We start from the raw sequence: 144,179 nt of genomic DNA on the forward strand, positions 1-144,179 counted from the left end.
AACAGCATGAGGTGTAGAGATAGCAGACACCCAAACTGTTGGTTTTAATTTTGTTTAGATCATAGAACAATAGGGTAGTACTATATACTGTAGTACATATTTAAACAGTAAATGTCTCTGAATGAAACTGCAATACCTACCTGCACGATCAGTGAACAGCAAACAATCACAGTTTTCTCTCTGCCCACCATTAATGTCTATAGATTTGTTTGCGAGAAGTTTCGCGCAGTTTGTTGGAATTTAATTTGTGGCAGTCAAAAAAATTGACTGGCTTACTGTATGTAAAAATAACCTTATGGACAACACGGCTCTATGACGGTTAGGAAATTATTAAATTATAAAAACAATCTTTCCCAATCCCAGATACTTATCCATATGTAACCTTTTATATACATGAGCTTATGAGTCTTTAAATGTCTTTAAATCTGAGGTAGAGGCATGAATTTTAAATATAATATATTTGGTTAATTGTACATAAATCAAATATGTGCAACATATACCATGACAAAAAAAACATGAATTTCCCTTAAAATGGTAAATACAAAATTATGCTATAAAAACCACACCACACCCTTTATTTTTTATAGTATTTTAAAAATGCCCGTCTATTTACAACATTTGTGTACAAAAGAATAGAGATTTTACTGTGTAATTTGAACTATCCCCACTGATAAGAAAGTGGTTATTTTAAACAAGATCATGTAACACAAATAAAATTTCCAAAAATTATTAATTATCGATAATTATTGGAATGTATGATCATTATACATTTTTTCCCATACCTGGCCTTTAAAAATTTTAAAAATAAATGAAAAATAAAAAGTTCCTGTAAAATCTGGGGAAAAAACCTGACCGCAGACCACATTAGCACTTGCGCTTACTGGAACAAAGAACAGTGCAGGGGCAAACTTTGATGCTATACCACTAGCCAAGAGGAGGAAGCAATTCTGATGTCTCTTTCGCAAAAATGCAATAATCCATCAAACGGATGATAAAGGCATTATATTGTTATCAATGTGGTTAGTACAAACAACTGATTAGTGGTGACATTCACATAACATGGTGACATGACTGATGTTCACTAATGAACATCTTTACCTGCACTTGAATTTGCTTCATGAAAATGCCCTTCACTTCCAAATGATGTCAATGGTTAATTAAATATGCAGCAGCAAATTCTGGATTCAGGCTTTCTTCTTGTACAGTACAGACCAATTGAAGAATGATCAATCATTAAGCGCTTTCATCTCCAATAGTTAATACATTGTGGCTTCACTTGACTTAACATGTTATTCCTCGAGCACATGGACATTATTTATAAACATATACTGTGAGAAAAGTATATGCAATACCCTAAACCACAATAGTTGACTCCAGTGTTTCACCATTGCTCTCTAAAATAAAAACAAATACATTTTTTTTTTAATAAACTGATACACCGTTTTATTTATTTGTGAAACTTCTAACTTCCCCGCTATGACTAGGATTCAATATTTCAACATTAATTATGTCAAATTTAATGAAATGTCTAAAATATGCATTTGTAAATAATGTATTTAAAAGACATCAAGTCAACCCATCAGATTCTTGAAAATACAATTCTCAATGTGCTCCGTCTTTTTATTTAAAGTTATCTTGATTGATTTCTAAAGGTTTTCCATCAATAGGCCAACAAATAGACCTTCACAGCTTAGTTTTTCTAATAGCAAGATGAACAATTGTAAACTTACTTGTGTGCGTAAAACTTGCAGAGGGCTGGATAGGAAAAGGTAACTGCTCGTGTATAGGTGACAGATTAAAATAAATGGTAGACTAAAGATGGAAAGGTATTTCATAAAACAACTCTCACTTTTCAGTACCAATACTTCTATTTCTGAAATATATAAAATAAAAAATAATTTTAAAAAAAAATTTCATAAGGTGAAATGTAAAATGTATATTTATAGACTTCATGAAATTAGTTGTACCATTGCAAACATAAACAACATTCATACTATCTTACCTGTTTTAAATTTCTTTGAGTTGCGTTGAAGCATCCTAAAAAAAATAATTTTGTTATACTGTATAATTATATAGTGTCACTGAACTGATTCTATCCAAATTGGAAATAATCTTATCTACAAATGTATAACTAGGAAAAGGATAAGTAAAATCTATTAAATAGTATTTAAGGAAAACATCTCGCTGTGTAATCTCAATATATACAACCTAAATGCAAAAGAAAATGGCCAGGAAGAAGTCAAGTTCCAGAAAAAAAGAATTCCTGAAGTACACAATGCTCAAGAGGATTTCTTGTATCCTGCAACTCAGCAATTTCTTTTTATCAAACCACAAAACAAGTTGATCCAAAAATATAGTAAGCAAAGAACCTTTATATGTACTCACTGTATAGCTTGAAAAACTGAAACATGATTGCGGTGACCACTCACACCATAGGCATCAAATGTGACTATCTACCAAGAAATAGTTAAGAACAAGGTTAACACAAGCTCAAAGAATGTACAACCTCTGTAAACCAAACTCAGGGTAATAAATATAAAATAGTCAACCAGATATACTGTACAGGTTAAATTCATGGTTCAATGGTTCTAAGTGACCACTCACATACATTAAACCATACATTTACCCTTTGACCTGATTGACTACTTCCAAAATAGTCTGAACAGGAAATCATTTGTTTATAACTCCTCCCATCCAAACTTAGCATTCCAAAGACAATCATAATAATGCACTTGTCAATTGTATGACCCACTATACGACCCCCCGGGAGGTGCGTCATTTGTCCGATGTGCGTCATACTTTTGAATACCATGACGCACCCGTGCGTCAAAAAGGTGACTTACCTTTAGGTGACCATGACGCACCCATTTTGACACACTGTGACCATGTTGTTTATGATATGGTGGGTGGTAAAGTGACGGACATTGACACACCTTGTTCATTGATGTGACGTACCATCTAGGTTTTTTGACGCACCCCTGCGTCAGTAATTATTTGTAAATGACGCACCCATGACGCACCTCTCCCGGGGGTCGTATAGTGGGTCATACAATTGATAAGTGCATAAGTTTTACTAAACTTTGTGCAATTTCTATTTCATATTTGTCTGTTCAGATGGTCATACAAACTATTATTTATGTGTCAACAACTTTGTAGATATAAGTGTAAAATGAAGATAAAATCAGACTTTTTTAATCCAATTTTTGGTCAAAGTTATGTAAAATTAAAATTACATTAATGATTACTGTGACAATGTATCTTTAAATGTCAAAATGATTCAACCAGCAAAACACAATTTCTAAATCAATGTCTAATGTTTTAACATTGGTTGGTATGTCTGTGTATGGTCTATGATGTACACATAGACTGCAGTTGAGGCTCCAGTAAGCCTTTAGCCATGGTGATGCTAGTGTAAAGTAGGTCTAGCATTTTTTTACAAATCCATTGAAGTTCACTTAACTCCATTTATTTCTTCCATAATGCTACCGAATGATGCTAGTCTGAACGGCAAACCCTTAGGTTAGTGTCTCTGATACACCATGCCTGTATAATCTAAACAAAGTTTAGTTCCTATAATCATTACACTTACCCTATTAATTGAGTGGGCGCTCACTTGTTGTTCAACATATTTAGCAATAACAACTGGATCCCAATCAATTTCAGGACTATCTGGTAGATTTCTACATACAAAAAATATGTACTTTATTTAATTTGTTGGCATTATAAACATATTTGACATGGATAACATTTTTCATTATATTGTTCTAACAAATAGTCCATGGTAAGAATAAGATAACAATTGAGGAATACTGTATACTGTAGAATAACTAGTAACATATTATTCGTAATCTCAATATAGGAATATTGCCATGCGACATTGTATTTTTAATATTTTGGCATTATAAAAATCCCAGAACATCTCACAGAATTTGAACCCCAGATCTGACCGTAGGCCAGCATCCCTTTTGATTCAAATTATTTTCTTTTTAAATTCAATTTATTTTAATTCTTTTTGTTGCAAATTTACATCTTGTCATATTGTATTTTTGTGAGGTCCCTAATGAGTTTTGGCTGGATGGACAACCATCGTAAAATATTGTTGAAATAATTATCTCTTTTCTCGAACTCTGGCACTTTGTAAATTCTCCTATAAACCGCTTCCCTAAGCTTTGGTCTCAGTTACCTTCCTTATTACGTCAATTAGCTGTTTAACTGAATATTTTCCACATCTTTTATCATCTATTTGACTCTTTCCTTCTTGATAATTATCTTTAACTTTTTTTTTTTTTTGCATATTTAATTCAATTTTGTTGTACAGTAGATAGGCATAATTGTTCTTTTTTTATATTTTTTGCAGTTACACTTACAGTAATCTTGATCAATTTATCTCTGTATATTTTATCTTATGATTTGTTGGTCAATTTACAGCATTAGCATCTTTGCAGTCTTTGATTGTTTTTAAAACTTTTGCTTTGGCTTCTTTTGTTTCGAATTTTAACACCTAACAAAACATGGCTAATTGTTTATTAGTCCTCATTTGCATACTTATTCATTGTTATAGCCATTTCCTGGGCCATATTATAACTACCCTATCTGAATGTGGAATTAATGTCATTCCTGATGATTTTTTTTGTCTAGTGTGGGTTTTAATATCATACTCTATTACAAATATTATATTTTTAAAGCATATTTTTCCTCTCATTTATAACGTTAAATGTAGTACTGTAATAAAAACATTTGCTATATACATAAAATGATTGATTTTGATGTTTTTAAAACCATATTTATATTTGCATTCGTTACTTTACATTTAAAAAAAAAACAAGACAAAGTTATTTAAATATATAAAATAAGTAACATAATGGCAATAAAAAGACGATAAAAATTGATAAAAACGTACTTTTGACAGTTGTCATTATTCTATAAAGCTCGTGTTTGGGTAGATGATGATCAAATAGAAAATAAAATTTAAACTTGAATTTCCTCTTGTTTTGGATAAAGTTTTATACTTTTTTAAATAATATAAATTATACAGTAAATGACAATTAATGCATGAATATTACAGTGGAAAGTACAAAATGGGGACAGGAAATACTTTAAAAAGACTGAACCGAAAAGCTTTGGCATTTTTTTTTTTTTTGCCGTTTTTCTTACTTTGTATTATTGACTTATTTATTTTCATGACTCGATTTGAGCAAAATGTGTATTTCAATTTTAGTTTAAAACTTGTACTAATTGTAATAAAAATTCTTTGCCTTTATGAAATTTTACATTTTGGATTGTCGTTGCGCAAGAAAATATTAAGTTATATTAATGTAAACAAAAATAAGAAAGATCTTTAGCTTATACTGCCAAAACCTATGAATTAAATTTCCAAAGAATTAAAATGCGGGAATTCTTCAATTAAATTATAGGAAGTAACATTAACAATAATCTCTATTGAAAAAAACAAGCTAACATTGACCGTCATACACCCCAACTCTAACAACGATACCCTTCATGATTGGTGGGTATTGTCCGGGTGGTTATTGTCGGATTTCCAAACAGTCATGTTTTCACAAAAAAATAATTAAAATTGGGCCAGTAAAAAAAAAATAGACCAATCGGAATAAGGCTAACCTTAAAAAAATAGAACCTTTGTATATAATGTAATTGTTATGAAATAAGTTGAGTGTGTGGTCTTGTAAAAACCTTGAACATGGATCTTTAGTGCCATTCCATGTTGAATTCGTTTTTTAGTGGTGTTTAATGAGCTCTATGGTCTGTTTCTGCTGGATTTTTAAAATTATATTTAAAATTTTCATTTCTGCTCAATTTTTGCTGCTAAATAAGATCCGTTTAAATCAGTGGGTGATCATCAACGGAAATCATTAACAGTACCCAAAATGCAATGAGCACTGGCAGTCAATTCAAACAATACTGCAGTGTAGTTGACTGTCAATCAAATAACCGATATTTTGAGTTGCAGCTAAAAGTTGCACAGTAACCAGTTTATAACATTCTAACACCAAATCGATTTTAATTTGGGTTAATTTATTTACACAGTAATTAACCGAATATTTGTTGGCAGCAGAAACAGGGGACCCTACATTCTGAAACATGTAAACCTACCCATCTTCAATTATTGTTACTGCCGATGGTTGAAAACCAAGAACAGTGCAGCTTTTCATCAACTCTTTTCTTCTTACATCACCCTGTTTATAGTAATCACCTTTGAGTAAAATAAATTTTATAAATCGGATATTTGTTTACTCTAAAACATCCAGCATTAAGACCATAAATATTCATTCATTAGAATATCATAACACTCATAACATATAATATAGAAAATAAATAACATATTACTTAAAGTATTTTACAATGCACAATGACTGCAAAAAATGCAACATCAATAAAACATGACCGTAACGCCTGGCCTAGCTGCTGCACTGTAGGTTTTCGCCTTCGCCACGACGTAATCGGCGTCATGCTTCGTCAGTCTAGCCAGCCTGGAGTTTTACTTTGTGTTTGTTTTTTTTTTGTCAATCAATATAAAATAGGTATCCCAATGAAAAAATTTAGATTAATTAATTTACTTTACAGTAATTAGCATTTTGCAATTTAAATGATTGAAATCCGATTACCCGTTCTAAAGTTATGGATATTTAAAGTGGTAAAAAAATATACTATTTTTTGCTTAAAAATTTTCAGTTAAAATTGGAAGCATTTTTTAAAGACCCCTTCCCTGCAATTTTGGACGTTTTTTGGAAAATAATACATATGTATCACTTTAAAAACATTAAACCATGTCATTCCTTGTCTTAAATGTACGTTTTATGGTAAATTATGATAAAAAGTGAGAAACAATGCACTACCTAAGTAGCTCGTGGCGATCGACCTCTCGTGGACGGTCTTAGGCCTAGCCTAGCTAGGCTTAGTTTTGTAGGCCTAGCTGGTAAACATCGGTAACGTACGAACATCGTACGCTACCTATATACCTAGCCTGACGTTGTATAGTTGCTGCATTAATTGTCTTTCTATTTTTGCCAGACTCCGTTGATACAAATTGGGGAAAACCCGGTATTTTCGCTGAAAAGTTAGGAGTCTTCCATTTGTTTTGGCCTCACGATCGATCGAAAAGTGGGCAAATTACAGGTGAAAAACAAAAATATCCATCCGCGCGCAATGCATTTTGGGATTTATAGCGGGCCGCTATAATTATTAGAATCAACTTATTTTTCACATTTTTAACCGTTTAAAGACGAAAAAAGTTATCGCAATAGGACCATATAATAGTATTATTTTTACATTAAATATAGTTTGTGATCTTAAATTAGATCTAAAAAACGTAGGGAATGGGGCTTTAAATACAGTCGACTCTGCCCAAGTCAAATCTAATGGGACCTGTATAAAAATTCGAGTTACGCGAACTTCGACTTACAGATTTGCAAAAAAAATGCTAGGCCTAGGTTCACTCACTAGTCGCGCTATGGCTAGGCCTAGTGGACCCTGCCCTGTTGCGATCGCGGCCAACGCGATGAGCCTTCTTGAATTGAGTTTGCTTAGCTAGCTAGCTAGCTAGGCCTAATAAATGCTAAGCCTCTTTATCGGCAATGATAAACTGTATTTTCTTTTCTGGTTTAAGCCCGAAACAATACAAAAACGTATAATATATACATTTCGGTTCTTATTCGAAGAATTATATTATATTATTTTACGGCACTTTTAAATTTTGGCCTAGGCTATATAACACACACAAATTGCTATTAACTCACACAAATACCTATATATAGGGGATAGGGAAAATCAATTAACGGTTTTTGTTACTTGCAGTTGTGTTTTAATGATTAAAATTAGTAGAGGCATACTTTAATAACTAATTCTCATAGTAGTTGATGAATCAAGTCGATACGATGACATCATCATGCCAGAATCCAATATGGCGTCCAAGTTGGCGGGAAAAACAGGGTATTGCTAAACCTCCCAAAAAAACATAGCAAACTCCACCGAACCAACATAAAAGTGATTGAATCATCGAGTGTACGACCCACTGGGTATATAAAATATTATATATCTTTGGGATAAAACATCATTTTTTGGTCAAAAATTAGCAATCATTTTTTACCAAAAAAATGATGTTTTACCCCAAAAATAAGTAGTTAACAGTAGAAATTTAATTTTTGTTTACATGGATATACCCAGTGGGTTGTACACTACCTGATTCAATCACTTTTATTATGTTGGTTTGGTGGGGTTTGCTATATTTTTTTGGAGGTTTGCAGGATTTAGCAACCATTTTTTACCAAAAAATGATGTTTTACCCCAAAAATAAGTAGTTAACAGTAGAACTTTAATATTTCTTTTACATGGATACCCAGTGGGTTGTACACTACATGATTCAATCACTTTTATGTTGGTTCGGTGGGGTTGGCTATGTTTTTTTGGAGGTTTCCGGGGTTTAGCAATACCCTGTTTTTCGCGCCAAATTGGACGCCATATTGGATTCTGGCATGATGATGTCATCGTATCGACATGATTTATCAACTACTATGAGAAGTAGTTATTAAAGTAAGCCTCAGCTAATTTTAATCATCATAACACAACTCCAAGACCCTGGGATGGGAATTTTTTTCTGACATTCTATGGTATCCTTTTGCAAAAAAACCGTATACAAACGTATACGATTTATATACATTTCGTATATGTTTCGTATAGGAAGTCCACTTCGTATACGAAACGTATACGTCAATTCGGAAGTTCCTGCCCGCATAATAAACATATACGAACCGTATACGATCATTTATAAACAATTTCCTAATTATACGATCCGTATACGACGATTCGTGTATACTGCATCGTATTACCAAGCGAAAAGGGACTGTCCCTCTTTTTACAAGACGACGATAGCATACGTTTACGATGGCAGGAGCATCTTGACTTCAATAATTAGTGTACAATTTGGGTTTTTTTTCAGTCGGTATATGTACATTAAATTCCCTATGATGATTTAGTTCCTAGTTTTCCCGAATGAAAACGAAACGAAACGAAATAAACGATTAAATTGAAAGTGCTTTAAATAATATTAATGTACTTGGAAATAAATAAATATTAAATTGGGCCCGCAGTATATTAAATTTAAAACGAGTAAGTAAAATCCATAAATTACGATTTAATAAAAATGTAGAATACATGTAGCTCCCTATTATATATATGGAATGATCCAAATAAATTCGCCCAAAACGTGCCTGTGTTATGTGCGCTGCATGCATGCATCACATGGATGGATCAGATTTCATTCATTTTCAATCATCATTGTTGATTTTTTGGCTACGGGTTTTAACTCACCATAAAAAAAAATAAAAAATGGGATGTAGGCCTAGTTACAGTAGGCCCAAGTAGATAGTAAATTTGATGACTTCTAGCTAGCTAGGCTATAGGCATATTGTAATTGTATATATCGAATATGCAGTATATAGCTACTGCAGCAGCTCTAGTAAACTAAGAGTAATTAAGGCCTGGGGAAAATACGCCAAGGAAAAGAGTCTGTGGTACACTCATTGTGAAAATAAGCTAGCTAGCTTTCCCCCATATATTAGATTTGGTTATATTGTATTATTTTAATAACCTACTCTAGCTAGTAGTATATCAACAACGGTGAAATGGAAATACGATGCATTATGGATATCATCGTTGCAGAGTTAGGGGGTGCCAACAAAACATTCAACAGCCAGAAATACAAAAAAAGAAGCTCCGACATTTTTATTTAGAGCATTTTACTATTTTAGGCATACAGAACTAATTGCTGTACATTTCCTAGAGTTATCACTGATAAATACAATCTAACATAACCTACATATAACTTTAAAAATCCAAATGATAAATTGTACGCGAACGCAGTAAAACCAACCAGTTAAATGTTTGTTAAATAATTATTTTACATCTCCCTGGTAAAATGGTACCCTACGCCCCATTTTTATGCCTCCATCATTGATAAGCCGAGCGGTATTTAATTATTTTTATTATTTAATTCGTAAATTAAAAAAAAAAATTGTTAATATAAATATGTGAACCTTTGTAACTTTTTGTTGTATATGCGCGGGCGCGATACTATTTAATAAGATAGGCTTTATTCATATCATTGGCGTGGAGTGGTAAACAACTATGAGCCTAGTTGATACCGCCTCGTAACTACGTATTGACGTTTAACTATAATATTGAATATGCACTGTTAGTGTTACTTTAAAAAAGGATGTAATAAAACTGTGTACAATATTAGTAGGTAATAGTTTTTTTGTGCCCCCTCTGTACACACGCCTGCCGGCTATTTGTTTATCATTTTAATGAATGCAGTACGAGTCTAACTCCAAATAAAGATATAGAACACATTTTGAGAATTCAAAGTGTTGATCTTTTTTAAGAATCTGATATATACCATGAATCATCTTTTTACATAATATACAGCATAAGCATGTACAATCTAATTTAATTGTCACACAATTGAATTAACAAAGGACAATGATTTCAAATAAACTGTTACAAATAAACAATTATTAATGAAATAGTTGGGGTATTGTTGGGTCCATGGGAAATCAACAATGTTTAGTAGACTTATTTAATTTGTTATTTAAAGTTGAGGGTAGTTCTTTTTTAAACATATTGGAATACCATGAAAATAAAGAAAGATATGTTTTGTGATTTCTTAATCACCAAGTAGAAATACCGCTGAGATAAATGAAAGCAATTCAATCTGTTCGCTACCGGGAATAAATTGAGATTCGATATAATTGTATTTACTATCACCACTAATTGTGGTTTTTTTTTCCCTCGGCGGAAGTGATCGACTTCATATTCAAAATCCGAATGTATTCATCGTTAAATAATAATTATTATTATTATTATACAATGACCCCACTTCTGTTTTGGGTCATGGTTTTCCTCTTCGGCATTATTTGCCGAATTATTGTTACTCCATCTCCATTGCTACAACACACGTCGCGGAATAATTTCGCTTAACATAACGATGTAATTTGACCACCCAGAGCTCGCACGTGGCGTGACGAATTGAGAACGACGAACCCGATGATTCACCCGATGATATGCATGATTGGCCACCAGGGAGCCGAGTCGACCACGAGTTGGAACTTTAGGCAACCGAGCGACGCTCGGTCGTCGTCGGCGGCTGCACTTACTGACCTCTGTCATATTTTATCAAGGAAAACTGCAAACAACATCGTCGATTTGTGAAAATGGCCCCTTGTTTTTTCTAGGCCTACTGTACCTAGTAGTATACTAGGTAGCTGTTACTACTGTTTAGCGTACTTTATTTACTTGCGAAAAACGTTGTTTGAATTTTATCGGTAGCCTAGGCTATCTAATAAATATAGAAATAAATATGATCTTATGTACTAGCTCCTACTACTTACTAATAATACTACTATCTAATGGCTGGTGCTAGCCTAGACCAGAGCCTACGTACATATTTGTTGTAATGACAATTTAAATGTTTTATTTAGCTCTATTCTACTCATTACTGCTATTATATAATTTATAAAATGGCCTAGTTTGTTCGTATATGATTCGTATATGATGATTCTTATCATGAATAAACAACGTATACGTTACGTATGCTAAACGTATACGACGCCAACTCTTTGTGGAGCAACAGAGTGGAAATAATGTAAACAGTGAAATCGTATACAATCCGTATACGTCGTATACGTTTTCAGCGTATACGGATCGTATACGGCTTTTTTGCAAAGGGATACTCTATCAGAAAAAAAAAAAAAATTTTCCTATACTTTTTTCCCACAAAATTTGTACTGCACCCAGGCTAATACACTAGCGCGAGTTGTAGGACGCCGCCTATACTATACAACTTGCTTGAGAGAACCGATATGGTCCCACATTATCCCCTTTGTCGTTTGAAACGTATGTAATTCGATAAACAAACCGGCTTTTTTTTTTTAGCGCGTTGTTGCCGCGTAATTTGTGACTTCGACTTATACGATATAAATCACTGAAGAATGTGTATTTGGACCGCAAAAAGACGTCAACTTAGACAAATTTCGACTTAGAAAAATTTGACTTACAAATAAAAATTACACAGCAATGTATAGGAAAGAATTGGGACTTTCCTAAAAATTTGACTTCCGCGATTTTTCGACTTACACAAATTCGACTTAGGCGGAGTACGACTGTAGTTGTAACTTTTTGTTAAACCTATAGATATCACAGAGTTGTACAACTCTATTTTTTTAAATTTTTTTTTAAAGCCTCAATGAAACCTATTTTTAAAATTATTGGTCCGCAAAGTTGGTTGGAAAGCATTTTGCACCCATTTTTGCTGGATTTCTCTAAAAAATGAAAAAAAAATGCAATTTTTCAATGATCTGTGACTTTTGAACTACTGTACTAACTCATTTAATTTTTGTTTGTACTTGTTAGAATGTGTGTAGGTTTCATTAATAAATATACTTAAAATTAAGAGATATGTGTAATATGAAACAAAAATAAACAATGGGTCAAAATAAAAAAAAATTTAAATTAATCAATGTTAATTTAAAAAAACAATTGTTTACATGAATAGTATAACATTATAAAAATGGTTTTCTTTTCGTATTTCTATTACAGGTAATTTTTTGTTATAGGACCCTAACGGAAATAAACCGTAAGGTTTTATTGGGTCATCCTGAGCTTTGTTTTTTACTTTTAAGTTTTATATTACAACTGTCCATTATTGTATTGTTATTTATGTGCTCGAATAAAATTGAATTCTAACCATTATTAGTACGTTATTAAATTGAAATACGGAGCAAGTTTAGGCCAAGTAACGTCTAAGTATTTCGGTCACAGTTAATGACTTTCGACCGCCGTATACAGGGTCAAATGTAAAGTTGGTAAATTAGATTAATATATTTCTTCAGTGCATTGAAGCATTTGCATTGTATACTTGGATAATAAATCTTCCGCACATTACACCAATCTTAAGTTGTTAAATTAATGTCTAAAAACAGAAATTCTACGTTGGAAAAGGACATGTCAATCCCCGACATCGCTGCTGTCGCACACCTCGAGTCGAGCCGGCCTAACTTGAGCGAGGAAAACTAAACGACATGTTCAAAAAATGTAATGTACCATTCGCTGATAGGGTGCATTAATGTATTTACCGTATATTTCGGTGTATAAGTCGCACTTTTGACACGCAAATTTGACCTGTAAATTAAGGGTGCGTCTTATACACCGAACATAAATGCCTCACCACACAGAGTGTAAATCGTCACCTCGTTGGCTAGGCCTGAGTAGGCTAGGCCTAGCTATAGTGTACTAACGTAACGGCAACCTGCTTCTGCCTAGTTTTCAAGGCATTTTAGCGTGATGTTATACTAAATATGATGAAAAGATTTGTTTATTATGGAGCCGTTTTAGGCGCTCCGATAAAATTTCATTTGTAAACGTTTACGATTGGAATAGTATTTATTTAGTTATACGCACGATCGCCGACCGCTCCGTACCCCCAGCGCAAGCCCTTCTTGGCGGCCACATGTTGGACGGTATTTGACTAGTATATTCTCCAGGTGATTATAGCATGGACCTAGCTTACACACTTCTCGGATACATACTGTAGATACTAATCGAATTTGATTGTCCGTGAAAACGTGCGCCCTCTCGAAATGATCGAGCGAGGCTAGCCCACACACGTGCGTGTTACACACACGGTCATGCACTCGATGTTGCGGGTGCGAAACTCATGAATAGAAACAACTTGTTGAGGCTGGGCGCGGCCGAGCATAGGTAAGAAAAAACCTAAATAAAGGACGCCGTTGTAGACAAAATATATTATTACAATAATATTGATTACAATTTAAAAAAAACATTGTTTTGATGAAATATAAGGTGCGTCTTGTACATCGACGATATAAAAAATACCGATATTTTACTCTCAGTTAGGGGGTGCGTCTTGTACACAGGTGCGACTTATACATCGAAATATACGGTAACAGAAAACGGCACAACACCCGCGTATTTTACAGTACAATATTTTAATCACTATAATATTTACCGAATTATAATGGTTGAATCTTTAAAATTCCGAACGGTATTTACGCCTCGTGCACCGTTTTAAATGTAGTTCGCACAATTACCATGCACAATACGTTTGTAATCTATGTTTTATCGATTTCAATGTAGATTTAGCTATAATTTAATACCAAAAAGCATAATATTTTTCCATAAACGATAATTTAAAATTGAAACAAACTCGAGCGTGTACAATTACAGATTTCTAAATAAGTCACAGTAAAGTTGACTGGTTGGACCGCCTACAACAAGTTGAGCCGCCACTGATTTCTATGGAATGCTCACTGCGTATTTTATTGTGTACAGTGTAATAAAAAAAAATACATAATTATATGTACTACAATTTTGTCGCCATAACAACAACAAAGGAAAGTAGTTTAACATAATATTTTAGTATCTTTCGAGTTAAAGTGTAGTGGATTCCCCACAAATTTTCTCGCGTGTACTACTTGATTGAAGTCACATTGTCTCTCAGGACTAATAAAATATTGACAAACATTCTTTGAATGAGGTTAAAATTAAATAAAGATTTTTTTTTATTTACTTTTAATCATTTACTATCATATTTTATTGCATTTTACAATGTTATATTTAACAAAATATTTTATGAAAGTAAAATGACGTAGTTCATACAATTGCCGACTTAGTGGGCAACTTGTTTACATCGTTCGTGGCTAAAAACGATCATTTTCATGTTTTAGACTGTATTATAATATATAGAAAACTACAACAAGTAAGATTTTCATAATTTTTTTAATTGTAATATAATATACTATTACTAAAACAGTAATATTAAAGACCCCTTCCCTGCAATTTTGGACGTTTTTTGGAAAATAATACATATATATATCACTTTAAAAACATTAAACCATGTCATTCCTTGTCTTAAATGTACGTTTTATGGTAAATTATGATAAAAAGTGAGAAACAATGCACTACCTAAGTAGCTCGCGGCGAGCGACCTCTCGTGGACGGTCTTAGGCCTAGCCTAGCTAGGCTTAGTTTTGTAGGCCTAGCTGGTAAGCATCGATAACATACGAACATCGTACGCTAGCTATATACCTAGCCTGACGTTGTATAGTTGCTGCATTAATTGTCTTTCTATTTTTGCCAGACTCCGTTGATACAAATTGGGGAAAACACGGTATTTTCGCTGAAAAGTTAGGAGTCTTCCATTTGTTTTGGCTTCACGATCGATCGAAAAGTGGGCGAATTACAGGTGAAAAACAAAAATATCAATCCGCGCGCAATGCATTTTGGGATTTATAGCGGGCCGCTATAATTATTAGAATCGATTTATTTTTCACATTTGTAACCGTTTAAAGACGAAAAAAGTTATCGCAATAGGACCATGTAGTATTATTTTTACATTAAATATAGTTTGTGATCTTAAATTAGATCTCAAAAACGTAGGGAATGGGGCTTTAACTTTTGAATATACATCGCTATCCCCGAATAATATAACTAGCTAACTTCTATTTGAAGAAACAATTAAGCACCGGCGATAGAATAGCATTTGGCGTTTCATAGAAAATAACGTTTTTTGCTGGCTCAACTAGAATCCATATGTAGAGTAGGGCTTCGAAGTTCCCAAATGGGAATTTTTTTTAATTTTGCTCGATTGACAATGACAAATTTAATATTGAAAAAATAATGGCGCTAGTTCCGTTTCGCAGTCATTTATTTTGACTCAAATTTGTTAAGTAACTTTATCGTGATTACCACACCTTAGAATTAGGCCTCAAAAATACTTATTACAAAAAGGAGATCACACATAAAGTAACAAATAAATCCTTACATTATTGATGAATTTACAGACGTGTTTTTCGCACATCGGTTCGTGAATTTCAATGTTGTTGTTTCTATGGAGCGCCAAAAGAGCAACTACTATAATAGAGAGCTAAAAACTCAGTATAATTCGTATATTTAATGCACAGGTGCAAAACTGAACTAGCGCCAAAATAATGTGTTCAATATGGATTCCACAGAGTTTTAGCCCTCTATATTAATGTTGCCTTCCATGGTCTATAGAAACCAAAATATGCGAAAATGAATGATTTCGTACAATCACAGTCAATAACATTAACACAAGGCCTCTTTACTAGCTAGGGCTAGGCCTCTAGAAAGGTAATCTTTTCTACTTCAAGATCACCTAAATAGACCTTTCGACAGAAGAGGTGTGTTGGTCGAGAAGATTGCCATTATGTTGTTGTGCATTCCGAACTACTCTACTAAAAAAAAGTGGCATCAATCATCATGCATTCACATCACACGTGGGGGTATCACATATCTCACCTAACGACAAACACAGCAAACGGCATGCTGCCTTCTGACCAATTAAGTGGTTGATAATTGGTCCAAAAAACATACATTCGTCGTCTGGATGTGCAGTTACAATTAGAGAATTCAAATCACGAATTCTACGTCCTTTGGTATGCCTTGACAAGCCAAGAATACCGTAACACAGCAAACAAATAAAAAGATACACAAACGCACATGCTACAACCACTGACTCCGCCGCCATCATCTCGCTCTATTTTTGACATTTGTTTGAGCTTGGTGTTTTTTATGATCTCAAATTCAATAGCGCCACCAATTCCTAAACTACATATTTGGTGAACTTGACAAATTCGTCTAAATTTGGCAAAAGTGGTCAGAAAGTTGAACAAATAAAACGAAAACATTGAGGTTAAAGGTTGAAAATATATATATCATTTTTTTAATTTCTTTTTTTAGATAGGTAGTATAAGGTAATATAATTAAACAATTTTTCAAATATACCGAAATCAATTTTCACAATGAATTTTGGGAAATATGTATTTTTAGGGGTAGCTTTAAAGATATATGTCCCCCTGAAAAAAATATTGTTACCATTGTTTTTATTATTATATAATATAATTTTATTGTCAATATTTATTCACTTTGAACAAACAGTAGATTGCATCTACAAAAGTATTTAGGCCTACCTAAAAAATAAATTTAAAGCAAAAATCTATTAGGCCTAAATATCTGTCAGACAATGTAGGCCTATTGTTTTTGTCTTTTTATAAGTGAAATCATTGATTTTGTTTGTTTGTTTTGATTAATGTTTTGTTTTGTATGTGTTTACTCATCAAAGAGTCCATTTTTTTGTTGGTTTTATCGATTCTACTTGTCACTGTCCCCCGTTTTTAGTAGTGTCCATTATCTCTCTCTATTCCATTGTTTTGTTATTTGTATTGAATTTTCTGTATTATTATTGATTTTGTAATCGCTGTTCTCCTTCTATTATAAACTATTGGATGTCGTAGGCCTACTCGTAAATGATACGATATAATCTTTACATCTGTTCCTTCTTTTTTCCGTGTCATGGTGGATTTAAATTTATCGTATCAGTTCACTTTTAATAAATGTGTTGAAAGATAATAATATAATAATAATGTTATCATTTTTTTATATTAATTGTGCTGTATTTTTTTACATCTAGGTGGTATTTATTTGATTATACATGTTACCATATTATATACCCCAAATAAAGATGCCTCCCCTCCCCCTAAAAACCCTTTTGAGACCAAAATTGACTTGCTGCGACCAGTGGTTGCCGAGATACAAGTACCTTTATTTATTTGTTTATATAAACCTTGACCCTGACCCTTTGACCTTTTGTAACATTTTTCAAAATGTTTTTCAAATAACAAAATATATATTTCGAACAATTTAAAACCAAATTGAAGTGTCTACGACCAGTAGTTACGGAGATAAATACATGCCCTGGGTTGTGGGTCAAAGGTCAGAAATGGCATTTCCGGTCATTTTAAACTAAAATGTCCCATTAGACTGAATATAAATGTATACCTTCTGATCAATTTGAGACCAAAATTACTTCGCTGTGACCAGTGGTTGTTCAGATTTAAGGACATATTGGTGTTTGGTCTTATGACCTTTCACCCTGACCTTTTGACCTTTCGCCACATTTTCAAAATGTGTAACCAAGCCAAAAATGATTGTTTGACCACCCTAAACCAATTTCTGAAGTCAAATTCTCTGGACCTCAAAGTGCATACGAAAGTTGATCTAGCTACTAGAGTATAGATCTTAATGATCATTTAGATTAAAATAATCACCTATTGTTATTGTATAACATCTTATTTATTATATTTTTTGTAGAGATTCAAGCTTTTGAAAGAATTGCGAGGATATCATATTGTAAAATACACGAGGGTATGCATGTATCCGTGAAAATTGAGAGAATAAAAAAACATAGGGAATCGACGCTGCTTTCTGTTGTGGCCTAACCTACACCCATTATGCGAAAGAGAAGAATATGAAAGTAATAGAGATATTCGATAGGAGCCAAACTAATCGACTCGACTAAGGCCATCAATCTCAGTTTAGCTGAATGCTTTGAAGTAGGTAAGTTGAAATACATTGTAAAACAATAACAAATAGTCGTGGCAATTAAAGTATATAGCTATTATATATTATACCAATAATAAGTAAACGATAAAGATGAGAACAAACTAAACGAACATCCACTTCGTTATTATAGTTTCCATGACAACTCCACACAATTTGAAAATTTGTCAATGTCTCATTCTTTTAATCAGTACTTGAGTATTTTTTTCTTTCATGCTCTTTCAATTAATTCCTCTCAAGAAGACATATTATATACAGTAGCATGTATGATAATGTACCAGATATAGATGAACCCTAAATGAAAAAGTCTACTGGGCCCAAGTATCGTATTAGGCTACTCGTGTTATCTAAAACATAGCAGGCCTTGAAGCATGATTCTGTAAAGTGAGAAATACATTTATATTACATTTTTCGTAAAAGTGTAGATAAGTCTACAAAATTGCTGCCATTGTGAGAGTGATAATTGTACGTCGTAGGTCTAAATAAATGTACATTGCCTAGGTGATTACATGTATTAAGCTAACATAATTTCACAGTTAACAGTCATTTACCAAACAAACAAATTTAAAACTACACTAAAACATCTTAACAGTCTTAAACAAGTTTACATGAACGGTACAATGCTAAGCGCATGGGTGTATAGGTTTCGCTATTATAAGATACAGTACTTCCAACTTTCCAATTAAACCAATAGACGTTTCGTCATCCAATTGCACTGTTCTTACTTAAAATAATTTATTTATACCCTTGTCGAAATAGCTCCCTCATATTCATCCACAAAATCTGGCATTTCCTCTGGTTTTAACGACTTCTTCAACCGCTGAAATAAAATTAAGCAAAACATCTTTTTTAAAGAAATTAACTTCAATAATTGGGTAAATACACATACCTACAAAGAGCACCATAAGTCATAATGTTAATTGCTCAAATTTTATTTTTATTTAATGATTATGAAGGTCAGATCTGACAGCTAAATCCATAATTATTTTTCTACGTAAACTATTAATACGTTTGTTAACGCTATGGTTGGCTAATGTACGTTTTCATTTGTCCATATAAAATACTAACATACTGCCTTATAATAATATACAATACAATCTCAACAATATAATTGCTATTGAATCATGAAGCACTGTTAATATATTCTCTTTTGTATATATACTTAATAAAAAATGCAGAAACAATCAAAAGATTTTGATTCATCTGGTTATGTTAAAATTAAATTATTATTTGAATTGAAACGATTAATTAACATAGAAATAAAACAATTAAATGGAAATTATGACAAATATAGTCATAATGTTAATCTGCTCAAATAGTTATTTTTATTTAATGATTATGATTATTTTAGGACGTCAGATCTCACAGTTAAATCCATTTTCTATGTAAACTATTAATACTTTTTAACGCTACATGGATGGTTAATGTAGATTTATATTTTGTCCATCTAAACTACTAATATAGGCATAGACCTACTGTCCTATAATAAAATACAATACAATCTCGACAATGTAATTACTAATATTGAACCATAAAGCACTGTTAATATATTCTCTTTTGTATATACTTAATACAAAATTGCGGAAACAATTAAAAAGAAATTAAATTATTCTTTAACAATTGAAACGATTAATTAACATAGAAATAAAAAACTAAATGGAAATTATGTCAAATATAGTTCTGTTTCATAACATTTTTGGTGATGAAATTACGATACATGTTCATTACCTTACCGTCTAATTTTACTTATCATAACTTGTCCCTATTATTTACATGGTACTTAGTTGAAGCACCTATTTCTTGTATTGCAAATTGGAATATTTCTTGCTAACGAAATGCGAGGAAATTGCATCGGAAATTAAGCATATTAAAATAGTAGTAGATATTACATGAACGTAATGCTGTCCTTATTGCAATGAGGTTCATTAATCTAGCAGAACTTCGATCGTTGAGTAAATCAAAAAGAAATTCAACTGTTCGGTCACGAGGTCAGACAATTAAAGTTCACAATTATGATTGTCATCGAAACAATTTAGGAAGTTTCATGTCTGTAATTTATGAAACTTTCTAATCACAGGCTTAATTGTAATCATAGTTTTTTAACCTTTGCTCTATTTTTTCTGAATATTTCATTTTCTATCATAAGCATGGTTGAATGTTCTCGAATAAATTTAATGTCAAAACACACGATGAGACATAGTTAATTATTATAAGGAGACTGTCTCTTCAAAGCGTATTTTAAATATTGCATTTGATTTTTTTAATTTCAGTTCATACCTCTATTCTATGTCTTTCTTTTTAATTCAATTGAATTTAATTTAATCAAATTAATAATAATAAATAATATAAGCCAAATTAAAGGCGAAGTTATGCATCGATAATAATTAAGAAAATGCATGGATATACCTTTAGTATTGTGGATCCATCTGTACGTAGTATTTTGTAAACCATAAATAATGGTATCCAGATGAGAGACGAAGCCATCATGCACCATCCTAGACCAATTGCCCACGTCGGATACACGTAACCATCGAATACCAGAGGTTTGTATTCGATTATGCCAAATATAACTATGAACTAGAAAATAAATTAGTAAATTGAAGGTGCTTCAGTTAATAAACCTCTAACGTGCAGAACAGTGTTAAACGCAAACATTATTAGGCCTATGCCTACATGATTTTCAGATGTGCCTATATCCCACCGATGAACGATTAATGCACATTATTATAAAATGCAAAACTACCAGGCCTAGTAGGATCACTAATATGTTTGGATTTTGGTTTTTGCATTATAAGGAACTGGTACAAAATAGGCTTCTGCATGTACATGTTTTACACATCGAACAACAATAATAATGCTCTGAACAATGTTATTATTGATATAGCCTAGTTTTGTTTTTGTTGTTTAGTATAAAATATAGGTACGCCGTTATTTATAAATATGCAATTTTTATGTAATACCACTTATGCAATTTTATTCATTTTCAACAGAGCAGTAGTTAAATTAAAATAGAATGTATTTATTTAAAATTGATTGTTCTTTTGATTCATAGGATTGTACTTTTTTCTTTACAAAAATGCCTAAAATTTAGGAGACAGACTTTCTGCTTCAACATCTTCCTGTAATAAGGGTTAACTACAATAGATCTTAAACTTGTTTTAAAACCAGGATATGGCAAAAAATGTGTTTTTCTAATGTACAGAAAATTGTAGGCTAATACTGTAGTTTGCTTGTTTGGAATTGCACATTCTTAATGACAATTTTCACTTTATCAGTTATTTTGATTTTTACCGTAAGAACTGTTGGAGTCAAAAAGCACCAACAAATTTTCCAATAAATTCCTGGAGGTCTACCTAGCATAGACTTCACGTCAGCTTCAAATCGACGATTACCGTAAATCCAAGCCACGGCAATGGCCTCTAGTAACACGATTGCAAGTAGAGTTGAAGCAGCTCCATAAGCGTCTATCAACTGTATTACATATTGTCCACCCTGCCAATACAATCGTTATAATATTCATGATGGTATATATTATTTCACAGTAATAAAAATTAATGATAAAATAAGTGGATTTGATATACTGTATATTTATAATTTGATATATTTGTGAAGAAGGGTATTATATCGTATGTTATTAAATTAAAAAATATGATATACAGTATCATATTAATAATAACAAAAGTAAAAAGTAAAATTACTCAAACTACCACAAGTAAAGAAATAAAGCTAAACGAAATAAAAATGAATTTAAAGAGATTAGATTTCAGTCGAGACTTAAAGGGCTCATTCAGACTTGGTTTGCCCGAAGTAAGTTGGCTTCATGAACCATTATTATCGCTAACTTACCCGAGTAAAATAATTAAAGCATGAATCGCGCCCAAAAAGAACAAGAGATGGACGCATAATAAGTTGGTTACACACCCACAAAAGTTAGCTATAATGGTACATGTGTCCAAGTCTGGTTAAGTCTGACCGAAGTGTTCCAGTAGCGACATAGAACCCTAACGAAGGGTCACCATAAGAAGGCTGCCGGGATAATTGAAGAAGAGGTAGAGTACATGCCGTATGCCTAATTACTGATATGTAGCGACGAAAGACCATAAAGAGACTTATAAATAAATAGTAGATATTTAAAGTGTATTTGCAACTGCAAACTGCTTACAAATTCAGTATTAGGCCTACATACGTAATTTTTGTAATGAATAAAAGGCCTGATGTTAAAAAATATAATGAAATATGTTCGTACTGCTTACATTGGCCTCAACATTATAAGTATCATGATGTTTAGGTATAATCTGAATGTCATGTCAACAATAGCAACGAGATTATTATTAAATAAAAGTAAATTGAGCTGCCTGAAAGAATTGTATAGAATGAGAATCAATATAGAGCCCTTGACTGGGCATTATTTGTATTCTGGGTAATGAAATAGATTTCTTAATCAATATTAACTAATTACACTATTAGACAGTGGTTTAGAATTGAATAATGTTATTGTTTATTGTTTTTATTTGTGATAGCCTGAGTCCATTACTCAGAGACCATAAATGACTTCAATTGACTGTATACACATTCAATAAATGTATGGCTATACCGTGATAAAGTTAATAAAGGAAAAAGTTCTTAGACCTAGTTCGACTAACCGTGTTTATCTATTGCTTTGATTGTAAATATCGTAAATTTATATTATAATACAAATCTCCTTCCAAATAAAGACAAAACACCACGTTTTGGATGAACCCAAGTAAAATGTTTCCTTTAATCTTTCAATTATAAAAAAAAAAAAAAAAACTACTATGAAATAAAATGTTTAAAGTAATACTTTGTACGGTAGTGCAGCCATGGAAACCAACATGATTACATGTATACCCTCACCCTGGGGGAGAGGCGCAAGGTTCTGACATTAAATTTCCATGCAAATAGAATCAACTGACCATATCTGTCCTGGAACATTAGTTACAGTCAATTCTTGGACAGTCGACGAACTCACTATCATAGAAAAATTCCATGACACGTCGTAATTTGATTTATTTATCTATTTTCAATGTTCTATACATAATAACTAGGCCTAAATATTAGTTTACTGGGGTGTAGGTGAAAAGCAACAGTTAGAAAAAAAAACTAATGCTGCCAATTAAAGCGATACATTAAAACAAGATTGAAAAAAATTCAACAAACATAAAAACAAAAACACACAATAGTCCTAATTGTATTCACATAACGTATAACATTCAGAAATATATTAGTTAATAACCATTGTATGTATAACAATATAAATCTGATTGTGCAATCAATAAAAAATATTGAAAGTCGTCATAATTTATCTGTAAAATATTCATAGTTAAAAAATGTTCATTTAAACTATCCTTATGTCATGCTCATGTTGTATTCTAAAACTTTGACTACACTATCAAACAAGTTTGACTAAAAATGTGTGATGTGCCCAAATATGGTAGTGATTTGACGTCATTGTGTCCATTATACTGTATGTGCACATCACGTTTAGTTTTCACACAGTTTGATAGTATAGACAGAGCTTAACGATACATTTATGTGATGGACATGTGATGGAATACCACGGAACTGAATACTGGACAAATAAAACAAAACAATTGTACGTACGTAAGTCACAGTTGGAAGTGCTCCAAGAAAAGAACACGTCACCAGACCCAACACGAACAGTTCACGGTGTTTACCGATTGATGTCGGGTATTCGTCGCTCCAAGCCGTGATGATCGATTCTAATCCACCAAACTGTGAAGGATATCACTAAATAGTTAGTATACAACAGATAATCCAGCTTTAGTGTAAGATTTAGGAAAATGTCCGTATAAATAAAATAAATATACGATATATGTGATAGTCGGCAAAACAAGTTACATTACATGTTTTAAAAAATGACACAAAATAAAACATCACAGACACATAAACAGTAGCAATGCAAATTAATTAAAATATGAAAACATTTTGGTAGCCACATTGACAACAATAGTTTGATAAACTTCAATGAGTTTAAATTGGCAATAGAGAAGAAACAGAAAAATTGAAATACATATAATAATAAAAATATGATAATAGATACAAATCATGAGTTTAGATATAAAAAGCTTTCAACGAATAAAAAAAAAATTTTCGACGCACAAAATTCCTTTCAGTATGGTTGTGTCTACTTTCAGTTCTAGATTGATGTAGGCATATACCATACCTAGGCCTAGGCCTATACCTTTTTAACATTACAGAATTGAACAACATTCAATCAAAAATATAATTTAAAAAAAACGCCGAACGTGCAATTTAATTACTTAATAATAGATCCATATAATGTGCAGTAGAACTAATACCGAACGGCACGTAATACAAAATTAACGAATCAGATTGCAAGGATACACACTCAGGTGAAAAAAAAAAAATTCCAGATGCGAAACGTTTATTCATAGTCTTTTATATTCTATAATTGTTTTCAGTTTATAACTGTTTTTACAGTAAATTTAAACAAATATATTGACTTGTTAACGTCTGACACGGTAAATTGTTTTATATAAATGTTTTACTTACTGTACTGTCAAGTCCAAGATTAATCAACATTAGGAAGAACATGATTGACCAAATACTGGACCCTCCAATTGTTGTTATAGCCTGAGGGTACACGATAAACACCAAACCTGGACCTAATGTTCAAATACACGGTAAGAATCAAACACATACAGTATTACGATATGTATCCGTACTCAATCTTCAATTATCGTTAAATATAATATTACAACTGTTTTATCACAAGAGTTATGTTTTAGATTAGGCCCCTAATTCGGGGTGAGGTAGGCTTTCCAAAATTAAGTTATATTATTTGTAATCATGTACCACCTGAATTATTAAGTTAGCAATTGTTTTCACTCGGTCAAACAGCATTTTATCGATTCTCTACAGTATCATGTTCGTGTAGTTAATCTTACCCTCAGTCGCAACGTCCTCTATATCTACCCCTTGCATGTGTGCCATGTAGCCTAGGAAAGAGAACACCACAAATCCAGATACAAAACTCGTAAAACAATTAACAGCACTCGTCAGCAATGCATCTCTGAAAATGGTAAAAAAGATAATAATTATAATATGTTTATAGTAGCATTTGAATTGGCTCTACGTTCAAACAAAGTGAATGTTTCTCCTTTTCTACTTCATTTTTAATTGTTGAATTGACCTGTTTTGTGCAAACAATGTAAAATGACATACACACGTACGGGAATGAGTCTATGTAAAATACATTAGATTAGTGGAATATTTACTTACCCATAACAGTTGTTTTTAGGGGGATTGTAACTTGCCAGAGCTAGCAAAACCCCAAACCCAGGGCCAAGTGAGAAGAATACCTGTGAAGCAGCATCCACCCACACCTATGAAAAAAAGAAACAAAAAGATTCGTAAAGCCAACTATCTGGTGGTCCTTTTTTGCATTTGCCATAATAACTGTGTAAATATTACCATCATTTAAATTTCAATACTATTTTAGTTATTCCTAAATACAGAACAAATTTGGTTGCAGTTAATTAATAAAATTAACAATTAATAATGATATTATTCGTTATTGATATTATGTATACAAACTAATAATTATTACATGCAGTTAAATATGCCTTGGTACTTACCCCAGCATTTAGTAGAGAGTCCCATCGTGGCCGTAGGTAATACTCAAGTCCATTGGAAGCTCCATCAAGAGTCACACCTCGTATCAGTAATACAATAAGCGAAACGTACGGAAAAGTTGCTGTTACCCAAACAACCTGTATTACAATAAAATTAAGCCTTACGGAAAGTGATAATAATGTATAATATAAACACAATAATACAAAAATCCTGGCGTAAAATTGAATCTATAACTTTAATAAAGAGTAAATCAAAATTCGAAAGTCACCAATGGAAAATGTAACTTTTCCGATTAAAAGTTTTCTACGATGATTATAAACTAAATAATATGCAGTACAACGATTATGTTGATTAAAAACATACCTTTCCAGAGCCTTTAATACCTTTCCAAAGACAAAAATATACGATAACAAACACTAAGAGAAGGCATAACGCCAGATCCCACTTTACTCCACTAAGTTCACCAATGCCACTCGAATGATGTGCCCCCAAGACTTTGCGACTAAATCAAAAGCAACAAATAAAATGTTAATAAAGTGTTCGTTCAATCAAACTGTTGCCGAGTGAAAATGTCTAATTGAAAAACATTATATTCAGAAGTAAATTCTAGTTTGACCTACTTCAAAATGTCTCTTTAAATCCCAATGTCATATTTCCGGACAAAGTTAATTTCTCTAAATCATTCGCAAAATAACACAAAAATACAAATAAGAATGTTTACTTACACGAAATATTCCTCTGAAGGGGAAATGAAATTTCTGTCCGATCTATTTGTCATTAGAGGATCTGCACAATTGTTAGTATTCCATGAATTACCACAGCTCGTCCATGGTAGATTGATTGTTAATGAATTGAACAAGTAATAAAATGACCAAGCTATCACTGTGTTGTAGTAGAATGATACGTACAGATTTATGACGCAGATGGAATAGCCGATTCCTAAAACAAGTAATAATGTTTCTAAGTGTGTGCATAATGTACGTTTGCGTATATCTGGTAGCATATGTGGATGTCATGCTATATTTATTTTATAATTAAAACATGTTGGTACGACAATGATTTCGTTCTTGTAACAATCCGGCATTGATACTTTATACATAGGATTAATAAAATAATATATGCATGGCAATACTTTGAACTTTATAGGTGTAACAATAATTCTGAGAATCTTAAAGGAGATGTTAAAGCAACACGCACGTGTTTTTGCATAAATAATGTGTTTTTTTATAAGCTACTGTTTAGAACAGAGTGACATAATTCACCCAACACAATCTACTCACTGAATTGATTATCATTACTCGTCAGTGAATAATGTGCTGGATAATGAGTAACTATTCAATAATTTACCTCGCTAATAAACTTTACCTTTAAGAAGTGGACATATTCTTTTCCATATGGTGATCGATCCAGTTCGTTGGAATTGGCCAAGCGCTAATTCCAAATAGAAAAGAGGTACTCCAGCTAAACACGCCATTGTGATATACGGAATCAGAAAAGCACCTTGAATTGAAAATGTAATCAATGTATATTTAAAGTAAAGAAATCAACTAGTTAATTTCAGAATCTTTTGGCAGTTATCAACATTTCAAATTTGCTAAGAAATGCTTAGGTAAAAACTAAAGATTGTGACATACCTGATTTACAAAAAATACATACAAAGAATATATGTGTGATAGCAATAAATAACATGTTTTGATTATATTCAATAGACATTTTTTATTTAACTGTATGGAGAAATAAATCAAAAACTAACGGCTGAATTATGAATTTAGAAGTGCAATTTTTTCTTTTATTCAATAACAGAAAAAGGAAACTGTACAGAACACAGCTAAATATGACAATATTGTTCTAGGGCAAACGCTCACATTATGAAAGTATAGGGTTACACAGGAAAATAAGATAACAAAATTGATATAAAAAATGTCAACAATAACAACATTTTAAAGCTTTCACATTAGCGGTCATATGCATGTATAGGACAACTGTGCATGAGATGGAGAAGAAAAAACTCTCTGAACTGGAAATTCGTTGAACATTGGATTGATGTCTACATAGATATTGTACAATGCATTTGTTTCCATACAAGTTTCAACAATATTTATACCAAACAATGATAATCGTTTCGTCTTTTATGGATGTACCCCATATTGCTTAACGTATGCACAATACATACATTTACACATTACCAAATATTAAAATAAAATAACTTTCACAATTAATTTCAAAGAGAACATGTTTGTTTCCTCCACGCCTTCATTTGTAACCTAATAAAACAAATTATAAACACGATTTACCTCCGCCATTTTTGTAGCAAATATAAGGAAATCTCCAAACGTTTCCTAAATCAACTGCGAAACCAATTACAGATAAGAGGAAATCCACTTTCTTATTCCATGTTTCACGATTGGCGTGTTTCGCTCCTTTCCCATCATCTGTCTGTAATGTTACTTCGCTATTAAATACAGTTGACGTACTATTAAAACTCACATTACGTTTAACTCCGTTTGTTATTTCACTGTCATCACTATATGTAGGCCTATTCTTTTGAATGCATCGACTTTTCTGAAAAGATATACAGCTCCCCATTGTTTCTCTTTTTCTAACCCTCTGGTAAATTTCAAACCGAGAGCCAACAATATAAAGCCAACGCCAACTTCTCTATGCTCTTAAAATATAAATACATTTCTTTTTATAGTATAATACGATTTGTAAAACTGTGAATACAATTATAGTATAATCATTATAAATTAATGTCAGATTTAAAGAACAAATAAAATGGTGATGTAGCATCATCATTGGACTAATTAGACTCCCATGACAATTAGAAGAATCAATTATATAGCTCAATGAACTTAATTAATATATGTGTCAAGTACGGTACCAAATATTAATTGATTCCGTCCTATTCCAATTCCCTTTTGTTATGGTATTTTACTTTATGTGCGCAAATATAGTTCCATATGAACCGTTTATAATCATAGAGTTTAATATCAGGTCAGTTAGTCAATTTAGCTAGGAACTAAGGCCTAATACCAAACGAAATAAATCCATTTTTTTTTCTCAGTAACAGAATGCAAAAACAATGATTGATCTCTTTTTTTGAGTGCAATATTTGACGGTTAGCATTGCATTGGCTCTCTACTTTTCTTTAACTTTAATGTTTGTGCTTCTGCATTTTTTTGCTGGAATAACGGTTGTTTTTTAGGTATTGACAAAGGTTTGTCCCAAATACGTGATTTTCTTCCATTTATTAGGCCGCCTTTCCAGTTCCTATATTATTATATGCCAGTTTTTATTGGACCTATTAAATATTAGTGCCTACCATAAAACCTAAATCATCATTAAATTTGTCATATGTCATATCAGGATATCTCGTTCGATACACAGAATTATACGTATTGTAGGCAAAAGGTATCAACCCATTGTAACCGCTACACACAACACGAAAGAATTAAAGTATCGACTTAAGGTTGAGGTGAGCGGAGTTCAAGTTAAATGGGGGATGGTGAAACTAGACACATATAGATAATAATAAATAGGCATAAATTAAAAGGAGTACAAAATAGTTGGCTTGTAGTAGATATATTATTATCATTATTATTCTAATTCATAATACAAAGAGATTTAGATAAATAACTTATTTGCTGACAACTGCCAGTCGGGGAACTTGTTCTCTTTTGGCGTGGTAAACATGTTCGAAGTTTGATAATATACACTTCACATATTTCCTCGTCTGTCTGTGGACTTTACACACGGATTCCAACTTAGGCAATATTCCCTCAACCTGAACTTGTTGAGCAAGGAATAACTTTAAATAAAACTTCTTTTGGAACGATGGAGGACCTGGCTGCTCTCAATAGAGTACATAGCCGTTTGTATTTAACTGTATATTTATATATATAACTACAGAAATCCTTATACAGGCTTCAGTAAATGATAATTTAGGTTTAGCTAATCATAGAATATTGAGTAGCAGGGTCAATATTACTATATACTCTATCTTACATTATAAACATACAATTAGCAATAAGTAGACAACATTGTCGAACATTTATATATTTACAATATATCAAATTGTATCTAAGATGAAAAAAGGCATTGCTAAGGTTTATTTCATTTTAATAACAAAAAATACATAAAAGGTAATACTAACTAGCTATGTATGTATTAACTTTTTAAACTTCTTTTGTAAGTGTATAGAAAAATATAAGAAAATTAAATGAAAAAAGGAGGTAATACGGAATTCAAAAATGTTACTGATGAAGCATGTTATGATTGTATGTAATGACATGGAAGATAAAATGAATGTGAATAAAGTTGTGTTTACGCTACAAAAGAGAAAAAAGGCTATGTACAACTAAATATTAAGCTGTAGTGTTTGTTTTTTCTCAACTCTGCAGCAGTCTATTTTATATGACTTGGTCCCCACCATGTTTTCCAAAATACATGCCTGGTCCACTCTGTAATGACAGATGATGGTGGCCTTATCTCCTTATTTGGAGTTTGATCAGCTGAAATTTGATAAATTTAGTCTCATAATAATTAATTCATACTCAAAGTATGCTGATGGTCAGCAATATCTTTGTTTGGTTAGTAAATAGGAATGTGATAATGTTGCATTTGCTTTCGACTGGCACACTTTTGTGGCATGGGTTACCCTTCTTGCCTTGGACTGGCCTACATTTGTAGCCTGAGATACACTATGTCCTAGATGATTGATAATAATGATTATAACGAGAAAGATTGTTTTAGTTCCATTTAATTCCATTCTATTTATTATAAAATTTGCATAAAATAGAGGCCTACATAGATAAATTGGGTTGCTCCGATAGCATATTACAATACAAAAAAAAAACGAGAAGTGTACGGTACAAAAGTCATGACACATCTCTAACATTCAGTGCTCTAATGGCAGATGGGTAAAAAAACTACGGAATCTATTTAGGCCTATACTATATCAAAAAATCCATCTGGACATCGACTCGACATGACAAAATACCAAACATCAACACTGTATCATCCTCTTTAACACACAATCATCGTCATTATCATCATCGATAGTTAATGGGCAAATATTCATCATATCCTCGTCATTATCATCACTAATTAGTAGGCCCTACTTGGTAATCACTGTGACTTCGAAATGTCATCTTTAATGATCTATTAGTATTAATAATTAGGTAGGTAGGTATATTATTCGATACCCTTATTAATCATTATCATCAATCTTTACTGGGTCATCCTAATTATATAAAAAAGTTATCAAAAAAAAAACAACCAAACAATACAAATATAAGCTAAACATGTGTCAACACGTGACAGTTGTAAAGCATGCTTTAATTTGCTAAATATGTCAGCACATGTCAAGTGTTTACGCTAATGTAATTACATTTGCTATATTTAATTAACGGTTGACCGAACGTACCATTACACTAGCTAAGGTGTACCTGTATATCACAAATGCATTTATTGTATGCCTATATTTACCCCCAGAAAATTAAACACGGTATATAAAACCCGGCTTTAAATCTGAAATTAAACATTTCTAATCTCCGCGGTTGGTTGGTGATATTACAATTGCTCGTTTCCTGAGACAATACGGCCAAGCGTGGAGAGGCGGCAACTTATTAAACAGCAATAAGTCCTATATAGCTTAATATCGTGTGCTCACGAGTTAATAAAAATGCATACATGAGTTGTCGATCGAAACTCTTCCGAAGAATACATCGTGGCCGTGCAACTTAATAGGTTTATGACGTTCTGCATTGCAATTGAAATCTAACGTAAAGAGCCACTTGTTGATTGTAGCCTGGTTTGAAAACGGTAACATCATATTTTTTCTCATGGTGAGTGCATGCCAATACATTCGTGGTCCAGCCTTGTATCCCATGTCAAGTAGTATTATATTATTCAACATTGGTTTTCATCAGAATTTGTCTACTTTGATATAATTATTCATTGAAGGATTTTCGAAGGTAAGTTTTTACCCTAATTTTAGGCCTATAAGGTATTTATTTTTATTTTTATTTATTCATTTCCCAACCATAGGCCTATTATAATTAAACTTTATTATTACAATGCTTGTCCCGATGATCATTAATATTTCAGAAATTTACGTTTACATTTTAAAATCCTTCTATTCGGCCTAGCCTAAATGGTAATTACTGCAGCTATGGAACAATAACGTAGGCCTATACTTTATTCAAAATTCACATGATTTATCCGTGACGGAGTTCCATTCAAACCATAATAGTTATCCAATAAATTGTTAGGAATCTATATCTAGATACATTTATTAAAAATGTTATGACTAAATTTTAAATACTAATGGGCTACCGTGAAAATAAATAATAATAATAATATGTAATTTGGAATGGGTTCTATCGAATAAGTAGTGCTGAAAAGAATGTGAATGTCTTAGTTAAGAAAAAAAATACGACGCTTTGGAAATAAAAATGTATCCGTTGTTCAACATTGTTGATCTGTCACAATTTAAATTAATTTTCTTTTGCCTAAATGCTACCCAAAATAAACCGCTCTTTGTATATAACAACAAAGAAACGTCTAAGTAAACATTTTAAAGGAATGTTTGCTTTTTAGAACTCAATGTCGACAAACATGTTTAAACATCAAAGCCGTCACTATGCCATGGGAATATTTTTTTTAAAAAGCGCAGTCATGTGTCTGAAATTAGCGTCCTATTTCTACTAACTAAATTACTACAATAATTATTATATAGCCCGAATTAATTGATTCTCTCGAATCAAAATAATTGTATTTCTTTTCTTTTGCTCAATAATGGATTAGAAACTTAGAAACCTAAAACTTAGGCCTACAGATCTTTTATTGTCATACAAACCAAAATAGTACAGTATGAAATTTGTCTTCTTGCAAAAATCCAACAATTTTATCAACAATGAAAATTCTAATTATCTTATCTAGGTTTGTTTTGATTAAATACACTGACTGCTGAAGGTAGAAAGGAATTCCTAAATCAAGTTGTTTTAATACGCATCATTCTTAATCTACCAGAATTATTAGCTATAACTCTCATGCAAGGGATGCGTATCATCATCGATAATATATTTAACTTTCTTATTTACAAGATCATTGCACATGTTTTCTAAAGGGTTTAAGTTTACGTTAAAGATTTTGCTAGCTGTATTCACTACCCTATTCAGTCTATTGTAATTGGCTTAATAATAATACTTAATCTTACTTAGGTAGAATAGGGAAATTCTTATACAAACTAGAACTACCGTCGTAGTGGCAATAAGTACTGCACAAATGTTAAATACAAAATGATAATAATTTAACAACAAAAGTATAACGTAGCATAATAACAATAACGTGAACTCAAACTGTCTCATGATACTCTCGTCTACCTTATTTTGGAATTTCTGATTTTATTAGATTTACTTCTATCAGAGAGATACACGTTTTATTATTGATGATGCAAAACTGTACTGTTGGTTTCTGAAATATAATAATTGTCACAATAATTATAGGCCTAATAATTGAATTGTGTATTTGTACAAAATGTAATCAAATTTCAATTCATATTTATTTACATTGGATATTTACATAATTCAAATCATAGACTATAAACCATTTCAAATTTCAAAACAGCTTGGTTTTGTTTGAATTTAACCGATAAGACCTATTTAGTCTTGAAATAATTATTTTTAATCTTCTTTTCGTGATTAACTTTATCAAAACTGCAAAAATGAGAAAACATTCAGTTCTTGAAATTGGCGTTTCATAACGTCCATCTAAAATTTCAGCTATGTCATTTTTGCATTGTGGGAATCAATGCCTAAATCGGTTGTCAGATCGGACAAGGTAGGCTAACTCGACGTTTTTAAAATTGTTTGGAGCATAATGTATACTGGAAATTAATCTCGAACTTGTCCTTCTGATATGGAGGTTCAAGGGATCTTGAAGGACAGGCTTACTATTGTGAAAATAACGCCTACCTTTGTATGATATAGATCTAAGTATCATGATGCCAACAGTAGTTGGATAAAGCAATATAATTCAATTTATTCAGAAGAGTGTTTTAATTGAATTGTCTTTTTCCGCAATTAGCATATCTTCACAATTGAATATCATTTCAAAACCTTTAAATTCTCCATTACTGTATTATAACATATTTAATATTAATTTGTTTGATTAGGCCTATCTACATAAATAATAATTTACTTAAGAGAAATGAAAGAAATAAAATGAAAATTAAAAATAAAGCTTTAAGGTCGTATCATTCGTAACCTATTATTTTCTAGTTTTCCATTTCTTTCTTCAAAATGTTATGTAACATTCTACAGCATTCGGATATTCTAATTTGAAACCTGTTGTAGCCTATTACCATCTATTCATAGATTCAAACTAGTTTATGTGTAAATTGTCGTATTTCGATTTTATTTCTATAAGTTCTGTTCAATTTGTTTTTACATCAGAATTTTTTAATAATGTTCCTTTTTTTAAATCGACTTATTCGCTTACTCTGGTAAGTCAGTGGTTTATTAAGTGTAAAGTATTGAATCGCTTAGTGTTGGTTTAATTACTGTGATCTACATTATAGGCCCATAACGTTAATTGCATGATTCATAGAATATTACCCGAAGTTCTGTCTACACAATTATTTTTTTTTTGTGATCAAAAATGTGATGTGGGCATGGAAACGATGACATCATACCACTGCCCTATCTGGGCACATCAAACATTTGTTTTTTAAAATATCTTGATAGTGTAGACAGAGCTTATTATAGCTTTTATATTAGCTTTTATTATTTTATACCTTATTACCTTACCTTATAAAATAAGGCAACTCAGGTTGGAATTGAAAAATAAGAAGAATATATGTTCAAATACTGGTAGGCCTATTATACAATGCAAATTTGTTTTATTATTGTTAGTTTACAGTTTTCGTTAAAAATTGAATTTCAATAAAATGTATAACTACAGTTGAGTGAAATCCATTAGAAAGCGAACAAAATAATGTTTTATTTTATCGTTATAATTTGATAAATATAGGAGACAATAAAAACAAATAGCAAAAATGAAAACATGTTTATAATCAGTAGTATACGTTTCAAGCTTTTGTATATTGATAAATTGTTAAATCTTTTGGATTATTACTTAATGCCTCGAGTAAAGTATCCAACAAAATGTCACAGTTAATGAAATACACGAACCAGCATACAGTTCAATTCAGAGATTATCAAACAAATAAATGAAAATTATCTTCAATGCTAGACGCCAATAATATTCATAATCGTCTACATCCGAAACTCAGAAAAAACTACAACAAACGGTTAAATAATCAATAGTAAAACGTATCGTGAAATATAAAATAAACTATTTGGATTAAAAGATAAGACAAACCGTAAATCACATTTAAAGAGCCTATATTTTGATTTCTTGGTACAATAAAGGAAAAATGAAACATATGATATAATGTTTTTAAAATGAGGAGAAAACACACGTAGTTATGTGTATAAAATTTGAATTAATAAAATCATACGTTTTTAAGGATGGTATTTCTATATAAACTCGGTCAGGCGTCAGAAATTTCACAACCGATTAGTCAATGCACAACTAACGGTGTAATTTTACTCATGTAATGAAACTAACACCGGTGATGCATCATTATTTGGAGGTTTGTCAACATTTAAAGGCAATTTTTTAATTCATGTCATGTCCATAGAAGCATCATGTTTATATTGAACGCCAATGGTTATTCAATATCCGATTAGACGAGTGAACAACTAAGTATTTCGTTTATATTACACTTATTATTGTATTTTGTATTGCTAAAAACATTATATGACATAATATAATAATGAGTCATTGACATTGAAACCAGATCGAAAACCAAATCGGTTATCATTGATTGTGATTTCATTCACATTGTTGAATTACCAGCCATTTTAAGATTATAATAACATTTTATAACTGTCAATAATTTGCTAATTTCTAACACAACGTTAGTTCAACATAAAACAAATAGAAAAAGAGATTCAAACACCGCCAAGTCAGAAACACGACCAGAAAAAATTGTCAACGTGTCTCACAGTTTGAATCACTTCATTTTATATGAAGATTGAAATGAATACTTCGACACATTGTGCGAACTCAATGATTTTGATAAGGTTAATTAGAACCGTTGATGGTAGGTCAATATTTTTCTATTAAGTTTCTTTATTAAAACCATTATATTAAAGGTGTAAATATTGACATTGTTAAGATATATTATCTTTTAAACGGGTGTGCCGTAGAAACAGTACAGGATACAGTAAGTAAAAACCTTCTGAATACTTGATTCACAACTCTGACTGGTGAGTTTTTCTATTTACCAACAAAAACAAAATCTTTCTTAAAATACATTCCACTCTTTGCGGTATATATGTCTAAAAATATATTATGTTATTATCCCAAACAGGACCTTTATTTTTATTTTAACCGTTTTTATTTCTTTTTAATATTTTGATCACATAATATTATTGTAATTGTTTTATTTTTAAAGACTTTTTTTAGTCGCGTGGACGCGACTCTATAGTTCATTATGTCGGTCGGTCGGTCGGTCTGTCGGTCTGTCGGTCTGTTGGTCTGTCGGTCTGTCGGTCTGTCTGTCGGTCCGGTATCACTATGCGTTTTATCGCTTTCTGACCTTATCTTGATATCAGTTTAATCTAGCTAAGTCAATTTTTCACAGTATATTCCTTATGGCCAGGAATCGATGTGGTTATGTTTTCACGGTGCGCAATAAAAAATCACGCGGTCTACGCACGATTTAACGAAATCACGTTTGTAATCATATCTTCACAACCATGAATCATAATAAAATAAAATTTGGTACTCATAAATTTCAGGGCATAAATCATCATATGGCAATACAATTACGTGGGTAGCGCATGTAACGCATGCGTACGCGCGCTTAAAATTTTCAAAATTTATTTTCGATGAAATAAGAGTACGTTTCAGGCAATTTTAAGCGTTTACAAAATTGCCATGAGTGCGCAGATTTTTGCGGGCGCACTGCGCGTTAAATGTTATCTCGCACTCTTTTTGCCCGATTTCTGTTTTCTTGACTTACTTTTCAACTCGAAATTACCTTATACGAGCACGTCAAAAGTGACAGGCTACGCACGTGTAAATTAAAAAAATATAAATGTTTTTAAACATTTCAACATTTTTAAACATGTTCAGTAATTTCGGTCAGTTGGTAGGTTGGTCGGTCGGTCGGTAAACACTAATGAGCACGCGACTGCAGCCATCTATATGGCCTTGTTTTATTCATTATTGATTTAATCTATATTGCTATAACTTTGATCGTACACCATTTTTTGACTGAATTGTATTGATTTACTTAACATTTGCTATTTGCTTGTTTTTAGTCTGACTCTACAGCTCACTATGTCTTTATTTATTTATTTATTTTTTTATTTATTCGACTTCTCACTAACTCAGTTAGTGAAGGATCTGTACCAACAGGTGGTAAACACCTCTAAAACGGTCCAGTCCCATTTTGCACAGTGGCTGTGTGTGACAGTGGCTGTGTTTGTGTGGACTAGTACACCGGGGTAACCCCCTACTCGTCTCGAAAGATGTACTAGGTTCTTTAAAGTGCGCATGAGCTATGTGTACACTGGACCTACGGTTTATAGTCCTTATCCGAGAAAACTCGTTCTACCACCAGAACCATGGAGCGAGTGAGCCTCGAACCCTTGCCGATGTTATGGCTACGTAATTACGGTTCCACTGTCTTAACCGCTCGGCCGCTCACTCGCTGTCGGTCGGTTGGTCGGTCGGTTGATCGGTAAACACTAACTTGAGCACGCGACTGTAGCCATGGTATATGGCCTTGTTATACAGAAATCTTTATTTATTTTGTTATGGGTTGTTTAGTTTAGACTTCAGTTTCATGAAGTGTGCAACATTAATAAAAGTGTAAACAAGTTTGATTTGCGTAACTGACATAATTAGTTTTTGGTACAATCGGTTGTGGAGAGTAAATCAGTTTTATCTACATTCATTTTACCCGCAGTAAAGATAGTGTTTCTTAAAAGAAATTATTATACATTCACATCTAAAAGCACTTTTTTTCAGAGGATACAAATATGGATGGAAAAGCAATTCAAGCGGGAGAACCTGTGGTAATGATGGTTGATGGAGGAGTCAGCCATTTAGTTACCCCTCCCTCGAGACAAAACAGAGAGACCTGGAGTAAGAAGATTGATTTTCTACTGTCAGTCATTGGTTTCTGTGTGGATCTTGGGAATGTTTGGAGGTTTCCACACATATGTTTAAAAAATGGCGGGGGTAAGTTAACTTTATAATTCAATCTAGTGCAACAAAATAACTACACAAACTTCATTTACAAATACAGAAAAATATAGTTCTGTTCATATACATTTGTAGTAATAAGAATTTACACTGATCATATCGGAGTTGTATCCGATGTAAGTTCCAGTGATTTGTTTATTCACTCTCTTACATCCCGTATCATCTCCAAACAAATGTTGGTGTGCATCCGATATTATTCCGATATGTAACTTTGAGCGCCGCACAAGTTTTACCGATTGAATAATGTTTTGCTTTAATAGACAAAAGGTCGTATAGTAGCTTATAAAAGGCGTTTGATATTAGGGTGAAAGACGGATGATACATAATGTAATGAGAGAATTTAACATACACAACTTATGCAATGAAAGCTGACATCCAGAACATTTTGTTTTGCGGTGCTCAAGATTTCGAAGGAAACGTGCACAGCATAGAAATCAGTGCAGTGATGAAAAAATGAAGAATTGTTTATAATAAATAAATAAATCTATAGTGGCTTTGAGTCTCCAGTTACCATCCGGTAATCTGACTGCATATTGGTCATTTTTCAAGATCCCAATAAACACTTTATATATACTTGTTTCTGTCAACCTACAATAGATAATAATGACTTGGTGTTTTGTGATCTCCCCGCCACCTCAATTTGTGTTCATTAATATTATTAAATACTTTCGATCGCTAATTTCACTTGATTATTTTCACTCTTTCCGGATTGGTGCTCCTAAAACTATCAAATATACAAAACTGGCTTTATTGTTTATTGGATTATTTGCTCAAGACAATCCATTTTTAATCTACGCGCGGGAAACTGAACCTCCATCAGGATTCCGAAGGCCTAGATACGGCGACAACAATCATTGGGAGTTGCTTTTTGCTTACATTTTAGGCTTTGGTTTGGAAGATTTTTTGATGGTCACATACAACTGAGAGTGATGAATTGCTACCTATCTCTAGCAGTGAAATAACATAAATTATATAATCTCTTTACAGGTGCTTTTTTAATTCCTTACTTGATAATGTTGATATTTTGTGGAATTCCAATGTTTTATTTGGAGCTTTCTCTTGGCCAATACAACGAAACCGGAGCTATAACTACGTGGGATAAAATATGCCCATTATTTAAGGGTAAGTGAGATTTTCTCTTTGCAATCCTTTATTTATAACTAACAAATACTATACTAAACTATATTTATTTAGGAAAATATATCACATTAAGCAGGAGCTAATTGTAGCTGGGCTTTATTTGTCCCGTCGATGATGCAGCTGTGCTTGCAAAACAATTACATTTTCATATTTTATTTTGAATTTAATGTATTATGAAATCATCATTGACTTATACATAAACATATCAATGACGATGATGAGGTTAATGATCGGATGATTACACAGTAAGTTGTGGAACACTATTTATGCATTAGGATTGCCGTGAACACTATAAGCCTAATGATGTTTATAGTGATACAGTATATATTTATTTAATTATAATAATATCTGTAAGTACTGTAATTTGGAATGCAAATATATTTTGTGTATTAATGAAGTATGCCAATAGGATACATAAACGGTCGTAATGAATAACTGAGGCCTATATTAATTAGAATACACTCGATGTATGGGTATTATTGCTATCACCATTCAGGACGTTAATCATTATTGATTACAGGTATTGGTTGGGCAGTTGTACTGATTGCTTTCTTTGTGGACTTCTACTACAACGTTATTATTGGTTATGCATTTTATTACTTTTTCGCATCGTTTAATCTGAATGGTGTTCCCTGGGCTTCTTGTGATAATGATTGGAATACAGAAGACTGTTATGCACCAGACGGATTCAGTAGAAACATCTCAAATGAGTCAGAGTCAGCTGCAACGCAATATTATGAGTAAGTAATCCAAGAGGCTAATTACAATCTAAAACGATTAACTAGGCCTATAGGCCTAAGTATAATGGTGACATATTATTATTTAACACCTAAATACATTCCTGCCATTTGATTGAGCGCTTGTAAGTCACATGGCGTCCAATACTACGTACCATTTAACAATTAACGTGTATAGTGTCTCTTTCATTTTTATCGTAATACGAAAAAAATCTTCTCGCTTACGAAAAAAAAAAAATCTGCATGGAATCCAATATAACAGCACCGTCTGTTGTTCTCTCTCCTTCACAACAACAAGATAACAATGGCAATGGCAAGAATCTACTCAGATGCTATAAAAAACAAATAATAAATGTTTTTATATTCGGTGAAATATGAAATTATATTTTCAAGAGGGGAATCTTTCACCTCATGAAATTATTTGTACCATCGCACTCATAAACATGCTTAAATTGGATGATTAAAAAACCCCCAAAAAATGGCAATGATGAATATTTAGTTTAGAAAAAAAATCTCCAAAATTTTTGGTGACGATTTTCTGTTCGATGCTATAACATCTACACTGTATAATATTGGTTGGTGAAAAAAAATTACAATGAACATAATTTCCGGCTAATTGTCTACTTTGACAATACTTTCTTTAAAAGTAATATTGTTTTTGGTCTATTAAAAATCATAATATTAGGACTAATTATCTCATTTTAACCAAATAAAAAACTAATAACTTTCTGTCTTAAAAAATGTTTTAGTTTAGTGAAAAGACACAGACAATTGTAAAGGTAGGGTTAATATTACTCTGCTCTGCAATATTTTTCTTGACTGTTTTACTTTATCGTCCGTTTTATATCTCTATTGGGATCCAGCTACTGATATCCACATCATTGCCATTTTAAAGTAATTTGCTATTTGATTCAATACGTGTTTATATCTTCAATCGAATACAGGCGTAAGGTGCTGGAGCTACATATGAGTGATGGTCTGAAAGACATTGGAAGTATAGTTTGGGGGCCAACCATATGCCTGCTACTAGTGTACATAATATGTTACTTCAGTCTTTGGAAAGGAATAAAAGGATCCGGAAAGGTAACCAATTAATATTTTGACCATCATACATTTATTCATTCATTCAGTCAAAAACAATTACAATAGCATATATAGGCCTCAAGAAAAATGTATGAAAACAAGATAAGCAATATAGAATGTTAAAATGGTACACCTTTCATTAAAAGCAGAAAACATAATCAAAGACAAGTTTTTAAAAGAACTGTAGACAATTGACGTGAGGATTTTGAAAAAAGGCACACAAACAAAAAAACAATTAACCATGTTTATCCGTTGGTATTAGCATAGGTACTGTCAATTATTAGTAGTACTACGATTGTACTACAAACGATTTTAAAGTTAACATTTAAGTACGGTGTAGCAGCACTGTATCAATTTAATTTGAATAACTCTATCTTCAAAATTTAATAGTTTTAATTTGTTTACATCTTTTTGTGACATGATACCTTGGGCCTTCATTACGTATATACCGAATGAATTACTTTATAAACAAAATAACTTGTATAGTATAGGTAGTGTATCATTGCTATTGGATTTTGTATAGGTGGCGTTGGTTACGGTATTTTTAGTCGCGTGGAAGCAACTCTATAGTTCACTATGTCGGTCGGTCGGTCGGTCTGTCGGTCTGTCGGTCTGTCGGTCCGGTATCACTATGCGTTTTATCGCTTTCTGACCTTATCTTGATATCAGTTTAATCTAGCTAAGTCAAATGTTCACAGTATATTCCTTATGGCCAGGAATCGATGTGGTTATGTTTTCACGGTGCGCAATAAAAAATTACGCGGTCAACGCACGATTTAACGAAATCACGTTTGTAATCATATCTTCACAACCATGAATCACAATTAAATAAAATTTGGTACTCATAAATTTCAGGGCATAAATCATCATATGGCAATACAATGACGTGGCGCATGTAACGCATGCGTACGCGCGCTTAAAATTTTCAAAATTTATTTTCGATGAAATAAGAGTACGTTTCAGGCAATTTTAAGCGTTTACAAAATTGCCATGAGTGCGCAGATTTTTGCGCGCGCACTGCACGTTAAATGTTATTGCACACTCTTTTTGCCCGATTTCTGTTTTCTTGACTTACTTTTCAACTCGAAATTACGTTATACGAGCACGTCAAAAGTGACAGGCTACGCACGTGTAAATTAAAAAAATATAACTGTTTTTAAACATTTCAACATTTTTAAACATGTTCAGTAATTTCGGTCAGTTGGTAGGTTGGTCGGTCGGTCGGTAAACACACGCGACTGCAGCCATCTATATGGCGTTGTTTTTATAGAAGAGTCATTTTGTTTAGACAGGCTTGTATTGGTCAATTAGTAATAATGAGATTGGACCTATTTTGTTGTTAAACAAATACTAATTTCTTTTTTAGGTGGTATGGTTTACAGCTACATTCCCGTATGTAGTGCTATTTATTCTCTTGTGTCGTGGAGTTACTTTGGAGGGTGCCTGGAAAGGAATCGAATTCTACATTATTCCTAAATTTGACAGATTAGCAAACGCTACGGTGAGAAATCAAAACTATTCCATTTTACAGTTCGTTAGTTTAATTTATATGATGATACAGTATGGGTAGGCTACAGTGTTTAAGTTATTATAATCATCACAATGAGTGTCTATTATCGAATTTAAAGTTCTCATTAAAATATATCATAAAAACCAATGTTAAGCTGAACGTGACATTCATTTTATTTTAGGTCTGGTTAGAGGCTGCAACTCAAATATTTTTCTCACTGGGACCGGGGTTTGGAGTGTTACTCACATTTGCTAGCTACAACAAATTTCATGACAACGTCTACAGGTTCGTTTTTTTTAATTTCAAGCTCTGTGAACCACATTTCAAAATCATTTACGCGAATTAACTGAGGTCATTGCGATACCTTCATTTGCACTTTGACCATGGACCTAGGTCCATGCTTTGACGACAATAATTTTTCCTCAAAGTACAAAACATTTAACCCCTTAAAATGAATTACAACTTCACTGCTAAAATCGTAATCTCTTTTGTTTTATCTATGGGGATTATGTGAAAAATTGATATTATTTATCTTAACGACTGTGTGTAATAACAAAGCCCTTGCTGATCCACATTTTCTCCAGTTATGGTCACATGTAGGCCTATAGGCATATCCAGAGAAAATGTACGTGGAAGGGATTTATCAAAAAGACCCAGACGCATCATTCTCTATTTCCAACGTGATAGGCCAGAATATGTATCCATGGCAAGATGAGAATAATAGTTTTGTAACTCGAACGTCTTAATATTGTCCCACAATTAAAAAACTAATCCACTCGTGGGGAAGGAACTCGGACCAAACCAAATAATTTACATTTCTACGAAATGATCTGATGAAATTTTTGTAATTAGCCCAGTTGTACGGACTGAACGTCCTCCTATCTTGTATAGGCCTATTTGTGTTAGCATCACTAATTTCTATTTACTCGTACACTGTAGAGATGCGATTGTCACGAGTTCAATCAACTGCCTAACAAGTTTCATTTCTGGATTGGTTGTCTTTGCAACACTTGGTCACATGGCGTTCCGACGAGGGACAGAAGTTGACAAACTGAAGGGTCTTGATGGTAATTATATATGATAATAGTATTATTATGCTAACATAATTCCATACCAGAAGTTTTAATCTATGACGACACTCAATAAATATTATTAGCTTATTACTTGTGAACCACGGTCCCTGTAGTGTTTCTTGTTTAATACTCATCATTGTTATCAGATGGACTCTGGATTTAATAATGAATATGAAATATTAGATTAAAATAAAGTTTTTAATTTAATTACAGAATAGGATTATAAACAATTCAAGGTAATTCTGCTTGCACAAACTTTAAATTAAGTAATAATGATTAATTTATTCGTATTTTATTTATTTATCGTTAAATTAGGACCTGGTTTGGTTTTTATCACATATCCAGAGGCACTTTCGATGATGCCAGGCGCAAGTTTCTGGTCATTGTTGTTTTTTCTTATGCTGATAACAATAGGATTGGATAGTTCAGTAAGATTTGTTTTTATTATTAATTAATTAGTAGCTGTGTCGGCCCGCCTACTATAAGAAGACATCAAGAGCACAGCCTATCATGGCACAGAAGATGAGGCAGTGCATTTTATAACATATTGGTGGTCAAAATGTCATAAGAAAAAAGTCCACTGCTTTGACAAAATATTACGAACCACGAAAAAATATGTTAACTCATCTTTTTAGGGTAAGGTGTCTCGGATTGAATACGATACCATTTTAACCCTCTGGTGATCGTGAAGTAGTTCTACGACGACAGTATTCCCTTCAGAAGGAGTCAATAGGTCTGATTGATTGAACCATAATGACTATTTCCAATTGAGAGAAATACAAGCCTATAGTCTGATTTTGTTAACCTTTATTTTTTTATGTTTTTGGGGAACATTAGATTTATCATTGACCTTTGTATAAATGACTTTGTCTTTTAATATTTAATTAGTTTGGTGGTTCTGAAGCTATCATCACTGGAATATCGGATCAATTTCCTAAAACAATCAAGAAGCATCGAGAGGTGTTCATCGCATGTCTATTTACAGTGTATTTTCTTGTGGGTCTTGCATTTATGTCTCAGGTAAATTTCATTTCATGATCAATTCTGTTTCACCCGATAACAAATAATAGGCCTACACAGCTATGCTGTAGTGTTTTTTAAAATACACAAATGCCTCCATAATAACTGGCGTATTCCATGTAGGCCTATTGGGTTGTTTTACGCACTGAGTGGAATAAGAGACACAAATCCATATGAATATGTATTTTAGATAAAATAATTATATAGGTTTATATATTATACCTATTAAAACAAATCCACACATAATAAAACATTTGGTAAGGTGCATACTACTTCTTTTAGAATGTTTTGTCTTTTTTATGTCATTCCACACGTCGTCGTTTTGATTTTTGTCTGAAAATATCCAAACTCAAGTAATACACGTATGAAACGCCATATGTGCAAAAATATTTATATTTTTACTAATAAGACAACACTGAACTCTGTCTGGAACCAAGACTATACTTCTTTGTGCTATTTGTTTCTTATAATTATTAATACTGAAAACACTTTGATTAATTCTAACGAACTATTGTAAGTATAATGGAATTGCTTTAAGATAGGCCTGATAAACACATTGCCTTTTGAATATAAATAAAATAAATACATATATATATAATTTTTATAAAGTAACCCCTTATCTATTATTTTATAGGGTGGAACATATCTATTTTCATTGTTCGATACATTCACCGCTCAATATTCTATTGTATTTGTTGTATTTTGTGAGGCCATCGCTGTATCCTGGTTTTACGGTAAGAAATGTGTAACGGCTATTATATCTAGAAATCTATGCAAAACATGAATATATTACTTAAATGTTCATATTATTTTAAAATATATATAGTTATAGGAAGACAATCAAACTATATTTATATGTACTCTCGGATACTATTAAAATGGGTTACACGGTTTCAACAAGACAAACAATACAATAGAGAAGATTTTGTATAGTTTCAGAGTACCGAAATAGTAAAATTTAAAATCTGTGAAAAGATGATTACACATAATTTGATAATAGGTGTCGTTTCAATTTAAAAGGAAAACTATCCTTTGATAAGGCACTTTTGATGGGAACTGGTACGTTATCGAAAAGTTGTTTTTATAGTAATACCGGTACTGAATATTATGTTTAAAAGTGGTTTTGTCAAAAGTATTTGGTTTGGGTTCCTAGTTTTCGAGAATGACACCCCAATTGATATTCTTCAAACGACGACAACTTTAGCTGACCAATACAGTATGATAACAGAAGTCCTATAAAAAATATTAATTCAACATTATATTTATTATTAATAGTAATAATAGTGCCAGTATCTAAATTATGTTGAAGGTGTGGAACGTGTTAGTGGAGATATCAAAGAAATGCTTGGTTTTCACCCGGGGCTATTTTGGCGAACTTGTTGGACTGTGGTTAGCCCAGCAATATTACTGGTAAGATTAATATTATTATTACTGTACTGTACTACGTTCTTATCTATATACAGCTGTATCTGACCAACGATAGACATCAATTTAATTCTCTGTACACAGGGAAGAATGTTTTTTCAGCAAATCTACATGGAAACGCTGGCCTTCCATCTTTTGTCCTGCGTACTAGTTGGTTTCTTACACCATGGACATATTTGTGTCCATACTTACACCAACAATGATATATCACTCTCATACATACATATCATTTCGTAATTTTAAACAGAAGAACTTAAATTACGGTAATGCAACGGACCAATCAGAAACGGTGATGTGTGAGAATCATCACCTACACATCAGCTAATAATGCATTTCCGTTGTTCCTCAGGCAATTGTAATAGGTGGATTCGTGACTTATAAACCATTGACCGTAAACGATTACAAATATCCAGGTTGGGTAATGGCAATTGGTTGGATTTTAGCGTGTTCATCTATGGCATGTATACCAATCGTTGCAATCTACAAATTAGTGACAACTAAAGGCAGTATCAAGGAGGTATGTAAACGTGAAGTATTATTTTCACAATATACCTTGTCTGCAGACACTACTTAGAGAAGTATAATGACTTGCGATAGTCAGCTTAGATGTATGTAGTGACAGCTGCAGGATCGGGTGTGCATACCAGGCGTCACCCATAGTCTTGGATGTTGCATGGCTGTCTACCATGTTCTCTGCCTTGTCACTTTTTACTTCATCATAATTATATTACTATTAGATGATTAAAAAATATGATTGATAAAAAATATAATTGATAAAAAATGAATACTCTATATAATATAATACAATATATTTTGCCAAAAACTTGAATAATTGTTAGAAAGTTGCAAAATCTTCACAATGCACGAACAGGATGATTAGTGTTTATTAACATTTTGATCCTTATTTCCAGAAATTTCTGAAGAACATTACAACTCCAAAGCAGTACCCGGAGATGCCCGAGCGGGATGGTGTATTGTGGTACAGTCCAACTATTCACAATGGTACACGATTATAAACTGTGTGTAAGAAAGCAACAATTAAGGTTTCTTGATAGCAGGGTTTGTCATAGGTATACATGTATGCTGAAATTAGGACGTAGGAATGTCAGGAATTATGTAAGTTCTGAATTTGAGTGTGACATTTTTAAAGGATAATTTCATCCCACAATGTGTAATTGAGATGTAAACAATGTATATATAATTATATAATATTGGTAAATTGTAATAAAAATTAGAGTATTGCCTATTAGTAAGAATAAGCTTAACGTCATATTAGTGTTGTATTAATCCAAATCTGGACCGTCAATAATGTAAATAATTCTGTTATAAGTTATTAAATATAATACATAAATTAAATTAGTTAAATCTAATATTAAGTGTATTAATATTTCGAATACTATTAATTATAATATTAAGACATCATCATCAATACGAAAATAAAGTGATGTTTGTCTTCATAATTATACTGTAGGTAGCTCTTGTAAATATTTATAAATCATTAGTTTAATACTGAATATGAAAAATGAATTGTGTATGTATTTCTAACGTAACTAAATTTGTGTATAAGCAGCAACCTATATCGTTGGGACCAACATCAGTCCTTGTTGATGTAACGTGGTGTAGGCCTTTGGTTATGACGCGCGTTCAAAACACGCGTTGAGAAACTTACATTAATGTTAGGGCTGATGCTCTCTTAAGCTTGGTTCCCACTGGGACGCCAACGCAAAGACGTAGACGCAAAGTAAAGTGTGGTTCCCATTAGCGACGCAACACAAGGACGTAACGCAACGCATGTGAATTGACCAATAACAAGCGATGGCTTATTCGCTTGTGATTGTTAACTGTCTATAACTTCGCTTGTCATTGGTTAAAACGCTTGCGTTGCGTTTACGTCCTTGCGTTACGTTCTAGTGGGAACCAAGCTTTAGTGAGTTGATTATAATCACAAGCGATAAATTATCCGAACTGTCGCTTGTCATTGGTCAAAACGCTTGCGTTGCGTTTACCTCCTTGCGTTGCGTTAGTGTAGTGTAAAGCGTGGTTCCCACTAGCGACGCAACACAAGGACGTAACACAACGCAAGTGAATTGACCAATCACAAGCGATGGCTTATTCGCTTGTGATTGCTAAAGCGTGGTTCCCACTAGCGACGCAACGCAAGGACGTAACGCAACGCAAGTGAATTGACCAATTACAAGCGATGGCTTATTCGCTTGTGATTGCTAACTGTCTATAACTTCGCTTGTCATTGGTTAAAACGCTTTCGTTGCGTTTACGTCCTTGCGTTACGTTCTAGTGGGAACCAAGCTTTACTGTCTATAACTTCGCTTGACATTGGTTAAAACGCTTGCGTTGCGTTTACGTTCTTGCGTTACGTTCTAGTGGGAACCAAGCTTTAGAGACGCAACACAAGCGGTCGGCCAATGATAAAGCTTCGTTCCCACTAGAACGTAACTCAAGGACGTAAACGCAACGAAAGCGTTTTAACCAATGACAACATCCATCTTGTTATTGGTGTGAACCTTGCTTTATGTTGCGTTACGTGGGAACCAAACTTTACTTGTACAGTAATTTTACAGTTCTCTATGTCTGTATAGATATTAAGTTAAGTGAATGAATGCATTATTAATATTATTGTGGTAGAAGAGTTATTTATTACGGGCTATTTATAAGGATCCTTGTTTTCATACTTGGTTTACTCATGGATTAAATCCAGGGTTTACTGTATAGTGTCGTAAATACAGAATATGTTTACAAAAGGAGGCTTTAAAAAAAAAAAAAATCAATCTTGGAATATTTGCAGTTTAGAAAATCTATGTGCGATTCCATGATTACCAAACTATTTGTCTTCATTCTATCAACATTCTTTTGAAGATAATAAGTAGACCAATAAAATGGTTCTTTAATTTTCAATAGAGATGGAATTAACTAATATTTCTTAATGTTTCAATTATATACATAATGATGTAGTAATAATAATAATAGAGAGCTTTCGCTATCTCGGATCGGGAACGAGAACCAGCATTAATTGCCGGTTCTCGATCTCGTACTCGTTCAAAAACCCCTTACTTTCTCGGCGGCTCGTTCCCGATCGAGATAGCGGAAGCTCTCTAATAATTGTATCACGTTTCGTACGTCAATTTTGTAGAACTGAATTGTTTATTGTTTATAACGCATTATACCTTAGTAGATTTTGTATGTCTCAGACCACATTTACAAGATCACTTTAAATTGTGAGCTAGAGTAGTACAGTAATAATAAAGTGAATAAAGATGTTTCTGCTACCTTAACTTCCTTTCCAAATTCGGGCTAATGTCAATCATGTAATAACGTCACGCTGAAATCACATTTTGATCAAAAACTGTATTTTTTTTTCAAATAACCCTTTAAAGATGTATTGTCCCTTTGACTAATTAAAAAAAAAATAATTGAAAAAAAGTGGGTCATTTTGAAGTATCATAATATTTATTAACTTTCACCAAAAATTAGTCGAAAAAAAAAAAAATAACTGAAATAATGCAACACGCTTGTTTGGCTACTCTGTATGCATAATCATAAAACTTCCTCGCGAAAACACCTTCTCAACCGTGACGAGTTATAAACAATCCTAATTAGATAGCGACGATTTTCGAGACGAAATGCAATCAAATTAATTTACCTGTTAATATTGTAAACTTAAAGTGAATTAAATTAAATTTAGAATATTTTGACCTTCATTTGTTGTGTTTCAAGGGACAATACATCTTTAACCTATATTGAACAATTGTGTTTTAAATTAGTAAAAAGATTCACAAGATTCTATATCTTTACGGTATATAATTCACAACTCCTTTTTTATTACAGTAAAAGTGGGTAATTTAGACCTGCATGTATTGTGTAGTAGAATGAGAGTAGGGATGGAAATGAGTTGGCATGTGTTCGTAAGCACGTATGGAATTTCAGAAAGCTCAGCAGACACAAGATGGCAATGAAAATTGCAGCTATTCGCTATCTTGTAGTGGAAAGCGTAGCGCAATATTTTTTTTCCCGTTGGATTCATACGGAAAACTTCACCTAGTGGACAACAGCCATAACATTTAAAGTCTACATTGTCCAGGAAGATAACCTTTTAAAATTCTTGACAGAGCTTTCTCAGTTGGAATTGGTGTTCTATTCCCTTTAGATTCCGTAGTTGAATTCAAGTTAGCAGTAGCAAACAAGTCATCTATGCTGTCTAGTTAAAAAGCATGATGTATACAACACACTATCCTGAACGTAGTTCTACTGATCTGCATTATTGTAACCAGATTTGGTTCAAATTAATATTTAGCTTTTTGCAATATCTTTTAAATTTTGCAAAAACTGAATATATTGGGAGTGTTCCACTGATGTTGCCAAATCGCACAGCTTGTCAGTAAATGCATCATCAATTCCTCTTTCTTCTAACATGTTCATTAACAAATCATACAAATCCTGAAAGAAATTGTTTTTCAGTTTAAATTGTTATTATTCTTAAGTAAGTAAGGGTATATGATAACAAAACACTGTTTACACACACCAGGGCACACAACATTTAAAACACCAGTATTTGAAAACTCTGGAGTGTTGCTAATGTGTAATATTTAAAAGTCTATCTTATTCTTAGAAGAAGTGGGAAAGAACTAATTTTTACTTGCAAGAAATTATCCTTAAGAAATTGCTCCTTAACAGTATTATAGAGATTTAAACCATAAGTGAAATAAGTACGGTAAAAAGGTATGTGCAGCATTTAAGCTTGGTTCCCCCTTGGACACAACCGCAACAAGTGCAACATGATTTGACCAATGACAAGCAACAGTTTGGATGATACATCACTTGGTGATTGGTCAACTTGCCTGGCGCATAACATAATTGTATGGCGTCCTAGTGGGAACGAGCAGTTTGCATTGTAATATAAAGTATTCATCACTTTCTAAACTACAAGCTTTTAAAAAATGTTAATTTTACTCAATTAATACTTACTCCATCCATGACTTCACTTCCTACAGTGTACACCTTATCAGTAGCAGTATCCTTGTAAATTGACACTTCATCAATTATAAAGGTATCTTCTTCCTGTTGATCCTCTGCCTCACCTTCATTTAATTCAGTAGAAAAACTACACTTCAGTGATAAAGTTTGCTGACTCTCTTTAGTTATCTCAACATTGAAATCTGGATATGAACGCATCTGAAAATATAATTAAAAGATATATTATATTTACATAGATCAGTCCTCGTTTTTAAGGAACATGAGTGCAATAGCGCTCCTAAAAAACCTTCAAGAAGAGTCTCTCAATATATTTATTCAAACATTTTTGCACATAAAAACATACACGGCAGCACAAGGCTCAACTGCGTATGACAAAAAAAAAATGCATATAAAAATACTCAACACAAAAGCACAAATATATAAGAAAAAAAAATCATAACAATCATGAAAGAACCAAAGACCAGAAGAGCCAAGCAGTTAAATTATTGATGAGCTGAGTCAAAAAAAGGACCAAGATTTTACGATACCTCTCAATTTTACGTTGATGTCTAAGGGACATGCAAGTACTATAAGAGTAACCGATTCCCTGATTACACCACCAGTAAAAATGCAGAGTTGATCCGGAATTGTATAACCAGAGTCGTACCAGGGACGCAAAAATGCAGAAATGTAGGCCGGTGTAAACGATGTAAAAGTCATGCTTTAATCTCACAACAAGGCACCAAAATAGCATTTATTCTTACATAAGAATTTCAACTTGGATAAAGAAATCATGCTCTAAGTAGGGAAGAATTAATGAAATGCGAGTCTAAAAACAACTCTCATGCACCATGGTTAAGAAAATTAAAACTAGGGCGCAGGGGTAAGTTGAATCTTTTCTTTTAAATAAACCTAGACAAGGCTCAAAATAATTTCTATAACTTTTAGTATCGATGTTCCACCATATGCTACAAGCCGGGTGGCTTGAGAATAAAACAAATTGAATTGAATTTCCATAAACTTTCCAAAACTTCTAGAATCAACAGTGACCATGAAAAACTTGCTTGACAACCGATAATTGAATTTGTGCTCGATGTGAAAGCACACTCAATGTTTGCGATATTTTCCTCAGAACGCTCGACTGTGATGTGAAAGTAGCTTACCAATGATTCTGCATCTTCATTCTCTCCTTCTGCTGAGTCTTCATCTGCTTCAACTGAATGGTTTACATTGAATGAAACAACTATTCTATAATCACAAAAAAACACATTAAATTACCTACTGTTCATTGCAACTTCTTTTTATGTTTTGCCATTTGAAATCAATTCACATCTCTCAATATGTTGGTCATCACAACATTTTTCTACCAACAAATACAGTACAAATATAGGGCCATTCATTTAAATTTGTTTTAGATGCTCATGTACTACAAATGGAGAGGCATTATTATATACCAATAGATAAAAGTTTTGGTCCTTTCTCCTTCATCTTTTTTTTGTGTAATGTATTACTATTATACCATATGGACAATTGTCTGAAATAAAAGTTGAATTGAATTGAATATTCACCAAAACATTAGTCAACAAGTAGGCCTATGTGTATTTACTATTTTAATTAATTTTATGCTGAATATTAAAATAATAAAGTACTGATTAATTATTGTGAAAATGACACTTACTTTTCTCCATTATCATTTTTTGATAAACTAACAGTAGATCCAGTGACAGATTTAGTGAAATCATCTACCTCTTGAGCCTCCCCTTTTGTTTGATTTTTCTTTTCAAGTTTTATTTCATCTTCAAGAAATTGAGCAAGTTCTTTGTCGCCTAAAAATTAAGAAAATAGGCATATAGAAATAGGCCTAGCTACTACTAGGCCAATGGCATGGAGTAATGCTGCTAGTACTAATACTATACTAGCCTAGTAGGCCTCGCCTAGCTAGGTATGTTATGGCTTGGGTTAATGCGCAATTTGCGCAAGGATTTTTGTGGAAGACAAAATGTGGAAAAATCAAATCAATTATCAAGGCCTAACTAGGCTAGGTTTATTACCTTCTGTATGCATGCCGGCACAACCGCATGCACATAATTTTGAGTGTCCAGAAATTCCACCGATTTCAGGAGGCACACTCACACCTCCATTCATCGTCGGGTTAATCGCATACCATAACGATCGTGTAAAAGCTCTTGAAGATGTATTGACGTTGTTAAAACTTTTGTAAACCAGTCTGTTTGAAGCCGATATGCATAACGAAGTCTTCCCTATGTTTGTTAACAGACGATATGCAACTTTTGAAACATTAAATGCCATGTTTTTTAGCTCAAAATTCACGTGCGCTCAACAAGCATGTAGTACACAGAGAGAGAGCAAGATGTGGTGTTTGTGGCTAAAGAGGGCGCTTTAATCTGCTATGGCATTCCAAAAGCGCCAAATAAAGTCTGATTACTTTAAAATGATTTATTCATTTATTTTTGAGAATGAAATTAAAATATGGTATTGAATGTACTGCTAATGAACTGATTTTGCATGTTTTTTATGCAATGTGGACAACTTTTTATAACTAGGTATGTCTGTATTTTACTCGCGACGGTTCCCTTCCATATACGCAACAACGCCATCATCAAAATCATCGCTGTTTAGGTAGTTATCGGAAGGCTTATTATCGGCGGGGTCGATTCTAATCGAACGATTTCTAGGCCTATCATTTATCGATCTGACCAAGGCAATCTAAATTCGAACCCGACTCTCTCAGCTCTCTCTGCGTTGATTTTGTCGTCCTCCCCACCACCAGCAGCCGGCCAAGACCAGAAAGAGAATACCGACAATGGAGAACGGTGGTGTTCAAAGATTGGAAGAAGAATTTTCTAACCTGGAGAAAGAATGTGATTCCTTAAAAGTGAGACCAATATTAATAATCATTCAATCCACCGCAAACAACCATTTCCTCCCAACCAATACTCCAGCCAGGCCCTAGCTAGCTAGGCCTAGGCCTAGCTAGCCTAGGCCTATACTAAATAGGCTAGGCCTAGCCAGGCTACCTAAGCCTAGCCCTACTACCAAAGACATCAAATTTCAATAAATTAGAATTAGGGACCTTCTTTTTTCATTTTCTAGGCCTAGCCTACCTAGCTAGGCCTAGGCTAGGCCTAAGTAAGCACATAGGCCTAGGCCTAGTAATCCTCGATTCAGGAGAGCTAACCGTGCTTTATTGGCATTGATTGGTAGGTACTTGCCTTTCTTGGTCCAATTGGTGCATTGAATTGATCCCTTTTTTGCAGCAAAAATGAAGCTAACAAGCACGAATGTGCAATACTCTGGGTACAGCGAAAGAAGCTGTAATCACGTCATAAGACCGGATGTAACGTCACATACACATCAATAACCGCGCTACCAAATAAGGCTATACGGTACCATCTTCGAGACGTGATATGGCTGCATCCGGTTTGAAATTAACTAGCTTAATTAGCTTTGAGGACGTCCCTGTAGTATATTCATGCTAAATCCGAGCTCAATACTACAACGAATAAGGGAGGAGTAGTACTTTATAAATCGCACTTTTTGCTCAATAGTGTCCGGATGGAAGAAGAAGAGGAAAAGATGAGCGAGTCCTAGACTCAGGTACCCCGAGTAATAAAACGAGATATACTCTATATCATATTACGTATATAGTATATTTCACCAGTAAAGTTAAAGAAAAATAGGTTTCGCCAGGGTTCGAACCAGGACCTTCTGCGTGTTAAGCAGACTTGACAACCACCACTACACTACGAAACCTCTTACACTAAAAATGTGGGTTACACAAAGTTTGTTAATCCATTTAAATTACAAATAAATTACAAATAAATATGGTAATAAGCACAAAGCAAAATAAACATGTGTAAAAGTGATAATTACCGATTACACAAAATAAGTATTTTTAAAAATAATAAAAATAAGATACTGTGTATAATTATCATATTGCGTATACAGTACTTTTCACCATAAAGTTGCCCGGGCTCGAACCAGGTACCTTCTACGTGTTAAGCAAACGTGATAACCACTACGCCAAGAAGCTGCATATAACTACATAACGCTGTGGTGTGTGTCACACATTGTGGCTTCTTAATTTAACAAATTAATTACGGTAACAAAAAAGCACGAATGTGCGATATTCGGGGTACAGCAAATGAAGCTGTAATGACGTCATAAGACGGGATGTGACGTCACATACACATCAATAACCTACCAAATACGGCTATATGGTACCATCTTCGAGACGTCATATGGTTGAATCCGGGAGTTTGAAATTTAAAAATCTATAGATTTGAGGACATGTCCCTGTAGTAACTAGATATTCATGCCAAAATCCAGCTCAATACTAAAACTAATAAGGGAGGAGTAGTACTTTAAAAATCGCACTTTTTACTCAATAGTGTCTACAGTAGATGGAGGAGGACGGGGAAAATGAATAAGTCCTAGACTCTGGTACCCCGAGTAAAAAGTGGGATTGGGTCTCATTGCCAAAATGTACAAAAACAAATAGGCCTAGGCCTAGACTAGGCCTATAGAAATAATTATAATTGTGTACTAGGCCTAGGCCTATAATACTTTATTATATTTTACTGCAACAGTGCAATTTACCTTTTTTTTTTTTTATCCTTTTTTATGAGTTTGAATAGGTTTCTATTTCTTTTGTGTCAAAATAAACCTGCATTCGAAAAGAAAATGAATATTTTGTTAACCAGCATTCAATATACCCAATTCCAGGACGAACACAAAGTGTACATTCAGAAGTTGGAGGAATTGAAGTCTTTGCAGGGGAAATGTATATCAAAGATTAACCATCAACAAAAAAGATACAAAATCCTTCTATCAAATCTTAACAGGTGATTATTATATTACATACTTATTTATTAATCAGCAAGTAATGTTTTAAAGTCACCTAGAGTTTTTGTGTGGTTATTCAAGCCTAAGGGGTCTGTTTCTGCTGCATAGCGCCAAATAAATGCTTTATTTAAAAATATAATTTTTATATCGACTGCATTTCTGCTCAATTTTTGCTCCTAAATAACTGTTTAAATCAGTGGTGGTCAGTACCCAAAATGCAATGGGCACTGGGATCAATTCAAACATTACTACAGTGTAGTTGACACAAGGTCAGCAGCTGTCAATCAAATAACCGTTATTTTGCGTTGAAGCTAAAAGTTACACAGCAATAACCAGTAAAATGGCGTTCTTACACCGAATCTATTGGGTGTTTTTAACCATTATTTTCAGGCTGCCATTTATCCGGTCATTGAATATTTTTCTTGTTTCTGCTGCCAAGAAATTGGGGTTAATTTATTCACATGGTTTTTAACCGGTTATTTTTATGCAGGGCAGGAACAGGACCTAACTCTCTTTCTGGTCTGTTTATGGTTTGAACAAATAGTTTAATACAAATAGTACTGTATGTGATACTTGAATTGATTGAATTGAAATTTATATTTATACTGGGTAACCTCTTCAGTCAAGGACTGGTCTCCCAGAGGGCCCAGTTGGTGATCAGTGGCTGTGATGTACTAATACACCGGGGTAACCCCCTACTCGTCTCGAAAGATGTAATAGGTTCTTTAAAGTGCACACGAGCTAGATGTGTCCACTGGACCTACGGTTTATAGTCCTTATCCGAGAAGACTCGTTCTACCACCAGTTTATCCGAGAAGAAAAATAAAATGTAATGTCATAAGTAAACTACTATAACATTTTTCTTAATTGCATCCTTCATAGGAGTGAAACTGAAAATGTAAAAGTTAATGAACTTAAAAAAAAAATAACCAAGAACCAATTTGACTGTCGAGAAATGAATGAAAGTTTACCAAAAGAAAATAGGTAAGTTTACAACATATCGTAAGTAAGATTTGTTCTAATCTCTATTTTTAGTGTGCATAAGTATTTTATACAATCCAACAAAATTAGCTTTCTTTATTATTTTGGGGGTTTTACCTGTCAACTATCTTGTGACTGACACCTGTGATACCATTCCTTTTTTAATCCGTAAATTCCATGTATTTTGTAAAATGAAGTAATACATTTTATTGTTCTTTATTCCGAAGTTCATCTTTTCATACTGTACACTGTTATTCATACAAAGAGAACAAAAAAACTGCCCAAAATAATCATAATTTGTTTCTTTGTCAGTCTTTTCCTGAGTGTTATATTAGGCAGAGTGAGTGTTTCACTTCTTACAAGACCAGACAGGTAAGTACAGTATTTTATTGTCAAACCCAATTACTTTCTATTTGCATCATATCACATTCATTGTCATTCACAAGCTGATAAAACAAATGTACCTGCCAACAGAAAATAAAATATTTAAATCCCATTCCTTACGTTTTTTTAGATCTAATTTAAGGTCACAAACTACATTTAATGTAAAAATAAATACTATATGGTCCTAATGCGATAAATGTTTTGTCTTTAAACGGTTAAAAATGTGAAGAGTAAGTCAATTGATTCTAATAAAAGCAACCCGTTATAAATCCCAACATGCCATGCTATCGGATTGATTCTGGCAAAAACAGAAAGACATTTTGATGCAGCAACTAGACCACGTCAGGCTAGTCCTATAGCTAACGTAGGATGTTTATACGTTACTGTTTACCAGCTAGGCCTACAAAGAATACCCCTACAAAAGTACATTCGACGTGAGATACTTTGGTAGTGCATTTTTTCTTTTTTTTTATCACAATTTACCATAAAACGTACATTTAATGACCTGGTTTAATGTTTTTAAAGTAATATTAATATATGCATTAATTTTACAAAAAATCAAAAATTGTAGGGATGTACAGCATTTGGTAGAAAGTTACTAAAGGAAACAATGATTTTATAAAAAAGAAATCCAGAATGGGCTTAATGTTGAATCAGTTATTCTAAAGACTGCATTTATAGTGTGATAAAATGAAAATAAATCCCTATTATAATCATCAAAATTAAAGTATAATTAATACATTGTTCCAATGTTTTCATTGTCCCATTATTTTCATTGCCACATTGTTTTCATTGTTCCATTATTTTTATTGCCACATTGTTTTCATTGTTCCATTATTTTCATGTCATTGCTTTTATTCATTTCATAATCATTTCAGATTATCTTACAAAGAAGAATATGAACGATTTAAGCTGAATTTGTCATTAATAACATTAATCTTTGCAATTACTCTGTGTTTTTTAATAGAACAAAGGTAGGAATCATACTATCCATTCTTTCATCTTTTTATATGTGTGGTTTTCAAGAAAAAAAGTTTGGAAATTATTATTAAAAATTATTTGTTTTGGTGAATTGATATTATAAAAATGTCGTAGTGAAAAGGTGTCGTGGTCACAACACAATTTTTATCTTCTTACACTTACTGTATTAATTGTTTGTAAAATATCATTTCATTATCATTACTTGTTGGCTGCATGTGAATGGCTAATCATAACCAACTTAATTGTGGTGACAGTGGTGATTGGTTAATAGCAATATTTAAATCCAACGTGGTTCACGCACATTCTACAACATTGCAAAACGATAACAAGTTGACCGATTTTAATCAATTAATACGTGATAATACTGATGGTTTTAAAATTGCTAAGAACCAATCAAATTTAATGTTTTTCTTCTTTTTCTTGAGCTTCTTTATATTATTAGAAACCAATTTCAAATAATATGCATGCTTTTGTTGACTAATTTCATTACATATTAATTTTAATTTTTCTGCTATGCCCTTTATAATTGTAAACACACATGTATTACCTTTTCATTGGTTTTAATTAATATTATCTATTCAATTGACCAATCTCCCTTTCAATATCTAAACATGTGTCTAAATATTCATGATTTTTGGTAACATAAATAATAACAAAATAAAGTAGTGGGACTTTTCACAATATATTTATTGCTAAAAATGTCAGGACAATATTATTAATGAAAATATGAATCATATCAAGCAAAAGGACACTAAGCCTGCTGTATCAAATAGAATGGTTTGGATGCGTATACAAATAAGTCCCCACATTTGATTTGCTATTGGCCAATTGGCTTCCACAAAATTTAATTAGGATCTATGTGACTGGTAGTACCAAAAGGGTACCATAGATAATCCTATGTTATAGCCTTGATTTTAATTAAAACCCTTCCCACAATAATAAATTTAAGAATTAAGGAGAATGTTTGAGAGGCATTCAATTTTTTAATTATTTATCTACATTTTTTGACTTATATTTATAGAACTAGAGACCTGATAACTGAAGATATTCATCATTAAACATTTCTTAATTACAAAAGAACCTCTTTAAGGGGTAACCCAACAATGTGTCCCTTTAAAAAGGGTGTCCCCTGAATAGGGGATGTCCAAAGTGTTAAAACATATATCCTTATTAGGGGTGTCTCAAAGGAGGGGTTTAACTGTACTAACCTTGCATGAAATTGATATATTTTGCATGTTGTTTGTTTTTTAACCTCCAGACTCAACTATAAGGAACAGTATGAAGTGTTCAAACTGTACCTCAGTCTTATTGTGTTTCTTACATCCATTATTCAGTGCTTTTTGTCTGGTTTCAGGTATTAGCTTAACTGCACAGCAATTAACTTATTACCATATATATTCGAATAAATGCCGCTGGGGCGGTTATTGTTCAGGAGAAATTTTAGGAGGGTGTATATATTACATGTATAATCAAATAATTACCCTTAGATAGGAAACACAACACAATTAAATTAAGATGTGATAAAATACAATAAAAATTGCATCAAAATGCTTGGTAAATTGTAGATCATGTCACTCAATAAATTCTACTACAAATAGAAATGTTGTATATTTTTTGGGCGGAGCGTTTTTTTGAGGACGTAATTTAAGTTGTTTATTCCATGAAGGAATTTATTCCAAATGATGTTCTATAAGAGGCATTTATTCTAGGAATGGTTTTGTTTCAAAGCAGCATTTATTCGAATAAATACGGAATTTGTTTTAAAATTTGCAATTCTTACATTTTGTGATCAATGTATAATTTGGAAAAATAAAATTTAGAAGCAGATCACTAACAAAAAAATGTTAATACTGTAAAAAATTAACAAATGAGGTTACATAATTTGTAAAATGCTATAGTTGTATCATGTGTTTATTTTTATATTTTAATGCTTTGTTTTGTAATCTTGCTTTTTGATTAAAACACTAACCTTGGATACAGCACTTTAACCTTTGATTTTATTTAAATATTGCAGCCATATTTTTGCATGAAATTAAATTTCTAGCTTTAAATAAAAACCTCTAGATAAATCAGATTATTTTGTATTATGTTATTGTTAGTCTCAATATAATTTCATGGAATGGAATCTATTGTTACCAATATTTATATTATATTTTATTGTTTATTTTAACGAGTGAGAATAACGCATATACTTTGTAAAAACTTGGCTCACACCAGACACGGGGGGAGTGAAGTGACGCATGTCAATCAAATAGGTTCACATGACATAATGATTATTTGCGGTTGTCACACTTGATGCACATAGAAGACATGCAGCTTGCTAGCCTTGTCCTATCTTACATTGCAATGCATACTAATACTTGTCACAAATATTTTCGTACTATTTTGCCAATAATCTGCACTTACCCTAATTTGACTGCTAATACAAGCGCCATTGTACCAAACAAGGAAATTCAGATAATCATAAATAATCAATTTTTTTTAAATTGAACCATCATTTTAGTTTTTTCTCCAATCAACATGCAATGATTTTGTGTCATTTCTCAGTTCTGCTTGGTCAGTTGGAAGCGAATTTGACCTAACTTCAAGTTTGTGCAGTTTATTTTACCAAGCTGGTAATTGGGAGCTGCTCTAGTAGGATCAAATGTATGTTCACATTGAATGTGTCACTGAGCTCTGCGTCTCCTCTGGTGTGAACCATCAGACTGCTATTTGTAGGTTTTTGAGACAGTATTTTTGTTAGGTCTAAATTATCATTTTAATGATTTCTTTTGTTCTTGTTAAGATTTATAGATGCACTGTATCACTTTCTACTTGTTTGGTATTACTGTACTCTGGTCATCCGAGAAAGTATATTACGACAAAATGGATCAAGGTATAGTGATTAACATTTCTGTTATTTTCTATTTCTAATATTTTTTAACAAGGAGCCAATGTAATTAATGACTCTATTGCATGCTCAGCTTTTTGAGAATTTTCTGCAGTTTAAGGCTGGTGACTGTCATGTTTGAAAACCAACCTATAGCGTGTATGCCTATATACTGGTTCTACACCACCTGAAAATTGTTTTTGTATAATTGTTTTAAACACAAATAAAAAACATTTGTGGTAATGATGTCTAGTGGTAGTCGAGTGATTTGTATTTTAGAGATTTATTAAATGATGACTAAATGAGACATGGAAATATATAAAACAGAAACTTATTGTTTTGTTTTACAGAATTAAAGGCTGGTGGGTGACCCATCATTATTTATCTGTTGTGTTAAGCGGTACATTGCTTATTTGGCCAGACAGCATTACTTATCAACTGTTTAGACCACACTTTATGACATTTTCTGTGTATATGGGTAAGGGCAAAATGCACACTGTTACATTTATGAAATCATTCTTTTTTAATATTCATTTCCTTCATTTTATTCATATTGTTGGTATGTCCATCATCTATGATCAGCATTTCATTTCACAATTGTTATGCCTTGAGCCCTTGTTGAGCCGTGAAATGTGCAAAAAGTTACATTTGTGCAAACAACCACATTTGTGCAAACATGTTCCCTTCAAATGTACAAACAACCACATTTGTGCAAACATGGCACCCTCAAATGTGCAAATCTGTAAAAATGTATAGTCCACTAATGTGCAAACATCATGCCGTCAAATGTAAAAATGATCAGTTTTGACGTTAATAATGTGCTTTTGACGTGAAATTCTACAAATCGTTTTTGTTCAACCAAAATCATTTTTTAAAAATGATAACCTAATTCTAAATAGTCACAGGGTTTCCTAACAATGTTTTTTATAATACAAAAATGTAGGCTTTAACATAATAACAGTCTCAAATTAGACTTAGTTCATAAGTAATTTTTTTTTTAATATTTAAAAAAAAAGTGGGTCATTTTGAAGTAACATGATAGTTATTAACTTTGACTAAAAATTAGTTGAAAAGTAAATCATTAAACTGAAATACAGACATTTTTTTGTTCAAAAAATAACTTTGACTTCCAGTCAAAGTTTTCGATTAAAACATATCTCATAATGCAACGCGCTTGTTTGGCTACTCTGTATGCATAATCTTGCGATCTGTGTGAAAACACCTTCTCAAACCGTGACGAGTTGTAAACAATCCTAATTAGCATCGTGCATAATGCATACTCATGCTTTGAAATCTTTGTTTACTTTTGCTCGCGACGATTTTCCAGCAAAATGTAATCAAATTAATTTACCTGTTAATTACGTAAACTTGTTGTTTTTGGCTCGAATTTTCGACTTAAAGTGAATAACTTTGATATTACTTTGATATGGCCAATTTAAATCTAGATTACATTTTTTGTGTTTCAAGGGACAATACATCTTTAAGAAAAAAAAAAAATATAAATAATGGATGACTATTTTTCACAGGTTTTGTTCAGCTTCTTCAATATTATTACCAAAGTGGATGTCTCTATCGACTCAGAGCATTGGGAGAAAAACGAGATATGGATATTACCGTTGGTAAGAATACCTATAATTCTTTAGTACTCTGTTGGCCCGTTTCTACTGAGCAAGATGATGTGGATTTAGATACCATATAGTTGAAAAGAACGATATTTTCAGAAATTTTAAATATGGTTATAAAAGCCCCACTTGATCCTGGTCTCGATTGTCAAATTCTGGTTTCTGTGGAGCAATTTATAGGTGCAATGCGATATGTTCTTTCATCTCTAACCAGGATTCTAATGAACTGCGGTTAGCACCAGTTGTTTAACTCCGGCAACTCCTATCCCAGGCACCTCCTATCCCAGGCACCTCCTATCCCAGTTAAAGCTATAGAAACAGGCAGGTGTGAACGACAACTAATAAATTGAGTGAGTGTGGCCGAGCGGTTAAGACAGTGGAACCAAAATCCATAGCCATAACGTTGGCAAGGGTTTGAGGCTCACTCGCTCCATGGTTCTGGTGGTAGAACAAGTCTTCTCGGATGGACTAAGTATAAACCGTAGGTCCAGTGTACATCTGGCTCATGTGCACTTTAAAGAACCTAGTACATCTTTCGAGACGAGTATGAGGTTACCCTGGTGTACTAGTTTATTCATTCATACACACACACTGTCTTGGACAGACGTATTGGCGCCATAGTTGGCTGCCGATGTCACAATGAGATCCTTAGTGGAGCAGTAGCCTTCAACTATGAAGTTTGGTCCTTAAAATAGAAGAAAGAAAAACAAAAATTAATGGTTCTTAAGCCATTCTTTAGAACAGAAAGTGAATTGATTGATTATTAAATAATATTATTTATTTATAAATAATTTATTATTTAATAAACCAATCGATCTATCAGTATCGATAAATTTTATCGATACTGATAGATCGATTGGTTTATCGATCAATTGAATAATATCGATACTTATAGATCGATTATTAATTCGATCAATACAAAAAATGAAAGCGAGTTCCACAACTTTGATGTAATAATTTAACATTTTGTAATATAAAAATATAATTTCATTATTTCTCTATAGAGGGCTTTCAGCAATGGATGTGGAGAGGTCTACAGTTTCTTCTTCCGTTTTTGTACTTGACTTATGTATGTATTTAGGTTTAGTTTTTTTTTATGAAATAATAAATCAATACTAAATTTATATATTTTATATTTTTAATCAGTTACTTGGTAAAAATGTTTTTTTTTTAATTATCAAAACAGATGCCAATTTGAACAAGTGTTTATCAGATTTATCTTTTAACTTTCTAGTGGGATATTTTGAATTTGTGTATTCATTTCTTGGTTAATTTTTATTTATTTATTTTATTTATTTTGTGCATAGTTTTAAAAAAGAAAGGATTGTTTTGACTTTGCTACAGGCAGAGACTACCATTTATTCTACATTTCCTTAACGAATGTCTTTATTTTTGTATTTGTACAGATGTTTCAGTTGTACCTTTCTTACAAATTGTATGGGCTTTCTAAGCACCCACAGTGTGATGAGTGGATGGTAAGCTATTGAGTATACAATTTAAACACATAACACTAAAAGGGTTCTTGTACTCTGAAGCCTCAATGGCACTGGACTTAAATAAGGTCAAATTAACCGAGACACTAGCTAACTTCACCAAGAAAATTCCACTTCTAGTACTGGCTACAATTCCCTTAGGAATGCGATGGTTACATGTTGGTAAAACCATTGTAAAACAAATTGCGTGAAATTACCCATGTGCAAATAACAAATTTACAGATGGCCTTGAGTAAAATTTAAATGTAACATTTTAAGTCCAGTGCGAACAAGTCTTCAGTTGAGAGATGTCAATGTTTATGAGAGACTGAACTGTATTTCTTGTATCAAAAGAAACCTACACTTAGTACACTTTAAAAAGACACATTAAGTCGAGTATGTGTTACCTTGTGTGCTTGTTTAAATGATGGCATCTGTTTAATAACTTGAGACCATGAATTTATCTGGGCCTCAGTGGTTAAATAAGGTTGAATGAGAAAAATGTAATCGCAAATTTAGATAATAGGGAGGTTTCGCAACCATACGATAACGAAAACGGATACGTCACACATTTGTAAAACTTTTGAGCTGATCCCCATTTCATATTCGTAAGGCGTATTCGTGTTGACGAATATCACCAGTCATATTCGTAACTACAAAACGAGTATAGTTTTTGATCTATTTTGCATTTGAATTAGGAATGATTCATGATTATAATTATAATTATAGATTTATTGAAAGTAATTTACTAAAGTAATTTACTAAAATGCCAGGTCAATTTAGATAAATAGCAGTTTTTAAAGTCCTCATTCGCTTTGATGTTACGCTAGGCCTAGGCAGCTGTCCAAGCACCAAGCAACACGTATCTGCGCTTCGCTCAAATTTACCGCAGTCATATTTTAGACGCGCCTCGTTATTTTGTTGCCATGCGAAACAGATTTTTTTATGGCTTACAAAACGAATACGTGTGCGTGACGTATCCGTTTTCGTTATCGTATTCGTAAGATTGCGAAACCTAATGTACAGTATCTTAAATTGTAAAGTGCAATAATCATTGTGCAGAAGTTTCTATAATAATTATTTGTTTTGTGTTTTTTTATTCTAGGTTGGTGCAGCTGGAGCAATATTTTTTCTACTTTTCATTGGTAATTTCACCACAACATCTCGTGTTGTTTTTGAAAAGAGTCGAAAAGTGTTTGCATCCAGACGGCAAGCTAACCATAAAGATTAATATGTTATTTCGTGCACTTCAGCATTTTTGTTCAAATTTAGGGGTTTTTTAAAATTACGTTTAAAAAGTACTGTGGATTATTTTATTAAGTAAATTATATTTATCGTTTATTAAGTAATTATTAAAATGTTGCCAATGACATTACTAGTAAATATTAATATACATATAAACAGGTTTTCAGTTTATTCTGTACATTTGAAGAATTTCTTTTCTTATTGAAATAATTAACTTTTTTAATATTTAGAAAACATGAATAAAAATGCAATATCTAAGTATTGAAGACGGTATTAATTATTAAACACATTAAAGCATTGATCAAATTACATAAAATAATCCGTGGAGTCATGGAATGTTGAATGTAAAAAGGTTTATTTCCTGTCGAGTCGAGACAGGTTCTCTAGGATGCATTAAAACTGTTACTTATCAATTATTTGATGCAGAATAACAATGTATTTTCTTCAACATCAACAAGTATTGACTGTTAGTGTAAACTTCAATAGGCCATTTTATAGTAGTAAAATTGTTCACTTTTGCTAAAACAAAATTAACAAAAATATTGATTTCATTTATAAAAATACAAAATAAATTATAGAAAATAGGTTTCAGATTGACTTTTTTTTATTTATATCTTAGGTAAATAGTTTTGATTTGATATTCAGCATGTTTTAAACACTTTTGTTCAGTGGGAAAGTATATCTTTAATATAAGGAATTTAATTTAATTTGATTTTAGTTGTGTAAATGAATTAATATAAGTATAGCATAAAATAATATATTAATATACACTTTACTAGCTGTACTATTAGATAGGAGAAAAGAATTTAAAATTTTAAAAGAATTTAATTAAATATTTTTCTAATAAAGAACAGTGAAAACTTAGCGCAATTAAATTACAATCATTGTGGAAAATGTGTTTATTTTATTTGTCCTGGTCAATGTACTATACATGTCTTTTTGTACTCAACCTCAAAACAAAGACAAAAGAAGATCATGTAAATCCTCTTTACCATATGATGCCATGTCACAACATGATAAAAAGTATTTGGTTCCCACTCTGGACGCAAGCCAAAGACACAAAATGACTTGATGGATCATCGTACTGTCGCTTGTGATTGGTCAACTCACTTGCGCTGCTCTTATGTGTCTCTGCGTTTCGTTTTCGTCGTGGGCACCAAGCTTAGCCATATACAGCAGTACCTATACATTGGAAATTTCTAATATCGCCATCATTGTAACCCACAATTATACATATGAGCCAATGAGGATGGTGATCATGAATGTGGTAATGCAGTGAATGAAAAGCAAAATCAGACCATCATCTCAATAATTCCTATCTACTATGCAGACCATTTATTACCAGATGCAGCGTGGCAGATCAAGTCGAAGAAGTTGAACAAACTAAAGCAGCAACACCAGGGACGAAAATTCACTGCTGCTATAAGTATAATTTCTGGTGGATCCAGGCTTAAAGCCCCTTGGGGTTTAAATGGTATTCTCCAGGCATAATGCAACTATTTTTAAATTAATTTCCAACCATTTGTATCTACTATATTTTTGTATGTGTTTGCATTATGTGAATAAATTTGAACTTGAACTTGAAAGTAAATAGTTATAATGTATTATAGAGAACGCGCACTACCCACACTGCACAACAAATGTTTGACGTCATCTTACGCGCATGGTTTCTACGCAACCAGAAACAAACTAAAAAGTACACTGTATAAGTTTTACTTACAACTAAGCATTGCTCTATCGTATTGCATTATTTTCCTATTTTAAACATTTGATATTTATTCGACATAATGTCTAATCACCAAGGTAAGCTTTTAAAGAAGTTGTATATAATTACTTTAAATGTATATAAAATATATTTTTAATAGAATTAATACAGGATCTGAATGAAAAGTGGAAGATGTCTATTCACAAGCTATGTCATCTTACGCGCATATCTAGAAAACGATAATCAAACAAAGTTTAGTTAAAATTACTATAGCTCTTTCTTTAGACATATTTCCTTATGAACGTGAATACTTAAATTAATATAATAATTTTATTCATGGATGTTATTTATACACCTCATAATGTGATTGAAAATTGTCGTGGATTAGTATAGGCCTACATAATAATATTCTATTAATAACCAAACATATTATTCATCAGAGACCCGAATGTGGAATAATTTGGACGGTACACGTCCGTCTACGTCCAGAGAATGGATCTTTGTATCATCTCCCATTGATGATTCACCTGTAGCTGCAGATGAACACGGTGAGGATCCTTCTAACGATGCGGCTGATCCATCTATTGATACTGACAACCCGGTAAATCCTGCTGTCGTAGTCGATCAAGCCAATGCCAATGGTGAGGATGATGTGGATTGTGCTAATGACGCAGTGGATGATCAGCAAGAACAGCCTATTGCCTCAAATCCTAGCAATGATGCAGCAGATCAAGTCGTCGAAGTTGAAAACACAGCAGTCGAATCCACTGCCACCGATGACTTGACATCAGTGGAGGCATCTAACCGATTGCATGTTACAACCTCCAAGCTGACTCCTACACAGTCCGACACTACATTATTACCTGACAACATGAAATCATTAGAAGCTGTTCAAACACCATCCATTAAACGAATTTTGAGTGCTCCAAGCATTTTGATGACGACATAATCAGCTGACACAAGCAGTAGCAATACGATGCTTAGCATTATTAACATTACAGATACTAGCTCTACTAGCAATGGTAGAGATACCAATGATAAGCTAGAAGAAGGAGGCCATGCCGCTGCAGGTAAGTTACCAGATTTGTTTTCCTGATTTTAGAAATTATTAATAACACTAATTTATATGCCTAATACTTTCTTTTAATTGTTAATAAAACATGAATCTTTCAATATATTTGTGCTACAATCCTCAAGGTATACCAATCTTTTTTTAGATGTACTGAAGAAAACCGAATTGAATCGGGCTAATCATATCGTCATATTTTCAAACAAAGTTGGGCAAGAGCAGGAAACAAATAATTCTGAAATATCTTCAACACGAAGTACCGACAACAACCAACTAAGAAGCCGGAATACATTTGCACGTACAATTTGGAAACAAGTAAAGAAGTTACTGAGCTGTTGTTGTTGTGGCTGTGTACAAAATGATGAGTAGACTTTTAACATTGCTGAAAATGGGTTAGGGTTGTTATTAGAAAATGAATGAATATTATTGAATGATAGCAGTCCACATTGACATGTACCGGTGTTACATGAGTCAGTGTTACAGCAAACAAACTCCTGGCGAGAAGAAGTGGAAATTGAAAATAGATTGATCTGCTTACCCACCGTGGCTCAAGAAAGTGCTGAAAGAAATTCATTGCCATGGAGAGTGATTGTGATGAATGAAGTCATTTTATCTGTATACAGTAGATGAAGTGTTGCAGCTTATTTTGTATTACATTTCACTTAAGGATTTACAAATATTATATATGCATTCATAAGTTTTGAGAAAATAAATGACAAATATCTATTTTAGAAAAAAAAAATTGTAATCTGAGTTTTATTCCTGTATGCATTATATCAATGGGAAAAACAACGTTATGATTCAGGTAATAAACTAAACCACTTATAATTACCCTTTATAGTATAGATATAAAGCTAGGTTCCCACTCAACCAAGGCAGGACACTAAAACGTAGTTACTGAGCTGTTGTTGTGGCTGTGTACAAAATGATGAATTGACTTTTGACAGAATGAATATAAATATTTTATAATGATAGTAAATGACATGTACCGGTACATCATTGTTACAGCGAACAAACTGCTGGCGAGAAGATATTGGAAATAATATTGACCTGCTTACTCACCGACCGACCGGTGGCTCAAGAAAATGCTGACAGGAATTCATTGCCAGATAGATTGATTGTGAAGAATAATAAAGTCATTTTATCTGTATACAACAGAATGCAGCTTATAATGCATCACATTTGAGTTTTCACTTAAGGATTTACAAATATTATATATGCATTAATAAGTTTTGTTAAAATAAATAGCAAATATCTACTTTAGAAAAAAAGTTTAATCAGAGCTTTAATACGGTAAATCAACTGGTATAATAAACATTGATAATAACAATATAGTATATAATTTAATTTCAAATAAGTTACTAGATCGATGACCCTCCATTTAAGATAGTATATCAATAATAATATATAACAATATTTTATAGGATAACACTGTGTGGTCATTATTTTGTATTAAAACAAAACATTTTCCCCAGTGTATTGTGTTGGTTGAGAGTTGATGACACCATTTGCCGTCCTAGATTTCGTTGGTTCACATGTATAAAACACACAAATGCGGACAGTGTCATTTTGGAAAAGCTATCATCGAAATGGAAAATCAACCCTCATCTTCAAGCTCTGGATTTGTGAATATTTTACATATATGTTTGAATATGGGACAATGAGTAACTTTGTTTACAGGTGCACCACATGGTTGTTTGTCTTCTTTAAACCTTTTCATAATATGACAATTTGATTATAATCACTCATTAAGCTTGCTTTCCACAATAAATTTGTTCAGCCGATTCAATCATTTCTGTAGTCTGTATAGATGGGTTGCGCATCTTTTTTTGTTCGTAAAGTAGATGGTTGATGAACACGCATGAGTCGTAAAAGTTATTGGTAGAATAAAATCAACATTATTCTTTATCGATTGCCTATGACTCTTCTTGCCTAATTTAACCGGAAGGAATTAGATAGGATAATCATTGTGTGCAGTGCGTGCGGTGGTTTGTGAACGAACTGAAAAATGGCGGCAGGCGGAATGTCTTTACTATCCGACGATCCTTTAAGTTATGCTGATGCCTTTAAAATGTATCAAAAGCAATTATTTTATTGTACTGAAATTATAACGAATTTATAACACCAGCAATTGGTAGCATCAGAAATAACCAGGAACCGTTACGTATTCTTAGTGTTGGAGCCGGCACAGGTGAGATAATTTAATTTTCTGTAAATATGAAATGTACATTCATTCGTTCATTACATTCACCAAATACCCCTTATTTCCTAGTTACCTCCGCCAAGGAGGTTATGTTTTCACCCCTGTATGTTTGTGTGTGTGTGTGTTTGTGTGTTTGTGTGTTTGTGTGTGTGTCTGTGAACAGCCTGGAGGCCACAGTTTTTATCCGATTCTAACCAAATTTGGACACAATGATCTATGCCCAAAAAGCTCGGACGAGTTCGAATTTGAGGGGGAAAGGTCATAGGTCAAGATCACAACTAACAAAAAACTATTTTACTGTCTAGAGACCACAGTTTTGATCTGATTCTCACCAAACTTAGCCACAATGATCAATGACACATCATATAATTGTGGTTACATTTTGAAGGGTCAGGGTCTAAGATCAAGGTCCACCAAAAAAAAATAAAATAAAAAATAAAAAAATAATTAAAAAAAAAAAAATCCCTCAGTGGGGCTTGAACCAGCAACCTCAACTGTGAGAGGCTGGATACATAACCATTACACCACACTGTCATCCACAACTTTGTAGTGTGCAGTTAACATATTTACACTTAGAACTAATAAAAAAAAATGTTAAAAAAAAATATTCAGGGGGCACTTTATGTAGAGGAATTTTACAGTAGGCGGAGGTTTGTACTCTCGGAGTACCCTCTAGTTTACAAATGTGTTTGTGCTGGATCTAATTACGTATATTGACGAAACTAGTGACCAGTGACACTAGTCCGTAAACATTTATTCTGTGACAAGGCCTCAAACAACAAAGTTTGAAGAATTCAGCAGTAGTTGAAAGTAGTTCAACAGAAACGCAACAAATCACCATAACAATAATACTAGAATATCCATTTTATTGTTTGGGGATATTAATTACTTAAGTCTCTATTAGTTGCTTCAATACTACTGTAACTGTAGTCCATGAACAAATGAATAAATGTGTGACTTTGTCCATGTGTTATCATTTTAACTTAGTTCGTATAGGTATTGACTCAGTCAATACATGATACGGTACGTTGTCCTACTTTTTATTTCACTACACATTAATAATTACGGGGCACATTGTAATACTTGTTAATTCAAATTGCGACAGGTTATTCCAAAGTAGTGCGTCAACTTTATTACTAAAGCTATGTCTACATCATCAACATTTATCAAAAAAGTATCAAATAAAATTTGATGAAACAATATCGTCAAAATACATCAATAATTTGATGCACTTTGATGAAACGTAATTAACAAATCTGATTGGTTGGTATGACTTTTAGTGTTTTTTTATTGGTCAAAAGGTGTTTCATAATTTTAAACGTCTATGCACTATCAAATTTTTGTAATCAAAGTTAATCAAATAGTAGAAAGATGGAGCAGGAGAAGGTGGCTGCTGTGTGTCTTATTACTAGTATTATGTTAAAAAGAAAGAGAGAGAATGAAGAAAAGAAAAGAGGATGTGGATTAAACCTTGGCTTGCGAGAAGAAATGAATTGGGAGCATGCGAGACACTAATGAGAGAGTTAAGAACGGAAGACAGAAAAGGGTTTGAGAATTATATACGAATGGATCACATACTATTTGATCACTTATTGAAACTTGTGGGGCCTACTATTAGTAGTAGGAAGGACACAGTCTTTCCGGAAGCAATCCCAGCACACCATCGTTTAAGTGTAAATTTGAGGTTCCTGGCAAGTATTAATTTTATTATAAAATAGTAATAATGGCCAATCCTTTACTTCAGTTTAATCTGTTACCTGGCGTAGTTGCTTCATTGTATAACTTTTAGTACTTTACATTAATATTTTATTTCAGGAGAATCTTACACAAGCTTGGCCTATCAACATCGCATTTCTAAGCAGTCTTTCAGCAAGTTGATACCTAAGAGTGCGATATGTACATCCGTTGTATTCTGCAATAAACACCATTCAACGTCATTAAGGCTATTTTATAGCATATAACCTACTTATGTACAAAATGTAATTAGTAATGAAACAAATTAATCTTTTTTAGGTAATTACGATTGTGTCATCATCAATTCGTTGTTGGAAACATTCACTGAAATCCACGAGACTGTCATTGAGCCAAACGATAGTCACACTGCAAAGTTCCAAGATAGGGTTAAATCGGAATTGAATGGAAAGCCTGTACAATTTGATTGGAGACACGAAAAAGTTGAAGAATTTTTAGTAAAAGAAATTTTTTGTTTTCAATCATACTTTTTAATTATAGCTTTTTATTTTTTGAATAATTGTCTAATATATCAACGCTAAACTTTGTATTAACAAATAGAGGTTTCTCATATTGACCTACCTATGCAATATTATTAAGACACATTCATTAAAAGTTTGGTATTTGAGCCAAACCACAATAACTACTTGTTACTGGGATAGGAAGCTGATTCGTCTGCCAATGGAACAGAAAATCTTCATAAATATGATCATAGTGTTTGTCTGGCAGAATAAAAACTCTTGTAAACGTGACTGGCTATAACTTTGTTTTCAAATTATACTTTGTGAGCAAACTAAATTTTAGTAAATACAATAGATATTTTGACTACAGTATTATAAGTCATTGGTGTTAATAATACATTATTTGTTTCTTTTAGAAAAATCATGATCTAATCAAAGAAAAGTTCCATTATATACACTGTATCCACAGTCTATACTACTGCCTCGACCCAGTTGACATCATAACAAAATTACACGATCTTTTGTTGGAAGATGGTGTTCTTATGATCATACATCAATCAGGTATGCAGATGTCAGTTTGCACAGAAAAAAATGGGATAATTTTTCAGTGTGTTTAAAGACACTCATTAGAATGGTTTACAATAATGGTAGACGACAAGTAAAATGGAAACAATAAAAGAGAAAGAGCAATTAAATAAAAATAAAACAAGTCAGTTATTTATTAAGATCAAGGTAGGCTTCGTTTACACTTCTTGGTAAAATCACTTTTCGTACAAAATAGACAATATTTATTTTTCAGAAAAAGATGATGTAAGAAAGATCTACTCAAAAGTGGGAAAATACTTGAAAAACACTGAAAATCCTTGTGGAGATGATATGTTCAAATACCTGAACTCTCATGGTTATTTATGTACCCTCAAATACTTCAGTTTTGATGTAGACATCAGCCAATGTTTTGACAAAAAGTCCAAAGAAGGCAATCTGCTTTTGGACTTTTTTACAGACGTTGCTGATTTCAGAAATACTGCTCCTCGTGATCTTCAAGAGAGTGTCATGAATATGGTAAAGTCGTCTAAACTTGGCGACGATCAATGTCACTACTTCAGAAATGTGGCTGTTCGGTTACTTGTTAGAAAATAGTCAGGAACAAAATATTATATGCTATGAAATTTAGGGCATTATGATGTTTATGATATTTTTCCTATAGGCCTACTTTATATTTATTGATTTTGCACATTAATGTTATAACGGTTAAAAGTGAGTTTTAAAAATGACATAGGTTTTATAATCAAAAGAACTGTCTGGTGTCTGATGGATGAAAGTTTAAAATATATTTTACCATACATTTCCATTTTGTTGACAACTTCTAACAAGTCGATTATAATTATGGACCATTCTGAATTATATTAATAATAAATGAACATAACTAGACATTGTTTTAGTAAGCTTATGAAAATGTTATGTAAAAGAGAATAAGATCAACAAATTGTAAGCCGTAGTTTAAGAAAAATGACATGAATAAATGAAAATGTTTAAGTCTAATTAATTTTAAGTTTAAATAAAGTAATTTGTTTGTTTATCTATCTGTTGACCATGCACCTTTAAAACGGTTGGACTCACGATTTGTGGTACGGTACCACCACCACCAAGTATAGGCCTACTCCCGTGTATATTATTTGACCACAGTAAATGTGATAATATAAATACGTACTTTTGTAGGCCTACTATGAAAAAAAATTAATTCATTAGGTATAATGAACCAAAACAATTTAAAAACACATCTTTTATGACCTGTTAGAAGTTTGAATGTTGCGCCCAGTAGTCATGAAAAGATATGTGTTACAAAAACAACAAGTTTAACAGTCACTAAACCTTGGTTTTAAAAATGTATACGTCGGCCATTATGAATTTATTATCTTTTATTGACAACTGGGGATAACAGTGTCCAACATGGCATACAAATAGTAGGCATGAAAATAGCAATAAGAAACTTAAATAATATTTTCACTAACTTTAAGAACTTAAAAACAAATGTTGACAGTAATAAAGGTTCAATAGAGAATAAAAACACAAGGCTATGACAATGTTTGGCGTATGTGTGCAGTAAATGGGCCTAAAAGATAATTCCAAATTTAACGCTATTAATTCAGAGAGCTGCAACTCGATAGTTTATTGAGAGAGCTGTAAACTCTAGTTTATAGTTGGACTATTACATTTTATTGTAGGTCATACTAATGAAATGAATTGCCTTATCTATTTTAATTTGCTTCTTATATTAGTATTAAATTCATCGTCTTCAAAATGTTGATGCGATTCTAAATAGTGTTTTTTTTAATAGAAATTTTTAGAGATGAGAGACTTTTAAAAACCACCACAGCGCCCACAACAACGAGTATATGGAAGTATGGCAAGCACCTTGGGCCAATACTAAATGTAATTGCAGTTTTTAATAATAAAGAACTTTTTTAGAATTTACATTTCTCCAGTTTAATTAATAATAGAGAGATATGTAATATATTTACATATTTCCCGTCAAAACATAAATTAGAATTGTGCAACCCTGCTTAGACAATGATTAGACATTTTTTGGCTATCAACTAGTTCAGTGAATTCCATAATCATATCCTGGGCGTGCAGAAAAAAAAACAATACCGGTCTTGACTCTTCTTGGAATTCACAAAAGACGAATCGCGGTTCCGTCTTCTAAGCCTAGGCCTAATCATTTCTATTTATATGCATGATAAACCTGGTTGAATTTTATTGAATATATTCAGTCTCAAGATACAATATGGCTCTGGTAAAATTGTTAGGAGAGAAGCTGGTTAACTCAACAGGAGAAAGTGTAGATGTAGCTTCGTTTGTAGGAGATGGAAAGGTTCTTGGTCTATATTTTTCAGCCCATTGGTGTGGACCCTGTCGGAACTTCACTCCCAAGTTAGGCGAGTTCTACAATACCCTGAAAAAGGGCGAGAAGAAAGATGTGTTTGACATTGTTTTTATCAGCTCTGACCGTGATGAAAAATCATTTGATGATTATTACAAGACAATGCCATGGCTAGCTTTGCCATTTGGAGAAAGAGGCCGAAAGGTTAGAAACTGTAAACATAAATAAACGATCGGGACCACGGACGATCGGGCCCAGAAAACGTGGTCCCGATCGTCTTCAGGAGCGTTGGGCCCGATCGTCATACCAGTTGGGCCCGATCGTCCAGTGTTTTCAGAACCATGTTGGGCCCGATCGTCTTACCAGTTGGGCCCGATAGTCTTTTGTGTTATAAAATAATGTGCCACATTTCATCATTTTTTATTCCTACTGCTAGTGTCAACGTGCTTTTCTTGCGTAATTAAGATTTTAATTAAAAAGGTTAATTAGATTTTTTCTGATTTTATCATAATTTTGGTTTACAATGAAATTGGTCGCGTCTGAAATCGGTCGCGTTTAAAAACGGTCGCGATAAAATCAACTTCCGGTATTTTGTAGATAGAGCTATACGTTTGAAATCGGTCGCGTTTGAAATCGGTCGCGCTATTTTGTATGGAGCGAGATGCATGCTAGAATAGAGAGATACATTTTCTTCGTTTATATAGTCTAGATTTATTTGATATTTTTTAGGAACTAGATTATTTATGTGGATATTTTTTATTTTGGTTAATAAATATTTATTATCAATCATTTTTTTTTTATTTCACAGGTCTCGGAGAAGGACTGTCTTTTCAAAATCGCCATTTAACACGTTTAAATATTTTATTAGGCATATAATAATTTACCTCTATTTTATTATGTACTGTAATTAATATATTATAAAAGAAAATATACGTCTGTGTCTTTTATTATGCAAACAATTACGTAAAAGAGAACAATTTATTTCAAAACAATAATTGTTACAACAATGTATGTATGTAAAGCCAGCGTATCCATTTTTATACTTATGCATACTGTGGCAGATATATCATATCCATGTGGTTAACAACTTACTATTGAATTACCTTATTTTAATTTCTATTTTATTTATGTCCGTACGTTATGTAGGATAATATTAAGTGTAATAATGATTATTGTTGAGGCAAATCACATGTATATTTTATTTCTAATGTTTAGGCCTAAAATAGTTTCTAGTAAAAATGATTAATATATGCGAATCGTTAAAAGGCGAGTTACTGAAATAAACCCCGAAATAGGCCATATCGTGGATGCGCCTTCTATGATCGTGCAGACGTTAACCGCACATTATTTTGCTGAAGGGGATTCCCTTTTAAAAAAAAACACGCACTAGTGCGTCAAATCATGTGACAAAACACGTACGATCGTTGTCCATGGCCATTTAAAGATGACGTATAGGCCTATTACTAATAACCATACATTTGAAACATCTATAGGCCTGCACGTGTTTTTGTGAAACCTAGTTCCATGGTGAAACGATGTATATAATTTACGTATACGTCGGCGATACTATAGTTTTTAATTTGAATATCTTTTATTTCTTTATTTATAATAATCACTTAATGTCACTTAGTGTCTCGTACGCCGTTCGTAAATCTAAATGTTTAAATATCAGTGCAAGATTACCTCTTTTAGAATCGTGCCCACCTTTATTATCCATCCATTATCATTCTCACATCTAGGCCTATCATTGTACTGTATAGGCCCGGTACTACTATTGATTTATAACGGCTATTATTTTATTAGTATTATCCTAAAACCATGCTCACGTAAGAGTGGCGGATATCAAACGTAAAAATCATCGTCATACATCATCTGCCTTTATTGCATAAAACCTCATTGAGCTGTATAGAACTAGTTTCGTAATTAACTGTGATTAAAAAATACGCAATAGGCGCGTCTGCTTGTTTAATATTACTAATATTATTAATAATATAACATTTTTAAAACTTTAAACAGTGGCAGCTAATCTTTTCAAAAAGATTTTCTAAACGAACACATTACAATTATTCATTGACACCTGTAAGATAAAATGAAAACACAAATTATTTATAAATAATGAGATATACTAGAGATAAATATTTATATTTACTGTACTAAAAAAATAATAACGATCGAGGTAAAAAAAATGTTAATAGTATTATAAATTCTATATTCAAAATTAACTAAAATCATAATTAGCTTTTTCATTAAAAATGTATCTAGTGCGTCCCATGCAAAATAGCGCGACCGATTTCAAAGGCGACCGATTTCAAACGCGACCGATATCATAAAACGTATACCTCTAGCGGCGCGCCATACAAAATACCGGAAGTTGATTTTATCGCGACCGATTTCAAACGCGACCGATTTTAGACGCGACCGATTTCATCCGACACCATAATTTTCCCCTACTTAACACAACTGGTTTTAAGAATTTCTTACCAATACTCGCGATTTATGAATAAATGTGATTGATTTTGATTGTTATTATTGTGTGGTTTGTAATCGCGTGTTATTTTTTAAAATTTTCCGAGGATATTTTGGGCCCGATCGTCTTGTTTGTTGGGCCCGATCATCTGGGCCCGATCGTCTCTCACCCTTGATGGGCCCGATCGTCTCACGATTTGGGCCCGATCGTCTTGAAGTGGGCCCGATCGTCTGGTCCCGATCGTCCGTGGTCCCGATCGTCTGATAACCTAAATTAATAATAAATAGGCCTAGGCCTAAAGAGAAGACAGGAGAAAATATGCTTCCGATCATGTTAGACGATCGAGCCACGGCTGACAATCTGGCCCTGAAAATGCGGTCCCAATCGTCCTGTGTTCGAAATGGACTATTTGATTGTTGGTCCTGATCACCTTATACTAGCCTAGGCCTAGGCCAATTCATTTTTGCAAATCATGCAAGTATGACCCGATGTTTATGTCTTTTGTTTGAACCCTTTTTTTTCTTTTTTTTTCAGAATAAGTTATCAAGCAAATTCAAAGTGCGTGGTATTCCTACATTGGTGTTTATAGACACCATGACCGGTTTTCCAATAATAACTTCTGGAAGAGAAAAGGTCATCTCTGATCCTGAAGGTTTAAACTTTCCATGGAAGCGGAAAGAATTTTCAGGTATATATTGCCTTTAATTATAATAAAAGTAAAATTGTCCCATCATAAATTTAGAACTAAAACATATTTTTCAATGAAACTTAATACCAAAGTATACTCTATGATATGGGGTGATTTGTGTTGTGATATGATTATATAGCGTGCTAAGTAAAAAAATTATGCGCATATATACGCATTTTAAATTTCAAAATGCGCAAAATTAATCTCTTATCAATTTCTTGTACATTTCAGGCCATTTTGAGAATTTCAATTTTTCTTTTTTTTTTTGCGTTTTGCGCACGCACTTGTGCGCACAGCTCGTATAAAGCATAGAAAAATCGTTTTTGCAATTTTGTTTTTCATACCTTCTTTAAATAGTAAATTTAATTAATTTTGATAAACTCTTATTGCAAAATAATGACGCACATGCACGTTAAACTTTAATGATTGTGTGCTAAAAAATAGGTAATAATTTAATCTGGTACAAAAATATACCTATTAATATTATACCTATCGATTACAGCTCTTCAGGATGGCAGGTAAACCCCTATATATTATGGGAGCTGATGAGTTCATTCATGTAAAATTTCGATATACCGGATGTTCGGACGTATGTTTACCTTCCGAGATTAGCACCTGTTTGGTCTTTCCTTGCCTTTTATATTTGTTTTGTCTTCTTCTTGTCTTGTATTGTACAGTCGACTCCGCCTAAGTCGAATTCGCGTAAGTCGAAAAATTGCGAAAGTCGAATTTTTTGGAAAGTCCCAATTCTTTCCTATACATTACAATGTAAATTTGTAAGTCGAATTTTTCTAAGTCGAAATTCGTCTAAGTCGACGTCTTTTTGCGGTCCGAATACACACATTCTTTAGTGATTTATATCGTATAAGTCGAAGTCACAAATTACGTGGCAACAACGCGCTAAAAAAGCCGATGAAACGTACGTAATTCGATAAACAAACAACAAAGGGGATAATGTGGGACCATATCGGTTCTCTCAAGCAGGTTGTATAGTATAGGCGGCGTCCTACAACTCACGCTAGTGTATAGTGTATGAGTTGTTTAAGCGTTGAGAACTTGAGCGGCGTTTTGTGGGTACCTATTTTGTGCTAGACAGATGGCAATAAACAATGGATACCGATTTCGAATAAGAAACGAAATGTATTTATTATACGTTTTTGTATTGTTTTGGGCTTAAACCATAAAAGAAAATACAGTTTATCATTGCCGATAAAGAGGCTTAGCATTTATTAGGCCTAGCTAGCTAGCTAAGCAAACTCAATTCAAGAAGGCTCATCGCGTGGGCCGCGATCGCGACAGGGCAGGGTCCACTAGGCCTAGCCATAGCGCGGCTAGTGAGTGAGCCTAGGCCTAGGCCTAGCATTTTCTTGGCAAATCTGTAAGTCGAAGTTCGCGTAACTCAAATTTTTATACCGGTCCCATTAGATTCGACTTAGGCGGAGTCGACTGTATATGGCAGAAAATGGAATAAATAAAAATAAAATAAAATGATGGCTCATCTTGAAATTACTATCTTCAAAATAGATTAAAAGATGGGTCTCGTAATTTCATCAATGCTACACTGTGTAAACATATATACAGTGTATTCTGTATACTCTAATATGACACAAAATAGGTACAATTCATCACTGTAAATATATTTAATTAATGTCATAGGATGGATTAATAATTTTTGGTATTCATATCTTACTGTATGTGCTTGTTGCGTTGCGCGGATAACCCGAACTCGTCACATGACGAGTTCAAATCTACTGTAGTTATAATTATTTCTTTCTTAAATTGAAACACTTTCATTTGTAAATTTGTATTTTTTTTTTATTATTATATAATGTTTTTGTGCAATTTTGTATAACGTGTACCAAGTTCTTATATATTTATTCGTTCTTTTTTAAATAGTGTACAAAAAACGAATTTCCGATGTTTCATTGAACCTAATAAATGCTGAGAGAGCAGTGCATTATTATTATTACTATTATTAGATGCTTTTTGATGCTTCAATTTTTGTATTTAAATATTAAATAAATATGTGAATCTTACATTAACTAATTGCGTAAACAGCGAAAGTTGAAAATAAAAGGTTTCAACGTAATTTAATATATTAAATCATCAAAATGAAATCCTTAACTAATAATGTATTATAATATTCAGAATTGTTAGCAGAAAGAACTACACAGTTTTTGGAGGTGGTACAGTACATGCATTGATCACAGGTTCAACATGATTAAATCAGGCCATACTGGCAACTGTATGGCCTATTATCTATTAGTATTAAGTCTTTATACCTTGAAATACAATTACAGATACAGTACACTGTTAGTGTAAGTGATACAATGGGCTTTCTAATATCCTATAAATTTGCCATATCATTGTTATTCATACTAAAGGATAGCAGGATACCTGGTACTGTACATTTAGACCATGTCACTGTCAGTCAATTAATCTAGCTTGTTTTAACAAAAATTAAGCAATCAAAATCAATAACAGCACTAAAAATGACAAATTTATTGTTTACTTCATAATCAGTGTGCAATATGAAAAAACATAATAAAAAGCTCTTTACAAAAATACAACATAAAAAAACAACAATCGCCCATGGACCACAGGCTGGCAAAAATATTATTATTATAACTCTTTGAGTAAAAACACCAAGGTTTGCATCCATTTCATAATGCACAAACCAACACATTATTTAGAATGTTTAATTCTTTATAAATCATAAATACATCTTCTAATCTTTTCTTTGAAAGATATTAACAAACCATTACTAAAAAATATATTTGATGTACTATTGTGTCCTTTCATAAATCAAATATCACATGTAATGCATTATTGTAACAAACTTGTAGCTTCTTCAAAAGTAATATTACTGAATTGTATAGAAGATGGCTGTTTACAATTTTATTAGAGGTACTATTAAATTATGTCAAGTAATTTAGTAAACAAATTCATGTCTTGGTGTTACTACTGTTAGTCAAGAGCGATCAGTTGTCTCAATAGTGTATTTTGTATGCCTTGGTCGTGGAGACATTTTGTGCAAGCTCTCGTCAGTGAATACAGTATCTAAATTTGGTTAATTAATAGGCATTGTCGGTATCATCACAGGTGCTCCTAGTAATATTACCATATTTATTTATTCGAAAAACTGTCTGGGCCTCCATTTATTTTTAGAGGAGAGGTTATTCGCGGGAGGCGTTTATTTGAAGGAGGCGTTCATTATTTTGGGGTGTAATATAATGTTAACAAGAAAACAAATATATTCTCACTAAATAGGAAAAAATACAACACAATTAATATCAAGAAGTTATAAAAAAAAGTAAAAGTACTTGATAAATTAATTGTAGATCATGGGAGTAAATTTAGAAATATGTTAATACAATATTGTGTGTGTATGCATTTCGCGGAACGTTATATTTGAGGAAAAAGTAAAGGCCAAGAGGCATTTATTTGAATGTAATCTAAACCAGGTAAATTAATCAAAGTGAGGCGTTTATTCGAATAAATACTGTATGGTATGATAAATTATTTCATTTTTTTTTTTCCTATTGTAGACATATTGGGAACTGTTTTGAAGAATAAAGAATACACTGATGTTGCAGTTGACACTTTAAAAGGAAAACATGTGTGCCTTTATTTCTCTGCACATTGGGTATGTACAGTACAGATCGATAATTTAAGGACGTATATCATTTTTTCCCCCTTTATAAAATCTGATGGTCCACAGTTGAATAATAAAGATGATATTTCAATTTATATTTTAAAAACTGTTTTGATAAAAATTGTTCTAAATTCGCAGTGTCCACCCTGTAAGACCTTCACACCCACTCTTATTGAAACATACAATAAAATAAAAGCAAGAGGAGTCGAGATGGAGATAATATTTGTGACATTTGACCGCTCGGAAGAGTCATTTAAGGATTACTATGGTACAATGCCATGGCTTACGATTCCGTTTGAGGATGAGCCACGTCGTAAGGAAATGGCACAGTTTTTCGAAATCAATGGTAAGCCATTTAATTTCTTAAAACTCTGTACTACACAGTTAACAAACTTTATGTGACAACAAAATGTGATGTGCCCACATGATGTCATTAAACTATCCTAAAACATATCACTACCATAATTTGGGCACATCACAATTTTTTTGTAAAGCTAGTTTGATAGTGTAGACGGAGCTTAATTTTTAAAAAACAGGAGCTACAAGCTCTTGAATGTTCCGCAAACTTTTCTCCACCCACATTCTGGATTTCGCAAATGTCGACTGGAGAAAGAAAAAATGATATCATTTGCAAAACAGGAGAAAATTTATTTTCCTTAAAAATCAAACATTCAAACCACAAAATTGCCACCGCCATGGATCGCAATGTACAGTAGAGACGTGTTTTTTAGCATAACTTGAGTAAATTAAAACAATATTCCTGCTGCTACAGTAGCTCATATTGTACATGCGACTAGTTGGAAATCGTGTTATCTGTAACAACTTTACACATGCCAAGCTAATGAATTACAAACGAGCAAACTCCGCAAAAGCAAAAATCAAAACATTATTATTATTCTGACGATGTACGGTGTTGATGTTTTTGTAATGGAAACGTGAATGAATAAGAAGCAAATAAAAGAAATTAACAAAACTATTAGTATAAATTAATATTATTTTTATGATTGACGAAAAACAAAACAAAGTATGAAGTACTTGATGGCTGCATGCTGCAGAGGCAAATTTCATTTAATGTCCTTCTTTGTACAGTCCCTTCCTCTTTTATTGTATCTTTTTAATTTATTCATTGTTGAATTTGACAGTGCAGGTGTAGATTAAATATGAGCAGCTAGGTAAAATGTCAGCAATAAACATGTTGGGAACGATTTATGACTGCTAATTTAGTAGTTTGTATTGAAATAGTGTTCATAGTGGACAATAATAGCACATTCCAGCTCCAGATTATTTGTATTACATTGGATATTAAAATAGCTTATTACAGTGTAGGATAGTCTTGAGATATTGTATTATAAAAACAATAAAGACAATCTTGTTGTTGTTAAACCAGAGGAAAGTCATAATTAGATGTCACTTTGGGTTTTTTTTGTATTGTTCAAGTAGACATCAAGCATGAATGCATCTATTTTAAGTTTCAGTATAATGTTAATGCACTTGTCAATTGTACAGTATGAAGAGAGAGATGGGTCATTTGTCCGATGTAAATGAATGATTGTCAATATGTATTATTTGTACAATCACTGTATTAAAAATATTACAATTTATGTGGAAGAGACTACAGTATTATATGAAGCTTGATTGCATTTAACAAAATTTTACAATTCAATTTTATTTTTATATGATAGAAAAAATAGTTCTTTTATTGTTTGATAAACCAATTCTTATAATAATAATAAGTGTATGCCTACATAATTTAAATACAATCAAACCATAGATCGCATGATCTAAACTGGATTTGATTTTTAAATGCTGTGACAGTCTGCATTTACTATACATATAACCTACTGTGTACATTCTAAGGTACTCTGGTATTTACTGGTTTTTAATGAACTGTTTTCATGCACTGGCCCTACATCAGTGCTTGTTTTTATTTTGTCTACTATCTGAGTGATGGTAGGTAAATGCACTGTACTCTTGACTGGCAGCACCTGGATGGTAATGACAGAGGTTTACTGCAATATAATTAACTTTCACTGTGGTATAGTTATAACCAATATAAAAAGCACATTTTCTGATTTACATGTTGTTATACTACAATATGATAAAAGAAAGTACAGGTAATGCCTAAAAATAAAAACATTTGATAACTCAAAAAAAGAGATGGAAGATATTTAGATGAATTTGCTACTGTATGTAAATTGTTTAATTTATAATACTGTATGCTTTTTTTAGTGTCACTTTTGTTAATATTGTAGAAAAAGATGCGTCAATCAACACATTTGCAATACTTTTGTCTTTTTTAGATACTAAAAAAATATCTTTGTTTTACTTTATCTGAAGTTAATTTAATTGATTTAATTTTAACAGATACAAAAAGTTAGTTTTTAAACCCTTACCTATGACCTGCATTTTCCCTTGCTATTCTTCAGTGCATGATAGAGATTATTTTGTTTAATCTAAACAGGATGAACTTGATTGACGAAAATAGCACTTTGAATTGTTTTTCTTTGTCTGAAAGCATTATTCAGCATATTGAAACAATGGCACATTGTTGATTTATTGAAACTAGTTTCCCTTTTTAAGAATGTTTTGATCTTGATTATTTCCTTTTAAAGCAGAAAGTATTTACTAGCTAGCAGAATTTTCTTCCCAAGATTACTCAACTGTTTTGGCCGAGTTATAATCCACCACAGGAGCAGAAAGTAGTTGGTTTTAGATTTGCAAAGTAAAATGCTAATTTAATGACTAGTTTAAAACCTACTGAGTAGTGGGTTATTCATTTTCCTTTATATAGGACAATTTCATTAATTTTGATACCCCATGTGTATGGATGTGTACACGAATATACAACATTTATCTCAAACTCTCTCTTGTAGTAAAAATGTCAGAGCCTTTGCCAATCAGACACAAGTTTTGATTCAGATCTATTGCACTTACCAAAATATGAACCTGCTTCATTAGCCCATGCCTTTTTTCCATGTTTATATGTGTATGCTTAGGCTATACATGTTATTTAGTGAATAAAGCATGAGCAATAACTGTGGACACAGGGTTGTAGTCTATCCGTCCATCATTTTTTAGACCTCTGAGTTTAATTAACAAACTTCAGTTAATCCTACCTTGCTATTTTTGTTTTGAGATCACTAAGTTTGGTTTTTCTTTAAATAATGAAATGATATCCAATTTTCTGTAGGTCTGTTTAATTGTTTTAGCTTTTGTTCTATTCTATGCTATAAACTGAAGAATAATGTGACCATTGAATGATGTTAAAAAAAAAATAAATAAAATCAACCAACCAAATAAGTATAACTTGGAGTTCATTCAATTTTGATGTATTACCTACTTTTAAGTGTTATGATTAAATTTGTCTAGTTAGTTGATTTTTTGCGCCGGGCTGCTTTAGCCAGCTATGTCCCAAGAGGATATATTCATTAAGAAGCTGTTTCTTTGTGGTAGCTATAGTACCAAGGCCGACAGTTTTGAGACTTTGTAAACTCGACTATAATTTATAGGTCCCAGCTGCTGGAACCAAAAAACGGGAAAAGAGAGTCTGAGGGCTCACGGTTGAACTATTTTGGATTCTCGCCCTTTGTTTATCAACAGACTGTGGAAGAATTTTCTCCCTTGTACCACTGTTAAGTCACCTTGTCTCTAGAGGGGTATTATAGTCAATTGACTAGGTTTCATGCCTACAGGTTGAGGTCACACACACAGGCACAGCACACTACAGGTATTTAATCTCAGTCATGAACGAAAATATAAAAGAAAATTATCAGAATCAAATTCTTCAATGAACACATGATGTAATTTCGAAAGTTTGAAAAGAAAATTAATCGTGCAAATAATTTTTACGATTCGACATATTTTTATTTATTACATATTTCTATGGTAACAAAAACATTTTAATAAACATTTTGATTGATAATTGTGTATTTATATTATACAATTAACTGGTGACAAAATGGGCATGATGTGATTTATAATTAAATAGCTATGTTAGATTTTGTGTATTTTTGCGATTAAACAACATATTTTTATTTTGTTACACGTTTCCATGGTAACAATTTAACATTATCATTATTATTTTCCATAAATTTTTATAAATTGTGTATTTATAGTATAAAATTAACTAGTGAAAAATGGGCATAATGTGATTCATAATTAAAGAACTACTGTATCTGTGATTTGTATGTATTTTTGCGATCAAAGGACATCTTTTTAATAATTAATTATTTAATATATCTGATGAAAGAACAATGAATAATTCTAAAATGTCGAGTGGAATTTTTTAAAGAAATATTTCTTGTTTAAATTTGCACCAATCCAGGTTCAATTTTTGAACTGCACTGTACATTGTTTTGCTTTTAAATGGTTTTAGGATGACCCTGATACTTAAGAAACAAGTGGATTAAAATCTCAAGCTAGAGCTCCACACCCATTTAATTAGTACTGTAAATTTGTGTCTAAAATCTGGAAAAATTACAATATAATTTAAAAAATATATATATATAATCTTATTGTATACTGATGTTATAGTAATTACTCCTGAACAGTGTTGCAACAACTGGAATGTCAAGACACAACTTAATGTACAGTAATACTTATTACTTATTTCTTTAGGAATCACATGATGATGGCTGTAAACCGTACTTAGTATTTTGACATGACATTTGCAAAGTAGATTGAGCTGGATTGTTAAAATAAGTCAACTTTTCAAAAAATATTAATAAAGTAAAAAGTATTATTGTTTACAATATTTGTTGTCATTGTTTAAAATAATTTTGAAATATAATTTTCACAGTCAAATAAATGCTGCATTTAAATATGTTACTGCAATCGAATAAAGTGCCAAAAAAAATTTGCAGTCAAAAGTTCTGCATTTCAGTAATTCCCAAAGTTAAATATGTCGCAGTCAAATAGATGCTACAGTCAAATAAGTGCCATCTGTCAAATAGATGCTACAGTCAAATAAATGCCATCTGTCAAATAGATGCTACAGTCAAATAAGTGCCATCTGTCAAATACAGTAGATGCTACAGTCAAATAAGTGCCATCAGTCAAATAAATGCTTCAGAAAAAATATAATGCTGCAGTCAAATAAGTTGTGTTTAATATGTCATTCTGTTTTATTCAACCTTCCAATGTTCTATTTTCTTTTAACTGTAGGAATTCCTGCATTTGTTGTTTTGGATGAGAATTGGAAAGTTGTAACCAGCAATGGCAGAGAACATGTCAAGAATGACCCAGAGGGCAAGGTATAAACAAAATTTAATTTAAAAAAAGAAACAAAAATTACAGCTTACACTTACTACTAGTACTCTATAGAAATTTCATTTCATTCATACAATATTTCCAGGAATTAATTCTAAAAAAAGAAACTATGGCATATGTTGATCTCAAAATTGAGAAATCTTTGCAGAACAGGAAGGAAATTGTAGAATTTGATAATTGTTTATAATCACAATAGAACAAACTTGCAATCCCTAGAAAAGGCATGTTGACATGTATGATGTGTTTAACTCTATAACAATCACCTTTTAATAAAAGGTGATTGTTATAGAGTTAAACGTAGGTGTATCATAAAAGGTTTATGAACAAATGGATTAATTATTATTGCTTGCCTACTTTTATTAGAATACTATGAATGGTACATTGAACTATAATAATTTGAACTATCACCAAGTACAATATAAGGCAATACAAAAATAACCTACGCTCGCGCTAAGGTCAAATTTTCGTTCGCCAAAATGGCAAAAGGTTTTGAAAAACATTAGCCAAATTGAAAATCCTTTAGCCAAATTTAAAAAACCATAAAAATTCGCAAAAATGTTTATTAAATAAATAATGCATGTATTTGTTTGTTATTTTAATTCTTTTACATTTATATTATTATTATTTATCCCAATGAAGCTGATTTTCGTTACCGCGATTTTAACACGTTCGTGAAATTTCAAAAAGTGACGTGTCTTTGAAGTTAAAAATATACTATTTCTTATGTACCCATGAGAATAAAAATTATATGCCTGGAAAGATCTTGTTTAAGGGATTATTTTTATATATTTTTAATCTATGTTTATTAAATATTTTAATAGAAAACACAAGTTAAAAATGAGGTACAAAAGCCGGCGAGCCGAAATCCGCGCGCTAAAAATAACTTTGGAAAACACCTACCCATTTTCGCACCCGATCGCACGAGGTCCATAATAGGTGGTGGAGTAATTTTTGTTGCATGTTATCAGGCTTTAAATACTCTTTATTTTGATATGTAAATCGGTTATTATTATTATGTACATCCGCCTCATATGTCAATTTTAACGATAACAATTTTTTAGCCTTTCTCATTATCAAAATCTGGCTAATTTAGTAATGAATTAAAGCTACGGTAATTTATATTTCTGTTTGATAAACCACATCGTTTTATTTGACTTTGCGTGGACCTGGTGCGAAGAAGCCAACAAGACCAACCACTGAAAAAAATAATCCCTACCATAAATATCAGTGTTTACCATTTTCCTTACGGGGGATTCAGTTCTCCGCTTATTACTAAATTACCGTCGCCTAGGTATTAGCGCGTTAATTAATGATTGGATAACCCCCGCACAATGGACTGTTCCATTTTCTGAACTAGTATTCGCCGCACACGAGGCATGTCGAAAAATGTCGCCTCTCATCATGGAATACTTGCTTCGAAACGTCAATTTTACCGATTTATTAAATTATTTAATAAGTGGAATATTTATCAATCTATTATATAAAACAAGTACGTTAGGAAGAAATGTACCACAGAAATTTAAGAAGCTTTGAATTTGCTATGCAGCGGCCGTAACCCATTCTATGTAGGCGGCCGAAACGCGCTTTGGCCAGGGTTGCCGTTGTAGTATACGTTGTTTCTTAGCTATTCAATTTAAAGCGCAACTTTCGGTTAGAATAATCGAAAGGGAAATAAAATTAAACATGTTAACATTATACTATTGAGGTAATTACTTTGTTAAATTTAAAATTCCCCTTTTTAAATAACAGAACAGCCTCGTTTACGGAAGTATTCGTCCACATGTTTCTGTTTACATTTTCTTCTCGAAGTTCATTTTCTACGTCGAAGAATAGGGACTTCCCCTTTTATTCGCTCATCATCACGTCGACGACGACCGGCCACGAACCAATCACATTAACTGCGTGTCATTAAAACGTCATCGAGGCACGCTCTGCGCATGTTTAAACAGAACTAAAAAAATGAACACGGCGATCGTGACGTCGTCACATAAAATGCTGTTGTGGTAAAAAGTGTACCCGAGTCAGAAAGTACCGAAGTGTGGCGAATTCTCGCTCCCATTAAGAAGTCACGCCGACCAGGCTAGGCCTAGGCTTGGAAATGTATTTTCGCCAATTTGGCGAACGAGGCAATAATTATTTTCGCCAAATGGAGACTCCAGTCGCCATTGGCGAATTGGCGAGCGGTTAGCGCGAGCCTAGAATAACATTAACAGTGACTGAATTAGGAACTTAACTACTACAAGTTATAAGGAATTCGTAATGGTATAAGTCCTTTTCATTTCATTTATTGTGTCCATTATTTTTCTCCATAAAAATGCAATAAAAAAAATGTGGACAAAGAACAAGAAAACATCACACAAAACCAGGCAGAGACAGGATTCCTAAAAAGCGAACTTAATCACTATCTAGTAGGTCTCCTTTTGCACTAATTGTATAAACTAGATGGCACGCTCGCTTCGCTCGCGTACCATCTAGGTCGTGCCCACAGATGGTTCTCGAATACACAGTATTTCCAGCGAGAAAAAAATGGAGATTTCAAATGTACATAGGCCTACTGCAGGACTATAATACATTGTCGTTTACAGAAACGAATAAATATACACAATGATTTATGTAGTCAACCAAAATTAGCACCCTGGGAATTACTTCCGAGAGAGAAACAAAATGAGTCAAATTTATTTATTTGCACTCATTTAAACAAACCCAATTTGTGTTTTGTATGTAACATTAAGGGTTGAGGGATGGGGGAAGAAGATAGGTACAAAGAGGAAACATTTTAAAATATATTCTTATCCACTCAGTAACGAAATATTGTTTTTAATGTTTTATAGGCCTATAAATAATATACTACTAAATACAGTAAAACATTTACGATTTAATACTTTGTTAAAACTCTCACTGTCATAGTCGATTGAAATAGTAAAGTACATGTAACGATACACCACTACGACGTTTATATATTTTTAAATTATTAATTAATACAAACGTTGAGAAGCAACTGTCAGTAATAACGTTTATTTATTTGTATATTATATGTTTATAATCTAACAGTAGGGCCTACCCACACTCACAGTAATAAAGTTTATTTGTATATTATTTGTTTATATTATATCTAACAGTACCAACACTCACAGTAAGAAATTTGCGATTCAAATTGCGATCAAAAGTGGTTAATACCTTAACAGTATTGTACAGCATTGCAAAACTATTTATGTTTATTCTCCAAGGGGGCCCATAAATCTAAATCTATACCTCTATGGTTAAACCAAATAATTTGGAATGTTCCATTCATCACAAATCAATACATTTGTAAAAACGTATATTACATGTATCAAAATAGCATTTTTTAAAGAAAATCGGCCTGTCTTCAACATTATGATACTGTACTCGAACTGTTCAACCGGTTTTCAGCTATTAAAAACAATTATCGTAGGAGGAGATAGGAAAATGCGAAGTGTCCTCGTATTATTGTGTGCGGGTATTTTTCAAATTGACATCCATTAGACAGTGTATATATATACCACGATCGGAAAACACCCCTATTTGGGGCAAATCGTTGAACCTAAATTCGTTTTAATCGTCAATAACTAATTTTCGAACTCAATTTAATTAGTAAACAGGGTTACATCAGGTGGTTAAAATCAGTACCGAAAGTACGAACAAACTTTACATACCATCGAGTAAACATTCTAGAAATAACGCGCGATTGACCGATTTTTGCCCTTACGTAAATTTATATATAGAAAACATTAAGGGCCTGTTTCTGCTGAAAAAATAAAAATAATCGATTTTTTCTAAGTACCACAAACCAGAGAAATGATCGCATTGCAAATAAAAATGTTCTCCGACGTTAATCGGTTATCTGGTAATCGCTTTTAAAAAATCACGTCATCCATACCCACAGCGCAGTTCAAGTTATGGAAGGCCGATGAGAGTTGGTTTGTTTACATCCTGTCGCTGCCTAAAACTCTCACATGTAGGATTAAAAATTGAACTTGTAAAGCTATATTATTTGTAAAATAAACATCTAGTAGACTAGTCCTACTACCGTACCACATAGAGCAGAATAATGATGTTATATTAATAAGGGCACGTCGGCGAGAAAAGTTTGTTTTGCCGCTCGGCTAAAAAAGGACATATAAAACATTGTTAGCCTGGACTGGTGGGATGTAACGATGTACTTGTAACGCAGAATCTTAGAGTCTCTCTGTATAATTCTCCCCCACAAAATAATCAAAATCAAATGTTTAACATTTGATTGTTATTCGGTCCACATCGCTGATCGTTGTCGATCTCGCAATAAACAGCATGCTTTGTGAATGAGGGTTGCCATACTCTAGAGGTCAAAGTGTGGTCAATAATCGCTATAAATTTGTGTTGCAGTTCAAAACTGCTCCACAATAATCGGTTAAAACAAGAAATAATCGATTAAAACACGCAATGGATTTAGTGTTTTTAATCGGTTATTTTTAATCGGTTTAATCAATTAAAAAAATAAACGGTTAATAATCGATTATTTCTGCTCAGCAGAAACAGGCCCTTAGAATAAAATTTGTATAAACATTAAAAATGCATATAAATACTCTATCAAAATAAATTGATTAAATTTGTCAATACATAGCAAAATCTTACTTACAATAAATTGTAAGCTTATTAAAAGTCTTAATACCTGTATTTAAATTGACTGAATTTTATTTCTTCCGGTATTTCCTCCCATGCACAGGGAAATGTTGAAAATTGAGTGTACTTCCTTGATAAAATAAGAAAATCTGTACCATTTATATTTTCTTGATCTTTCCTAAATTGTATAGCTTTTAATTAAGCTTATTTAAATATATTTTAATTTCATTAAATTGTTAATTAAAAACAGTTTTTTTTCTTACTGTACGAAATATTTGTAAGGGATTTTATTGGGTAATTTGAAAAGTAGGTGCTATTTAAAAAAAAAAACATGTTACAAAACAAAATTAAAAACATACTGTAGGGAAAGTATTGATAATTATTGGAATATTATATTATAATGATTATTATTAGTACGGTAATTGTTGCCTGCACCTGGCCTTTAAACAAGTAAGATAAGTGTGACCTTTTTTATTTCATGCCATATCATGATGATTTGTATGTTTTTTTGTATGCATTTTGTGTTAAAGCTAAAAGCGTCTGCTGCATGTATATTTGAACAATCTTTACAAAATGTTTTACAATAACTCATGTCAACCATAACATTACTACAGCTCACAAATGCCAATGCAGAGCAGGGAAAATCACTTAAATCATTTTAATGTCAAATAACCTACTTTTGCTTTCAGTGGTATTTTATCAAATGCCAACTGCAACAGTATAATACATTTTTTCCAACTAATTTTAAGCATTAAACAATTCCTGAATATATAACAAATACTAAAAACTGTCCTGAAGCATTATCAGTGTACTGTACTGTACATGGCCTAAATAAGATACAGATGTAATTTCTTCATTTTTTTAACAACTTAAAGATGTATTGTCTGTAGAAAGACAAATTAATTTTTACCAAAAACCCAATTTGAAATTGCAGCATTTTTTCAGGTAAATAATTCATTTATCGATTTAATTTTTGGTCACGGTGAATAAATATTATTTGATATTTAAATTTCGTCCATAATGATGACTCAAAAAATATGTAAAATGTAAAAAAATAATTTTCTTCATGAAGACAATACAGTATTGTATCTTAAAAATAAATCCCTATTCCCTACGTTTTATACATATAATGTAAAAAATAAGTTGATTTAAATCTCAACATAACATGCATTGCGAGCGAATTGATATTTTGGGTTTTTTTTTATGTGATTCACTCACTTTCGATCAATCGTGAAGGCCAAAAAAATCGTACATTTTCAGCGAAAATACCAGTACGGATTCTGTCAAAAAAAGAAAGAAAATTAATGCAGCAACTAGGCTAGGCCTATAGTAGGCCTATAGATAATCGAATGATGTCCATATGTTACTGCTGTTTAACGTCAGAGGCCTACAAAGCCTAGCTAGGCTAGCCCTAAAGACCATCCATGGGAAAGAATGAATGAATGTCTTTCCCGTGGATGGTCTTTAGGGCTAGAATCAATGTGACCTAGTGCATTTACTATTGTTTTTATAAAACGTAAAAAAATGCTTTAAGAAATAGACTGGCTACAGATACAACAATACACTACTACAGTACTACCCCATTAATGGATTTAAAAAATTAAAATCCAGAAGGCTAAACATAGTTTGGATTTTATAGGACAAGGAAGTTAAATTTAAAATAAATATACAGACTGTGATGGTACTGTATGTGATGGTGATTGAAAGAGAGAAAGACTTTGTCAGAATTATAATAATAATATAGCACCCTTTTTTTGACTGAACATGTTCAAAGGTGCTTTTACATATTAATTAAAATAGACCCTAGTTTTAAAAATGTCCTGTCTGTAAAAGAAAAATACATTTTAGCAGTGTTGAAGGATAACATATTATTGTCCCCTTCAAAAATAATTTGTTGTGTATTCATGTTGTTGAATATGACATTTTACGTAATTAGGTATTCATGTTTTATTATCGGTCAGACAATGGTTTCTGGTTAAATTTTGTATTTTTAAAAATGAAATCATTATTTTTGTTTGTTTTGTTCGTATAATGAAAACTTAATGTTTCATTTCAGGAGTTTCCATGGCTACCAAAACCAGTGAATGAACTAAATGAAGCAACTTCTCGTCCAATCAACGAAGAACCTTGCATTGTATATTTCACTAGTGAGTTCAGGATTTGATTTTTGTTTCTGGATTTCTAACATATTTTAGTTAATTTCAAACGGTGATATTTAAACAATTATAAACATACATGACAATAACAAACGATTGAAATCATGCAGTGGTATTGGTACAATTTAATGAATTTACCAATTTGTTATAAAAAATACAACCAATCGTTTCTTTATATAAATAGCAATAGTAAAAACCGTGGCTGTAAAATTTGAATTTTTTGTATTTTAAAGTAAAATGTTATGTTTTGGTATCATTGTTTATATTTTCTTTAAAGATTCTGAAACTGTTGATGAAGAACTTGCCTTAATGGAACCAGTGGCTGTCAGTTTTTGCGACAAGGCGAAGGAGTCTGGAGACAATGTGCCAATGTTCCTAGTGGGAGGATCAGTAAGTGTGAATACAATATTTTTTGAGACACAAATTTTTAAAATTACAATTTATTATTTAAAAAAAGTGTAGCATTTTTTAAAACTGTATTATAATATACACAAAAAAGTAAAATCACAAAGCATTTTTTATTAATCTAATTATGGTGACAAACCCTGTATACACAATCTCGGCATACACAATCTCAGAAATGTTTGTCCCTCTTTATCTGTATTTCTTATACTGTAATACTAATTAGGTAGTAGCAAGGTGAAACAAATTGTCTAAAATGCCACTTATTGCCTACGGTAGGATACAATGGAGATTTTATTAATGAACACACACGACATCACATATTTAAGATATGTTTTAAAATTAATTGAATTCTTGATCTGTCTTGTTTCTCAATGTTTTTCTTATACCTATTGACCAATTATTATTACTAATTTTATGTTTATTTGTTGACAATCTTATACTATAGATAATGCTGTAGATTGTTTGTTTGTTTTATTCGGTACTCAAGAAACACAACAAAAATACCAGGATGACCCATAAAGCTGAAACAGCTTAATTCCAATGGGGTCCTTTAAAGAATATCACAGATACACCTATATGAGTTGTTGATTTTTGAAGTACTTTTTGTGCTGAACACATATTTGATATAATTTTTTGTTTTTAACAATCGGAAATTGCCGAAAATACATAATTTTAATATTTTTCTAAGCCCCGCCCCCGGCGATGTTCAGCGAAGCGCGTCCAAGCCCTGTGACGTCAAAGCAGTAACATAGCTTTCTTGGGATATCGCTTGCCTCCTCCTGCATCGTGCGCTATATACACACATTTACACAGTACTTTTTTATTCGCTATTCGCTATTTATCGTGTTGAAAGAGATGGATTATATACAGCCGTATCAAGCAAGTTAGATAATAATGTGTACATTATAAATGCATACTAATACAATAAACAGAAACATCCATACAAAATACCATCATCAGCATGGTTAATGCGCAATACCAAAGTGAACCTTTAACGCACGTTTATATTCAATTAATTTGTGTATACTCTTAATATCGGAAGGTAGATCATTCCAGTCTTTAATAGCATTATAATAAAATGTTTTAGAGGCTTGGCCTTTAATATTTGGAATTACAAAGTTTACATTGGATTTCCTTGTACTATGAGTGTGCCGATCAGAAATCTTTGTAAAATGTTCATTAAGATAAGGAGCTTCAATATTGTGGTATATTTTGAAAGCGTGGATTAGTCTAATATACTTAACCCTATCGCTTATTTTCAGGTATTCAGTAACGGCAAGTTCGGCCTGACCAACATGTGCCCTAGGGGCGAGATCGAGAATAAATCTCACAATTTTGTTTTGTGTTACTTGTAGTTTATTTTTCAGGACAGTACTGATACCACAATACCAGGACGAGACAGCATAATCGAAAATACTTTGGATTAACGCCATGCATAACAGCTTACGACTTTGCATGTCCAAACAGCTAGCCTGTCTGTACATGAACTTTAATCTGGAATTTGCTTTTTTAATTATATTGTTAACATATTCTTCATTAGACACACAATTATCTATTTGTAGACCAAGGTTATTTATGGAATTGCAACTATGGATGGTCTGTCTATCTTTGATACAATTGTGTGGTGTAAATACAGATATTGCCACAAATTTCAACATACAGTAGTATTGTGATTACTGCAAATTGAGACTTTATGGGACATACAGTATTTGTTTACAAAAACCATTTTTTTTTGTCAGTTTTATTTATGTTATAAGATCAGACCACTTGGATGCAACATAAATAAAATATGTCACCATGTCAAAAGCAACAGTTTGGATGATCGATCACACCATGATTGGTCAAATTACTTCCGTTGGCGTGCATTGCGTGCAAGTGAAAATCAAGACCCATATTACCCATCTTTTCTTTTTTTTTGTAATTTCCAATTTCTTTATTTTTTAGGACGAAATTGTTTTGTCTCTTTTGGAATTTCTTAACGTGAAGGACGAGGACTTACCGATGTTAGCTGTACTTGATATACCGGAGCAACGCTGGTATAAGGCACCAGAAAAAGAGATAACTGCTGACCTTATCTCAAGTGTTGCACAAAAGTATATTGATGATGATTTAGAGTTCCAATCACTGTCTGGAAAATAGATACTGTATGAATTACTGTATTCCTGTATTATTGTTGTATTAGTCTCACAATAGAACATAGTATTCTGTCTATTATAGTTGAGTATGTTTGAACTGCCTTTAAGATCTAGTCAAAACCAACTTCTAGAACTACACTGCAAATATGGCTGGTGGATAGATTCATTTAAAAAATTCACATGAAAATGCTTATAACATGTAATTATTCTATTTTTGGTTTTATGCTCTTACAATTGATTACTTACTGTATGAAGATATCAGATGTTTGACATTACAATGTGTATTATGACTGTCATTATGTCAACCCATTAAAATTGAATACATGCAGCATTTTTAAAGCATAAAACCCACTCAGCATAAATATTTCTTTTTGGTTCAAATTTAACTTCAGACTATCATTTAAGGCTAAAACCTTATAACATCACAACGCATGCATATACAGGATAAATAATATACACAGTGAGTTAGTACCATCTTTATGTGTCAACAAAAAAAAACACTTTTGTGTTGTGTACATTTTTAACATTTTAGTTTGGAAATCAAAATTCATATTAAGTATATTCTATACAATTTAGTTAAGATTTAAAGAAAAGTATATTTATCAAATTTTGTATTTTAGAGCATTTTAAGCAGTAAAGTATTTTCTACAAATTAAGCACTATCTCCTACAGCAAGTCTGTAATTTTTAATTTTATTTTTTTAAATTTTTTTTTTCATTTGATGGAAATTTTAGAATTTAGTATAATACATTAATTCACATTGTTAAATGATTTTTTATATGAACATCAGCATTAGAGAGGTTTTGATTTGTGGCGACCAAGGATCCATAATATTGTGTTGTAGGTTTTTGCCTAGTCCTAGAGAATCCACCAACAAATTTTGTATGTTCCATTCATCCTGCATGAAGGTAGCGGGACAGTTTGGCCCTGGGAGGATTCGGCATGGAACTGTTTGACCCTGAGACGATTCAGCCCACTTATATTATTGGCCTTGATACATATTTTATAACCATAAGTAAGCTTTTTAATGAAAAAAAAAGAGACTACAATATGGCGAGTACACAAATAACAAAGTTTTCAAAATAAAAATTGCATATAAAATTACTTTTTTATATCAACATTGGCAATATCAATAAAATATGTTCAAACACCTTTAAAAACGTGATAAATACCACAAAAAATGTATATAACAATCATTGGTTTGGTCTAAAGTGAGACGTTTCAGCCAAAAGAATCTTTCCCCCAAAGTGGGCTGAATCAACTTGTGGCCGAATTGTCCTAGATTCTATATAAGCACAATACATTGACATGACTAACTTGGTCCTATAGGTTGTCATAAATCAAACACCTTATCCCTACAGTACTGTACTGTAATACAAGACCAATATAATATATTACTAGAGACCAATTTGGTATAAAACAATAAATAAATACATTAATTGTAATCTTTGAAACCTTATTATTTATAAACCATAGATCTTTCAAGCTGACCAAATGCTTTTTAAAAACATCTCTTAAAATAAACCATCTTAAATTGTACATATTCAGTGTCAATGTGATGTAACTGAAATCAGTTTTACAGTAAGTACGTATAATTATAAAAATATATTCTTGTTAAATAAATTTAAAATGAATAGGTATAATGAATGATTGCTATGTATTTAGATTTAATCCACCTATAAAAAAATGTGGCACTGTTGTTGTATGAGTAAAAGTTACACAGTATGTGTAGTAGTTGTGTCTGTTGAATGAAATTCTGTAAACAGCTAATGATGTATTCCACGGTAATCTGGATTCAGCTTTGATATTTTGACAATTGAACAATGTTTCATCATTCTCTGTTTGTTTTTAACAATGCATGCTCCAATTGATTTAAGTAACAAGATTTTTACTTTCCTTATTTGCTTGCTTTAAAATTGTACACTGTCAGCAATATCTTTCAATTAACCAATAGAAAAAAAATAAGTGTTCCACTGTCACAACAAATTGCATAACAGAACAGGGTGGCCATAGGCTTAGGTTATGTACTGTAGTTGTATTTGGTGGCTAGGCATGATTTTATAATTTTATGATACTATGGTGCTGATCAGGTCGGATTCACCACTTTAGGTTATTCAGTGAATAAGACTTACCCTGTAATATAAGAAAGAAACTAGAAGAGATCCTTCGGCCTAATAGTAATAACACAAAATTCCTTTGTAGGCTTAGGCCTATGTAAAGTAAGCCTACTGTAGGCGCATTCAGCTCAGCACTTTATAAATAAGAATGCACAATAATTTTAGCACAATAGAGATAATGGTAAGTCAACGTAAAGTTATGAAACGCAAATTACTTGAGGATAAAAATAGTAAACAAGTAAACATTTGTAGAAAACTAAAAAGACTGATGCCTGTCATAGTTTAACATTTGGGATTAAATATTACATTTATACTTAACATTTTCTTATTAATAATTATTTATTTAATTAATTATTTGCTATTAATGCATGTATTAATAATATAATTGAATGAATTCAAATTTAATAATTACATTTTTAAGTTCAAAAGTAGATCAAATAGTATTCATGACTGCAATATAAATTTTTTTAAATATTTTTTCTAAGTTTTACTCTTACAGTAGATGACATTGTAACATGAATTTAAAGCACACTTTTATATTTGTATACTGTATGAATGTATTGCATTGTAGATTATAGTTGTACACCAATAGGCCCAATACACATGTCGTCTGTGGTACATTAAATATTTTTGCCTACAAATAAATTAGTTTATTTTATTTGAATAGTTTGTCATTTGTACCTATCTGCAGATAAAGTTTTGGGTGGTGTTTTTTCTGTTATTTACAAGACAAATTCAGCCTACCCTTTATTCTTATTCAAAATTAAACATAAATAATAAAAGGTGTTGACAAAACCATGTGGCCATAGCAAAGGAAGGGGCTTCTCTTAAAACTGATTATTGGCATTTCAGAATAGATTTTGTCCGAACATGGCTTGTCTTCTGAAATAATTATCACACATTATTTGTAAATAAAACACGGAACTCAACTGAAAGGAACTAGTTGCTCAAGAATACGTATGTATGTATTTTTGAACGGAACGAGAGAGCAAGTGCTGAAACTGATTGTAACTGGCCATGTTACACGATTCCTAGTTGTATACTGGGAACAGTAAGCAGGAGCGCGCTTTTATGGAAACATCAAGCTGATTGTGGGTACCCTTTAGAGGCACACATTACATGATTCAAAGTGAAACAGAAAGCAACTAAAAGAACTGGAATGAATAATATATACAATTGATATAGCTTCCCAATATTAATTATAGCATATAATGTTGTGTTGACATCCGGAGTATATTAATAATGTACACTTTGGTTTTCTTTCTTTTTTTAGTCTCGGAGAAAAATCATGAAAATTCTCTTGCAGTCTAGGTGAGACATTTGTCAAAACACTAAAATACATATGCACAAATAAATATACACAGTATATAAGGTGTAATCATGTTTGATTTTATTAATAACATAAAGAGAATATTAATTAAGCATTCTAAATTTTCACCATAGACAGTCCAGACAGTATTTATTTTTATAAAATATAAACAGAAGTTGTTAATAGCAAGTTGTGTGATGTAATGAGTCTGGTTCATGTAAACATGGTACTAATGGGTACACAGGCACACAATATATCATCACTTGTGATATATTTTAAATCATTAGTTTACTTTATTATCATGAAATAGTCACAGGATAACACAAACCAGAGACGGACCCAGTACTAGGGAATCAGCACCCACCCACACTTTATTATCATGAAATAGTCACAGGATAACACAAACCAGAGACGGACCCAGTACTAGGGAATCAGCACCCACCCACACTTTATTATCATGAAATAGTCACAGGATAACACAAACCAGAGACGGACCCAGTACTAGGGGATCAGCACCCACCCACCCCTACCTTGGACAGCTAGAGTAAATTATTAACTACTTTTTGATATCTATCTATTTTCATTATAATGTTAGCGCTCCATGTTTAAACAATCTTTAATCTGTTCCTGGAAATATAAAAAATGATCTACATCTAAAACAATTTCAGTCAACACTGTTCTTTAATTGGTAAGATGAATTTGCAAAAGATATAAAGAATTAATGTAATGCTTTATGTCAACCCTATACCAATAGTTGATGTCACAAACAAATGTTGAGATGGGTGGGCCATGTGGCAAGACTCCATGAAAAAATGGACTAGCAGGACTATGTTTTAACAACCAATGATATGGTAGGAAAAAGAGAGCACACCAGAAATGAGATGGAGACATGATCTGGAGAAATATAAACAAGAAATATTTCTTTAAAAAAACGCTGCTCGCTTATTGAAAAATATTTTTTATTTCAAATGTTTTTGAATGTGTCATTTTATAGTCACATAATAGTTATTTTACCTGAAAAAATGTAATTTAAAGCAACAAATACTTAAATTGTCTGTCAGACAATGGTTTTTGGGTTTCTTTTCTCTTTTTATATGTGAATAAATATTATTTTTTTGTTACAGAAGTGAATACCGTACTCAATTTCTGTCACTTTAGTTAATTTTATTGCTAAGATTAAGTCTGGGGGTCACTTCATTACCCTAGCTATTTCAAGTGTGAAGGATATAGTATATATTACAAACACAAACTTTAATGGACTGTTTCAATAATAATTCAATGAATATCTGACAGTAAATTACAGTCAAAAGTCAGTATTATAGTCAAATGGGACTCATAAATACCAGAAATTCTTTGGTCCTAATAGACTCTTTTCCCAGACGTTTTTTTTGGGTCTAGCAGCTGGAAATCTATAAATTATAGTGGAGTTTCCATTTTCGCAAAACTGTCGTCCTTAGAACTATAACTGCTGGTTGCTTTAGCTTCTGATTGAGTAGTCCTAATGGGACGTAGCGGGCTAGAGCAGCAGCGTGAAAAACATTTTAAAAACTGGTTACCAAAAAGATTAGCAAAAGATTGAAGCAGTGTGTTTATTCGAATCTTACTTTGAATTAACGTGTCCTTAAAAAAAACATACCCCCTGTCTAATAGAATGGGCCTTTATTTACTTCCTTGAAAATAACACCCCACTACAAAACGTCAATACAGAACATTGACATATTCATCATTGTTGTGTAATACAAACAAAATTCTCATTAAAATCCAGAAACAAAAGAAATACTATATTAACAGCAAAAAAACATTTTATTTTTATAACCTGTGATATGCATCAGTGTATTTATTTTAAATCTCTTCATGTATGATAAAACTGGACCTTTAGCTTGAACTCCAATACTTCTGCAGCTATCAGCTGATCAAATGGACTCAAGCCCACTATGCAATCTCATCACCACTATGTCTGTGTATATAAATGTGACAGCATGTTCTTATGGCTTTTTATGAAGTTAAACAAGAATATACAGCATTTATTATCAAAGATGTATTGTCCCTTGAGACACAAAAAATGAAGGTCAAAATATTCTAAATTTAAATTGGCCATATCAAAGTTATATTAAAGTTCATTCATTTAAATCTAAAATTCGAGCCAAAAACAACAAGTTTACGTAATTAACAGGTAAATTAATTGGATTACATTTCATCTGGAAAATCTTTGCGAGCGAAAGTAAACAAAGATTTCAAATCATTATGCATGATGCTAATAAGGACTGTTTACAAATCCTCAAGGTTGTGATGTGAAGGTGTTCACACACAGATCGCGAGGAAGTTTTATGATTATGCATACAGAGTAGCCAAACAAGGCGGTTTCATTATGAGATATGTTTTGATCGAAAACTTTGACTGGAAGTCAAATTTATTTGTTGAACAAAAAAACCTTTGTATTTCAGTTAAATGACTTTTTTTCCAATTAATTTTTGGTGAAAGTTTATAACTATTATGAAACTTCAAGATGACCCACTTTTTTTCGAAATTTTTATTTTTTTATTTTTTTGGGAATTAGTCAAAGGGACAATACATCTTAACTTATATGATTAATTCTATATAAACTGCACAACTCTTCTGATGTATATGTAATATTTTTTTAATGAATAATGGTTTTTTATACAGTACTAAATAACTTTAATATAATTTGAACGTACATAATAAAATATAAATTACATACAAAACAAGTTAATCTATGCATGTTTATTAAGCAATCAAACGAATCACAAATAATAAATGGGGCATTGTTATAAACAATGTGTTTATCATTCATCAAAATTACCTTTGCACTTTTTAGGGAATATTTCATTGATAAAAAGATTATTGCAACAACAAGTCCTAAGAATCAGATAAAGATAAAATGTACACTTAGGTTGTCATTTTAAATAGTCTAGGACAAAACACTTGTTAAACCACCTGTACAAACTGAATTAATTATTTACACAAAACAATTTAATTTAACTTTATAAAGTTCTCATTCAGTTTGGGTTCAGGTTTTTTAAATATAATTTATATCATTATAACAATATGAATACATCTTTTATAGCAGAAAAAAATAGTTAGATGTTGGTTAAATTGCGTTACTAAAATAGCAAGTTCCGGTGATGTTAGTTTATAGGTGGTACAGCAAGGTCATAAAATTATAATAAATCAATATACAATGAATTATTTTTTTTTTTATTTGACCTAAATAAAAGGTTGTTCTTCTAATGAAGGCTCATTTTATTTCATGTATACCACTTTAAGTGATTATTTGATATATAATAATAATCATTTCAGAAATTAAAAAAATGTATATTTTTCCACTGCTAGCTTCTGAGGTGCTAGCCTATCTAATTAATTAAGTCCCCTTTTAACCCCTGTATCCTGTATCAATCCTGGTTACAGGTTTAGTCTTTGAGTTGTTTTTGTATCTAATATAATTTCTAGTAAAATAAGCATTCATGTCATATAAGGTGAATTTATATTGTTTCATAGAAATGAAAACAGAAAATGCTTTGCATATAATATACTTTGAGTAGGCTCATAGGTTCTTATAAAAATGAAAACAATTATAATTTATATTATTACTTTTATTGCTGTTAAACCCCAAAAGAAAGCTTACCTCAGTTTGTTTCAACATTTATCAACACACTTTGCAGTATACAGCTTTCATACATGTATCGAATTTGGATAAATTATAAACATTTTGATACAACCCTCGTCGATTTAGAATTAAAGAAACAATTGGAATAATATTAAGTGTTAGTTATTACTTGAATTACAAACGGTGACCATCATAATCTTATTTATCTCTTCGTTTATTTGATTGAAGTCTTTTTGCATATGATTGAGCCATTGAGTTGACAATTGAGATCACAAAGTAAACTACCATCACTATAATCACTTTTTCAAATATCCATGATAACCAGTTGGTAGACTAAAAAAGGAAAATCACATTAAAATTACCATAATACTCATAATTGAGAAAACATATTTTAAAATGTGGTTTTATAACACACATCGAGTGTATCCTCCTTATGTCATTGGTTATTGTCACATCACATTCATATCCATTAATGAATGGTTAAAGTTTATAAAATGAATTCTATTAGATGCTTAGATTTTTTTGGTTATCCGCACTTGGTGGATAACCCCTTGTTATTGTCCGGATCTTCTTTTTTTTTTCTATGTTCTTCTTTCTTTCCACGAATTTTGTTGCGCATGTATCTCTAGATCTTCTTAACATAACATTGTATAACTTTATCAGAAGATTGACCTCTATCTGAAGATGTCGTAATAAGGTTTTCGGTCACGTCCGAGTTGCGCAGCTTAAGTTACGCACGATTATGAATTTCAATGATTGATCATATATTAAAAACAAAGTCATTTTGTATTGAAACTTGGAGAAAATTTAAGTCATATCATGCGCAAACTTTCTATGGATTAAAAATGGCATGTTTCACAGAAAGTTATGCGCGCACGCACGTTTAAAATTTCTGAATGAGAAAAATCAACAATCTACGCATTTTATGTCATTTTGAGCATTTCAAAAATTTTACGCGCGTAGTGTTATACTGTATATACTTAGAAGTGAAAAATAGAGAGCGCACTAACATTTTTTCAATGGCATAATTCTTTTTCTGTGCGCAATATTCTAACGTATGATGTGTACGTGGCGTTCGGATAACCTAACTCGTCCGTAGTGACGAGTTCAAATCTAGTTTTTTTATATTGTATTTGTAATAAGGGTCAAGATGAGATAATTACCCACTTCTAATCTTGATCTTAATAATGTTTCTTTTTGTTCTATTATTTAATTCTTTCTTTTATATTATTTCAATCAATTATTATTGCTTATTTATTTCATCACTTTTACCCTTATTGAATATATGTACTGAGACCTGACCCGTTTTGACTAGCTGGTGACTGATTGTGGATTTAAAAACCAACCTGTAATACATGATCTTTTGACTCATAAAAATATTCTACCCATTCAACTGCTAAAAATGTATTTGTTTACGAGTCAGATGCAAAACCACTTTTAAACTTGACGCAACTTTTGAAACGTTTTATTAAACTATTGTACATACCTGATTATTAAATGTACCAGGTTTGTGGTGAAGCTTAGCTTTCTGTCCTTCTAGATACTCCTTAAATGGTAGTTGAATCATTGCACCAATCTTTGGAATTTTTCTGAAATGAAGCATAAATTCACAATTTAAATCTAAATTTAAATCTTAAGAAGAATGTTGAGAAAGTCTCAAATATAAGCATAACCTTTTTTATAATGTTTACAGATACACAGTATGTATACAGATACCTTAAAGTGTAGTTATTATGTGTCTGCCATAAATACAACCCAGCCAAAATAAAATACAATGTACCTATAATATAACTTGTTTCCAGTAAATATATTAAATTCTTTGAATACTGCCTAATATGACTGATATTCTGAATATGTTTTAATGGTAAAAGCAAATTTTAGACCGTTTCAACCTCGAGAAAAGTCTGTATTTCAGAAAGTTGTGTATGTAAAATATACAACAGTGCTTGATAAGCTACTTAACACTGGTAGATGTTAGTAGATAGACCATTCAATACTCACCCAACAATATTCACAATTGTTTCAACATGATGTTCACTAAAAACTAGAACCACAAAAAATTTCTATAAAAAAAAACAAATATTAATAGTAAGTAAAATATAATAAAATTTTTGTTTTGATTTATAATTAAAAAAATGTTATTTCAAAATTTGCCAATTGAAAAATAATTAATGAATGCCTCCTGTTTAGATTACAAGATACTGTTTTTTTTTGGAATAAGACAACATTTTAGGAGTTGAATACCTGAATATGCATTTTAATTACAGCTTTCCCTATGACAGTTGCTCCAAAAAAAGTCCAGAATGGAACAAGAAAATGGCCACATGTTATTCCAGCTAGATCAAACAATGGGTTTGGAATCTGAAAGAAAAATTATTACAATTTTAAACTCTGCAACACATGATTGAATCATTGCTGTTGTCAGGTACTGCGGCAATACATGATTGAATCATTCCTGTTGTCAGGTACTGAACTGAACTTAATAATACAGTTTCATTTAAAAGCATACTTCTACTTCTAATTAGATCAAAGCGTTACATTTGTTTTTCCTTACAATTAGAGTTTTTTGTATGACAATTTATATTATTTCTGTACTGTAGTTATTATTAATAAATAAATAAAAAAATGCTACTCATCAGTAGGACAACTCTGTAGTTGGCCGGAAAGGACACTTTATAGCGCGCTAGCAAACAGCCCGATTGAGCCTACTTTTCCGCAGGTAAACATATACTGTACGCGATATATGAAAAAAAAAATATGCCTACTCATCAGTAGTCAACTGTAGTTAGCCGGAAACGACACCTCATAGCGCGTTAGCAAACATTAAAACGATCGTAGCCTACCTTTTTTTTCCGCCGGCGGGTAAACATATGCGATAAAAAAACATTTTTTGCGTTCAAATACAAACATGAAATAAAACTAGGCCTACTCATTAGTAAGACACCTCTAGTTGCCCGGAAATAAGACTTCATAGCGCACTAGGAAATAGGAAAACGATTCGAAAGAGAGACATGGCAGTAACAAAACACGTGCTTACATCTCTCGGCGGCGACCGGTGAAAGCACCATGTGACAATACAGTATCGCAGTACTGATATCACAATACCATGTGACATCCCTTGTCACTCGACTTTCTCACGAAGTAGGGCCTAAAACATTCTAGCACCGATGTACAAATACACTTAACTTAAGGTACATTAAATGTACCTTAAGTTAAGTGAAATAAGACTTTAGCGCACTAGCAAATAGGAAAACGATTGTAGCCTTCTTGAATGTATTATACGATCAAAGCAGCTAGCATTGAATTGCGCCTAGAAATCATTTGATGACGTGCGTATGTTACCGACGAAAGAGTAAATCCCACCGATAGAGTCGATTAATTCAGTGTGATATTGAAAATAATAATATCATCGATATTTATTTTTAATACAGTCACATAACATTTTTACAAGAAAAACAATACAATCAATCATTTACTTTATTTACAATATACAAGTTACTACATTTTAGACAACAGCCAAATACTAGAGATCGAAAGAGAGACATGGCAGTAACAAAACACGTGTTTACATCTCTCGGTGTCTCAGTTGTTTAACACTTTGTTACGCAGTCTTTTGTTTTTCGTCTAGTGGTCATGTCACGTGTCTCGTATGCATTAGGCTCTTTATGCATGCCGCGCCTCAGCTCTTGAGAAAGTACCGTACCTGCCTGTTAATCTATTTTTAGATTGTTGTGGTTGATATTTTTAAGCGTCACGGATAAGGTTTTAAGCGTCACGGCCGACCGTAAAGCGTCACGGTAGAGAACCCAAGCGTCACGGTACCGTGACGCTTCAAAGGCCTGGGGAGAACACTGAGTTATTAATTACTGAAATTGTATTACTGAACCTGATTTTGAACAATAAGAAATTGAATATGAATAAATTAGTGGTGCCTATTGTCTTCCTATCTAGCCAGCATTTGGTAATTGTAATCAACCATGTCCCATGAGAAGATACTTTTGAGTCATTGACTTGAAAACATACAGTACATGCTTAAACACTCCCGTTTTGGCCGGGAGACTCATGTATTTTAGATTGATCGTCTCCCTGCCTAATATTGTGCTCGCGGTTTTCCACATTTTGATGTATATATGTGTGTTTTCTGCATTAAAATTTAACAAAAAGGCTTACACACAAGCAAAATTATGATATTTAAGCCAATGTACAACCATCTGCGGTCAAAATTTCTAATTTTTTTTCTCAACGGAAAGGGAATTCCCCTCACATAGCTACCACACCGCTTGTGACATCACACACTGCACTTCTTACCTCTCGATAATATATAGAGGGCTTAAAAAACACCACCTCCCATTTTTAACTTCAGATGTTGGCATGTATGGAAAAATAAAATTCTAACTTAATTTGATATGCTTGCACACAATGATCGAGCATAATTTTTAACAATTTGAATATTATAATGCTTTACTGTAATGAATTGGGATGAATAGTGTAGCGAGGGCGTAATTAAACATACAGGTGACTGTGTGTGATATAAGGCCGTTCATAAGCAGAGCAGGTCTTTTGTTCATTGTGTTTTAGTCTCTCACTATGTTACAGTTCTTATTTTGCATTGCCAGTGATCTTAACTGAATAACATGTAATTTACTTGGTTATAATAATCTTAAAGTTCTTGTTCATATCGTAGGCGTATGTATAAGAAATTTATTTACGAAAAGTTAAAAATAACCATGCTTTGCTTAGCAATTAATGAAACTTACATTTACAATATTTGTCTTAGTTTTGACACATTTCGAATTATTGTGAGACTATTGTATTTAGCATTGTGCTTTATCAGAAGTAAAATGGTGCCTATATATATAATATTTTACAGGGTTAAAATTCTCATGTACTGATATGACGTTGCAAGAATACAATAACGATAACTAATAAATCGGATGGATAGAATCAAAGAATTACATTACACATCTATCTCTAGTACTTACTGATGCACAGGCCAATATTCCAATGAAACCAACTCTTTGTACAAGATCTTGAACCGTTAGTTTTAATTTTGTTAAAAGATCCTATAAAACAAAAATACTAATTATTACTTTGTATACATTTATTAGAGTTCACTGATAGTATGGAAACAAATATTAGTATAATATGAAGATTTATAATAATAGTTTATAATATTTTTGCATGTTTTATTGGTCAAAAAAGTGACAATGCATTTTGGCCTCTGGATACCAATATATATATATATATATATATATATTGTTCATTTATCTATGAAAAGAGTATTCTAAAAAAAGTAAACAATATTATGAAAGACCCCACTCATCCGTTACATTACTGTTATAACTTAAATAGATCAGGCATTAGGCTACGACCTCCAAGAGCAAATCTTTGTAGAACTAGAAAATCCTTTGTTGTAAATAGCATTCATATTTTTAATTCTAATGTAAGACGTTAATGCAATTTTTAATAGTTTTACATTTTTAACAGTATTTTTAACTTTTTATCTTGTATTTTTAATCTGTTATAATACTGCACGTTTTTAAATTGTTGCAATATCGTTGTTTTAATCTACCAAGCAAAGTGAATTTCCATTTTTATGGACAAATAAAATTTCTTGAATCTTGAATCTTGAATCTTTTTAATACTGACCTGATTTGATATTTTTTCCAAATGTTATAGCATCCTATAATAGTTTGGACATGCATTAATAAAACATTCTAATATTTCATTTTCCTCAAGTTGTGAGGTCTGCAATACACACCTTTTCATCACCAGCATTTTCCATGAAGGATTCAAATTCAGCATATTCCTCATTGTCAGGCTCTTCTCCAGTTAAACGTGCTGTTAATGAAAAATAAAATGTTTAAATGAAAAACTATAATATTCACATTTTTGCCAAATAATCATACATGTATTATAAATACACAGTTTGGACTAATCATTTCACTAGTCTAACCATTTTTAGATTGTCTGGCAGATTGGCAAAAACAAAATATATAAACCAAAAAAAGGTAACAAAAAGGTACAAATTAGTATATTTTATGTCTGAGACATTTAAAATGGAGATCATGGAAAAAAAATTATGAGGCATGGAATAATTTTTACTTTATTTATTTTGTATTGTTTTACAGTTTCAACAACATACCTGCTTTAGCCATGAAATATGGTGGTAGCTCACCCAATGCTGTTCCAGCACCCTATTGAAACAAAGGTATTTAATAGTTAAATATGGTGGTAGCTCACCCAATGCTGTTCCAGCACCCTATTGAAACATGTATTTAATAGTTAAATATGGTGGTAGCTCACCCAATGCTGTTCCAGCACCCTATTGAAACAAAGGTATTTAATAGTTAAATGTGGTGGTAGCTCACCCAATGCTGTTCCAGCACCCTATTGAAACATGTATTTAATAGTTAAATAAAAAATGTAACAATTTAGCGTACATTTCCCGATTACAGTACATCATGAATCTGAATTTATAGTGTAGCAGTTATTGGAAACCAATCCTTACTGAAGAAAGTTTTCATATAAAACATTGAACTGAAATTTCAGTCGATAACACCCAAGGATTCCATGTGTAAAAAAAAATGTGATGTGTACATATATGGACATGATGATTTAAGCATATCACTACCATATTTGGGAACATCACACTTTTTTTGTCAAAATAATTTGATAGTATTGGCAAAGCTTTAGGAAAGAATTTTTACACTAATTTAATTTAATATCATAAATTTCATTATTTGCAGAACATAGATTAAAAGCGCTACTCTGGTCATACAGTTTAGAAAAGTTTTCAGTGTGGAGATCCTGCGATAATGTATTAGGTATATGTTGATTGCCTGTACAGTACCTACCCACATAAAAGCTTCTAATCGGACTTTACTTATAACATTCCATATCGTAATCACTGCTCCCTCGGGTACTTCTTCTGGACAAATTATCCTGTAAACAAAGCAGTCTATTTTAAACAGATTTATTCATTTTAAGTATTTATAAAACATTGCATCATCTTTTACAGAGTTTAATTCTTCCAATTATGAAAATGTTTTTCATCAGTGTTTATTGATATCATCCAACAGCAAGAAACTCAACAAATAAATACAGGATGGATAAACTATAATGTACTGTGCTATAAGTTAAGTCTCATTAGAGACTTGGGAGTGAAGTAGAGTTGCTAGTTACAACCCTGGCACTAGGTCAGGATTGAATTCTTTACCTTGGGATTGGAAGGCAAGCATTTTACAGCTTTAAGTATGGTATGGTAAGTATGGTATAGCTATAATTCTTAAATGCATTGTTATAAGGATTTTCTTTTAAACATTTAAGGCTAATAGCCTAGTACTTACTCATCTGGGTATGGAGGCTGTGGAAAGTCTACAGATTGACACTCAAATGATGCTAAAGTTACTGCTGCTATATGAGGTCCCTGTGAATTAAGCAAAATAGTGGGCTGTAAATTACAAAACTCAAGAGAATTGACAATCAAGTTGAAAGAATGAAATATTCCACTCTGCCGCTAATACTGTACCTGCAACTTGTTCTGATTGTTTTAATGTCTAATACTTTCAAATATTTGGAGCTTATAATTATAGCCTTACAATTACTTTTGCATTTAACTTTCCTAAAATTACACACTTTGAATACTGTATTAACTTTCATAATGCCCCAAATTCTTTCGTACTACTAAAACGCATTCTCCAAACAAAAAATGTTCATGATGGGACACAAAATGGCTTAAGTTGTAAATGAGAAAATACTTTACCAGGTATAAAAAGAATGTATGAAAGCCAGCATCATGGCCCCTAGTTTACCAAGTCTTAAGTTGTACACGAGGAAATACTGTACTTACCAGGTATAAAAGGAATATATGGAAGCCAGCGTCATGATGGACACAAAATGGCCCTTAGTTTATTGTGTTTTAAGTTGTACATTGAGGAAATAATTACCACTGGATATAAAAGGAATGTATGCAAGCCAGCGTCATGATGGACACAAAATGGCCCCTAGTTTACCAAGTCTTAAGTTGTACATGAGGAAATAATTACCAGGTATAAAAGGAATGTATGCAAGCCAGCGTCATGATGGACACAAAATGGCCCCTAGTTTACCAGTCTTAAGTTGTACATGAGGAAATACTTACCAGGTATAAAAGGAATGTATGCAAGCCAGCGTCATGATGGACACAAAATGCTTATTATATTACCGGTCTTACTCTTAGCACTTAGCCGGCTATAATTCGTGACGTAGCAAGTAGTCTTATATTATAGACCATTGCTATACCGCGGTCTAACCTGTAAACGGTCTCTAAAATTAAAGCCTACTCAAAGGAGTCTTAAAACAGTCTTAAACCTCTCTTTTTGTTGCTTTTACGTATTATTTATCGTCAAAGACAACCAATAGAACGAGTTTTAAGTGTTAAATCAAATAATAACGGTGATTTTATTCTTATATAGCCCTAGAATAGATTTTCTTGCATAGAAATGTACGTACTGTTATGATTGTGAATTGAACAAGCGTGACGAACATTACCTTATTTGGTATTCTACGCGCAAAGTACGCCCTCAATTTGTTACTTTACGCGGTCTTATCTAAGACTGTTTTATAGCAATGGTCTAACAGGGGTGGCTTTAGTAAGACCGTCTATCAGATAAAGCCGTCTTTAATCGGGGAGTTAAGACTGTTTTATAGCAATCCGCCCCAGGTATAAAAGGAATGTATGTAAGCCAGCGTCATGATGGACACAAAATGGCCCCTAGTTTATTGTGTTAAGTTGTAATTGAGGAAATACTTACCAGGTATAAAAGGAATGTATGTAAGCCAGTACCAAGACCAACTGATGACAGTATACCAAGACCAACCCAGTATAAACACCATGAAATCTTTGCCCATGTAGAATTTAAATACTGTGATAAACATCAATTCAAAAGGTTTTAGTTTATTTAATATTGATAACATTGTTATTTGTTGATGAACTTTTCAAAGGTTTTATTTAATTTAATATTGATAACATTGATATTTGTTGATGAACTTTTCAAAGGTTTTATTTAATTTAATATTGATAACATTGTTATTGGTTGATAACTTTTAATTGACAATTCTCACAGCTGCACTCCATATACAGTAAAATAAAATTGATCTTTTAATAAACAAAGAATTTACTATAGAATCATTTTAAAAAGTGGTTATTAATCATTTTCTAATATAAAATTATGTATTTTTTGGTTTTTGATTATTTTTCTAATTATAAAAACCATTATTATTATTATTTTAGGTATTATTTTAAAAGGTAGTTTTTATTCATTTTTTAATGATCAAGTACTGGTAAAACTATACAGTATCAAGAATTATTTAGAATTTTGATACAAAATTATTAATAGCCATGGATTACAGGTATTTAAAAAAAACATGAAACTGCATTTGTGATATTGTAAAGAAACAAATTGCTTACTGCCTGATGAGGTCCATCTAGTATACAACAAGCACACAGTAACACCAATGTGACAAAACCTAATGACACCTTCTTCTTATTTAACCACAGCCTATAAAAAATATAGAAAAACATTTAAATTTCTGTTTTATTAAAATCACGTGCGCATGAGTGTATCATTGTCATTTGATTGGTTAAAGATGTATTGTCCCTTTGACTAATTCTAAAAAAATAAAAAATAAAAGATTTCGAAAAAAGGTGGCTAATTTTGAAGTATCATAATAATTATTAACTTTCACCAAAAATTTTTCGAAAAAAAAAATCATTTAACTGAAATACAGACGTTTTTTTGTTAAAAAAATAACTTTGACTTCCAGTCAAAGTTTTCGATCAAAACATATCCCATAATGAAACGCGCTTGTTTGGCTACTCTGTATGCATAATCATAAAACTTCCTTATGATCTGTGTGAAAATACCTTCTCAACCGTGACGAGTTGTAAACAATCCTAATTAGCATATGCATAATGCGTACTCATGGTTTGAAATCTTTGTTTACTTTCGCTCGCGACGATTTTCCAGATAAAATGTAATCAAACTAATTTACCTGTTAATTACGTAAACTTGTTGTTTTTAGCTCGAATTTTCGACTTAAATACTTTGATATGGCCACTTTAAATTTAGAATATTTTGACCTTCATTTTTTTTGTGTTTCAAGGGACAATACATCTTTAATGTGCATCATGTGTGGCATTCAGTATTATTTCTATCTATTGAACGGAATAGTTATATATCAAGTGATAATTAATGGCGAACATTTTGAGAATTTTCTGCCAGGTTGTTGACTGTATTTGGGAATCAGTAGTCCACAAGGTCTATGACTTTTTTGAATGGTTTAGATTTCTGGCCTAGCCTTACACAATGATTACAGAGGGAAGTAGTAGATTAATTAAATAAAAGTTTACAGTTAGGTGTGTTTATTCATTGAATGGAAAGAATAATGCACTTGTCAATAGACCTACTATACAACCCCCGGCAGAGGTTTGCCATGGGTGCGTCATTTACAAATAATTACTTATGCAAGCATAAAAAAACATTGATTGTACATCACATCAATGAACAATGGTAAGTCAATATCCGTCACTTTACCACCCACCCTAGTATCATAAATAACATAAACACATTGCATTAAAATTAGTGCGTCATGGTCACCTAAAGATAAGTCACATTTTTTACGCACATGTATTCATAAGGTATGACGCACATCGGACAAATGACACACCTCTCCCGGGGGTCGTACTGTATAGTGGGTCATACAATTGACGAGTGCATAATTCAAGATCTCTGCCTCGTTAAAATAGAGCAGTCAATCTTTGAAATTATGAAATATTCCCATCATCCAAATCAGTAACATTCATGTTTACTAAATTGCAGTAAAATCCATTTTCTCACCTATTCCCCCAGCCCACCATAATAACACATATTTCCAATAAGAAATAATACACTGTTTGTATAGGCTTTCTCCACACTGTTAATGATGCTCTCTCTTCTCTTTCCTGTTGGCGTCGTTCTCTTTCTCTGGGATGAGGAACTATCGGTTCTGGTTGACTTGATCCACCATTTGTTATTAACTGCTTAAGATTCACTTTAGGATTTGTTTGTTGGAACATTTCATCTGCTTTAACAAGCTTACTAATCTAAAAAAATGTAATTATGATGAAGTTTAAAAATAACATAGAACATAATACAATGGAACTTAGTTGTTTGAAAACCTATTACTAGTTAACTTACATACATACTCTATTTAACATTCAACTTTAAAAAACAAAAGTACCATTGTCATTGATTGTAATTGTGGTAAATATTGCTGTGGTATCATATCAAAGTTTCTGGCTGCTAATACTGTGCAGTAAATCGGTAAAAAGATATCATGATTATAATACCTATGTTATGCGCGATTTGAATTTTCTTGCGCAATATTAAATTGTGCAATCAACTTGCGCAATTTGAAATTGCGCAAGAAAATCCTTGCGCAATTTCAAATTGCGCTGCACAATTTGTGAATTGCGCAAGATTGTTCTTGCGCAATATGACACCTTTGCGCAATTTGAAAACGAACTGTTTGTTTATTTTTATTATTGTACTCATTTGTTGTTGAGAATGGTACCGATCTTTTTTGTCATTAAATTTAATTTTTTAAATTAAATAGTAAACGTCTAATAATTCGTAACAATTATTGTTTCTAAAAAAAATTCAATCGTTATTAGTATTATCTGAGACAACAATCAATTTGTTGTCTCAGGTATTATTAATCGTCATTAGTATCATCAATATTTACCACAATTACAATCATTTGAATTGAAATTATTATATTACTATTGGTATTTATTTATGCCTTCTCCTCATATTATATGTGAATATGGTATTTTATAGAACCATTGGAAATTAGAGATTTTTTTTATTCGGAAAAAAAAAATTCGGGAGCGAGGCTCCCGGGAGGGTAAGGAAATGCGAAATTATCTTTATTATTATCTAAATTACTAAAAAATATGGGTGTGCATGATTTCACAATCTCTCGAAAAACCTTGCGCAATTTGCATATTAGTTATTACTGCCGCAATTTAATACGTTGCTTGCTCAATTTGAAACACATGTTTCAATTCAAATTGCGCAAAGAATTTTTTGCGCAATTTGAAATTGAGCAAGAAAATTCTTGCACAATTTAAAATTGCGCAAATCGTTCAAATCGCGCATAACACCTATATTTATTTCTTAATATAATTTGCAGGAGGGCGGAGAGGGCTAATTAATAAATAAATATAATAGGCCTAGGCCTAGAGGGCCTAGGCCTAGTAATACTTCAATAGCCCACTAGTCTAGGCTAGATCAACTAACTACTATTATAGGCCAAGGCCTATCTAGCCCTATCCTATACCCTAGCCATCCTACTGGTCCGACATATCCTCTGGGTGGCTCGGTGGCCTAGCCTAGCTAGGCCTAGCTACTAGGCCTACTCTGGTCTGGCCCTACTTATTATTAATAATTGTCATTATTTATTAGGCTATCCTGACTAGCCTAGGCCTAGGCTTAGACTTACTAAATCGGATTTTAATCCAGTTGATGTCAGCCCTCGATCACGTAACCTCTTTCTCAATTCTGTAACTTTTAACCTAGAGTAGTCCATTTCTAAATTTTGTAACGAATCGACCACAAAAACGCACAGGATGGGTCGAGAGCGGTAGCTGAACACACACACGTACGGGTCAGATCAATCGAAGAGCGCAGCATAAAAAATAAACACACGTCGTACTGATGTGCCTATGTACACGACTGTCGTTTAGATAACCTGGGTGATTCACTGATTTTTACACACATCGCCCTCTGGAAATTATTGGTTGGTTTTTATTTGTGCAAAAGCAACTCTTTATAATGATGACCCTTTTTCAATAAACTGTAGGCTACTCTTGGCGCAAATTTTAACAAATTTGTAAAAGAAGCTTGGAAATATCGAACACATTTTTTGAATGACCCTGCTAATAATTGCTTATAGAACTATTCATTATTATTATTATTGTTATTTGTATATTTTAAATTTTCTAGTGTTTCTTTTTTTTTCTTGTTTTTGTGGTAGAAGATCTCCTGTGTGAAAGTGTTTTCCATGCATTTGAATGTTGATTTGTAATTTTTTAAATGTTCAACCCCTCTTTGTGAGTGTAACGAATAATATTATTATTATTACAGTTCAGTATATTCAATAATAATATTATTATTATTATCAATTATTTTTGTTTCTTTTGCTTTGTTTTTGTTTCTTTAAGTACTTTTTGTTCATGCTTTCCAATGTTGTTTTTTCTAAACTGTAATTTATTTTTTATATTTTAATTTCATTTGATACTTTGTAAATACTGTATTGTTGTGAGGTCGAACTTATGTTACAAAAGTTAAGAGTGTATCAATCTAAATCAATAATCTTGCTTGCTTGACTTATGTGACTAATTTGATCTGATGACAAAATTCAAGTCAAAGTAATATTGGCCTATTTTACTTCTTAAGTTCTAAATGTTAGGTTATTGGTTAATTCAGACGCTTTTTTTAAAGAAAAGCTTTCGAGCTCGAGAAAACAAAACGAAAAAGAAATTAAGAGGACAGCAAGACAACATGAAAAAAATTAAATGAAATGAAATATAAAAAATGATGATAGGTGTCGTCACCATTTGAAAGAAAAACTGTCTTTGATAAGGTACTTTGGATGGGAGCTGGTACGTTATATCAGTATTTTAAATATTATTTTTAGAAGTAGGTTTTTTTGTAAATCATCAAATTGTAAAAATAAAATTACATTGTTGTATAGTTTACATCCTGAGTTTTAACAAACCAAAAGAAGAAAACAATTGATTTGAATGGGATAGGGAAGGAGAGCAGTTTATATGAATCTTACAGTTTTCTTTTTTAAATTGCATTTTATTGGACAGTTTATTTAGGTAGGAATGATACGGGTAACCAAAACAATATTACAATAAGTAGGGTAAAGGAGGATTTATGAACAGTAAAAGATACGGAGTATGTTTTGATGAAAGATGACAGGACCATATGCAAAAGAGGTGCAATACATATACCCCTGATATATGTTTTTATCCTATAAAAAATGTTTTGAAGTTAAAAAAAAATAAATAAAAATTAATCACATAAAATATGATACCATGAGAACTTTTAGATATTTTGTTTTCGACTTCAGCAATCTGCTGTTTCCAATTTACTTATGAGATAATGGAGAATGACCAAGTTTTTTAAAAATTTAAATGTTAACCCATAAAGTCGTGACTGAGGCTAAATAAGGAAACATACATTTTTATGACTATAACTTTCTGCAATTGTTGGTTTTGTTGTTATGTGAAATGTTTTGGGCTTCCCAAAAATTGCATTTGTTTTAACTAAGGTCAAAAGTCAAATGCTCAAAAAGTGCAATTCAGTGACACCAAAAAATCAACCCGTACTTATACGACGGGCCTAGCGTCCTGGGACAGTATAGTAGCCTACCCTTATGGGATACGGGCCACGTCTTCAAAGGGTTAATTGTGAAAAGACCAAATAATAGTCAACAGGGTCTAAATATTTTTCTGTCAACTAAGAAATAAATGTTTTTATCAAAAAAAAAAGTTCCATGTCTTTATGTACAAAACTCTCTCTACAGTTCCGTTGATAAGAAAATATAAAAAGTATTTCTTTTAAAGGTGACAATTTCTTGGATGCATTACCATGTCAAATGTGAGACCCCTGATCTTCTTCTTATGTAATACAAGTCGCTAACATTATCTTTTTTATTTACAGCCATTCCTTTACTCTTTTCTTTCTATATTTTGAAAGGTTTGTGACACTGATTTTGAAGTAACTAAAACACTGAATCTGTACACGGATTTAATAATAATCTGCAAACATTAGAAATAAGAGTGTTTAAACAAAATAAAAATAATGGTCCTAAAATAGACCCAGAGTGACACCCAATAAAACAGGAAGCCATCACCAAGGTACGTGTAACCATCAATAATAAATTGAAACTAAACTTTCTAATTTTATAAGGAATAAAATCTTCACGTGGAACTATCAAATGCATCGATGTATAGATAATCTCTCATTAGCCTTTAGAATTGATCACAGTAATGAATGAATCAAAAGTAAAGAAAAGTTAATTTTCACAAGATCTTCCTTGGTAAAAACCACGTTGATGCTCACTAATGACCCGAGCAACATGATTAAAGATCTGATGAAACAAAACCCCTTCAACCCTTTGGAAACGTAACGGAAGGCAACAAAGACATCGGTCTATAATGTAACATCAGACAGAAAAATAAGACAAACATATCCTTTTCCGGTTGGTCGGTCGGTCGGTCGGTCGGTTGGTTGGTTGGTCGGTTGGTCGGTAAACACTAACTTCAGCACGCGACTGCAGTCATGTATATGGCCTTGTTATTGTCATTGCTGTTATTGTTATTTTTATTGTTTTTATTGTTGTTGTTTTTGTATTATGGGAATTAACTTCGCGTAAAAATTTAACAAGGCCATGTAGATGGCTGCAATCGCGTGTTCAAATTTGAGTTAGTGTTTATCAACCGACCGACCGACCGACCAACCGACCGACATTGTGAGCTGTAGAGTCGTGTTGCGCGCGACTAAAAATAACATATTTGTAAAGAATCTACCAGCCTTGGAGAGAAACATAATCTGAAAATCGTTTTTCAATGCTGTTATCTTGTTGAAATAACAACTGAGCAGCAGAAATGAAGAAGGAAGTAATATTTAATCCTCAAATTATTTTAAAGAATGTTTGTAGGAAACTATCTTACAGTCTACTGGCTGCGCTCCAAAAAATGATATTAACCTTGGGAGATATAATAAATATGTAGGCCAGCCTATATGGTTCACAGAATATCTAATAAATACAAACAAAGATTTCGTAATGATAACTGCTGCTAGGCAATGTTTTGGATGGTGATGTTCTGTTTAAACTCATGAAATCAATATATTTTTCTTAAATTGCGGTTATTTAGATACAAGTCATGTAAAACATGCATTATGAGGAAAATCGTTTACAGTAGCAACTACAACACAACAACTACCGTAGGTGTACTATATATTATATTATTATGTAACAATATGATATGCAAATAATTGAACTAATTTAAATCTATCATTTCTAGTCAAAGAAAATATTGTTTTTTTAAATATAAATGACAGATATCATGACCAAAAAAAGGTAAAATACAGAATTTTGAAAACTTCTGCTATAAAAACCACTAATTAGACTTTTACCGGTATATAGTGGCATCTCAGAAAATAAAATAAGTGCGGTGTTTTACGGTGGATGCTTTTTGTTATAGCGCGATAATAAAGTTCTAAAGTTGCAAAAAAGAAGAAAAAAGAAGTAGGCCTATAAACTTCAAGTTCATAATAAACCTATACCTATACTTAAGCATCTGTCAATGTGTAAGAATGGTGAAAATAAAATATTTGTATGGAAATTATCTTAATCAAAGTAAACAAGTTATAATACGGAAATAAAATATCTCAAAGAAAGCATGACATATTATGGATACCTCAACGAAGTCGATTTGGTTCAATGCTTAACGATCATTAGCCAACTGCTCGAGTAAATAATTTATATATTTTTCTTGACATGCTAAGAAATTATTTTACTTTAAAAAATATTAATATAAAAATTGACAACGAAGAAAACAGAATCAGGACGCCCGCTTATGGCACTGAATAGTAAAACAAAACGTTTTAAAGTTAATAGTTCTTACGCAATATATACTGAAAAGGAAATAAATAGGAAGAAAAAATATTATTAATTATTAAACAACAACAATTTATTGCCAAGATAGTATAAACGAATAAATAAAAGATAAGTATTTGTTTCTCGATATCAGCGATAGGCTGTTTAGACTCTATTGACAGCTGAATAATCGGATGCAATGTTTAATTACTATATTTTAACTTTAAAATAAATTCAACTTTTTGTAAAAAAAAAAATGTTTGAAGAGCAAATGACATAAGAATGAAATGAACAGTGGCGAGATAATATAAAGTGAAATACAAATGATATTGAATTAGTATCGATATTATAATACCAGGCAAGGGTGGACTTCATATTACACAAATAACACATTACATATAATAAAAGATATAGTGTCCCTCTGAAAAATTATTGTAAAAATATGTTTGTTGAATATGCAATTTTAATATCACGTAATTGCTACTAACCAAAAATTAGATCGAAAGAAAAATAATTTACCTGAAAAAAATCAAATTGGTTGTTAGACAATAGATTTCTATGTTAAATATAACACTTTATTTGGTCTTTTTAATTAAAACCATTATTTGTGTTATTTTTTTTACGGAAGTAAATAACTTGATTAAAACGTACATTTTCTGGCGCACATCAGTATTCTTATATTTGTATATGTATTAAAAAAAATTAATTGATGCGTTCTTATTTCTCATAGCAGTAATTAATATTTCCCTTCCTAAATAATTGTAAGTATTGAAGTATTTTTATTATATGGAAATGATAACAAGAATACAGACACGTATGCCTACACGTTACTGGTACTGTATTATATTTTGAGTAGATAACTAAAACGATAAACAGACCTTTCTGTTATAATTTGAAAGTAATTTTATTTTCTTGTATAGACGTCTTGTTGAGGAAAGTAAGTTGATGCCTCTATTTCAAATGGTAATATTAATCCAACAATGATATAGTCGACAAAATACATTTTGATCACATGAAATGTTGGTTTTTCCAATGTCATTTTACTTTCACTTTTAAAGTAATCGTAAATTTAACAATATCATATGTTTATCTATTTATAATAAAAAAAGTTTTACCCCACGTGATTCCTGATATAATATATAAATGAGGCATACAAACTGTGCACACACAAGTTGGATGCAATATGTTAATCTACGCGTATCTGGTCGCCGGATACCCGGAAACTACGAAGAATCATGTTTTCACTTTACTGATTCTCTTAGATGTTTTACAAGCTTTCTCTCAATTCCGTAAGTAATACACAGAATGAAGTATTCATTATTGTAATCATTCGTATGTTATAATTATCAGTGAGGCATCTTTATTTAGTGCATACAAGAGGTGTTATTGGGATGCAACTTCTACGTTTAGGTAACATTGCAACTTCTATTTGGTCTTGTAATGTGAACCGTATGATAAAATAGAGGCAAGATAGTTACTTTCTGTACCTTAAATATAAATTAAACATTGTATTTTTGGCTTCGGTAACTTGATATTGTTGGTCCAAAGGACCATGATTGGAAAACCACTCGTATCAGTATTGTCAAACAAAAATAAGGGAATTCTTGCAGATGTAGGCCTACCGTTATTATTTCAGGTTATTTGAATTGAAAGAAGAAAGATATTCAAAGTATAATAAATGACATTTAATTATAATCAAAAGGCGAACCCAACATATCGGGCTGTAAATGTGGAGGTGCATAATACACACGTCAAAAATACGATGAACCAAACACAGTAATAATGTTAACGTTTGACGATTCTTCCAATTTCCACAATAACTTATGTTTAGTCAACTGTAGGTCATTTATTTTAGGAGAATTCATAGGAATATCTTGGTTTTTAGTCAACTGCAACTTTGTTTTTTTTAAAGTTAGATTAGTGTAGTTCAATTTTTGTTGACTTGCCTAATTTTCATTCACGGCTTACAGATAGTACCTTATAACAACACATTTCTAAAACTTGATATATATATATATTTATTAAACAACGGATCCAAATAAAACGTTTTAAACAACGATCATAGATTATTTAATGTTCCTTATTTAAAAAAACTTCTTCTCACCCAACGCAACCAATATAATATTTTAAAAAATAAAAAATTAAATGAAATAAAAATGAGATTTTATAAGTATACATTGTTGTTCAGGCCATTTTATTATCAAGAAAGAGCACTCAGGTCATGGAAAATCAATTTAACCATTGAATAGATCGACATTTAGGCCTATTATAATGTCACGTTATACAAAGTGAACAATCAGTCAAATAACTAGGGTATATGTTTTCAATGGGTAACATCCTTATTTCCAACAGACGATGTGACATGCAATGGACAGACGACACACGTTTCAACCAATACGGATGTTAGAGTATCTTCTATAGGTTATCCTACGTCATATGATAACAGTATGGATGTCTCCTGCACGTTTATGCCCTGTGATCAGTGCAGTCTTCGATTGCATTTTATAGATTTCTCGTTTGAAAGTTCGTATGACTTCGTTTACATAAACAGTAATGGAGTGCAACTTGGATATCATGATGGTTATAGTAATCCACCGGATTACGTAATTCCAGCAGGTGATACACTTGTTGTACGTATTACAACCGATGGCTCTGTTGTTAAACCGGGATTCCAAGCCGTTATCACTGCTACAGGTGGTGGTAAGTATAAACTCTCAATTTTATTTCTTCTTCTTCTTTGTCTCGTTCAGCATGTGCCTATAAAGAATGATATTGTAAATAAAAGTAAACTTAATAAACAATTGTATCTATTCATTTATAAAAGTTCATCCCCTTTCTCAACCACCTCCTCCCCCTCCCCCCCCCCCCCCACCCCGCTAGACATTTGTCGGGTAGCCAAACTTAGTTGCAGAGTTAAAGTAGGCCTACAATATGCTAACAATGTTAAAGGATTACACAATAGTATTATTAAACGTAAACACATTACGCTTTTGGTATACATGGTTTATGAAGTATGTAGAGCATTATTCTATTTATTCTGTTATCAAATAAAACTGTTTTGTTACTGTATTCTACCAGCAACCCTGAAGGACAGTTTTATTTTGTTAATAGCTATTAGTAATTATTTTTGTTATATTTTCAACAGGCGATGTGACATGCAATGGACAGACGACACACGTTTCAACTACTAGGGATATTAGAGTATCTTCTATAGGTTATCCTACGTCATATTATAACAGTATGGATGTCTCCTGCACGTTTATGCCCTGTGATCAGTGCAGTCTTCGATTGCATTTTATAGATTTCTCGTTTGAAAGTTCGTATGACTTCGTTTACATAAACAGTAATGGAGTGCAACTTGGATATCATGATGGTAATAATAATCCACCAGATTACGTAATTCCAGCAGGTGATACACTTGTTGTACGTATTACAACCGATGGCTCTGTTGTTAGACCGGGATTCCAAGCAATAATCATGGCTACAGGTGGTGGTAAGTTTATGCAAAACGCAACTTATAATATGGACGACATTTCGTATTGTTTTACGATCATAATTATTGAGATCAGAAATGTTTTTTAATTGTATTTAATTATAATGATGTTTTCAAATAGTGTATACTATCTACACTGTTTTGTATACGACCACACACAATTATCCGTTCAAGATTTATACATTTTAAAATAAAAAGACAATTTATGAAAAAATCGTGGTCGGCTTTAGTTACTCTCCATGATTAAATAGAATGACGTAATACATATATATTTATTGTATTTTACATGTAATGCACATTCAATAATATTTCATATACCCAATCAAATGTATACCAATAACCCTAACAAAACCAAAACAGTCTTATCACAGTGTGTCAGTGCTGATCTTGTAATGTCCTGCAAATCTGTTATTTTTATAGTTTTTCGCAAACCAAACATTTGTTAATGATGATATTATTCAAGAACAAGAGTGAGAATGATTACATTTATTCCTCATCTTATTCGTTTGTTTATTAACGGCCAGTTTAAGCATTATCACTTGGCGGTTTAAAGTTTTCTGATTAACATCAAAGCATTACTGTCTACAGATTGAATATAATTATTATAATTAAATAAATAATAAATAATATAAAAAATTATGTATTTGCGTTAATAGAAATATTAAGAACTTGTTTTTTTCTATACACTGGTGGAACTAGCCGTAAATAATTGCTTATTAAACTTCTCCAGCAAGAAATTTTGCTAGATATTCAAATTTATGATTTTTTTCCCTTTAAACATACATTAAATTAAATTGTATTTGTTTACTTAGATAACGAAAATCCATTCATAAATTGTAACATCAGTATTACTTCTGGCAATCTAATTGAGACATCAGGTGGTATTTTATACATCTCTACTGACACTGGCAGACCAACTGCAACTGTATCTTGGACTTCTCCGGTTGTCACTGACAACAGTGACGACGTTGTTGAAGTATACTCAAATCCATTCATATCTGGCGACATTTTTCCAATGAATGAAAATGCAAATGTCGTTGAGTTCACGGCTGTAGATCAATCTGGAAACTCGAATACATGTACGGTTCTTATTAGAGTTGTTGGTAAGTTGCAATGAACATGAGATGTAATCTATGAATAAGGAAATAGCATCGAATATACATTTTTCTTAAATTGGTAATCTTAATTTTGGGATAACAAATTATAAAATATACTGACTTATACAATGTTGTATTAAAAATGTATTGTGACATTTATGAAGATTAATAAAATCTAATTTTGAATATGCTTCTTTGTAATAAACTATTAAATTTAACCAATATTTCAAACAAATTTACTTTTTTTGTTAAATTGTAAACTTGTGATGCCGTGAAATATAGAAACGTTTAATATATGAAATGAGATACAAATGGTATTATTTCTTTCTGAATATAGATTGCTTAAAATTGAAATATGTTGCTTGTAAACATTGTTTAAAATCTTTTAAGTTTAAATGATTATTCCTGCAAAAAAAAAGTCAGTTAATACAAAGTCGGCTATTCTTTAAAGGTGTGTTATTGTTATTTGACACGTAGATACCGAGGATCCATTAATAAACTGTAATATCAGTATTGTTTCTGAAAATCTGATTGAGACATCAGGTGGTATTTTCTACATCTCGACTGACACTGGTAAACAAAATGCAACAGTTCTTTGGACTTTTCCTATTGCCAATGACAACAGTGGGGAGGGTGTTATAGTTCATTTGCGACCATACACACCTGGTGACATTCTGCCAATGTCTGAGAGACCAATTGTCATTGAGTCCACAGCTACTGATTCTTCTAACAACACTGATAATTGTACTATTCTTATTAGAGTTCTAGGTAAGTGCATATTGTCTTATAATATTATTCGATGTAACTGGTTGGAGTCTAAGTAAACTATGTTGCGTTTTATTGATAATAAACATGTTTTAATGTTTTAAATTTCCCTTTAGATATGGAAGACCCAGTTATTCACTGTGACATCAGTCTTATGTCTGGAAATCTCATTGAAAGAACCAGTGACATTTTCTACATCTCGACTGATATTGGTAAACGAAATGCAACCGTCTTTTGGACTTCTTCACTTGTCACTGACAATAGTGGTGACATTGTTACAGTTAACTCTCACCCATACACATCTGGTGACATTCTGCCAATGTCTGAAAGACCAATTGTCATTGAGTTCACAGCTACTGATTCATCTAATAACTCAGATAGTTGTACTATTTTTATTAGAGTTCTAGGTAATTGAATATTGTATTATGCTATTTGAGTTAACTGTTTGCAGTTCAATGTTAATAAATTCTAAGATGTATTGATAGTGACTGTGTTTAATAATATCCAATGTGTTTTTTTTATAATGATTAATATAAATATTCACAAATTTAGTAACACCTTACTAGTAGATGTAAAATAGACTTAATTGACGACAATGCAACAGAGACACTTGGTTTCTGTATGCGAACGATAAGGATGTCCGCCGATTAACTGAAAGTTAATCAAACAATACTAAACTTAAAAGTATGAAGCAAATACATCGAAATAAATCATCACACAATATCAAATAAACTAGCATAATAGTTTAAAGACAGTACTAAACAATGTAAATATTGTTGATATTATATATCAGTATATCACAAAGGTAACCAAATACGATTATATTTATTACCAATCCATCTAACAGTAAAGTTACGTACCGTACAGCTTGATCCTTATTATCTTTGTGCAATTGAACTGTGATCATCATCATCGTCTTTCAACATTAACTAATATTGATACTAATTTTACTAGACAGGACGCTATACCTAAATAACTAACATTGAAAATAATTGGCATCAACATTACTAAATAAATCAAATTATATACATTTCCATTGTTAGATAACGAAAATCCAAGTATACACTGTGACGTCAACATTACGTCTGATAATCTAATCAAGAGAACTAGTGATATTTTCTACATTTCTACTAACACCGGTAAACCAAGTGCAACAGTCTTTTGGACGTCACCAATTGCCACAGACAATAGTGATGGTGTGATTAAAGTAACCTCATATCCATACACATCTGGTGACATTGTGCCTATGTCTGAAAATGCAATTGTCATAGAGTTCACGGCCGTAGATCAATCTAACAACTCAGATACCTGTACGATTCTAATAAGAGTTATAGGTAAGTCAATAATGGAAATTGCAAATGACTATTGTAATAAGAATACGAAACTGTGATGGTAGACTTACTCAGATTTGTAAATTTCGATTTAAAGAAAAAACATCATTACATTATGTTGTTATCTATATATAAATTTACGTAAGGGCAAAATTCGGTAAATCGCGCCTTACTTCTAGAATTTTTACTCGATGGTATATAATGTTGGTTCGTACTTTCGGTACTGATTTTAACCACCTGATGTAACCCTGTTTACTAATTAAATTAAGTTAGATAATTAGTTATTGACGATTAAAACGAATTTAGGTTCAACGATTTGCCCCAAATAGCGGTGTTTTCCGATCGTGGTATACACTGTCTAATGGATGTCCATCTTGAAAAATACCCGCCACAAAAATGCGAGGAGGCTTCGCATTTTCCTATCTCCTCCTACGATAATTGTTTTTAATAGCTGAAAACCGGTTGAACAGCTAGAGTACACAATCATAATGTTGAAGACAGGCCGATTTTCTTAAAAAAATACTATTTTGATAGATTTAATATATGATTATACAAATGTATTGATTTTCGATGAATGAAACATCCCAATCTTTCAGTCTGCCAGAGTTTGGTTTAACACAAGTAGGTAAATTTATGAGCCCTTGGTTTAACACATACGGTAGGTAAATATATGGGCCCTTTGAGAATAAACTTACAATACTTTGACGATACTGTAAATACCTATTAACTTTTTTTAGTCATCATTTGAATCGAACATTTCTTACTGTGAATGTTCGTACTGTTAGATGTAATATAAAAATATATACAGATAAACTTTATCACTGAGATTGTTGATAGGATCTACTGTTAGATATATAAACACATTATTATATACAAATACACTTTATACTGACAGTTCCTTCTCAACGTTTGTATTAATTAATAACTATCAATAAAATAAACGTCGTAGTAGTGTATCGTGACATGTACTTTAATATTTCAATCGATTATGACAGTGACAGTTTTAACAAAGTATTTAATTAATTTGTTCAAAATAGTGCTTGTGTTTTGAAAAGCGTTCAACGATTTACATTTCTAACAAATATTTCTTTTAGATATAGAAGACCCAGTTATGTACTGTGACATCAACATTACGTCTAATAATTTTATTAAAAAAATTGGTGAAATTCTCTATATCTCTACTGACACCGGTAAACACAATGCAACAGTCATTTGGACTTCTCCACTTGTCACTGACAACAATGATGGTGTTGTTACAATTTACTCTCAACCATACACATCCGGTGACATTCTGCCGATGTCTCAAAGACCAATTGTCATTGAGTTCACAGCTACTGATTCAGCTAACAACACTGCTAATTGTAGTATTCTTATTAAAGTTCTAGGTAAGTGTATGTTGTTTCTTTTGATATTTGATGTAACTGTTTGGAGTTAAGTATATTTATGTTATGTCTTATTGAAAATAACTATGTGTTATCTTCAATATTTAATTCATAAGTTAATGTTTTGCTTTTTTTATTTATTGCAAATTATATACATTTACATTATTTAGATAAGGAAAATCCAAGTATACACTGTGACGTCAACATTACTTCGGATAGTCTGATTGAAATAAATGGTGACATTTCCTACATCTCTACTGACACCGGTAAACCAAATGCTACAGTCTTCTGGACGTCTCCAATTGTCACAGACAACAGTGATGGTGTGATTAAAGTAACCTCATATCCATATACATCTGGTGATGTTTTGCCAATGTCTGAAAATGCAATTGTAATTGAGTTCACGGCCGTAGATGAATATAACAACTCAGATACGTGTACGATGTTAATAATAGTTATAGGTAAGTCCACTAGAAAATCCATTTGAGACAATGTAATATGAGCATTAAGGTAGATTTACTTAGGTTTGATAATTTAGATTAAACAACTACAAACGACTACTGTATGACTATAGCTGTACAACTATACTAAGTTACGTTACAATTTGCCTTATAGATATGGAAGATCCAGTTATTCAATGTGACATCAATATTATGTCTGGCAATCTAATTGAAAGAACTAGTGACATTTTCTACATCTCTACTGACACCGGTAAACCAAATGCTACAGTCTTCTGGACGTCTCCAATTGTCACAGACAACAGTGATGGTGTGATTAAAGTAACCTCATATCCATACACATCTGGTGATGTTTTGCCAATGTCTGAAAATGCAATTGTAATTGAGTTCACGGCCGTAGATGAATCTAACAACTCAGATACGTGTACGATGTTAATAATAGTTAAAGGTAAGTCCACTAGAAAATCCATTTGAGACAATGTAATATGAATGTGAAACTATTAAGATAGATTTACTGAAGTTTGATAATCTAGATTAAACAACCACAAACGACTACTGTATGACTATAGCTGTACAACTATACTAAGTTACGTTAACATTGTCCTTATAGATATGGAAGATCCAGTTATTCACTGTGACATCAATATTATGTCTGGAAATCTAATTGAAAGAACTAGTGACATTTTCTACATCTCGACTGACATTGGTAAACAAAATTCAACAGTCATTTGGACTTCTCCACTTGTCACTGACAATAGTGGTGACATTGTAACAGTTAACTCTCAACCATACACATCCGGTGACATTCTGCCAATGTCTGAAAGACCAATTGTCATTGAGTTCACAGCTACTGATTCAGCTAACAACACTGCTAATTGTAGTATTCTTATTAAAGTTCTAGGTAAGTTTATGTTGTTGTCTTTTGATATTTGATGTAACTGGTTGTAGTTTTATTTCAAATAATGATGTTATCTTCTATATACATTTACATTACTTAGATAAGGAAAATCCAAGTATACACTGTAACGTCAACATTACATCTGATAATCTAATTGAAAGAACTAGTGACATTTCCTACATCTCTACTGACACCGGTAAATCAAATGCTACAGTCTTCTGGACGTCTCCAATTGTCACAGACAACAGTGATGGTGTTATTAAAGTAACCTCATATCCATACACATCTGGTGATATTTTGCCAATGTCTGAAAATGCAATTGTCATAGAGTTCACGGCCGTAGATCAATCTAACAACTCAGATACGTGTACGATGTTAATAATAGTTATAGGTAAGTCCACTAGAAAATCCATTTGAGACAATGTAATATGAGCATTAAGGTAGATTTACTTAGGTTTGATAATTTAGATTAAACAACTACAAACGACTACTGTATGACTATAGCTGTACAACTATACTAAGTTACGTTACAATTTTCCTTATAGATATGGAAGATCCAGTTATTCAATGTGACATCAATATTATGTCTGGCAATCTAATTGAAAGAACTAGTGACATTTTCTACATCTCTACTGACACCGGTAAACCAAATGCTACAGTCTTCTGGACGTCTCCAATTGTCACAGACAACAGTGATGGTGTGATTAAAGTAACCTCATATCCATACACATCTGGTGATGTTTTGCCAATGTCTGAAAATGCAATTGTAATTGAGTTCACGGCCGTAGATGAATCTAACAACTCAGATACGTGTACGATGTTAATAATAGTTAAAGGTAAGTCCACTAGAAAATCCATTTGAGACAATGTAATATGAATGTGAAACTATTAAGATAGATTTACTGAAGTTTGATAATCTAGATTAAACAACCACAAACGACTACTGTATGACTATAGCTGTACAACTATACTAAGTTACGTTAACATTGTCCTTATAGATATGGAAGATCCAGTTATTCACTGTGACATCAATATTATGTCTGGAAATCTAATTGAAAGAACTAGTGACATTTTCTACATCTCGACTGATATTGGTAAACAAAATGCAACAGTCATTTGGACTTCTCCACTTGTCACTGACAATAGTGGTGATATTGTTACAGTTAACTCTCAACCATACACATCCGGTGACATTCTGCCAATGTCTGAAAGACCAATTGTCATTGAGTTCACAGCTACTGATTCAGCTAACAACACTGATAATTGTACTATTCTTATTAAAGTTCTAGGTAAGTTTCTGTTGTTGTCTTGATATTTGATCTAACTGTTTGGAATTAGGTATACTTATGTTGCGTTTTATTGAAAATAACTATGTGTTATCTTCAATATTTAATTTATAGGTTAATGTTTTACTTTTTTTATTTATTGCAAATTATATACATTTACATTATTTAGATAAGGAAAATCCAAGTATACACTGTGACGACAACATTACTTCGGATAGTCTGATTGAAAGAACTGGTGACATTTTCTACATCTCTACTGACACCGGTAAACCAAATGCTACAGTCTACTGGACGTCTCCAATTGTCACTGACAACAGTGATGGTGTGATTAAAGTAACCTCATATCCATACACATCTGGTGATGTTTTGCCAATTTCTGAAAATGCAATTGTAATTGAGTTCACGGCCGTAGATGAATCTAACAACTCAGACACGTGTACGATGTTAATAATAGTGATAGGTAAGTCCACTAGAAAATCCATTTGAGATAATGTAGATTTACTTAAGTTTGATAATCTAGATTAAACAACCACAAACGACTAGTGTATGACTATAGCTGTACAACTATACTAAGTTACGTTAAAACTTTCCTTATAGATATGGAAGATCCAGTTATTCAATGTGACATAAATATTATGTCTGGTAATCTAATTGAAAGAACTAGTGACATTTTCTACATCTCGACTGATATTGGTAAACAAAATGCAACAGTCGTTTGGACTTCTCCACTTGTCACTGACAATAGTGGTGACATTGTAACAGTTAACTCTCGACCATACACATCTGGTGACATTCTGCCAATCTCTGAAAGACCAATTGTCATTGAGTTCACAGCTACTGATTCAGCTAACAACACTGCTAATTGTACTGTTCTTATTAAAGTTCTAGGTAAGTTTATGTTGTTGTCTTTTGATATTTTATGTAACTGTTTGGAGTTAAGTATATTTATGTTGCGTTTTATTGAAAATAACTATGTGTTATCTTCAATATTTAATTTATAGGTTAATGTTTTACTTTTTTTATTTATTGCAAATTATATACATTTACATTATTTAGATAAGGAAAATCCAAGTATACACTGTGACGTCAACATTACGTCTGATAATATGATTGAAAGAACTGATGAGATTATCTATATCTCTACTGACACCGGTAAATCAAATGCAACCGTTTTCTGGATTTCTCCAATTGTCACTGACAACAGTGATGGTGTTGTTACAATTTACTCTCAACCATACACATCTGGTGACATTCTGCCAATGTCAGAAAAACCAATTGTCATTGAGTTCACAGCCACTGATTCAGCTAACAATACTGATAATTGTACTATTTTTATTCTAATTCTGGGTAAGTGTATGTTGTCCAATTATGATACTTGATGAAATGAAATACTACTACTGCTACTGCTGATGCTGCTACTACTACTACTACTACTACTACTACTACTACTACTACTACTCCTACTACTACTACTACTACTACTACTACTACTCCTACTACTACTACTACTACTACTACTACTACTACTACTACTACTACTACTACTACTACTACTACTACTACTACTACTACTACTACTACTACTCCTACTACTACTACTACTACTACTACTACTACTACTACTACTACTACTACTACTACTACTACTACTACTACCACTACTACTACCACTACCACCACTACTACTACTGTTGTTACTACTACTACTACTACTACTACTACTACTACTACTACTACTACTACTACTACTAAAAAACAAATTACTGTATTTACATTCCCATAGATAACGAAAATCCAAGTATACGCTGTGACGTCAACATTACTTCGGATAATCTGATTGAAAGAACTAGTGATATTTTCTACATTTCTACTGACACCGGTAAACCAAATGCTACAGCCTTCTGGACGTCTCCAATTGTCACTGACAACAGTGATGGTGTGATTAAAGTAACCTCATATCCATACACATCTGGTGACATTGTGCCATTTTCTGAAAATGCAATTGTCATTAAGTTCACGGCCACGGATCCATTTAACAACTCAGATACGTGTACGATTCTTATAAGAGTTATAGGTAAGTATATATTAGAAATTAATTACATTGTTTTTTAATTACCCAGTCAGCTTCGGCTTAATGGGTTTGTTTTCAGCCGTGCCTTTGTTTCTTTATTATTTCTGTCAACATTTTAAAACTATATTCTTTAAAGATGACTTGACCCAAAATCATGAAAACCTCACAGGGGTCAGTATGGTCGAAATAAAAAAAAATAAAAGAAAAGCCTATTTGTCCCACAAGAAACATAGTACAGACAACAGTCAAACTCAGCTGGATAAAGGTCACAAATTCATCTGATTAGGCTCATCCTGTTCTATTTTATATAATTTATATTGTGTTTTGAAAAAACGTTAAACTATTACCATTTGTAACATATTTTCCTTTTAGATACAGAAGATCCAATGATGTACTGTGACGTCAATATTACATCCGGTAATCTGTTTGAAAGAACTGGTGACATTTTCTACATCTATACTGACACCGGTAAACCAGACGCAACAGTTGTCTGGACTTCTCCACTTGTCACTGACAATAGTGGTGACATTTTTACACTTCACTCTCAACCATACACATCCGGTGACATTCTGCCGATGTCTGAAAGACCAATTGTCGTTGAGTTCACAGCTACTGATTCAGCTAACAATACGGCTACTTGTACTATTCTTGTTAAAGTGCTAGGTAAGTGTATTTTTAAGTGTATAATTATTTGAGTTATCTGTTTGGAGTTTAACCAAGTTTATGTTATTTTTCTTGATGATAATAACTATGTACTGTAAAGATTTATTTACAAATTTAGTATCTCCATACTTATGAAATAATACACCTAAGTAGACGAGGTGATACATGTCATTCAATTGGAGGATTGTATGTAATAACAGATGTATTGTGCCGAAAAAACATGACAAATGAAGATTAATAAAATCAGGGCATTTTGTAGTTTTTATGTTAATGACTTTCACAGGAAAAAAATAAAACAAAATTTGTTGCACTTATAAAAATGCAAAAAACGGCAGTCAATTTTTGCTTTAAATTGTAGGAAATTTTTTTGTAATTTTCAGGTAAATAATTTTTTTTTTGATCCAATTTTTGGTCAAAGTGAATAAGTATTATGGATCAATAAAATGGAATATTTAACAACAAATTTTAATAAAATGATATTTGATAACAACTAATGTTCTATTTTACTTTTAATACATAATCGAGTACTGAAACTTCGTTTTACGCGTTCATTTTGTAACACTGTGTGGCCAAACGGGCTACACGAGCAGCCTGAATAATAACGACTGCTTTATATTCGTTTAAGTAATAATTTCTTTTTTCTCTCATTAAATTCTCTCAATGCACGCATAGCACTCAATATATACATCTTCATCATTAGATAAAGAAGATCCATTTATACACTGTGACATCAACATTACGTCTGGTAATCTGATTGAAATAACTGATGATACATTTTACATCTCTACTGACACCGGTAAACCAAATGCCACTGTCACTTGGACGTATCCACATGTTACTGACAACAGTGGGGGAGATATTACATTAACTTCAGTTCCATACTCATCAGGTGACGTTTTGTCCATGTCACAAAATCCAATTAGTATAGACTTAACAGCAACTGATGCATCTCAAAACACCAACACATGTACTGTTCTTATTAAAATTCTAGGTAAGTTATAGTTTGGAATATTATTTTTGGAATTGCCATGTCTTTGTAAATCTTAATCAAAATCATCTAATATCTTAAACCTTTTAACACTGTATTGTATGTCATTATTTTTAAGACGTTGAAGTTCCAGATATTGTCTGTCCAAGATATTTGCTGACATCAAATTACGTGAAAAATGAATCAAACCAATTCAACATATCTGTACAGACTGGATTTTCAAAAACGAAAGTTACGTGGCCATCTCTGCATGTAACTGATAACACGATTGGTCCAATAAATGTCACTTCTGAACCTTATCGTTCGGGTGACATGATAAGTGTTTCTATTGACCCTGTTAACATCACATTCAAAGCAACTGATGGTTCAGGGAATGTTGGAACTTGTTATATTCGTATACACGTTCAAGGTATTTTTCAGTTTCACATAATTATCTACTTTGTTTTTATGAACACTTTAACACCAGTAATCTATTTTATTACTTTCTTTATAATTCTAGGTAGTAATGGTTGTATAAATAATCCTTGTTTGAATTATGCAAATTGTTCTTACGACGCATCAGCCAATGACGTAACGTGTGATTGTCAAACTAACTGGAACGGAAAGTTTTGTCAGGATGGTTAGTATAACTGTACATTTACGTAACCATAATTCTCCCTCTGTATACATCTCCTTCATTAAAACATAGTGAAAATTCAAAGCATACGTTGAACCTTTCTAAAATGCTATCTTCAATGTTTCTTTTCTTTCTCAGAAATAACAACGACAACAGTTATAGAAGATCTTCAAAAGGTAATAAATTACCGTACGAAAGCAAATAACTTATACTATGTGACATTAAAATGGCATATTCAACAAAAACAATTACAAACGTTAATATATTTATTTTTTTATTTTTAATGTAGAACATCACCGTAGATAATGCAAATGAACGGCTTTCAAAGCTGGAAGAGATCGTAACATCCAATGAGAATTTCACAAAATCTGAAACACTGGCTGTTTACACAACATTGAATATTGTTTCAACAATGAATATCACCACTAATTTGGTATGTCAACTATACCATATATAGTTTGTGGCTCAATAAAACTTCTCAAACTATATCTGTAAACTATCCAACTCGTTTGACAAAATAGTGTAATGTACACAAATATGTTATTGAAATTACACCTTCGTGTCCATAGCACTCACATGCTTTTGTCACATAAAGTTTGATGATGTAGATAGAGCTCATGTGTTGTTTAATAAATTTTACAGATTCGGAAAGCTTAATCTTTATATCTTTTCTAAATTTACTTCAATTTGTTTTTATGTATTATAATATATGTCTAGTGTATTAGCCTAAACATAATATTGGAACAATGCGTTCTTCCAATCATAAACAAATTTCAATAACCATGAATGATACCTTTAAGTTAACATTTGTGGCTTTTCTTCATTGACAAATTGAAAAATAGAATCATTGTAGATACAAAATTTACCAATATTGTTATTGTTTATCTTTTAGATTACTGATCAATTCTTCAATGTGGTAGACAATATTCTCAGTCCGTCTAAATCAAATCAGTATGGAATAAATGATTCCTCACTTCTCATATCATCAATTGACAAACAAATAGAGACAACGGCACTGACTACAAGCAATTTCTACTACAGTGGCACGCACATTAGTGCAGTGACTGCCAGATTAAATCAATCATATACCAAAGATATTACGTGTGTAATAAATAACAAGAGAGAGATTATGTTGGTTTCGAATTGCCTTAAACAACACTGTATGGAAGATGATAGCATAGCAGAATTAATAACTATGGTTATACAGACAACAGTCAATGATTGTAATTACTTATAATATTAAATACATAAATGTTATTGTTTTATATATTCATTAGGTATGGCTCCCTGTTATATAATAATTAAATAACATAATTAACAAATAAAGAACAAAATGGTAAAGTGTGAAAATAATAATATGAATATATGAAAAAAACATAACCAAAGTCATACATGTACATCTTGATGTCTTTTATATTCATATCTGTCAAATGTAATGTATGTCATCCAAAATTGTAGTGTTTTGTATATTTTGTAAGATCATTTTAATCCAGACCTTTTTATTTGAATTGCCCCGTGTGGGATGATTAAAGAATTTTGAATTGAATTGAATTCATTTTCAAAAATGTTAATCTATCTAAATAAATTCATTTCTATCATTGCAATTATTCCTGCACCATTTGTTCTAAACAATGTTAGCAAAAATGTAGTAGTACAGTATTATGTGCTTTTTCTTTCAGCAACACAAGTTGATGTTTCTTTCGTAGTCTATCACAACGATAACTTATTCTCCTCTAAGAGTACTCAGGATACACCACAACAAACGACTGGAACGATCCTCTCAGTCTCTGTTTACCCAGAAAATACTAAGCTCTCTAAACCTGTACAGCTCATGTTTACACCTTCACCGGTATGATTTGCTTTTTTCTGGAATCCTAGTAGTAATATGTAATACTCATTCTTTACTGCGATTGTAATTTCAGTTTCTGCCATGGTCGTGGCGTAGAGGTTGATGAATATTAAATTCCATAACCATCATCATCATTTAAAGCTATATATTAAGGCCAACTCAGACAGCAGCGTACGATTGGGTGTTGAACCCACAAATGTGAAAACTCCCACAAATGTGAAAACAACCACAAATGTAAAAACGTATCGCCCAAAAATGTGAAAACAACCACAAATGTGAAAACGCGTCACCCATAAATGTGAAAACAACCACAAATGTAAAAACGCATCACCCACTAATGTGAAAACAGCGCCCACAAATGTAAAAATCATCATCGCCCACAAATGTGATACCGCCCACAAATGTAAAAAAAGAGAGACATTTTCGTCCACAAATGAAAAAAAAAATCAAATCAAATTTAGTGCTAGACTCAAACAATTTTGATCGAGTTAATATATATATATATATATATATTGAGTTGTTTCAATACTTGTGTGTTCACGATAGATCTGTTAGAGTCGTCGTTAACGCGTTGGATTATTACCGTTTTCACATTTTGTGGTCGTTTTCACATTTGTGGTCGTTTTCACATTGTGGTCGTTTTCACATTTGTGGTCGTTTTCACATTTGTGGTCGTTTTCACATTTGTGGTCGTTTTCACATTTGTGGTCGTTTTCACATTTGTGGTCGTTTTCACATTTGTGGGTGATACGTTTTCACATTTATGGTCGTTTTCACATTTGTGGGTTCAACATGGGGCCCGACGAGGCACCTCGTCGGGAGAAAATTAAACATGTTTAAAGTTCTCGCGATGACCTAAAAACTACGCCTGACGCTATCTCAAGACGAATCTTCTCATCGTACGACTCTGTCTGAGTTGGCCTTTAGTCGGCTACAGTGCAATAGCCGATTTTTCTGTTATTAATTGTACTACAATTTCAGTTTAGTACTGTACTGTCTACTAAGAGGGTGCGTAATATTTTCAGAACATGAACACTGCCACCTCAAAATGCGTTTTCTGGGAGATGTTAGATAACGATTGGTCGTCTGTCGGGTGCTGGTACGCTGAGACCGATTACATCGGCAGGGTCAAATGTCAGTGCTCTCATCTAACAAGTTTTGCTGTATTAATGGTATAATTTATTTATTTTGATTATAGAGATCAGTATTCATTGTTTTTCTAATAAACCTATCTATTATGTAAGGTGTTAAATCTCAAATAACGACATTCGTCAACTTATTCTGTTAAACGGGGTTTTTTTTTCTTAATCTTATTTTCACTATGTCCTGCTTTCACAAAAAAGAAACTATTAAACTAAAATCTGCTGATTAATCAATTAATATAGATTTACTCCTTAATAAAAATTGTCTTCAATATCTGCAATGACTTATTTTGATTGTCTTTTATTTTTATAGTATCCCAGCATACCTAATGTCGAGTCTGTAATATCAATCACGAGGAAAATGTTAACATATGTTGCCTGCTCTTCGTCAGTGATTTTACTACTTGTTTCCATAGCGAGAATAATAAGGAAATGGTAATTATCTTATATATGCCTAAAATTACTGTATCTTTCTGTAATAAACAAGTACAATAAGGCAGTAGATCAACGTTTCAAGCAACGTTCATTTTTCTGCCATACCTATTAATTTCATAGTACGGGTAAATACATAATTTGAAATAAGAACAAAAACATACAACAATAAATGAATTATTATATGATACTTTTATATTAATTTCAATTATTGTTCAGGAGTGTATCAATTCACGACCGGAGAACCTTATCAACAACCTTATGCATGTGCATTGCAAACCTCCTCATGTGCATATGTGTAGGTATAACATATGCCGATGGTATATTTGAGCCTGGTAGTTCTGGTTGTAAGGCCCTGTCAATCATCCTGCACTATTCACTACTTGCATGTACTATTTGGATCAATATTGAACTTCTATCGGATCTAAAATACATAAGAATTGTGACGTCACGGATGATGTGGATTGTGCTATCAATAGGATGGGGTAAGTATGATATTGGTGGTGTATGAAAACATATTTGAACATATTTAATTTAGAATTAATTATAGAAACTTGTATACCTTTCCATTTTCAACTGTCTGTATTTAAAAAAATCAAAACTTACAATAACATTACACCCAAAACATATTGTGTTTTTCAGTTATACCAGTTATACCTATGCTAGTCTTTACAACGTGTTTTCCAGAGTTGTACGGTTCAGAATTTCAGTAAGTAGAGAAATGACAAATACTGATGCAATTGGTTCTTATTTACGATTATGGAGTGAGATCCGAGTGTAACTACCCAACGGATGTGCAGTCAGATGGATGATAGTTTCACATCTGAGATAGTTCTATTAAAAAATGTAGATAAATATAATTCATAATGCGCGATATCCATTATAACCTAAATAGAAATCATTACAGCAATATACTAAATGACCTAACCTAGGTGCTAACATTGGAGTGACGATTGATTTTAGTTGATTATTGATTAAAAAATAATATCATCATTGTCATTTTAGGACATGTGTCGTATTTACTGACGAAGCCTCTCTCACCGTTGCACTGTTTCTTCCTATTGTACTGGTTGCTATCGTAAACATAATCGGCTACTGTGTCGCTATGAGGCGCACATTGGGAGACTCTTACCGATTGTTTACGATGTTCATAACTTCAACCACTAATGTTATGATTCCTGTTTTCGGGTTTAAATCTGCTATTGATGAGAACATAAGCATGTGGATATTTGGTCTACTCTTATTGCTACAGAGCGGAAGTATGTGTATGGCAAGCTGCCTGAAGTGTAGACAAAGTGCCGTCTGTCTGGATCCAGCGCAACAATCGTTTGAACTGAACCAGCAGCCAAGTATTGACTACCGACCTAAGAAATTTTCATCAGACAATGAAGGACTGACATCTGACATCAATGTTTTAGAATGATAGATTAACGATGATTGTAATAAGATGCTTGATGTTTGCTTGCTGTCCGCTATTATTTTATAATCAATTTTCTCGTATTAATTAATGCCGGCGCCAATATAATACCAAAGGAAACATCCTAATGTTCGAGTACCTATATCTAAATTAGATGCTCAAATGTTAGCTATTAAAACATTAAATGCCTTACCCATCATAGCAATAAAACAACCATTGTAAATCTACAGACACTTTTAAACGATTAAATTGTATAGCATTGTTTTAACTTGTATCGTTTTATATTTTAATTGTAATGATTGCATGGTTTTTTTTTTTGGGTTTTGCTTGTTATTGTAATGTTTAAGTAGGCATATGTATTTTAATGAGATTCAGAATGATTGCCATATTTTTGTGATGTGTTTGTGATAGTGGCAGATACATATCGGTACCTAAACATAAACAGCACAGTGCTGTGCTACGGTTTTCCTCTATTTGTTATTTCTTTGTTATTTTTTAATTGCTTATGTAACATTGTAGTGTCATTAAATAGTATGAAAAAATGTATGTAATCAGGTATATTTAGTTTGTTGTTTGTTTATTTATTAAAATTCATCCCAGTAGGCTGAAAGTTTCATGTTTTCTCTCATAGTTACATATAAAACTATTTTCTAATCCAGATCTATTTTGAAGTTTAAATTTTAGAACCAATATAAAACTATTTCCTGCTAACTAGTACGTCGGTAAATCGCGCGTTATTTCTAGAATGTTTACTCGATTGTATATAAAGTTGGTTCGTACTTTCGATACTGATTTTAATCACCTGATGTAACCATGTTTACTATTTAAATTGAGTTCGATAATTAGTTATTGACGATTAAAACGAATTTAGCTTCAACGATTTTCCCCAAATAGGGGTGTTTTCCGATCGTGGTATACACTGTCCAATCTTGAAAAGTACCCGCACACAATAATACGAGGATGCTTTGCATTTTCCTATCTCCTCCTACGATAATTGTTTTTAATAGCTGAAAACCGGTTGAACAGCTCGAGTACAGCATCATAATGTTGAAGACAGGCCGATTTTCATTTAAAAAAATACTATTTTGATAGATTTACTATATGTTTATACAAATGTATTGATTTCCGATGAATGAAACATTCCAATATAACTATTTGGTTTAACACAAATACCAGTTGTAGGTAAATTTATTGGCCTTGGGGAATTACCCTAAAACCTATATAGATATAGTATTGCAATACTTGGACAGTACTGTAAATACGTATTAACCTTTTTTGGTCGCCATTTGAATAGCAATTTTTTTACTGTGAGTGTGGGTACTGTTAGATATATAAGCACATGTACAAATAAACGTATTACTGTGAGTGTGAGTAGGCCCTACTGTTAGATATATAAACGCACAATATACACATAACCTTTATTACTTGCTTCTCAACGTTTGTATTAATTAATCAATATATAAATCTACGCAAGGGAAAAATTCGGTTAATCGCGCCTTAATTCAAGAATTTTTACTCGATGGTATATAAAGTTTGTTGTACTTTCGGTACGGTACTGATTTTAACCACCTGATGTAACCCTGTTTACTAATTAAATTGAGTTAGATAATTATTTATTGACAATTAAAACGAATTTAGGTTCAACGATTTGCACCAAATAGGGGTGTTTTCCGATCGTGGTATACACTGTCTAATGGATGTGATGGATGTCTATTATGTACAAAACTGTATTATTACAGTTAAACCACCCACACCACCACCCTCCCCTCACTGGCATGAGTAGCGTTGTAAAGCCAGTAGAGGATAGGCCTACGGTACGAAGGACCACATGCTAAACGCAGAACAACTTTGGAGGGTAGGAAACAACTTAAGTATGAATTGGCTCTAAGAAACAATAGAATACCATTAGGCCTATACTACTAATTAAGTTGAGTTAGATAATTTAACATTTATTGACGATTAAAGCGAATTTATGATTTGGCCCGAAAAGAGGTGGTTTTCACAAATTGTTTACATTATATTAAGCATATACAAATAATCTTTATTACTGACAGTTGCTTCTTAACGTTTGTATTAATTAATACAGTAATTACAAAAAAATATAAACGTCGTAGTGATACTACTGTACTATTTCAATCGACTATGATGGTAACAGTTTCAACAAAGTATTACATCGCAATGCTTTACTGTGTTTAGTGGTATATTATTTGTAAAACATGAAAACATTTAATATTTCGTTACTAAATGAATAAAGAATATATTTAAAAATTGTTCCTCTTTGCACCCATCCTCTTCCCCATCCCTCAACCCTAATGTTACATACAAAACACAAATTAAGTTTTTAAAGTTTAATTAGACTCAACAACTGGTCTCATTTTGTGACAAGTTCCTCTTTCGGAAGTAATTCCCAGGGTGATAATTTTAGTTGAGTACATCACCGTGTCTATTTATTCGTTCCTGTAAACGACATGTATTATTGTTCTGTGGTACGTACTGTACATTTGAAATCACCAGTTTTTTTAACGCTGAAATTACTATGTATTCGAGAATCTATGAATCTATTAAATATAATAATGGAGAAGACAAAATAATACGATGAACCTGTATTTGTACAGGTTCACCGCACTCTAGTCTTCTCGGATAAGTTCATGTGCACTTTAAAGAACCTAATACATCTTTCGATACGAGTAGGGGGTTATATCGGTGTACTACTAGTATATCACAGCCACTCATCATAACTAGGCCCTCTGGGAGAAGTCGCCCAGTATGAATAAATAACAATCGTAGGCCTACCATTTTTGTAAATGTGTTGTCATTAAAACTAGCTGACACTAGTTTTTTAAAATTCAAATACTAAATATTGTCAAATGCCGAAATAAATCTTATTATTATTATTATTGATAGGCAACTTATGTTAGTTATTAGTTATTAAGTAGAAATATTGGGACGTGTGTCCTCGCATTCGGTCATCGGACGTTCCAAATCGAAAGTCATTATGTATGTGCATCTTTGTTTAATTAGGAAGCCTAAATTGAGTCTTTAATTTGAAATATCACATTTATTTTTGAAAAATGTGCTAGATATAAAGATATACACTACAGTACGACATATCGCCTGCTGCGTAGGCTAAACAATATCAATTATTACAATGTGGATTGATGTGAACTGATTCGAAAATAATATATCGATGAGAAAGACAAAATGGAGTGTTTCATTATATGTTTCACTTTCTGTTTTTAGTTCAAATACATATACGATGTAAATTTAATTTACTTAGTATAAGTAT

At 32.2% G+C, this 144,179-nt stretch overlaps 10 protein-coding genes across 11 annotated transcripts; 6 read left to right on the plus strand and 4 right to left on the minus strand.

Annotated features, from left to right (window-relative positions):
• Positions 1-610: 610 nt before the first annotated feature.
• On the minus strand, positions 611-16,575 carry LOC140043613 (N-acetylglucosaminyl-phosphatidylinositol de-N-acetylase-like). Its single transcript, XM_072088133.1, has 6 exons — positions 16,351-16,575; positions 3,590-3,680; positions 2,386-2,453; positions 2,003-2,037; positions 1,731-1,873; positions 611-1,394 (listed from the first exon to the last, which is right to left on the minus strand). Exons 1-6 carry the CDS (start codon positions 16,425-16,427, stop codon positions 1,290-1,292), a joined length of 519 nt encoding a protein of 172 aa, XP_071944234.1. The 5' UTR covers positions 16,428-16,575; the 3' UTR covers positions 611-1,289.
• A 1,917-nt stretch (positions 16,576-18,492) lies between these two features.
• On the minus strand, positions 18,493-28,730 carry LOC140043615 (sodium-dependent serotonin transporter-like). The gene is made up of 12 exons (XM_072088135.1): positions 28,383-28,730; positions 27,454-27,588; positions 26,814-27,027; positions 26,452-26,590; positions 26,091-26,225; positions 25,735-25,838; positions 25,401-25,525; positions 25,006-25,118; positions 24,073-24,204; positions 21,742-21,942; positions 20,857-21,027; positions 18,493-19,270 (listed from the first exon to the last, which is right to left on the minus strand). Exons 1-12 carry the CDS (start codon positions 28,672-28,674, stop codon positions 19,190-19,192), a joined length of 1,842 nt encoding a protein of 613 aa, XP_071944236.1. The 5' UTR covers positions 28,675-28,730; the 3' UTR covers positions 18,493-19,189.
• Positions 28,731-38,161: 9,431 nt separating this feature from the next.
• On the plus strand, positions 38,162-47,739 carry LOC140044908 (sodium-dependent dopamine transporter-like). Its single transcript, XM_072089608.1, has 13 exons — positions 38,162-38,409; positions 39,421-39,555; positions 40,094-40,313; positions 41,255-41,393; positions 42,760-42,894; positions 43,085-43,188; positions 43,843-43,970; positions 44,292-44,404; positions 44,865-44,996; positions 45,631-45,730; positions 46,306-46,406; positions 46,771-46,938; positions 47,333-47,739. Exons 1-13 carry the CDS (start codon positions 38,208-38,210, stop codon positions 47,435-47,437), a joined length of 1,782 nt encoding a protein of 593 aa, XP_071945709.1. The 5' UTR covers positions 38,162-38,207; the 3' UTR covers positions 47,438-47,739.
• A 2,478-nt stretch (positions 47,740-50,217) lies between these two features.
• Positions 50,218-53,751, minus strand: LOC140044907 (complement component 1 Q subcomponent-binding protein, mitochondrial-like). The gene is made up of 5 exons (XM_072089607.1): positions 53,441-53,751; positions 53,068-53,215; positions 52,553-52,637; positions 51,402-51,608; positions 50,218-50,873 (listed from the first exon to the last, which is right to left on the minus strand). The coding sequence occupies exons 1-5, from the start codon at positions 53,697-53,699 to the stop codon at positions 50,727-50,729; spliced, it is 846 nt and encodes a 281-aa protein (XP_071945708.1). The 5' UTR covers positions 53,700-53,751; the 3' UTR covers positions 50,218-50,726.
• A 212-nt stretch (positions 53,752-53,963) lies between these two features.
• On the plus strand, positions 53,964-67,378 carry LOC140043616 (transmembrane protein 120B-like). Of its 2 annotated transcripts, XM_072088136.1 has the most exons (12): positions 53,964-54,285; positions 56,136-56,254; positions 57,138-57,239; positions 57,549-57,608; positions 58,499-58,594; positions 59,860-59,955; positions 61,387-61,476; positions 61,821-61,948; positions 62,997-63,089; positions 64,097-64,161; positions 64,499-64,567; positions 65,670-67,378. In XM_072088136.1, exons 1-12 carry the CDS (start codon positions 54,214-54,216, stop codon positions 65,793-65,795), a joined length of 1,116 nt encoding a protein of 371 aa, XP_071944237.1. In that variant the 5' UTR covers positions 53,964-54,213; the 3' UTR covers positions 65,796-67,378. The 2 variants fall into 2 exon arrangements, with proteins under 2 accessions (XP_071944237.1, XP_071944238.1); XM_072088137.1 differs by lacking the exon at positions 59,860-59,955 and having other exon boundaries at positions 65,670-67,375.
• A 218-nt stretch (positions 67,379-67,596) lies between these two features.
• On the plus strand, positions 67,597-69,289 carry LOC140044052 (uncharacterized). The gene is made up of 3 exons (XM_072088532.1): positions 67,597-67,612; positions 67,955-68,584; positions 68,732-69,289. The coding sequence occupies exons 1-2, from the start codon at positions 67,597-67,599 to the stop codon at positions 68,461-68,463; spliced, it is 525 nt and encodes a 174-aa protein (XP_071944633.1). The 3' UTR covers positions 68,464-68,584; positions 68,732-69,289.
• Positions 69,290-75,630: 6,341 nt separating this feature from the next.
• On the plus strand, positions 75,631-100,031 carry LOC140044909 (nucleoredoxin-like). Its single transcript, XM_072089609.1, has 8 exons — positions 75,631-76,066; positions 78,864-79,017; positions 82,566-82,663; positions 82,811-83,018; positions 87,836-87,924; positions 94,617-94,707; positions 94,994-95,106; positions 97,066-100,031. Exons 1-8 carry the CDS (start codon positions 75,767-75,769, stop codon positions 97,258-97,260), a joined length of 1,248 nt encoding a protein of 415 aa, XP_071945710.1. The 5' UTR covers positions 75,631-75,766; the 3' UTR covers positions 97,261-100,031.
• A 3,350-nt stretch (positions 100,032-103,381) lies between these two features.
• Positions 103,382-117,080, minus strand: LOC140043617 (vacuole membrane protein 1-like). Its single transcript, XM_072088138.1, has 13 exons — positions 116,833-117,080; positions 115,188-115,432; positions 113,759-113,849; positions 113,103-113,213; positions 111,657-111,736; positions 111,165-111,252; positions 110,453-110,504; positions 110,069-110,148; positions 109,290-109,370; positions 106,552-106,668; positions 106,309-106,370; positions 105,794-105,896; positions 103,382-104,640 (listed from the first exon to the last, which is right to left on the minus strand). Exons 1-13 carry the CDS (start codon positions 116,917-116,919, stop codon positions 104,506-104,508), a joined length of 1,332 nt encoding a protein of 443 aa, XP_071944239.1. The 5' UTR covers positions 116,920-117,080; the 3' UTR covers positions 103,382-104,505.
• Positions 117,081-123,473: 6,393 nt separating this feature from the next.
• LOC140044053 (hyalin-like) lies at positions 123,474-126,806 on the plus strand. Its single transcript, XM_072088533.1, has 5 exons — positions 123,474-123,705; positions 124,151-124,498; positions 125,311-125,601; positions 126,073-126,363; positions 126,477-126,806. Exons 1-5 carry the CDS (start codon positions 123,474-123,476, stop codon positions 126,773-126,775), a joined length of 1,461 nt encoding a protein of 486 aa, XP_071944634.1. The 3' UTR covers positions 126,776-126,806.
• A 2,640-nt stretch (positions 126,807-129,446) lies between these two features.
• On the plus strand, positions 129,447-141,444 carry LOC140044054 (hyalin-like). The gene is made up of 23 exons (XM_072088534.1): positions 129,447-129,534; positions 129,689-129,979; positions 130,142-130,432; positions 130,530-130,820; positions 130,975-131,265; positions 131,428-131,718; positions 131,885-132,175; positions 132,313-132,603; positions 132,772-133,062; positions 133,499-133,789; positions 134,159-134,449; positions 135,150-135,440; positions 135,556-135,846; positions 135,937-136,056; positions 136,192-136,229; positions 136,343-136,486; positions 136,946-137,276; positions 137,733-137,902; positions 138,928-139,074; positions 139,358-139,479; positions 139,696-139,961; positions 140,119-140,185; positions 140,482-141,444. Exons 1-23 carry the CDS (start codon positions 129,447-129,449, stop codon positions 140,897-140,899), a joined length of 5,403 nt encoding a protein of 1,800 aa, XP_071944635.1. The 3' UTR covers positions 140,900-141,444.
• The last annotated feature ends 2,735 nt before the right edge of the window (positions 141,445-144,179 follow it).

The sequence above is a fragment of the Antedon mediterranea genome, chromosome 3 (assembly GCF_964355755.1).
Source record: "Antedon mediterranea chromosome 3, ecAntMedi1.1, whole genome shotgun sequence".
In the NCBI taxonomy this organism is placed as follows: domain Eukaryota; kingdom Metazoa; phylum Echinodermata; class Crinoidea; order Comatulida; family Antedonidae; genus Antedon; species Antedon mediterranea.

Excerpts from the sequence above, each read along its gene's own strand:
- LOC140043613 (XM_072088133.1), bottom strand. The coding sequence starts at position 16,427 with ATGTATGTTTTTTGGACCAATTATCAACCACTTAATTGGTCAGAAGGC. Across the intron at positions 2,038-2,385 it reads TCAGTTTTTCAAGCTATACA|GATGCTTCAACGCAACTCAA; the intron begins GTGAGTACATAT and ends TATTTTTTTTAG. Across the intron at positions 1,395-1,730 it reads TGCAAGTTTTACGCACACAA|AGAGCAATGGTGAAACACTG; the intron begins GTAAGTTTACAA and ends TTTTTATTTTAG.
- LOC140043615 (XM_072088135.1), bottom strand. The coding sequence starts at position 28,674 with ATGGGGAGCTGTATATCTTTTCAGAAAAGTCGATGCATTCAAAAGAAT. Across the intron at positions 26,226-26,451 it reads GTATTAAAGGCTCTGGAAAG|GTTGTTTGGGTAACAGCAAC; the intron begins GTATGTTTTTAA and ends ATTGTAATACAG. Across the intron at positions 19,271-20,856 it reads ATGGATCCACAATACTAAAG|CGGTTGAAGAAGTCGTTAAA; the intron begins GTATATCCATGC and ends ATTTTATTTCAG.
- LOC140044908 (XM_072089608.1), top strand. The coding sequence starts at position 38,208 with ATGGATGGAAAAGCAATTCAAGCGGGAGAACCTGTGGTAATGATGGTT. Across the intron at positions 42,895-43,084 it reads ACAGATTAGCAAACGCTACG|GTCTGGTTAGAGGCTGCAAC; the intron begins GTGAGAAATCAA and ends ATTTTATTTTAG. Across the intron at positions 43,971-44,291 it reads CAAACTGAAGGGTCTTGATG|GACCTGGTTTGGTTTTTATC; the intron begins GTAATTATATAT and ends TCGTTAAATTAG.
- LOC140044907 (XM_072089607.1), bottom strand. The coding sequence starts at position 53,699 with ATGGCATTTAATGTTTCAAAAGTTGCATATCGTCTGTTAACAAACATA. Across the intron at positions 52,638-53,067 it reads AAAAATGATAATGGAGAAAA|AATAGTTGTTTCATTCAATG; the intron begins GTAAGTGTCATT and ends TTGTGATTATAG. Across the intron at positions 50,874-51,401 it reads GAAGTGAAGTCATGGATGGA|GATTTGTATGATTTGTTAAT; the intron begins GTAAGTATTAAT and ends AATTTCTTTCAG.
- LOC140043616 (XM_072088136.1), top strand. The coding sequence starts at position 54,214 with ATGGAGAACGGTGGTGTTCAAAGATTGGAAGAAGAATTTTCTAACCTG. Across the intron at positions 57,240-57,548 it reads AGTTTACCAAAAGAAAATAG|TCTTTTCCTGAGTGTTATAT; the intron begins GTAAGTTTACAA and ends TTTCTTTGTCAG. Across the intron at positions 64,568-65,669 it reads CACAGTGTGATGAGTGGATG|GTTGGTGCAGCTGGAGCAAT; the intron begins GTAAGCTATTGA and ends TTTTTATTCTAG.
- LOC140044909 (XM_072089609.1), top strand. The coding sequence starts at position 75,767 with ATGGCTCTGGTAAAATTGTTAGGAGAGAAGCTGGTTAACTCAACAGGA. Across the intron at positions 76,067-78,863 it reads TTGGAGAAAGAGGCCGAAAG|AATAAGTTATCAAGCAAATT; the intron begins GTTAGAAACTGT and ends TTTTTTTTTCAG. Across the intron at positions 87,925-94,616 it reads AGAATGACCCAGAGGGCAAG|GAGTTTCCATGGCTACCAAA; the intron begins GTATAAACAAAA and ends GTTTCATTTCAG.
- LOC140043617 (XM_072088138.1), bottom strand. The coding sequence starts at position 116,919 with ATGGACTACTCTAGGTTAAAAGTTACAGAATTGAGAAAGAGGTTACGT. Across the intron at positions 110,149-110,452 it reads ATATTTCATGGCTAAAGCAG|CACGTTTAACTGGAGAAGAG; the intron begins GTATGTTGTTGA and ends TTTCATTAACAG. Across the intron at positions 109,371-110,068 it reads AAAATGCTGGTGATGAAAAG|GATCTTTTAACAAAATTAAA; the intron begins GTGTGTATTGCA and ends TTTGTTTTATAG.
- LOC140044053 (XM_072088533.1), top strand. The coding sequence starts at position 123,474 with ATGCCCTGTGATCAGTGCAGTCTTCGATTGCATTTTATAGATTTCTCG. Across the intron at positions 123,706-124,150 it reads TATCACTGCTACAGGTGGTG|GCGATGTGACATGCAATGGA; the intron begins GTAAGTATAAAC and ends TATTTTCAACAG. Across the intron at positions 125,602-126,072 it reads GGTTCTTATTAGAGTTGTTG|ATACCGAGGATCCATTAATA; the intron begins GTAAGTTGCAAT and ends TTTGACACGTAG.
- LOC140044054 (XM_072088534.1), top strand. The coding sequence starts at position 129,447 with ATGTCTGAAAATGCAATTGTAATTGAGTTCACGGCCGTAGATGAATAT. Across the intron at positions 130,433-130,529 it reads TATTCTTATTAAAGTTCTAG|ATAAGGAAAATCCAAGTATA; the intron begins GTAAGTTTATGT and ends TACATTACTTAG. Across the intron at positions 132,604-132,771 it reads TGTTCTTATTAAAGTTCTAG|ATAAGGAAAATCCAAGTATA; the intron begins GTAAGTTTATGT and ends TACATTATTTAG.